The 144,179-nt window shown below is 44.1% G+C and overlaps 2 protein-coding genes across 2 annotated transcripts in view; one reads left to right on the forward strand and one right to left on the reverse strand.

Annotated features, from left to right (window-relative positions):
- Positions 1 to 783: 783 nt before the first annotated feature.
- Positions 784 to 89,717, reverse strand: MSH5 (mutS homolog 5). The gene is made up of 25 exons (XM_030194736.1): positions 89,028 to 89,717; positions 83,246 to 83,369; positions 81,597 to 81,677; positions 77,653 to 77,715; positions 77,089 to 77,210; positions 72,873 to 72,982; positions 61,967 to 62,002; positions 61,152 to 61,234; positions 59,903 to 59,948; positions 53,814 to 53,952; positions 50,382 to 50,444; positions 48,549 to 48,677; positions 47,325 to 47,397; positions 46,457 to 46,566; positions 45,295 to 45,375; positions 44,459 to 44,546; positions 43,139 to 43,325; positions 36,095 to 36,221; positions 31,097 to 31,246; positions 19,340 to 19,414; positions 19,032 to 19,175; positions 12,036 to 12,173; positions 10,748 to 10,821; positions 6,565 to 6,678; positions 784 to 1,005 (listed from the first exon to the last, which is right to left on the reverse strand). The coding sequence occupies exons 1-24, from the start codon at positions 89,715 to 89,717 to the stop codon at positions 6,567 to 6,569; spliced, it is 3,045 nt and encodes a 1,014-aa protein (XP_030050596.1). The 3' UTR covers positions 784 to 1,005; positions 6,565 to 6,566.
- A 51,927-nt stretch (positions 89,718 to 141,644) lies between these two features.
- The window catches only part of CLIC1 (chloride intracellular channel 1), a 21,375-nt gene continuing 18,840 nt past the window's right edge, over positions 141,645 to 144,179 (forward strand). Inside the window, exon 1 of the mRNA XM_030197440.1 lies at positions 141,645 to 142,124. Coding sequence (XP_030053300.1) covers positions 142,086 to 142,124 — 39 coding nt within the window. The 5' untranslated portion in view covers positions 141,645 to 142,085. The remainder of the gene's footprint in view (positions 142,125 to 144,179) is intronic.

The following is a 144,179-nucleotide window of genomic DNA, read 5'->3' on the forward strand; positions in this document are numbered from 1 at the left end:
TCCCTGATTCCCTCCGGTGGTCATCTGGTCAGTTTGGGCACCTTCTGATGCTTGCTTGTGAAAAAAAATGGACCAAGTAAAGTCGCCCAAGTGTTCATCAGGGACACCCTTCTTTTTTCCATTATCGGCCGAGGATGCCCATCTCCTAAGCACGCCCCAGTCCCACCTTCGCTACACTGCCGACATGCCCCCATGAACTTTGGTCATCCCTGCGACGGAAAGCAGTTGAGGGCGCCCAAAATCGGCTTTCGATTATGCCGATTTGGGCGACCTTGCAAGAAGAACACCCATCTCCCGATTTGTGTCGAAAGATGGGCACCCTTCTCTTTCAAAAATTCACCTGACAGTGTAAGTATGGGCATAGGGAGGTTGAATGATTTGCTCAAATTCACAGAGGGCCTCTTTTACAAAGTCACAGTACCGATTCTCGGTGCGGCAAATGAGAGGAAGCCCATTCATTTCCTATGGGCTTCCTCTCATTTGCCGCACGGGAATTGCTAACGTGGCTTTGTAAAAGAAGCCCAGAGTGAGCAGCCAAGTAAGGGAGAGTGGGTGCAGGACAGGAGTTTACAGGGTCACCCCTGTAGGCACTTCAAACCAGCTTATGAAAATATTGAAAGGCAGTATTCTGGCTTAAAATAAAGAAAAAAAAATCTCATACATACACACACATGCAATGAACACAAAGACCCACAACTACAACCTGCAAATCTCTTTCCTTTTTTGTAGCATAAAGAGAAGGCCAACAGGGGGACGTGATGTTTCAAACATTCCTAAATTTTATTTAAAGATTTTGCTTAGTACATTCTGTTCCGATGTTCCAACTCTCAAACTATTTTTTCCTTTAAACAAAGGCTGCTTGGGATGCTTGTGTGAGTGTGTGTGTGTCTCTCTCCCTCTTGCTTTTCTTTTAATCTTTTCCTCTCACACTGGACTTTCTCCTTTCCTGTCTCTTTCTCGCCCTTTTTTCCTTTGCGTCCATTCTTTCCCCTCTCGCTGTATAACCTGAGGTGGACAGAGGGGGTAGGCAGGTTAGGGGGAATTAATGGGAGTCTGAATCAAATTTCTAGGCTACACCTAGGAGGAAAAAAACTCTTAGCATTAAGAAACGGACTGCAATAAACTGGCAAGCAGCCCAAGTACTTCAGCATAACTCAAGTATAACTCCATTGTCAAGACAAGAAAAAAAACCCCATTAGATTCAGTAAAGGACAATGGGGGTCAAATTTTCACTGGATTAATGCTCCTAACTTTTAGAGTTAGGTTCCTAAGGGGTCCTTTTACTAAGGTGTGTTGAAAATGGCCTGCGGTTGTGTAGGCGTGGGTTTTGGGTGCGTGCCGATCCATTTTTCAGCACACCTGTAAAAAAGGCCTTTTTTATATTTTTGCCGAAAATGGTGTATAAAAATGCTACAGCTATGAGCCTTGGTCCCCTGCCTAGACTTTGGTTCAGGCTCTAAAATGAGGGAAAAGCTTACAGGCCTGTGTGGTTCTTGCTTGAACTCCCAGTGTTGGAGCACTGCAGAGAACAACAGGAAACACAAAGGTGGGGGTCCAAAGAACAGAGTGACATTGTGGTCAGCCATAGTGTGAGAAAGGAAAGGTATAGCTGGATGCAGTGTCCTGCTTAAGATTTGTGGTCAAGCCAGCTAAAGACAAAACCATGTTAGCAGGATAAAAGCTACTTATTAGCATGAGCCAATCAGTGGTAACCATGACATTAGCATAGATCCAATCAGGTATATCTACTGTCATATTATCCATATCCTGAGGGCAACTATAATAAAAATCGGAGTATTGGAAATTCCTGGTTTAAGCTAGAGAGAAGGGTTGCCACTCTCTCTCTCTCCAAGGGAAACCAATGTGACCAGCAGAATTGACAAATTACCTAATTGCTTTCCCTTGTAAAACCTTTAATTGGTAAAAGAAATTATAAAAGATTAGGAACTAATTAACACCTGTTTGCAGCTGGATTATTATATTCCTATAATTAATTGATTGTACGTGCCTGTTGTCAATCACTGATTTGACTTGTACCTTGGCAAATAAACTCCTCATCCCAAATGATGTTCTGTGGGCTTCACTTAATGATCAAAGGCTGTAAGTATAAGTGCTTCCGCTCTATCAGCTCTTTCGCTGCATTGTATAACCTGTAGCCTAAATCCAGTTTGTCATAAGGCTGGTATCTTTTCCTTGCCAATGCTGAGAGGCGGACTAACGTCCCTCTCAGTGGCAATTCCTTTTAGAACTTCACAACTTCTTGACTACCCCAGTACTAGTGCTATTTAGAGATGGAGTCAGATTTGAGGTCTCTGAACCTTAAATTATGTGGCAAAATCAAAATTGCCACGCGTCCATGTTGGGTGTGCGACCTTACTGCCAGCCATTGACCTGTAAGTCTCACACGGTAACCGGGCGATAATGACCTACGCGTGTCAAATGCCATTTGGCGCACGTCCAATACGTGCCTCCGAAAAAATTTTTCGGCCCCATGCCAAAAATGAAATTACCGCAAGAGCCACATGATAGCAGGGTAGTAACTCCATTTTGGTGCGCATTGGGTGCGTGTAGACGCTTACGTGGCTTAGTAAAAGGGCCCCTAAATTAGCTTCTCTGAAAATTTACTAGGGCTGCCTCTCTAAATTTAGGCTCAGAATTTCAGTAAACTTCTAAATCTAGAAGTCTAATAAGTAGATTGCAACAGAGGTAGATTTAGGGTAGGGGAAAATTTAGGAGCTTAGATTGTAAGCTCTATTGAGCAGGGACTGTCTATGTCAGGTGTTCAGCGCTGCATGCATCTGGTAGCGCTATACAAATGCTAATAATAATAATTTTCAGCACTAGGCACCTAATAAGGATTTTAAATCTATGCAAATGAATAGAGGCCTAAACTTAGGAGAATAACCTTCAAGCTGCTAAATTTAGGTTCATTTTCAGCTGTAAGTAAGGGAAACATTTAGGTGCCCTTTCACTAAAGGGTGGTAAAATCTGGGCATAGTACATCCTAACATGGGACTTTCCCAAGTGCTAAACATAGAATTTACATAGCTGTTTTAAAAAAGCATTTTCACATATGCAGTTTTATATAGGAAGGGGAGAGGGGAGGGAGGGACTTTGGGTTGGAGGTTTGTCAATATTATTCTCACCTTGCTTATTGCCTTGTTTGTTTTGCTAGGTGTCCATAGCCTTGTACTGGTTTGCATAGTACATAAGTATTGCCATACTGGGATAGACCAAAGGTCCATCAAGTCTGTTTCTAACAGTGGCTAATCCAAGTCACAAATACTTGGCAAGATACCCAAAACAGTGCAATACATTTTATGCTGCTTATCCTAGAAATAAACAGTGGATTTTCCCCAAGTCAATCTTAATAATGGCTTATGGACTTTTCTTTTTGGAAGCTATCCAAACCTTTTTAAAACTCTGCTAAGCCAACCGCTTTTACTACATTCTCTGGCAATGAATTCCAGAGTTTAATTACACGTTGAGTGAAGAAATATTTTCTCAGATTCGTTTTAAATTTACTACTTTGTAGCTTCTTTGTGTGCCCCCTAGTCCTAGTATTTTTGGAAATAGTAAGCCACATTGAGCCTGCAAAAAGGTGGGATAATGTGGGGTACAAATGCAATAAATAAAAATAGTAAATAAGTGATTCACGTCTACCCATTCCACTCCACTCAGTATTTTATATACCTGTATCATATCTCCCCTCAGCCGTCTTTTCTCCAAGCTGAGGAGCCCCAGTCGCATTAGCCTTTCCTCATAGGGAAGTCGTCCCATCCCCTTTATCATTTTTGTCGCCCTTCTCTGTACCTTTTCTAATTCCACTATCATCAACATATAAAGCATTTTCAAATTTTGTTTGCAGGTCATGTGCTAATGTTGCCATTATTGAGTGGTACCTGCAAAACGTTAATGCAAGAGCATTTACTGCCTCCTGTTAATGCATGGTAATCCTAATGCACTAGCCCATGCCCATTCTCCACCCATTACATGCCCTCCCAAAAAACACAAGTAATGTGCAGGTTAGCACATGTAAATGGGCAAAAAATTTGAAAAATGCATTAGTAGACTGTTTTTCACATGCTAAGCATGTGAGGGCTTAACACTCTTTAGTAAAAGGACCCTCACATGTTCCTAAATTTATGGGCTCAGATTTGTTGAATATTGGCCTTAATGTCCCCAATATTCAGCACTATTTAACCGGTCAGGAATGGATGCTGATCGGTTAAATAGTATTTTGGCTCCTAACCAGCAATATTCAGGGGGAGATAGCCGGTTATCTCTCGCTGAATATTGCTAGCTGTATTGCATGATTTATCCAGTTAGCGCTGAATATCGGCATAACTGGTTAACTTTTTAGTGGTTAACCCCCCCCCCCCCACCCCCACCCCAGATATACAATGCCGGTCACCAGAAATGGCCTGGCATTCAATATCCAGGTTTAACGCTGACGGCGGACAGCAAAAGCACTGCTGGCTGAATATGGGGGAGGGGCTGTCTTTTGAGCTGTGATACCCTGAAGGAACTCTCATAAATATGCATTTGATACAATGAATAGACTATAAAATCCTGTGGGTAAGGTGAGTTTGCTGTGTACTCACTTCCTCTATTAAGGGATATAAAATGTAGAGTCAATACAGCACTAATATTAAGTCTTCAAGTAGCAGAGGAGATGAAGGGCATAATAAACCATGTCATTTTTCTTCTGTGTGTTTGTTTAAACTTTAGATAGTGGAGTGGAAGGTTTGTAGGCCAGTGGGAAGCAGGGAACATGACTGGATGAACTGATGTGCACTATAAAAAGACCCCAAAAATATTGGCCAAAATACTTCCACAAATTATAACTTAAAAACTGAAATCAGGGGCGGACTGACCATTCAGGCAATTGGGCAGTACCCACAGGCTCCAGGGGGCCCAGAGGCTCGGTCCGTTGCCCTTGCCCGCCACTGCCTGTGTCGGTTCCGTGGTTTAAAATGGTGGCAGTGAACTCTCGTGAGACTACCGTGAGAGGTCACAGATGCCATTTTAAAATGTGGAGCCGCCACAGGCAGCAAAAGCAGCATGCTCAGCAGTAGCAGCAGGGATGGAAGAAGGTGGGAAAGGGGAGATTGAAGGACATGCTGCTGGACATGGAGGAAGGTAAGGGCTGCAGGGACAGTAGTAGTAACATAGTAGATGACGGCAGAAAAAGACCTGCATGGTCCATCCAGTCTGCCCAACAAGATAAACTCATATGTGTATACCTTACCTTGATTTGTACCTGCCTTTTTCAGGGCACAGACCGTACAAGTCTGCCCAGCAGTATTTCCCGCCTCCCATCACTGGCTCCGGCACAGACCGTATAAGTCTGCCCTCCACTATCCTCGCCTCCCAACCACCAACCTCTCTTTCCCCACCTGCTCCGCCACCCAATTTTGGCTAAGCTTCTAGACCCAAGACTAGATCGCTCTAGTCCTACGGATAGTGAGTTGGTGGTAGTGTGTGTGGGGGTGGGGGTAGCATGTGGGGATGCAGGGACAACAGGGGTGGCGGTGGCGGCGGTCGCAGTAGTGTGTGGGGGGGGGGGGGGGGCAGAGTACGCTTGGTGTCTGGGAGACCAGAGTACTCTCAGTCCACCTCGACTGAAACTCAGAACATGGAAGGAGATACACACTAACGCACTATGATCATAATAAAAAGACACCTACAGTAACATCCCAGACATCTTTGTAAGACCCTCTTAAGTACTTACACAAGGCTAGAGATTTCATTCATCAACCCTCAAAGAAGTTTCAGTCTCTCCCTCACCTCCAGAGATATGTGGCAAGGGTTCCCAGGTTCTTTGGGGTACTAATAGGAAGGAAAGGCCACCCTTCCAGCTTCTGACTGCTTTAGGATGTATTGGAAAAGAGGGTGAGAAACACAAGGGCTGGCAAGTTCTACACATTATGACACAGACAATCAGGAAACAACCAAAAATAAGGAACGATCCTCACAAAACCGTGACCAATGGAAAAAAAAACAGTGAGGTAAATCCATAGAGGATAACAAAGAAGTCTTTATTGGGAATAGCTAAAATACGACTTGACACGGCCGTGTTTCGACCCGAAGGCCTGCCTCAGGGGTCTTGATGAATCTCTGATGTTATAACGTAGCATTTAACAACAGGAAAGTCTGGCTGTAAAATCCTTTGGCTATCCTCTGTTTTGTTAGAATGCTGGAAAACATTAGCCGTGTTGCCGGCTAATGTAAGAGATTCATCAAGAACCCTGAGGCAGGCCTTCGGGCCAAAACACGGCCGTTTCGGGTCATATTTTAGCTATTCCCAATAAAGACTTCTTTGTTATCCTCCTTGGATTCACCTCACTGTTTTATTTTTCCACAGACTGAACCAGGCCCGTTTTTATTCCCACTGCATTTATGAAATTGTAGTTTTCTCCTTATGGAAATTGGTATTACAAGTTCCTAGATGTTAAGGGGCAAAAATTCAGGCCCAGGTCAACTTGTCTCAGATGATCTCTGCTGACTCATGTGTAACAAATAAGAAACAGTAGACCTGAGCGTCTCCGGCTGGTCACTTACAGTCAGAGGATGGAGGCTGCTGAGGGCAGCACCTGCTGGCTGATGAAGTCCTGCAAATCCAGACTGGGATCCTCCAGGTCCAGGCTCAGAAACTTGTCCACCAGAGCCTTACACCTGCGGAAACAAGTAATAGCAGCAAGTAATGCCTTCTTAACCGGTTGGTTCAGGCGGAGACCACTCTCTGATTAGGTGCTGTCTGCCCAGTACTCTTTCCACACATTATATCATTACAGGCCAGCAAGGAATGGTGAACTTAAAGAGACAACACTCTGACCTCCTGTAGGGGGAGGCATAGGAGCCAACTTTTCAGAATTATTGGGGGTGCTAAGCCCAATGGAAATAACCCCTCTCAAGACACATACAAGAAATTCTCTCAATATTACTACTACTAATCATTTTCTGTAGTGCTAGACATACGCAGAGCTGTACACATTATATGAAGGTACTTTCTCTGTCCCTAGAGGGCTCACAATCTAAGTTTGTGTACTTGCTCAAGGTCACAAGGAGCTGCAGTGGGAATTGAACCCAGGTTGCCAGGATCAAAGCCCACTGCACTAACCATTAGGCACTCACAGCACCCACAGACATAGGCGTAGTTTGACTGTTTCATTTGGGGGGGGGGGGGGGGCAAAGGATGGGGCAGGGCATATTAGCATATTCATTTGCATATATACATATGCAAATGAATATGCTAATATGGAGGAAGGAATTGAAATTTACAGGCAAAATCTCACAGATGCACATTTCATAAAGCTGACATATTTCAATTAATATATTCTGAATAAAATACTTGTTCTACCTTTGTTGATCATTTAGTTTTTCTATTCGCTTTGGTCCCAGTGTCTTCTGTTTTATGCAGTGTCTTCTTTCCAGTAGGCTTCCCTCTGCTCCCCACCCTCCCAGTCCCATCCATCTCCTGCTCCTTCCCTCTGCTCACCTCCTTTCCCAGTCCAATCCAATTCCTGGTCCTTCCCTCTGCTCCCCACCCACCCCTCCCAGTCCCATCCATCTCTTACTCCTTCCCTCTGCTCCCCACCCCTCCCAGTCCCATCCATCTCCTGCTCCTTCCCTCTGCTTCCCACCCTCCCAGTCCCATCCATCTCCTGTTCCTTCCCTCTGCTTCCCACCCTCCCAGTCCAATCCATCTCCTGCTCCTTTCCTCTGCTTCCCACCCTCCCAGTCCCATCCATCTCCTGCTCCTTCCCTCTGCTTCCCACCCTCCCAGTCCCATCCATCTCCTGCTCCTTCCCTCTGCTTCCCACCCTCCCAGTCCCATCCATCTCCTGCTCCTTCCCTCTGCTTCCCACCCTCCCAGTCCCATCCATCTCCTGCTCCTTCCCTCTGCTTCCCACCCCTACCAGTCCCATCCATCTCCTGCTCCTTCCCTCTGCTTCCCACCCCTCCCAGTCTCATCCATCTCCTGCTCCTTCCCTCTGCTTCCCACCCTCCCAGTCCCATCCATCTCCTGCTCCTTCCCTCTGCTTCCCACCTTCCAGTCCCATCCATCTCCTGCTCCTTCCCTCTGCTTCTCACCCTCCCAGTCCCATCCATCTCCTGCTCCTTCCCTCTGCTTCTCACCCTCCCAGTCCCATCCATCTCCTGCTCCTTCCCTCTGCTCTCCACCCTCCCAGCCCCATCCATCTTCCCTCTGCTGCCCCCCCCACGAGGTCCAGGATCGTGACTCCGTTTACCCCCTCTCTTCCTCCCTCCCTCTGGCGCAGGCAGCAGTCTTCTTCAACCTTTCTGTGCTCCTGGCAGCGGTAGCGACGTATACACGCTGCCTTCAGTCTGCCCCGGAAGCCTTCTCTTCAAGTTCCTGCTCCCACCTATGCGGAACAGGAACTTGAAGAGAAGGCTTCGGGGCAGAGCTGAAGGCAGCGTGTACGTCGCTACCGCTGCCAGGAACAAGAAAGGCTTAGAGAAGATTGCTGCTGCCTGCGCTGGAGGGAGGTAGGAAGAGAGGGGGTAGATAGACACGCTTGTCTCCGTCCGCTTCGCTGCTTCCCTGCCCTCTCTATCTGCGTCCCGCCTTCCTCTGACGTCATTTCCTTTCGGGCGGGACGCAGACAGAGAGGGCAGGGAAGCAGCGAAGCGGACGGAGACGAGCGCGTGTCTGCTTGTTTTTTTTTTCTTCTAGCGCCAGTCCACGTCGTCGTCGTTTGGGGGGGGGGCATTGCCCCCCCTCGCCCCCCCAGTCTACGTCCATGCCCACAGAGCCAGCTCCTATGGGGGGAGGAACTTTTCAGTCACAGCACAGTAGCAATAGTTATAGGTGGGATACAAGACAAACCTGAACCTGCTACCAAGGGTTGTGGTGGTGATGGGTTGGATACAGAGTAAAGAGTAGGAAGGCATTAAAAAAAAAAAAAAAACAAAAAAAAAACAGGGCCAAGAGGGAATCTACACGTAGCTGTGAACAAATGCTTAGGATGTGGTGGACCAAACTTAAGCCAATTCTGATTATGCTGGAAGCTTGAAAGAAGCTGAAAGAAAACACTTGGGCCCCAAAAATTTAATTTAATAAATGTAAAATAAAATATACTTCCTGTGGTGACCTCAGTGCACACATACAGCACTTTGCAGTTTTGATGAACCTCTCCAGAAGAGCTTGCAGTTTGAATTTGTAGAGTAATTGTTGAAATAAATGGTTGGGGCTGATTGCACAGAAAGTCTACTTGGCCATTGAAGTGCAAATTTGGAGAATTTCACCCCTGTTTTGTGTCTGTACAAGTTTTATTTTTGCTAATTTTCTGTAGTTCAGTAGTTCTTAAACCTGTCAGGGGGACTTCTCGGTCAGTTTTTTTTTTTGTTTTTTTTTAATTTTTAGAAGTCTACACTGATCATTGAGAAACAATACACAATCAATAGAAACACATAAGGAGAGACAAGCAATTACTAAGAACAAAAATGCTAAACTAAATAATCACCTCCTATGAAACTTTCAGAGACTATACTCAATGAATGTAAAGAACAACCAAGAATAACTTCCAACTTTTGAGGTTTTTAAGGAAAACCAACCACCCCTCCACCATCCAACCCCCAGCCCCCCCCCCCCCCCCAAAAAAAAAAACACCCCCCCCTAAACCGAACAGGAGCAATGTGTCAGAAAGGGTTCCCAAATAGCTTCCCATTTGGCCATAGGACAACAGCAGGTTGCCCAAAGTTTCTCCATTTCACAGATGTATCAAAGTTTATTTAACCATTTGACCAGGGGGGGGAACCATGGGAGATTTCCAATGTGCTGCCAAAGTTACTCTAGCAGGATATCCACAATGATTATGCATGAGATAAATTTGCAAACAATGGAAGCAGTGCAAGCAAACCTATCTCAAGCATATTCATGGTGGCTATTCCAAAAACCCAACTGGCCAAGTGTTCTTCAAAAGAGTGGGTTGAGAATCATGTCTTGTTCGTTTCACTATAAAAATTCACTTTTACCTTAAAATGTTTCTCTAGCTTTCTATTTTTGTGGTGAGGCAGATAAATTGTTGTGAACAGCTATGAGATCTGGTACAGTGTGACACTTATTATTTGAAGGGGAACTTAAGAAAATTCACAGTGGATTCTGCCATTTTGCAAGTGATTTATGTCTATGTCAGAAGGAAGGTATACTCCCTTTTCAGGGACATAGCCAGACAACCAATTTTGGGTGGGCCTAGGCACAAGATGGGTGGGCAGAAGAAGTCCACCTGTACCACAAGTGATTTGGTCTCTCCCTCTCTCGCCTGCATGCCATATGGTCTCTCAAACATTCCCCCTCCCCCCCGCATACCTTTTAAATAGCAGATTTTCATCATCAGTGAGCAGCAACTAATACACACTGCTCATGTTGGCCCCACAGCACAGATGCAGCTTCCTGTTTCCGCATAGGCAGGAATACATCAGAGGGAAGGCTGTGGGGCCAGTGCGAACAGTATGTATCAGTCACCGCTCGCTGCAGGCGAAGATCTGCTATTTACAAGGTATGCAGGAGTTTTTGGCTGGTGGAGCTTGGGGCTCCCTACCAGCCACATCATAGGTGTGCTGCCACTGGGTGGGCCTGGGCCCACCCTTGGCTATGCCACTGTCCCTTTTTACACTACAGCCAGGTTATTCTTGAAAGTCTGTGACTATTTTTGGAAAGCCCCAAAACTGATTCATGAATCAAAAATCCCCATGTCTTGCTGTAAATACATTAACTTACCGTGCCATCTGGTCTTCAACATACTGGGGGTCTGGGCGCCGGATGGGTTTCCCATTTCGGAATAGTTCTGAAACCTAAGATGGACAAGACAGAGGTGATCAGGGGCTGCAAGAGGCAGAAGTCTGAGATCATGGCAGGGTTTGGTGTGTTTTATGGATTGTCTTTTTATCATGTTCTATTTTTTTTATATACATTTACGCTTTGCAATGTAAAATGCACAGTTGTCAATGTATACCTGTTGTACATTTTATATTCATATATTTTTTGTGTACTTTTATTAAGGCATACTTTCTATCTTATATATATATATTGTTTTTGTGTAAACATTTCTTTATATATTCCATTTTATATATTCTTTTTTTACTATTAATATAAGTATTGTTTTACATATTTATTATATACTCTTCATGCACACAAGTTACTGTGGTGAATTCTATATCTCCACTAGATGCTCATAAGTACATAAGTAATGCCACATTGGGAAAAGACCAAGGGTCCATCGAGCCCAGCATCCTGTCCACGACAGCGGCCAATCCAGGCCAAGGGCACCTGACAAGCTTCCCAAACGTACAAACATTCTATACGTTATTCCTGGAATTGTGGATTTTTCCCAAGTCCATTTAGTAGTGGTTTATGGACTTGTCCTTTAGGAAACCGTCTAACCCCTTTTTAAACTCTGCCAAACTAACCGCCTTCACCACGTTCTCCGGCAACGAATTCCAAAGTTTAATTATGCGTTGGGTGAAAAACATTTTCTCCAATTTGTTTTAAATTTACTACCCTGTAGTTTCATCGCATGCCCCCTAGTCCTAGTATTTTTGGAAAGCGTGAAAAGACGCTTCACATCCACCTGTTCCACTCCACTCGTTATTTACACATACACATGTTTTATTATTGTTTTATGTTTTATTTATTGCTTTGTATTTTGTTTTACTTTCTATAACAGACTCCTGAAGCAGGCACGTCACGAGCCGAAACACGGAGCCGTGCTGAGTCTTGCGCTTTAACATCAATTATAATGTAAACTATTGGTCTATCAGTAGACTCACTTTAATACACATTATTGGACTTTTATTTTCATGTGCATATATCTCCTTTCTTTTGAATGTTTATTTTATATTACTTTTATACAAATTTTGAGTAATAAATTTCAACAATTTTAACTGTTTTGTTCCTGGGGTTTGTCAAGCCTTCCTCTGTTCCCACTCTTTTTTGTGTACCGGGGTTTGGTGCACGACAGAACCAGCAGACATATTTTTACAATCCGCCTCCTGCTTCTGTCACTTACTTCAATGCCTCTCTTGATGATTTTCGGGGGCAGGCCAGCCAAGGCTGCAATGTTGGCTGCATGACTGACTGTGGCCATGCCCTCTTTAAGCCGATAGAAGAACACCAGCTCATCTCCATCTTGGTAAGTTTCCAGGGTCTGGGGGAAGATGAGGGAGATTGGTGAGAGGTGTTGTTTTCACATTATGCCACTACATCAAATTTCTTTCCTGAGACCAGCAATCAGTGCAAGCTTTTCTATTAAAGTGTGTAGGAATATTGCCCTTTATAGGGAAGTGCAGGAAAGCATGCATCGTAATGTTCACAGCAGGATCTGGCTTTTGATTGGAGTACCAGGCCTAGAAACAGGTAGTTTATGATTTATGGTTTATTGAATTTGCTATACTGCTTAACTTATACAACAGCACAGCAGTTTACAACAAAAATAAAAGCTAGAATGGGGGGAGTGGGTATTATAAAACTGGATTAAAAAAAAAAAAAAAAAAAAAAACGAAGTACACAAGGTGAATAGGGTGAGGCCAAAGACACTGTACGACAATTCATGTATATTAAGTTATGTTGTGTGGGGCTCACTTGGAATATGTTGTAGTGAGCCGAGTTATATATGTTCTGACATGTTCTTTTTGCTCAATAAAGACTTCTAAAAATTAAAAAAAAAAAAAAATAAATAAAAGCTAGAATAGTACTTCATTAAATGGACAGGAAAGAACATTCTTCCAAGAATAAGTACCCAAGACAAAGAATTAGTTAATCCCCCTGGGTTCTGGATTGATCTGGAGAGACTCAAGGAAAGAAAATTAACAGATAAACACTAATTTCTCCTCCCTCATCGTCCCTCTAGACCAGTCCAGACATGTGGAAAGTACCAAAGCAGTGTTCAATGAGGGTGGGACACAGAGGACACAGACAAGCCTGCTGGCAATACACTAGCCCCTAAGGCTGCATCCTGACATGCCTGCACATCCAACTTATAGTGCCGCATAAAGCAATGTCCTGAAACAGAAGTAGGCTGTTGAACTGCTATGGATTTACAGCCTGTCTCACTGACACAGACTACTCAGTAATTACTGTGGATTCTTTTGGATTCGTATTAGATAAATGAAACCTTTATTAGAGGAGCTAAATTCTACAATGATTACGGTATATACGATTAGCTATATACACACAATGATTAGAAACAATCATAAACAATCATTACATCACTGGTCTCTACATTTAAGCAATGCTAAGAGTTCTTAGACCAGGAAAGGAAGCAATAATACACTATACACTGTACATACAATCATCACTGGTCCTTACATCATCCAGGCTCTTATCAGCTGGAGGGGGAGTTACAGCGAAAGCCAGGAGCTTTTTAGACCAGGAACAGATCCTCTACGCAGTACGTACGTTACTCACAGATGAGCTCCCAATTTTACTGCAAGAAACTCCCCTTTTTATTAGGCTCAGAACTCATGTTCAGAGCTAAGGAAAGTTACAGAATGCTTCTCTGTCTAGGTAAACAAGCCATACTGTGGGAACGTGGTTACATGCTCTCCAAGTCCAGGTGGCCAAGCTGGACCTGGAAAACAAGTGCCATCCTCCCCTTCACATACCAAATTAATTAGAGCTGTGTCTTATCTTCTACATTCCAACTTGTTTTCACATAATCAAAGTTAAAACAACCATTTTTAAACAGATTTACTTCTAATCAACAATACAGACCCCGAGTGCATTGGTCGGTCAAGACAGAGATGAAAAACAATCTTTAAAATTCACTTCCATTACAGCTGTGCTGTACCCATGACGCCATCTGCACCCTTTTACATTGTGTTTTCAGTGCAGTGAGCACCTACCACCACCTAACCATGCATGCTGATGCTATGGCCTCCTTAATCCATCTAGCCACTGCAGTCTTAGAGGCCGTTTCTCCTCTCCTAGCACCCCAAACAACATGAAAGCCAGTGCAAATGCCCAAACTCCTTGGTCCTCTTCAGGTAGTAACATAGTAGAAAGATAGTAACATAGTAGATGATGGCAGATAAAGACCTGAATGGTCCATCCAGTCTGCCCAATAATGCAAGGCTCTTTTCAACATCCAGGCAGTGAAAACATCTCTGCCAAATCGCCTTCCTCTGCAAACTCTGGGAATGTGATTGGTCCATGTAGAAGGGATAAACCACCTTAGGCAAAAAGAAAGCAACCAGACACCTTCTCACAAGACATCATCAGTAAAGGTTCCCGACAGGAAAGAACCTGGCGACTCCAAAATCCTCCTGGCTGAACAAATAGCCACAAAAATGACATCCTTCAACGATGCCTGTCTAAATGGTTCAAATGGCACCTGGATCAACACTGACAGTACCAAGTTTAAACTCATGGAGGTACCCATCAGCCTCTGTAGCAGCCTCAAGTATTTCACCCCTTTTAGGAACTGAGACACAGCTGAGTGAAGAGCCAAGTGAACTCTCAGAGAAGCTAGTGCTAAACCTTTATCCCAGTCGTCCTGCAGGAACTTCAGAATCTCTTGCACAGAAACACACAATGGAACCACATGATGGTCCTGACACCAGGCCTCAAAGATCTTCTAGACTCTCACATAGGCTAAACAGGTTGATGTCTTCCTGGACTGCAACAGCGTATTTATCACCCTACTGGAATACCCACACTTCATCAGTCTCGCCTTTTCAACAGCCATATGGTAACGTCCGGCAACAGTATTTGATATTTAATTTCAAATATTTGATACAGACGTTCAAATATTTGAAAGGTATTAATCCGCAAATGAACCTTTTTCGGAGACAGGGAGACGGTAGAACTAGAGGACATGAACTGAGGTTGAAGGGGGCAGGACTAATGTCAGGAAGTATTTTTTCACGGAGAGGGTGGTGGATATGTGGAATGCCCTCCTGTGGGAGGTGGTGGAGATGAAAACGGTAATGGAATTCAAACATGCGTGGGATAAACAAAAAGGAATCCTGTTTAGAAGGAATGGTTCAGCGGAATCTTAGCGGAGATTGGGTGGCGACGCCGGTAATTGGTAACCAAAATGGGAGCTGGGCAGACTTCTATGGTCTATGCCCAGATTGTGACTGAATAGATAGGGATGGGCTGGAGTGTAAATTTTAAGGGGCTTCAACGTTAGCTTCAGAACTTAGTACAAGAACAGTGCTGGGTAGACTTCTATGGTCTGTGCCCTGAGAAAGGCAAGGACAAATCAAACTTGGGTATAAAGTATCACATACCATGAAAAATGGGTTTATCTTGTTGGGCAGACTGGATGGATCGTACAGGTTCTTATCTGCCATCATTTACTATGTTAGACAGTCACTGTACTATCCTTCTACACTGTTTTCCCCTCTCTTTATTTGTTTTCTCTCTCCTGTCCCCCGCTTGATTATAGTTCCTTTCTTTCCAAATTGGTTAGTCTGTAAATCACTCTGATTGTACCCACTGAAGGGAAGTATAGCAAGAAATTAATAAACATAAACATGCATTAAGAAAGAACTGAAACACCTCCTGCATTTGAATGGGCTCCTAAACCAGAAGGCTCATCTTTCTGGAAAGACCAGAGGATCTCCTACTGGTCTTGAGATCTCCATACCAGAGTCTCCGAGGCCAATCTGGGACCACCAAGACCATTAACCTAGGGTGGCCCTCCACCTTCTGAATAAATCGACCTATCAAGGGCCATGAGGGAAACATGTACAACAGTCTGCTTTACAGCCACAGCTGCACCACAGCGTCTAACCCTTCTGACAACCACTCCTTTCTGTGGCTGAAGAAATCTCCCAGAGTCTTATGATGACTTAGCAGGCCTCTTCTGCCAGAGTCCATTCTCTTTGGTCCAGGGTTTCTGCTCAGAGAATCCAACTCTATGTTGTCTATCCCTGCCACATTAGCTGCTGACATACTTAACAGGTTCTATTCCACTCAATCCATAAGCACCTTAATTTCTTCTGACATCTGGCAACTCTCAGTGTGGCTCTGCCAACTGACATAAGCCACCATGGTTGCATGGTCAGACAAGGCTCAAACTTGACTCAAACTACTGATTGGAAGACCAGAAGAGCTAGATGTACGGGTCTTGCCAGATAGTTGACCAACCAAGTTGCCTCCCTGTTTGACTACTGTCCATGAGCCGCCTTGTCTAGGCAATGCATTCCCCAACCACTCAAGCTGGCATCCTTTGTCAGTAGAATCAGGCCGGTGGTTTTTGGTCCATCTTACGACTCAGACTGCTTGGATGCCGCTACAACAACAGGCTATCCCTCACCTGCCCTTAAAGGGACAACAAATCTCCACTGGCTCCTCCAGAAGATGGGCCTTGATAGCCTCATTGCGTGACTCAAGGAACCCTCCCCAAAACAAAGGCCCAACCAGTTGGGGGGAGAGGTTGGGAACCAATTTTACATCCCTAGGATGTAGCCCTGCTCTCTGCTGGACACCTTTAACCTCTTTTTTTTTTTTTTTTTTAAGAATTATGTGTGGGGCCAAGCATGCCACACCTTATAATGGGAAAAAGAAATCCAGCTAACATCTCCAGGCCTCTTCAGTTCTACCAGACTAGATCTGGACAGCACAGGACCTCACCTCCCATACTGGATGGCTGTAGGCTGCATAGGATGAAGCCATTGAACCCAGTATTTCTCAGTCTCCATCTGTTGGCAGAAGAGCATATATACATGTCTGGACTGGTCTGGAGGGTCAATGAGCCAGATATTTTCTATTTAATTAGGAGTCAGATTGGGAAGGGATAAAGACAGCACTACAAATTATGCACAATCAGTGGTGGTATTCAGCCAAATGTGGGGGTAATTTGATTGATTAAGGCACTAATATTTACACACCCATTACACACATAAATGTGTAGAATTCTTTATTTTTTTTGTTTCTTTAAAAGTCTTATATACCATCTACTTATTTAATAAATAATCAAAATGATTCATGATAAAAATACAAAGCACAGCTCTTCACCCAAACTTATCTCCAACCCCTCCTCTCCTCAACACACAGTAGCAAAAAAAAAAAACTAAAAAAAAAAACTAAAAAAAAAAAAAAAAAAAAAATCTAATCTCCACACAGCAGGAAAATCCTAAACCAGTGCTTTCACCCTATAAAACCATGTCTTCAACGCCTTCTGAAACTGATCATAGTGTTCCATGTTACACTGGGGCAGCAACTGAGGAAGCACTTTACTTAAAGGGAACCCCCAGACCTGGACATCTGAAGGTACCTGCAAAACAGCCCCCCCCCATTCCACCTGAGGGGACTGATGTGACATGTAAATGTCAAAATTCTATCTAAGCGCTATCCTGTAAAAACAAACCACACACTTATGCGGACTGCCTCCCGTCAGCTGAATATTGACCCCTATGTGTGTATTTAAATGGTTATGATAGTATTGTATATGAATATTGACCCCTATCAGGGGTATTTTCAAAAGAGAAGGGCACCCATCTTCCGACACAAATCAGGAGATGGGCGTCCTTCTCTCAGGGTCGCCCAAATCGGCATAATCGAAAGCCGATTTTGGGCGTCCTCAACTGGGGACGTGCTTAACAGATGGGCCGATAATGGAAAAAAGAAGGGCGTCCCTGATGAACATTTGGCCGACTTTACTTGGTCCCTTTCTTTTCACAACCAAGCCTCGAAAAGGAGCCCGAACTGACCAGATGATCACCGGAGGGAATCAGGGATGACATCCCCTTACTCCCCCAGTGGTCACCAACCCCCTCCCACACACACAAAAAAAATTAAAAAACATTTTTTGCCAGCCTCAAATGTCATACCCAGCTTCCCAACAGCAGTATGCAGGTCCCTGGAGCAGTTTTTAGTGGGTGCAGTGCACTTCAGGCAGGTAGTCCCAGGCCCATCCCCCCCTACCTGTTACACTTGTGGTGGTAAATGTGAGCCCTCCAAAACCCACCTGAAACCCACTGTACCCACATGAAGGTGCCCCCCTTCACCCTAAGGGCGATGGTAGTGTTGTACAGTTGTGGGGATGGGTTTTTGGGGGCTCAGCACACAAGGGAAGGGATCTATGGACTTGGGAGCAATTTAGGAAGTCCACTGCAGTGCCCCCTAGGGTGCCCGGTTGGTGTCTTGGCATGTCAGGGGGACCAATGCAGTATGAATGCTGGCTCCTCCCACGACCAAATGGCTTGGATTTGGTCGTTTTTTGAGATGGGCATCCTCGGTTTCCATAATCAGCGAAAACTGAGGTCGCCCATCTGTAAGGTTGACCTAATGTTGAGATTGGGCTTCCCCGACCGTATTATCGAAACGAAAGATGGACGCCCATCTTGTTTCGATAATACGGGTTTCCCCGCCCCTTCGCGGCGCCGTCCTTAGAAATGGGCACCCTTAGAGATGGTCGTTCCCGTTCGATTATGCCCCTCCACATGTGTATTTAAATGGTTATGATAGTATTGTATAAAAGACAGTAGGCGCCTATCTCCTTTATAGAATAGGCCACAACCAGGCCCCCATTATAGAATTCATGCCACATGGATAGTGCCCGGGCGGTCACGACACTATAATCATTTTTTTATTTTATTACATTTGTACCCCGCGCTTTCCCACACATGGCAGGCTCAATGCGGCTTACATAGTAACAATATAAATAATTACAAAGTCGTAAGAAGAATATATAGTTTGTGGTAAACGCAAAACTAATGGGGTTAATGGAAAGTAAGTTAAACATAGGAGGAATTGGGTTCAAAAGGAAAAGAGCGTTGGGAGGTAGGCGTAGCAAGATGGAAAGGAATGGATATGGGGTAGCATGTTCAATGTTGCTATCTAAATGGAGATCAATGTTGAACATGCTCATTAACATAAGCGCTGGTTGTGATGCTTGACTTAGAACAGCAACTGCATTGGCTGAAAGTTTACCCCAATAATTTTTCCTGTGTTTTTTTATTTTTTAAGAGCATTGCACCAGTGAGACACTGAGGGAGGGGGTTTTAAGGTATCACCGCAGGGGCAGTTGAGCTTGTAATAGCAAGTAAGAGCTTACCAGAAACTGTAGCAGAGGGCTATCTGGTAGGAGGTTGAGGTGCAGCAGGCTGTGGAAGTTGGTGGAGACGAACAAGCACGGGCAGTCCTTCCCTTGTCTAATCCAGTGCCTCAGTACAGCAGCCAGTAGAGCCAGACCATCCACCTAGGAGAGGAGGAAGAGCAGAGCTCATGGGTCAGTCCACCCTGTGAAGGTATCACTGATGGTATATGAAGATAGGTCATGGGTAAACCTGCCCTCTGATAAACGGCATAGCATTAATTAAATATCTGAAACATTTCCAGCTGTCACTGAGTGTGTTCACATACCGTATTAGTGCCTTTGCCGAACTCATCTATCAGCACCAGAGATCTCTTAGTGGCATTGTTCACTGCATTTGCTACCTGAGAAGAGTGAGAAAGATATTAATAAGGCAATGCAGAGAACAGGTCCAGCACCATTTGGGGGATACTGTCCCCCCCCCCCCCCACCTTTTTCTCTCACTCCCTGCCCCTGCATGATCTTGTCCCAAATCCCTTTGAAAACACGAAGACAGCAGAATTTTATGCTGTGTAAGGCCCCCACTACCCACTCCTCTCTACTTTCACCAGCTCCACTTTGGTATTTGAATGTGTGATGCCCATTTCTCCCTAAATTCCAGGGCCTGGATTAGGGGTGTGAAAACAAGGTAGCTGCCCTGGGCTTCCATGTTACAGGGGTCCCCCAACCTGCCGATATCTGAAGAAGATATGACTTGCAGATGGGCTTTGGGGCCCCCTTCCAAATTTCTGTCCTGGGCTCCAGCATATTTAAACACTGGCCCTGTACATTCAAATCACCAGCATGATGCCAGCTAGTGAAGGAGACTGTTGCAGCATGAAAAGCCATGGCCTTCCTGCTGACTGGAGGAAGGAGGAAGACTCACATGTGTGTGTGGGGGGGATAGAGAATGGGGAGAAAGGATTGGAAAAGGTGAGGGGTGCTGAGGGAGAAGATGAGAGAGAGCAAACTCTAGAGGGGGTGAGAGTGAGAACTGTGGGTGATGGAGGATTACAGATGAAAGGTGAAAAACCAATGCAGAATACTTCCCGTATGGTTACTGCGGGTTTAACACAGTTTTACCATGGGATAGCAATGGAGAAAGAGTTTCAGAGCAGGTGTTAGCTCACATGGAAACCTTTGACCGTACACTGCATTGAAATGAATGCAAATACGTCGATTTTCAATTCCACTTTATCATTTTGGAAGCCAGATACACTCTGGAGTGAAGTATTCCACATATAATTGCTATAGTGCTTTGGTGGTTCTTTCTGCCATTTTCCATTGATGCGGGGCAGCTACATGCCAAACTGCGGTGCCTTGTGCATCGCTGAATTTTGTTGGGTATTCATCTTTCTCCACTTTTGACTTTTTCAGCTCTCATTGGTTAGCTCTCTTTGCCACTCTTTTCAGTGATCTTCTAGCATTTCATGACAATCAGTCTGAGGAACCATCAGGTCTAATCAAAGAGACCATTTGATTTAATAATGAGAAATATTTTTTTAGTGTTTTTTATGAACACTTTTGGCACTGGTACTTTATATGGTTTTAAAAATTCTACAACATGATCTCTGCAATTTATAAGCTTTTATTGTCAACAAAAAATATTTCCAAAACTTGGACCAGTGATTTGAAATGAGGTTCATAAGCTTCAGTGGCGTAGCAGGGGGGGGCTGCCACCCGGGGCGGGGTGGTTCGCTGTTGCACCCCCCCCCCCCGGGTGCAGCACGATGACACCCCCCGACCAGCTCCCACACCCTACCTTTAAAAAGAATATTGGGAGGCGAGGCGCAGCGCCTCGCGCCTGCCCGTAAAAGAAATGTGGACCGTCGGGCCTTCTCTCGCTGTCTGTCCCGCCCTTGCAGAAATAGGAAGTTGCGTCAGCGGAGGGCGGGACAGATAGCGCGAGGGAAGACCCGACGGTCCACATTTCTTTTATGTGCAGGACAGGTGCGAGGCGCTGCGCCTCGCCTCCCGATATTCTTTTTAAAGGTAGGGTGCGGGAGCTGGTCGGGGGGGGGGGGGTGTCGATTCGCCGAGGGGGGGGGAGCTGGCAGGAATCACCCCCCCCCCCCTGAGTTGACACCCGGGCCGGACCGCCCCTCCCGCCCCCTCCTTGCTACGCCACTGATAAGCTTATTATTTATTAATTGGGATTTATTAACCGCCTTTATGAAGAGATTCACCCAAGGCGGTGTACAGCAAGAACAGTTTAACATAAAACTTACAATTTTGTTAACAGCATAACAATAGTAAAATGACCAAGTATAAAGATAAATACAATGAATAAGATAAACTTGAAAACAGCAAATTGAAACCTAATAATAGTACTACCATATAACAGGATCAAAAATATACACATTTAACAGCACTGAAATTCAAATAACAGCGATATAATATGATGTCAGCATAAAAGTAATGAAATATCTTGTAAGCACGCAATTAGAACACTCAGATAACATTGCTATGATGCTAATGCTTTTCTGCAATACAGCTTACCATATAGCTGAGGGGCCAAGTGCAGACATATAGATGAGGACAAGATGGGTGGTAGAGTCAGTTGGGATAAATAGATGGATGACTACACTAAAGGTAACTTCTTTGTACAGTTAAACAAGATATAAGGAACTGATCTAAACAAGTTACAGTGTGTGTAGCAAGCTAGTCCAGGTGCAGAATGGATGTATAGTCAGTCAGTTACCCTATGTATTAAAGGCTTGGGAGATGAGCCAGGCTTTTACCTGCTTCCTGAAGTAGAGGTACTCTCAAGTTATACATAGCCCCTCTGGGAGTAAATTTCAGAGCTTGGGGCTACTCCTGAGAAGGTTCACTGGCAGGTATCACATTGTACAATTTCTTTTTATTAGAAAAGTATTATTATGTAACTGAGATTATTTGCAATACTACATTTCTGTATGTTGTGGAAATTCTGAAGGACATGAAATTGACATTAGATCTCCAAGATCAATAATTTCCAAGAAGCGAATTTAGGCCCAGGTCCCTCTCTTCCAAATTAAGCACTAAGGGCATCAAGACCATTGGGTTGCCCTTGATCCCTTCCTTCTTTCACAAAACTCTGCAACAGGGTGGACACCCTGGAGGGTGTGAATGACATGAGGAAGGACCTAGCGAAGCTGGAGGAATGGACCAATATTTGGCAACTAAGGTTTAATCCCAAAAAATGCAGGGTCATGCACTTGGGTTGCAAAAATCCGAGGGAACGGTACAGTATAGGGGGTGAAATGCTTCAGTGTGCAAGGAAGAGCGCCCCCCAGCAGACTATGAGTTGGCGCCCCCCCCCCCCCCAATCTCCTTTCTCTCTTCTCCCACCCTGCCCCTGTCCAGCGATTCTCCGCCCCATCCCCCGCCATACCGCGCCTCCCTTAGTACTTTAAATCTTTAATTTACCTCCGCTCCAGCAGCCACGTCATTTGAAAGCCCTGCCCTGTCTCTAGCCTTCCTTCCCTTCGTGAGTTCGTTCCCTCAGAGTCCCGCCCTCGAGGAAATGACGTCAGAAGGCGGGACTGCGGAACGAACTCACGAAGGGAAGGAAGGCTAGAGACAGGGCAGGGCTTTCAAATGACGTGGCTGCTGGAACGGAGGTAAATTAAAGATTTAAAACACCAAGGGCGGCGCGGTATGGCGGCGCCCTTGAAGGCAGGCGCCCCCCTGCAGTGCTTACCCCGCTTACCGGGTTTGACCGGCCGTGCTGCCCAGTTTTACCCACCCATAGTGATGGCCCTGAACGATACTACAGCTTCCTAGGAAGAATGGCAGAAGACTTGATAGCAAATCATGCATAAGAGCTGTCTGAGTTCTGAATTGACCTGGGTTGAGAAAACTTTGATAATCGTAACTAGTTGAGGACTGAAAAGGTAATTCTCCATCAAACAGAATTCCAAACAGTACCTCAAATCTATAAATAGTGTGTAAAATAACAAATGTATTTTTCAGCAAAAACTTGGCTCCAGATGGGAGCAGATTCAGAAGGAATCTGTCTTTACAAATAAGATGGTGGGTGCTTGTAACAGCCTTCCAGTAGAAATGGTAGAGGCAAAATCAGCACCAGAATTTGAAAACATGGAATAAGCATAGAGGAACTTTAGCATGACAGTATAGATAAAGCCAGAGATCGAAATGAGTCTACAGTATCCAACAGATGACAAACCGTCACAGTAGCTACATCTTGTGGTCTGTTTATCTGATATAACATTCTATGTTTCTATATTCTTTTTGATGTGAAACTTGCTGACCAGTGTTTTAATTATAAACCTTTCTCCACAACATAACAGGCTGTGGCTTTGGGGGATAAGGAAATTAAATCAAAAGCAGAGTCTGATAAATAATTTGCTACAGCAGACAAAAATGAAAATGAAGAATTGTATACATGTTTGCCTTCAGAACCATTAGCATTTCTTTCTAACTTTTCAAGCCACCAAATTCCAGCTCTGGCTATAGATTCTGGAAAGTAAGGTTACTTAACCGTAAACATGGGTTCTCTGAGGACAACAGAGTATATAGACCTGACACGTGGGTGACATCACTAACAGACCCCAAGGTGGAAAATTTGTGGTAACAAGCTCTCTATACATAGAGTTTTCTAGAACAGTGAACAGTGCATTTGTATGGTTCCCAAATCCATACTATCCTGTGGGGCCACTTCAGTTTTTTTACAAAGTTTTAGATTAGTAATGTGGAGGGGCATAATCGAACGGGGGCGCCCATCTCTAAGGACGGCACCGCGAAAGGGCCGGGAAACCCGCATTATCGGAACAAGATGGGCGTCCATCTTTTCAATAATACGGTCGGGGACGGCCAAATCTCAACATTTGGGTCGACCTTAGAGATGGTCGACCTAAATGTTGAGATAGCTGACCTTAGAGATGGGTGACCTCGGTTTTCGCCGATAATGGAAACTAAAGACGTCTATCTCAAAAACGGCCAAATCCAAGCCCTTTGGTCATGGGAGGAGCCAGCATTTGTAGTGCACTGGTCCCCCTCACATGCCAGGACACCAACCAGGCACCCTAGGGGGCCCTGCAGTGGACTTCAGAAATTGCTCCCAGGTGCATAGCTCCCTTACCTTCGGTGCTGAACCCCCCAACCCCCCCCAACCCCACAACTGTACACCGCTACCATAGCCCTAACGGGTGAAGGGGGGGCACCTAGACGTGGGTATAGTGGGTTTCTGGTGGGTTTTGGAGGGCTCACATTTACCACCATAAGTGTAACAGGTGGGGGGGGGGGGGTGGGCCTGGGTCCGCCTGCCTGAAGTGCACTGCACCCACTAAAACTGCTCTAGGGACCTGTATACTGCTGCGATTGACCTGAGTATGGCATTTGAGGCTGGCAAAAAAGTATTTTTAAACTTGTTTTTTATGGTGGGAGGGGGTTAGTAACCACTGGGGAAGGGGAGGTCATCCCCGATTCCCTCCGGTGGTCATCTGGTCAGTTCAGGCACCTTTTTGAGTCTTGGTCGCAAGAAAAAATGAACCAAGTAAAGTCGGCCAAGTGCTCGTCAGGGACACCCTTCTTTTTTCCATTATCGGCCAAGGACGGCCATCTCTTAATCACGCCCCAGTCCCGCCTTCACTACCCTGCCAACATGCCCCCGTGAACTTTGGCCGTCCCCGCGACGGAAAGCAGTTGCGGATGGCAAAAATCGCCTTTCAATTATGCCGATTTGGGCGGCCTTGCGAGAAGGACGCCCATCTCCCGATTTGTGTCGAAAGATGGGCGTCCTTCTCTTTCGAAAATAAGCATGATAGTAACATAGTAGATGACGGCAGATAAACTCATTGTATATGGTATGAAGTGATACATCATATGCATACCTGGTCTTACCATTTTAGGGCATAGACCGTAGAAGTCTGCCTGGCACTGGCCGTGTTCTAAAATTTCTGAAATTGTTGTCAAAGTGCCTGAATAGCTCCACTGCAGCCCATCCAAATCTATTCAGTCTCCATCAGGGCACAGACCGTAGAAGTCTGCCCAGCACTGGCTTTCCTACTTAATCTCCGCTAAGCTTCTTCGGTCCGATTCTTCTAATCAGGATTCCTGTGTGTTTGTCCCACGCATTTTTTAATTCCGTTACCATTTTCATCTCTACCAGCTCCTGCGGGAGGGCATTCCAGGTATCTATCACCCTCTCTGTGAAAAAGTACTTCCTGACATTATTCCTGAGTCGGCCCCCTTTCAACCATGCCCTCTGAGGTTGAAGTCAACTCCCAGGAAATGGGTTTTGTTAGGCCTATAGAACCCTTGTTACAGGTAAGTAGCAACTGTGGAAAGAGTGCTAATATGTAACAATAATCCTATTTTTCTTGGTACAGTCCATTTTATTTTGCTCTTTTTTTTTTCTTAAAAAGGCAACCTGAAATTTAATAAAGGAGGGATGAATTGGATTCTAAACCTCAAAGAGCTTCCTCAGAACAGACTGACCAAATCTACTACTGTGTTGGGAATCCCTTCCAAAACAATAATGCAAAATCCCAGCGTCTTCCCTCTTTCTGCCCCTTCCCAGCATTTTCCCTCTTTCTCCTGCCTTTCATTCAGCATTTCTCCATCTGACAGCTAAGGTCTCCCCCAGTTTCTCCCCAGAAGTGCAGCCATCCATCTCGCAGTTTTGCAAATCTACAATACATAAGAATCTAAGCCCATTGCCCCATTTTCAGCGGTGCCCAATCCAGGTCGGGATCTCAAAGAATAGACAGATTCCATGCCAGGTATAAGCAGCGGATTCCCCCAAGTTTACCTAGAACAGTGGTCAACACTCTATCAGTTCACAGTTTCTATCATTTTCTTATAAAAAGTACTGGGATTTTTTTTTTTTGGAGGTCCGGTTTCCTGAAAATAGTAATCTGATGTTTGACTCATATGAGATGGTGAAATTCATTCTTACCTTGTAATTACCTGATTCCTGCTAGATCAGTCCAGACTGATAGGCCATATCATCCTACCAGCAAATGTGATATCACCAGTATAAGCAGTGGTGTAGCCTGGTACCTGCCAGCATACTAATGGCAAAGCTGATGAATAAAGTATATTAACAACAGTAACAAATAAGTACCATAACTGGTACCCTCCAGAGGAGAACCCTCCCCCTGTAATGTGATTTAAAAACACTAATTGCAAGGCAAGGGTAGAAGAGAACCCCTCAAGAGCGACAGTCTTCCAGGGTAGAACCTGTACTAGTCTAGCAAGAATCAAGGAAAGGAAATTAGCAGGTAAGAACAAAGTTCAACTTCCTTACCATCCTGCTAGACAAGTCCAGTATGACAAGATTACCAAGTTTTACCTTGCTGGGTGAGAGGAAGGTAAGCCTTCTCCAAATTCTCCCTATCAAAAGCACCATTATCTCTGGTTCAGACATCAATCCTGTACTGTTTAATAAAGGAATACAACAAGAACCAAATGGAAGTTCAACAAATATCTTCCAGGTTCATGCCTCGGACCTCTGCTCAGGAGGTTGCCTAAAATGTTGTAAAATGTACCTTAGGAGCTCCATAGGATGGCTCTCCTATTCAGAAGATAAGCTAATTCAATCATTCCCTTGATCCATCGTGCCAGGGATGATTTCAAAGTTGCATAACTTTTGTGTGGTCTGCTGAACTCCATGACTATAGGTGGTGAATAAAGATCCAAGGAGGATGACCTCAAGTTACTGACATTGCCAAGACTCTTGCCACTGTAACACAGAAAATGACAGAAGATAAAGACCATATGGCCTATCTAGTCTGCTCATCTACACCAACTGCTCAACTCTACAATCCCTTTCTTTCCCTTAGTGATCCTCTGTGTTTGACCCTTGAATTCAGATACAGTCCTTGTCTACAACATCTCCACTGAGAGGCTGTTCCATGAATCCACCACAATTTCAGGAAAGAAACATTTCCTTAGATTTATCCCAATCTATCCCCTTCCACCCTTATCCTATGACCTCTCATTCCAGAGCTTCCTTTCTACTGAAAGAGGCCCATCTCTCACCTTTCTTCCAGTCTTATTGGCTATACTCTTTCACATCTATTTGCGACCATTGTGTGCACTGTTACAGACTTTGGAAGTGTCTTATAGAGAATATGCCGGTGGTATTCAGGTTTTTTTTCCCCCTCTGACAAAGTTTGATCCTGATGGAAATTCCAATTTAAAAAAATGTTTTAAATGCTGTTTACGATTCATCTGAGGTTATGCCCTCTAATGTATCGCTACTTGGAGTGAAAATTAAGATGTCTTTACAAGTTAAAAAAAAAAAACCCTGGGAGTGCTATTGGATTACTTGTTTTCTTTTCAGGTTCAAGTACAGGCAAAGGTATGTAGTAAAGAAGCAGCCTAATGGTTAGTGAAGCAGGCTTTGATTCTGGTAACCTGGGTTCAATTCCTACTACAGTTCCTTGTGACCTTCGGCAAGTCACTTAACCCTCCATTGCCCCGGATGCAAAAACTTAGATTGTGAGTCCTCTTGGGACAGAAAAAGTACCTGCATGTAATGTGTACAGTGCTGCATAAGTCTAGTAGCACTATAGAAATGATTAGTAGTAGTAAGATGCAAATTGAAACTATTGAGTAGTCCAAGTTATGATTTTTGGAAGTTTGGACTACCATATCATCTACTTGGGGTTACCTAATTCTTGAGTATGGTCATTCCAAGTACCGCAAAACTCTGTGGGGAGATTATTGTTTGGATTGTGCAGGACAGAGCATGTGACAGTCCATCTTAAACATTTGAAATGGTTGCCTATTAAGTTTGACCTTTTGTATAAGCTGTTATTGCTTACACGCCATGCATTTTATCAAGACTCATCTTTTTATTTGAAGCAAGCTGTGACATTTATTTTTTTTATTTTTGTTACATTTGTACCCCGCACTTTCCCACTCATGGCAGGCTCAATGCGGCTTACATAGGGCAATGGAGGGTTAAGTGACTTGCCCAGAGTCACAAGGAGCTGCCTTGTGCCTGAAGTGGGAATTGAACTCAGTTCCTCAGTTCCCCAGGACCAAAGTCATGGTATGTGCCGACGTGTGTGTTGCAGTCGCAGGACCAGCACAACCTTGTAGTACCTGTCTTAAAACACTTTCATTTGGATTTAACTAGAACTGGTGCGTTTTCTGTTATAGCACCAGTAGAGTGGAATAAGCTGGTTTTGCATTTAAAGGTTGAATCCCGGCTTATTTATTTTAAGAGGACTATAAGGGATTATTTATTTTGTTTGGCATTTTTGTACCTTCCTGATTTTGTTCAATGAACTTATGAGACTTTGCTGCTGCATATGGTTATTTCACTGTTTGAATTTGCCTTTGTTTGTGATTTTATTATATATATTTTTTGTATTTTCTGCCTTGGATAAAGGCAGTATATAAATATTCTATTCCATGGTATACATATTGAGATCTTTAAGTCTGTCTCCATATGCTTTAGAACAAAAAACACTGACCGTTTTAGTAGCCTCCCCCTCTGGATGGACTCCATCCTGTATATATCATTTTGAAGGTGTGGTCTCTAAAACTGCACATAGTACTCGAAAGGCCCTATTTACTAAGGTGCGTTAGCGTTTTTAACGTGCCTACAATTAACATGTGCACTGTGTAGGTGCCTATAGGGATATTGTAGAAGCGTACACGGTTAACGCATGTACATGGTTAATGCGCGTTAAAAACACTAATGCACCTATATATATATATATATTGTCATCCATGTACTCCATGTAACACCAATTGTTTCTTTTATTCTGGAATGGCGAATGCCATAACGGAATATTGTAAGCCACATTGAGCCTGCAAATAGGTGGGAAAATGTGAGGTACAAATACAATAATAATAATAATAATAATATGGCTTAGCAAACAGGGCCAATATTAGGTCTCACAACAGACTTACTTATATAGAGGTACTAGCACCTCATTCCTGTTAGTCATTCTTCTTTCTACGCACCCAAGCATCCTTCTGGCTTTTCACTATTACGTTTTCTACCTGCACGACTACCTTAAGGTAATCAGATCCTGCTTTTCTTTTGTGTATAGAAAAGTCCTGGATCTGATTGATCATATCACTGGTTTATCAATTTAAAAGGTGATTTATTTTGGTGCAAATGTCTGTGGAGCATGGTAGCATGTTGTTCTATCCCTTTCCAGGTGAGACTGCTGCTAAAAAAAAAAAAAATGGTACCAAGAATGGCAGTGGACCGTGAGAAACAAGATATATTTAGGGTAATCAGATCGTAAGCCTTGACAAGCCCATCCAGAGTTAAGTCTGCTTGGGGAAAGTGAAAGAAATACAACTTTCTAACCAGTTTGAAGGAATGTGCTTGGCTATGGCAAAAAAGAATTTAAGAATACTTGAGGAAACTGAGTTTCAAAGAAGTGCAGGATAGCCAGAGATAACAACTGAGTTTGTGATATTGTATCAAGTACTAATTTGGGAAGACTAGGTTTGATTGAATGAAAAGATAAAACTGAGTGGATGGAACCACCGGCCAGTAGCAGTTTCCCACTATACTGATGTTTCAGCATAGTTATTATGTGAACTGTGATATTTGCTATGAATTTGATAAGGGAATGCAATGTGCTGTGATGGTTCCCTTTACTTGTCTCATGGTGCAGTGAGTAACATAGTAACATAGTAAATGACGGCACATAAAGACCTGCCCAACAAGATAAACTCATTTTACAATGTATGCGATACTTTATATGTATACCCGAGTTTGATTTGTTTCCTTGTCATTTTCAGGGCGCAGACTATAGAAGTCTGCCCAGCACTGTTCCTGTACTAAAAGTTCAGAGGCTAACATCGAAGCCCCATAAAATTTACACTCCATCCCATCCCTATCTATTCAGTCACAATCAGGGCATAGACCGTAGAAGTCTGCCCAGCACCGGTTTTGCTTCCCATTACCGGCGTCACCACCCAATCTCCGCTAAGATTCCGTGGATCCATTCCTTCTAAACAAGATTCTTTTGTGTTTATTATTATTATTACATTTGTATCCCACATTATCCCACCTTTTTGCAGGCTCAATGTGGCTTACAATTCATTGTGGATACTGGAAATAGAAAAGAATGTACATTTGGTTTTACAGCGAGTTTTGGGTACATGATGGTGAAATACATAATATTGGAAATAGAAAAGAGTATATATTTGTTTTAGCAGAAGTTTATCCTACGCATGTTTGAATTCCATTACCGTTTTCATCTCCACCACCTCCCGTGGGAGGACATTCCACGTATCCACCACCCTCTCCGTGAAAAAATACAGAGTAAAGTTAAGAGTCTGAGCATATTCAATATACACACATTTGTATTCAAGCATGACTGATTAATAATATTGATAAGTTGAGGTTGTTGTCAGTATGTATTATATTGTACCCTATGCAGATTATTATAATACAAATATGATATAACATCAATCCCTTGCAATTAGCTTGTAGCAAAGTGGAGGAGTGGCCTAGTGGTTAGGGTGGTGGACTTTGGTCCTGAGGAACTGAGTTCGGTTCCCGGCACAGGCAGCTCCTTGTGACTCTGGGCAAGTCACTTAACCCTCCATTGCCTGCCGCATTGAGCCTGCCATGAGTGGGAAAGCGCGGGGTACAAATGTAACAAAAAAAAAAAAAATAGTAGCCTAACTGTTGGTCTCTGCTGCCCCCTGCTGGTAGTGGTAGGAGCAGCAGTAAATTGTACAGGTAAATGCTCACCACCCCAATTGTTAAAACCTGTGCATCGCCTGGTTCTGATGCATAAGCATAAGACCTGATCCACTTCCTGATCAGTCCCCACTTTTCCTTCTATCCCGCCAAACCTAAGCTGTTTTTTTTCCACACCTGATATCATCAGGTGACACTCGACATACACACTGTAACAATCCTCAGGCACAGCACGGTGAAAAACACCAAATGAAATGATGTGGCCACCATGATGTGACTAAACTCTTGCCAGCTACAATGGATAAGACAGTCAAACCTCCATCCCTCTAGGAAGCTGCCTAGCAGCCAGGCATGTCATAGTGAGGCACCTCCAGCATTTTCCAATCACTGCACACTCCTTAGAAGGTCTCCTTGCCTGGTTCAGGTCGATCATAAAGGTGGAGAGCCCTAGGGACACAGACTCCCGGCTGTGTATACGGGTGTAGATGCCATCAATGGTCCCAATCTCGGCTTCCGTGGCAGGTACGTAGCTCCCGATCAAAGCCATGAACACGATGAGGCCTACCTGTGAACAGTAAAAGGACAGGGGAGATTCAGGGCACATAGCCACTACAGAGACAAAACCTCAAAACTAGTTAAACCGTTACAGTTTTACAGTTCTGCACTGAAGCAAGATTTTATGTGGACAATACATTCAGAAAGTGGGGGCAAGTAAAACTTTAATCTGAATACTGGATCAAGGGACTGAGTGATACTTGAGGTTATCAATAGAAATCAAACAAAATAAAACATGGAAAAGAAAATAAGATGATACCTTTTTTATTGGACATAACTTAATACATTTCTTGATTAGCTTTCGAAGGTTGGCCTTCTTCGTCAGATTGGAAATAAGCAAATGTGTTAGTTGATGGGAAGCTTGCCAGGTGCCCTTGGCCTGGATTGGCCGCTGTCGTGGACATGATGCTGGGCTCGATGGACCCTTGGTCTTTTCCCAGTATGGCATTACTTATGTACTTATATATAAGTGAAGCATCAAAGCATTTCAATGACAGTCTAGCAAGGTGGGGGTGGGTAGGAGGTATGCATGATAAAACACTTTAGATGTTGTTAATTATCCGTCATGTCCTTCAAGTCATAATAGGACAGCATATGATTGGGTGAACATCATCAGCAAATTGCCCAGCCAATCACAGGGCTGCTCCCCATGTCAGTTCCAGACAGCACAGAAGTTGGTGGTATTCCCCTTCCTAGGGGTTGTTGTGAACCATTTTTATTGATTTGTTACATTTGTATCCCACATTTTCCCACCTATTTGCAGGCTCAATGTGGCTTACATAGTACCTTGGTGGCGGACGCCACTTCCGGTATGAGAAATAGAGTGGTAATTGATTCAAAGTACATGAGTTATAGAGTGAATTAAGAGGAGAATTTAAGTGTCCTGGTTAGGTAGCAAGTTTCGTTGTGTTGCATGATTCGGGTGTATAGGTTGGATCGTTATGGCATGCCTTCTTGAATAAATTGGTCTTTAGTGATTTCCGAAAGATTGTTATGTCATGTATTGATTTCAGGCCGTTTGGTAATGCATTCCATAGTTGTCTGCTTATATAGGAGAAGCTGGTTGTATATGTTGATTTATATTTTAGTCCTTTGCAGCTTAGGTAGTGGAGGTTTAGGTATGTGCGTGCTGAAGTTTTTGTGTTTCTGGTTGGTAGATCTACTAAGTCTGCCATGTAGGTTGGAGTCTCGCCGTGGAAAATTTTGTGGAGCAGGGTGCAGATTTTGAATGCAATCCGTTCTTTGATTGGGAGCCAGTGTAGTTTTTCACATAGGGGTTTAGCGCTTTAATATTTCGTATATGTAATGTAATATTCTAAAAAGTTGTTGTAAACAAGTTCAAGAGCATTCCCGTGCGGGCTTTGTAGATGAAAAAAGCAACTTACTGCCCCCAATAGAAGAGGTTTTTCCCAGTCTGGAAGTGCAGCCTGTAGTAAGGCAATTAACTGTTCTCAAAATGTTTTCTCTGTGAGACTACCTGAAGGTAGTCCTAATTTCTGTTCGGTTTAATAAAAGCTCTCAAATTGCATTTAAAATGCATTCTGTTGATTTCCCACACATTTGTTCACAGGCAGTTACTAGGTTTTGCCTTGGGTCTCAGAATGCTTAATGGTTAATTTATTTATATTCTACTTGAATTCCATTTGTCTGATGATTAGCCTGGCTTGGAGGCCCTTGTCTGCTACTGAGAGAGTAAGGTTCAAGGTACTGCCTTTTCAATTAAAAGAAAAAAAAGAATAAATCTTTCACTTGATCTCTACACCTCTTGTTCTCTACTCCCCTACTATCTGCTGGAAACAAAGAAAGACTGGAAAGGGGTCTCCATGGGTCCAATGACATCAGTTGTTCTCTGTCTTAGTCTGCTGGTAGTGAAGCATAAACCCAACTGGACTAAACTGGTCTGGCGGGATGAAAAGGAATGTAATTCTGTGTAAATGATTAAATTAAAAAAAAAAAAAAAAGGAAAAGGAATACTGTACAACAAAGCGCTAAATCCATTCTCTTCCATGATCATGGAACACACTGCCAAAAGTAGTAAAAACTACGCTCGGCCACCTAAATTTCCGGAAAGCACTAAAAACAAACCTGTTCAGACAGGCTTACCCCACCGACCCAACATAAAAAACCTGGTTACCTGCGACATAACGTAACCAAAGACCGTAATGGACACATCCTAACTCTTCCTCTCTAAGTTCCCCTAATGTATTTACCATACATGAACCTTAGTCTACCACAATATCACCTTGTATTTGTTCATCCTGGAACTGGCTAACACCGTTACGGAACTATGTAAGCCACATTGAGCCTGCAAATAGGTGGGAAAATGTGGGATACAAATGTAATAAATAAATCACTGTTAACCAAGGAATAGGGTAAGGGTAATAGGATTTGATATACTGCCTTTCTGTAGGACAACCAAAGTGATTTACATTAATTATATGCAGGTACTTTCTCTGTCCCTAGGGGGCTCACAATCTAAGTATTGTACCTGGGGCAATGGAGGGTTAAGTGATTTGCCCAAAGTCACATGGAGTTGCAGTGGGAATTGAACCCAGCTTCCCAGGTTATCAGCCCACTAGACTACTCTGCCACAAGTAGTCTAGTGGGCTGATAACTCTTGTTTACTCTTTCCAAAATACTAGGACTAGAGGGCATGCAATGAAGCTACAAAGTAGTAAATTTAAAACAAACTGGAGAAAATGTTTCTTCACTCAATGTGTAATTAAACTCTGGAATTCGTTGCCGGAGAATGCAGTAAAAGCAGTTAGCTTAGCGGGGTTTAAAAAAAGGTTTGGATGGCTTCCTAAAGGAAGTGTTCCTAGACCATTATTAAGTAGAGGAGTGTGGTAGCCGTGTTAGTCCACTCTTAAGGTTATCAATAGAAATCAAACAAAAACTAACAGCTTCATACAAGACACCACAGACTTTCTGAATAAATTGAAAAATATCAAGCAACTACCACCTAACACCCTTCTGGTCATGATGGATGTAGAATCACTATACAGCAACATTCCACATGCGGATGGCATAGCTGCATGTGGAAGACTCCTAAAAAAATCCACACTGGACCATCAATACTCTCCAGAAACTATTACAAAATTAATCAAATTCATTTTAACTCACAACTACTTCCACTTTAACAATGATATCTATCTGCAAATAATGGGCACTGCGATGGGCACCAGGACAGCACCCCAATATGCCAACCTTTTTATGGCTGAGCTGGAAGAGACATTTCTGAATACACACCAGACCAAACCTCTAAAATACTACCGGTACATCGATGACATCTTTATGATTTGGACGGAGGGTGAAGAAACACTGAAACAATTTTATTCTGCATTCAATACATACCATCCTACAATCAGATTCAAAATTGACTACTCCCCAGAAAAAGTCAATTTTTTGGACACCACGGTCTCAATCAGTGATGGCTGTATACAAACATCTGTATACAAGAAACCCACAGACAGATGTAGCTATCTCCACAACTCCAGCTTCCATCCTTCACATACAAAAAGATCCATCATTTACAGCCAAGCCACAAGATACCACCGTATCTGCTCTGACCCAGGGGACAGAGACAGACACCTTAAAACCCTGACTGAATCCTTCAAACAGAAGGGCTACAACCCCAAAATAATCTCCAAGAATATTGCCTCCTCCCTCAAAACACCCAGGGAGAATCTGCTACAGTACAAAAAGAAAAAATCCACAGACAGAATCCCGCTTGTAGTGACATACAATCCAGAGCTGGAAAAACTGAGGAAAATCATAAGAGATCTACAACCTATACTCCAGGAGGATGAATTACTGAAAGAGATATTCCCATCCCCACCAGTACTGGCCTTCCGACAGCCACCCAATTTAAAACACAAGCTAATCAGAAGTAAACTTCCTTCACAGACTGAAAAGGAACAGAAGGGCACACTTCCCTGTAATTTATCCAGTTGCAAACTATGCCAAAATATTTCACAGGACCCCAAAGTCACCCACAAAGGAAAGACATTCAACATAAAGGGATCTTTCACTTGCTCATCTTCCAATGTGGTATATATCATTCAGTGTAAAAAATGTAATGAAGGATGCTATATTGGAGAAACAGGCCAGATGCTTAAGACAAGATTCAATTTACATAGACATCATATAAACAATGCTGGTGCCAGCAGGGTTCCCACGCCTGTTGGGCAACATTTTACAAGACCAGGACACTGCACCAGTGACTTCACAGTGAGAATCCTCAAAGGTAACTTTAAAACCATACAAGAACGTAAGACCTTTGAAGTCAGAATGATTGAATATTTTAACACCCAACAGAAAGGACTTAACAAGGACCTGGGGTTCCTAGCCCATTATAAACCATAAAGCTGTATGTCTCTGTTGATCACCCTCCCCTCACCTGTCCACACCCACCCTGTTAGAATACCAATGATATACTTTGATGTCCCCATGCATACTTCCTACCCACCCCCATCCTCCCACCCTGTCAGACTGTCATAGCAATGCTTGAATGTTTTTCACTTATATACACTGTCAGCTAGCACATTTGCTTATTTCCGATCTGACGAAGAAGGGCAACCTTCGAAAGCTAATCAAGAAATGTATTAAGTTATGTCCAATAAAAAAGGTATCATCTTATTTTGTTTGATTTCTATTGATAGACCATTATTAAAATGGATTTGGGGAAAATGCACTGCTTATTTCTAGGATAAGCAGCACAAAATGTATTGTACTTTTTGGGATCTTGCCAGGTACTTGTGACCTGGATTGGCCAGTTGGAAACAGGAAGCTGGGCTTGATGGACCTTCGGTCTGTCCCAGTATGACAATACTTATGTACTTATGTATTGATACTCTACCTGCTTCAGGTACACACTCTTTCCACACGAGTTTGGCCCTGTCAGTATCTTTATCCTGCCGGTCTCCTCACTGGTCTCCACAGGGTTAGGGACAAAGGTTCTCGCACACAGCTCCATGAGTGGGTGCCTAGGGAGAGAAGTCTGATCTGTGAGAAGTCTCCTGACAGCACTGTCTCTCACCCTCTGTATAACAAGGCTGATGCAGCCTAGCTCCCATCTCTTTGTTTTTTCTTTCTCCTCCATTGTTACACCACTTTCTAATTGCAAAGTGGTGTACAGCAATCACTTATACAGTAACAAAGTGAAATTTGAAAGACATTTGTATTAAGTTCAATGTTAAACACATACTCCATGAAATATAAAAGGACTTAAATACAAAACAACTTGCGCATCTAATTTTTCTACAAAAGCATACAACTGTGGAACACATTACCAAAAGCCTTGAAAACGACGTACGACCACCTAAACTTCCGGAAATCACTAAAAACCAACCTGGTTAAAAAGGCATACCCTACCGATCCAACTTAAATGCCTAATCTCTGCAACACAACCAAACTAAAGCACGTAATGGACATAACAACTCTTCCGTTGTACGATTCCATAGTGTGGCTGTGCCACATGAACTTTATCTTACCACAACATCACCCTGTATTTGTTCACACCGGAGCCTGCAAAGGCTTCTCTGGTACTACGTAAGCCACATTGAGCCTACAAATAGGTGGGAAAATGTGGGATACAAATGTAACAAATAAATAAATAAAAGATTTATAATTACATAGTAACATAGTAAATGACGGCAGATAAAGACTTGTACGGTCCATCTAGTCTGCCCAACAAGATAAACTAATTTTACATGGTATGTTACTTTATATGTATACCCGAGTTTGATTTGTCCTTGCCTTTCTCAAGGCACAGACCATAGAGGTCTGCCCAGCACTGTTCTTGTACTAACTTCTGAAGCTAACGTCAAAGCCCCTTAAAATTTACACTCCAGCCCGTCCCTATCTATTTAGTCACGATCAGGGCGTAGACCGTAGAAGTCTTCCCAGCTCCTGCTTTGTTTACCCAATTACCGGTGTCGCCACCCAATCTCTGCTAAGATTCCATGGAACCATTCCTTCTAAACTGGATTCCATTGTGTTTATCCCACGCATGTTTGAATTCCATTACCGTTTTCATCTCCACCACATCCCGCGGGAGGGCATAATGGCTAATATTCAAAATCAATTATGTGGCTGGCAGTGGGTGACTTTGGTTTGCAATACCGGAACAAAGAATGGATACATTTTCACTGTATATCTCTGTATATGGCTAAAATTTATTCACACAGGTGGAAGAGGGGTTATGGCATTCCAAGGACAGGGATACAAATTATACAGAAAGCAGTGAAATTCAATCACTCTCTGCGTAACTTGTATGTTCAAGTCTGACCGATCAAATAGCAGGTACAACTTTAAATATATAACTCATACATTTAAAGTTCTCAGGAACTGTAGGAGGAGCTAAAATCATTAGTGAGGGCTATAGCTTTTTCTGAAGTACCGTCTGCCTACGGAAAAGGAGAGGAAAGGCAAGGAAAGGCTACATTATACAGAGAACTTCACTAAGTGGCTCAAAACCGGGTGTCAACAAGAAAATTTTAGATACTGTAATGATAGGCTACATCTTTCTGTGACAGGAAAAAGGATCCTTAGTGAGAAGTTCAGACAACGTATTTTTAGGCATTTAAATCAGAGGAAGGGGTTGCCACATGCAAGCAGATGAGTTCAGGATGTCACCCCAGGCAAAAGCATAAGCATGAGGTTAGTGGGGAAAAATAACAAAATAACCCATGGTATCTCATACTGCATCAATGTAGGAAGATATGCAAAATGCTGTGCAGAAAATGAGAGAGCCAGTTTTCAGGAAACCCACAATGAACATGCATGACACAGAGTAGCATACAATGAAGACAGTGCATGCAAATGTACCTCATGCATATTCATTGAAGATATCCAGAAAAACCCATCTGGCTGGGAGTAACTGAGAAGTGGATTGAGGAACCCACTAGGAGTTGCTGTTGTACAACTACCTGAGTTGGCGAAAGCCTACACGGTACTATGTAAGCCACATTGAGCCTGCAAATAGGTGGGGAAATGTGGGATACTACTACTACTTATCATTTCTAAAGCGCTACTAGACGTACGCAGTGCTGTACACTTGAGCATGAAGGGACAGTCCCTGCTCAACAGAGCTTACAATCTAATTAGGACAGACAGACAGAACAAACAAGAGATAAGGGAATTACTAAGGTGGGGATGATAAAAAAAGGGTTTTGAACAAGTGAATAAGGGTTAGGAGTTAAAAGCAGCATCAAAAAGGTGGGCTTTTACTTTGATTTGAAGACAGCCAGAGATGGAGCTTGACATACGTACCGGCTCAGGAAGTCTATTCTAGGCATATGGTGCAGCAAGATAAAAGGAACGGAGTCTGGAGTTAGCAGTGGAGGAGAAGGGTGCAGATAAGAGAGATTTACCCAGTGAACGGAGTTCCCGGGGAGGAATGTAGGGAGAGATGAGAGTGGAGAGGTACTGAGGAGCTGCAGAGTGAATGCACTTATAGGTCAATAAGAGGAGTTTGAACTGTATGCGGAAATGGATAGGAAGCCAGTGAAGTGACTTGAGGAGAGGGCTAATATGAGCATAACGACACTGGCGGAATATTAGTCGTGCAGCAGAATTTTGAACAGTTTGAAGAGGAGAGCGATGGCTAAGTGGGAGACTTGTGAGAAGCAAGTTGCAATAGTCTAAGCGAGAGGTGCTAACAGCGTGGATGAGGGTTCTGGTAATGTGCTCAGAAAGGAAAGGGAGAATTTTGCTGATATTATAGAGAAAGAAACGACAGGTTTTAGCAGTCTGTTGAATATGTGCAGAGAAGAAGAGGGAGTCGTCGAAGATTACCCCAAGGTTAAGAGCTGATGAGACAGGAAGGATGAGATTGTTATCCACAGAAATAGAGAATGGGGGAGGAGGAGAGGTTGGTTTAGGGGGAAAGATGAGAAGCTCAGTCTTGGTCATGTTTAGTTTCAGATGGCGCTGAGACATCCAGGCAGCAATGTCAGACAGGCAGGCTGATACTTTGGCCTGGATACAAATGAAACAAAATAAAATAGGTGGAGAAGATCCCTTCCATGCATATGTGTCCTGGTTCAATCAGGACACATATCTTCTGTTGCACAATTCCCAATGTGGTTGTACCATATTAGCTTTATCTAACTATTTAACCACAACATCACTTACATCACTTTGTATTTGTCTACACTGGAGTCTGCAAATGCCTCTCCGGAACTATGTAAGCCATATTGAGCCTACTAATGAGTGGAAAAATGTGGGATACAAATGTAACAAACAAATATAGCAAAAATAGTCTTACTAATTTCTACTGGGATAGGTGACCCTTAATTCCCAGTTCAGTTTTTATCTTTGCCTAGTCAGTTTCCTTCCATTTTTTTGTACTTCTGGCTCCATGTCGAGCCTTTTTCATGAAATAAACTTGTGTTTGCTTTATCCTCATCTCCCATGAGACTTCTTGGAAGAGTTCTGTTGGCTACACTACTCTCTTTTTTTTTGTCTACTGTTCTTAGTGTCTCACTTTCTTCTACTTCGATTGTCGATCTTTTAGCCTTCATTGTCAGCCAATCATGGATATCTTCTTCTATTTTATATCCCCACCCAACTTATTTTAGTCCAGTCGTTGCCAAGACAATCATCAGTCAAAATTCCTACACCGAGATTCAAACACCCTGAAAATATAGGTACTAAATCCAGCCACTAGGTGTTGCTGTTGTACAATGACTATAAATACCACATTTCCAGGAATTGTGAACACTGATTCTATACCATTCTCAGCCTCGGTTAATTTGAGGAGCAGAAAATCTAAGTCGAGAATCAGACCAAGGTATTTCTGCATAACACTGCACAGAACTGACCGCAAGCCACTAGACTGGAACTAACTGCCACATGTACTTTTATGTTTAGTTTTTAGGGCTTTTCGTCTAGGTGGACAACCTGATTAAACAAGAACAGTGTTTTCTGTGCTCTTCTCAATGCTGTTTGTTGCAACTTCCATCTCTAAAACTGGTGAGACTAGCATCCAGGGGCGTATCTGGACTCCGGCGGTAGGGGGGGCCAGAGCCAGAGGGAGGGGGCACATTTTAGCGCCCCCCCCCGCCCCCCCCGCCGCCGCCGAGCCCCCACCGCCACCAATAACTTAGTCTCTCCACCCCCCTCCCGCCGCCAACCCTCCCCCGCTGCCGTTCTTACTTTTGCTGGCGGGGGACCCCAACCCCCGCCAGCCGAGGTCTGCTTCCACCTGCCGCTGCCTTCAAAACTTCTTCTTCAGCCGGCGGGGGACCCCAAACCCCCGCCAGCCGCCCCGCGCTGTTTAAAATTCATCTTCGGCCTCCGTGGCCGTGCTGCTGGGATAGGCGGCGCTGTTGAAATCCACTTCGGAGTCTGACGTCGTTGTACGTTGTACGTGCTGCGACGTCAGACTCCGAAGTGGATTTCAACAGCGCCGCCTATCCCAGCAGCACGGCCACGGAGGCCGAAGATGAATTTTAAACAGCGCGGGGCGGCTGGCGGGGGTTTGGGGTCCCCCGCCGGCTGAAGAAGAAGTTTTGAAGGCAGCGGCAGGTGGAAGCAGACCTCGGCTGGCGGGGGTTGGGGTCCCCCGCCAGCAAAAGTAAGAACGGCAGCGGGGGAGGGTTGATGGCGGTAGGGGGGGCCAGGGCAAAATCTGCGGGGGCCCAGGCCCCTGAGGCCCCACGCAGATACGCCCCTGCTAGCATCTACTAGGAACAGAGCTTTTGTTGTGTGGGATCATCATTATAGAATTCGTTGCCCACCAGGGCCGCCGAGAGCCGGAGCCCGGGATAAGGCCGCCCCCCCACCCACCCGAGGTCACCGGGCCCCCCTCCACCCGCTATCGGGCCGGGCCCTCGGAACTAACCTTAAGCCTCCTTTCACTTCGCAGCAAGCAGCGGCAGGGCAGACCTCTCCTCCTTCCTTCCGTGCCACGCCCTTGCGGACGTTACGTCAGGCGTGGGCGGGACATGGAAGGAAGGAGTGGCCTGACCTGCTGCTGCTTGCTGCAAAGTGAAAGGAGGCTTAAGGTTAGTTCTGGGAGTGACGGAGGGCAGGGCCATGCGGCGACAGAGGGCGGGCCAGGCAGCGGCGGCACCGGGCCCCCCTGGAGGCCCGGGCCCTTTGTCCCCCCTGTCCCCCCCTCTCGGCGGCCCTGTTGCCCACTACTATTTTATTTCTTTGTTACATTTGTATCCCACATTTTCCCACCTTCTTGCAGGCTCAATGTGGCTTACATAGTACCGTAACGGCGTTCGCCAAGTCCGGTAGAGAAACAAATACATAGTGATGTTGTGGTCGATTAAGATTCAGGCACAATGGGGATCGAAGAGAGGAGAGGTTATATAGTGTCCATTACGAGCTTTGGTTTTGCAGTGTTGCAGAGTGTAGGCATTTACGTTGGGTTGGTAGGGTATGCCTTTTTGAACAGGTTGTTTTTTTAGTGATTTCCTGAAGTTTAGATGGTCGTAGGTTGTTTTCACAGCTTTTCGCAGTGAGTTCATAGTTGTGTGCTTATGTAGGAGAAGCTGGATGCGTAGGTTGCTTTGTATTTGAGTCCTTTGCAGTTTGGGTAGTGGAGGTTTAGGTATGTTCGTGATGATCTGGTTGTGTTTCTGGTTGGTAGATTTATGAGGTCTGTCATGTAGCCTGGGACTTCGCCATAGATAATTTTGTGGACAAAGGTGCAGATTTTGAAGGTAATATGTTCTTTGATTGGGAGCCAATGAAGTTTTTCTCGGAGGGGTTTGGCATTGAGGGTTCCTCAATCCATTAGTGGTTCACCTAGTTACTTGGGGTTTCGTACGATCTTGAAAACTTGGATTTTAAAGAATGCTTTTAATGATTTATAGGCTTTTTATTTGATTGTATGAAGAGTTGGATGGATATTTGTATACAAAATGTAATATAATATGTATCTTATATGTTGTTTTCTTTTCATTATAAACCATTTTAAATCTTAGGGGGTCCTTTAAGCCACTGTAGCGCCTTTAGCTCATGGTAGAAATCATCTGGCGGGTAAATGCCAAGATGCCCATTATATTCCTATGGGCGTCTTGGCTTTATCGCCAGCTGATGTCTACTGTGAGCTAAAAATGCTAGCCCCCCCTTAATGTATATCAAATCAACAAATCAATAAAATAGGCCTAGGTTATATCTATAATATCTTGCATTCTATTTTGTCAGTTGTAGGAGAACGAACATAGTAGAAGACGGCAGATAAAGATCTGTATGGTCCATCTGGTCTGCCCAACAAGATAAACTCATAGTGTGGTACAATGAGATACTACATACTTGATCTTGATTTATCCTTGCCATTTTTGGGGCACAGACCATAGAAGTCTGCCTGGCACTGGCCTTGTTCTCCAGTTACTGAAGCTGAATCTGTCTAGGAAGGGGGAAAAGAATGGATCTCTGCTATAGTACTGGTGGCCCTTGTTTGAATATAGACTAAGTAGTTATTTATTAGGATTTATTTACCGCCTTTTTGAAGGAATTCACTCAAGGTGGTGTACAATAAGAATAAATCAAATATGAGCAATAGACAATTACAGCAGTAAAAATATTCAAACAACAATGCAAAGTATGGCCTAGTATACTACTTACAATGTCAACATAACATTTTAATTGATAGTGTAGGATTTAAGCAAAGATGGAACATATAGTTATTAGTGGCAGGTTCAGACAGGAGTGCATGATTTGTAAAAATATATGTAGCTAGGAGCATAAGATGTTTCGACAATTCAGAATACTACTGAGGGTTTGTAACTTTTCAGAAAGTCTGTGACTGGGGGCCCATGAGTTTTAGAGACGTCTATAACTATTGCAAGCTGCAATTTTTACAGAAGTCTGTGATGCCTTCTAGCTCTGATCAAACACGTCCCGCCACAGACTAGTGGGGACCTGAAGAGCCTGCTCACACCTTCCGTCCCTGATCCTGATGCCTCTGTGCTGGGAGTAACTTGGTCTGCTGTAGCTGTTCTCCCGGGCTGTGACTGCTAGCGCCAGCAACACATCCAGCTGTGCCACATACTCTGTCACCTCCCCTAGCACCTGTGACTTCTCCAGTACCTTGGTCTGCAACTGGTGCATAATCAGGGCCTCATGGTCTACAGGGAAAGACATACATGGATAAAAAGAACCATTAGTAAGAAACATATGCACAGAACACACAATGGCTGCCTGATATATACACTACTTTTGTTGCTCATGCATCAGGGGAAATGAAGCCAAGTATCCTTTCATTCTTTGGCAAATAAAATTAAACTTCTGTACAGGTTGCCTCTATTACATATGAAAATTGCTCACACTAAATTATCAAAAAGGTGATCCTATCTCAACAAGCCAGAGTGAAGAGGCATAAAGACACATCGCTCTATCTAATAAAAAAAAATGTAGGAAAATGGGGCCTCAGTGAGTGCCACAGCCGACGTCCTGCTTGAAAGCAATTCTACAAGTCAGTTACAAACGGCTATTCAATCATAGGCTCTCCTCAAAAAAACTGCCGAGCAGTGAAGAGACTGGAGTGTACTCAGGGAATTGAAGACACTTTAATGACCTCCCCCGAAGAAGAAGAAGTGAAACGGGTCCCCGTTGGGACAGTTATAAATTAAGGTAAGTCTCCTTTAGACACTCCTATGCTTGCCGGCTTAGTCGGGGTCAGGATAAATAAGTATGAAGATTCCCATACCCCTATTTTTGTTCAATCTCAATGATGATCACCATGGATGTTTATGTCAACATTACCAGCCAGTTCGATTTGTGCAGATATAATAAGTGTTGAAGGAATTTAGAAGACTATTGAATATTTAAAATTTCTATAAAAGAAGTTATAAAAAGAAAAAATAAAGTTTTCACGGCTCTATATTTAAATACAATTTGGAGGTTTTTTGAGGAAAGCCTATGATTGAATAGCCATTTGTAGGCGACTTGTACAAGTGCTTTCGAGCAGGACGTCGGCTATGGCACTCACTGAGGCCCCCTTGTTCCTCCATTTTTTGATTAGATAGAGCGATGTGTCTTTATGCCTCTTCATCTGGCTTGTTGGGATAGGATCAACTTTTTGATAATTTAGTGTGAACTATTTATTAGGGATCCCTTTCTTCAATTAAGATTTTGATATCGCTGAATGAAAATTGCTGCCTTTCAAAAGACGTTTTATTTATCTGTTCACTCATCTGCCTATCCAGCTACTCATTTCTGGTATCTACTCAATCTTTCTGGGGAACTATTCAGACCTTACCTCTAATTTCACAGTGCAAGTCTCCTAGCATGGCATCCAGTTCCTTGGTCCGGCTACTTCGATAATGCAACCGCTCCTCTGACAGGAACTGATGACAAACCCCCCAAAAATAATAATAATAAAAAAATACAGAAACAATTACATTCACATACACAACTGCCAACTCATCCAATTCCATCTAAGGATATTTTAGTGCAGTTCTCGATTTCTGACAATGCTCTCTTGATGCATTATGCGGCCTGCAACACTAGAATGGCTAGAATCAGGAACTGCAAATACCACTTTGCTCTATAATGTAAGTTCAAAATTAGGACTAGTCTAAAATGCTCATACATAATATTCACCTGCATCCACTCTAATCATTGTTACAAATAACCTTATGATTTCCCTAAATGCGACCTTAAAATATGCAAGGGGCACTCAGATCCAAGACAAGCAATCCATAGCTTCAGTCTTCTTTTGTAATAATCATGGTCCCAGAGTTCACATCTTTTTTTATTAATATTTTAAATTGCATTTTAAAATGTTAATGGTAAGATTGTTTATCATATATTGAGGGGATGCTAAAAAACGAATCCTTTGGCTCTTAAGGTGACAGTGAGGGGATGCTGAAGGGTGCCACGTGGATCCTAAGCTCTTAAAGTAAGACTGAGGGGAATGCTGAAGGAATCCCATGTGATGAATGATTCCAAGTGAGTACCACCGATTTGGGTCATGATTATGTCTTGCTCTAAGCGGAAGAACCTTGCACAGGTCAAAGCCACTGTAAGCTTGGTACAGTTTCAGAAGGGACATGCAAAATGGAAACAGCATGCAGCAGAATTAAAGGGGTTCACCATGAAGTCCAGCCCATCTATCTCAAAGTCGCCCTTCTCCACCATGGAGGGTAGGCGTGGGATGGACAGCAGGAATCCAATCTAGGACAGAAACACAATACATTAAAAGTGGCGTCATCCCAAACAAAGACCTTGAATCTATAAAGCAAGCTGTCGTTCCTTTCTCTATAATATCACCAAAATTTGTCCTTTCCTATCTGAGCACACTATCAAAACCCTCATCCACACTCTTATCACCTCTCGCTTAGACTATTGCAACTTGATTCTCACAGGTCTCCCACTTAGCCATCTCTCTCCTCTTCAATCTGTTCAAAATTCTGCTGCATGAGTTATATTCCGCCAGTGTCGCTATGCTCATATTAGCCCTCTCCTCAAATCACTTCATTGGCTCCCTATCTGTTTCTGCATACAGTTCAAATTCCTCTTATTGACTTATAAGTGCATTCACTCTGCAGCCTCAGCACCTCTCCACTCTCATCTCTCCCTACACTCCTCCCCAGGAACTCCGTTCACTGGGCAAATCTGCACGCTTCTCCTCCACCGCTAACTCCAGACTCCATTCCTTTTATCTTGTTGCACCATATGCCTGGAATAGACTTCCTGAGCCGGTACGTCAAGCTCCATCTCTGGCCGTCTTCAAATCTAGGCTAAAAGCCCACCTTTTTATGCTGCTTTTAACTCCTAACCCTTACTCACTTGTTCAGTACCCTTATTTTATCATCCCCACCTTAGTAATTCCCTTATCTCTTATTTGGCCTGTTTGTCTGTCCTAATTAGATTGTAAGCTGTCGAGCAGGGACTGTCTCTTCATGTTCAAGTGTACAGCTCTGTGTACGTCTAGTAGCGCTATATAAATGATAAGTAGTAGTAAGCTGGGCTGTACATGGGAAATCATATCTCACCCACATATCCCTGCCTCTCTGTACTTGTAGTTCAACTTTCATTAGAGAAATAGGAACTCTAGTCCTTACATATAATGAAGTAAAAGCGGGCCTGGCCAGCCTACCCTTTACAATCCAGGGTCGTTTACCGTGTCCCACTGCTAATAAATAATCCAACCATGTGTGTCTGTGTGTGTAGGTCCTTAGTTTGGGAAGGTGAAGGATAAGGCTACCCTCTCCCACCCCCATCTCATTTATCATCCCACGCCCATCTCACTCACTAGTGGGATGTAAATCACACAGCAGGATGGGATGCAGCTGTCCAGGATCTCCAGCTCCTTGCGGGCCACATCAGTCAGGAAGTCTGAGAGGCCCATCAGTTTCCGTTTCTCTGCAAGACAACGGGGAAGATAGCAGAACAGGGCCACCAGGCAGTTAAGCCACATCTGTTTTTTTTTCCTTCCCTGTTGGTCTTGTGGACATGTAATTTCTGTTTTGCTTAGAAAAAGTGGAAACTGCAACTTCAATAGATGGAACTGGAGGGTAAAACTAGGACTGAATCAACTTGTCCTTGATGAATTGGAAATTGTTGATGTTCCCTGTGAATGTAGTGGTTGTGGAAACGAATGATGTACGCAAAATTTCTAGTGCACAAATCCATCCCGCATGAAGACTAAGTCCTAGTTTTTCGGATATCACTGGCGAGTTCTGGTATTACCTGCAGTACTGATCAGGAACTACAAATTAGCACTGGGATGGTAAAGAGACTCCCACCAGAAAATGGGACTTTTCGGGTGTGGTCATCCTGCAATTGGCCTATGTGGAAAGCAACCGCGGGCAGAAGAAAGAGCACCATTAACGAGATGTACGCATGCATGTTACTGTCCGCACGATGCATTGGTTGGTTTGGCCTGTGAGTTAGCTCGTGTGGTAGTAATTTTCACACAGCATATGGTAATTAGGCTATAGCTTTCTGTTTATTGCTGTACTGGGAAGAGGCAACAGCAGTGGCAACAGAGGTGGAGAATGTCAAGTGGTATGGGCTAGGAAGGATTAGCCCCCCCACCCCCTCCCAGCCTCTTATTTCAGTTGAGGAAGGGGTGCATAAGCTTGGTGCTTATGGGCGTCAAATCTAACCGAAGTTCTTACTTTCATCAATGGCTGGATCCACATTGGGTTTCACAATAAAGCGGTTCTCTGACAGGCTTTCCTCAAAATCTACCTACAGGTGAGGAAATACAGAGCATAAGAGAGTGATAAGGCACACACAAGTGCAGCCGCCTGACACACACATGGATCCACATGCGAGTAAGCCTTTAATGGAAGAAGCAACTAACTTGCTAGTCATATACACATGGACTAACACTGGCTGCATTTACAGTAGCAGGACTTGATTATCCACTCCTATCCTAGTTGAAATCATATCCATGCACCTGTCTGATAGTGTGTGCAATTTCTTTAAGTGTGAGTCCTCTTATTTTCTTTATAATATTGGTAATTTCTGTGTCCCTAGTGGGCTCACAGTCTAAGATTTTGTACTGGGGCAATGGAGGGTTATGTGACTTGCCCAGGGATCACAAGGAGCCACAGTGGGAATCAAAACCAGTCCTCCAGATTCTCTGCCCACTGTGCTAACCAGTAGGCTACTGCTCCACTCCGCCACCAAAACAGTTTCACTGGGGTATCAATTCTTCAAGTGGGTCTAGGAGCTATACAGATCAGTCCAGAAAGCAGCTGAATGGAATGCTCATCACCATCTGCTGGAGACAGAGAATACAGAAAAGCAAATGGCTGCCCTACAAGAGGGCAGAGCACATAGTTCTTACTTCTCTGTCTCTTACTTTCTGACTGAAGGGCATAACTCATTTGCTCTGGACTGGTATGGTGGAGGACAATGCTGCACAGTGAAGAGAATGAGTGCTGCTAATTCTGCATGAGGCCAACTTTTAGCTGGCTACATTTGAGAAATGTTAAACCAGGCAACTTTGATTGTTAATTTTATCTGGATATTCAGCCTGAATCTCCTTGGGCTGAATTTCCAGTGTAAAATTAACTGGACAAACTCTGGTTAACTTTAGGCCTCTTATTTGGATGGCCTCAGTTACCCCAACAACAATTATGCTAGCCAGTCAGCACCAAAGATCAGCACTAACCAGCCAATGTGCAGCTGCACCCTGGGAATACCCTCAGTGCCAACTTTTTTTGGGCTGGATCAATTTAGTACAGGAAACCCATTGCCCAGACATAATTTATCCCCTAAGCAAGGGAGGGGGAATTTTAACCATTGCTGGCAATATCTTTTGAACATGGATCTCTGTGTGACTTTAGCCAGAGAGTTTTGTGGCTGGGACAGCCGTAGCAGTGGATACACACCACTTTGCTGATGAGACTGGCGATGTAGTGGAGGTCATCAGTGAAAACCCGAGAGATCCTGGCAAAGAGTTCGATGGACTGTGGCAGGGAGCGGCAAGTGTCCCGGATACACAGGGAACTGTACACTGTCTGCAAAGAGTGGAGGACAGAAAGAGAGAGAAAAAAAAAGAGCAGCCAACACATGTTAGAACTAAGGCACCAATGATCTTCAGGACACACTTTTGCTGATGAAAAAGACGCTTATAAAAGCAGTTCTGCATTCCTCTCCCCGTGGCATCACTATTCTATACAGACAGATAGCAATCACTTTCAAAACTAACTGAAGGAAGTATTTTTTTCACTTAACACAGTTTTTGCCAAAAGACATGACGAAAGCAGTTACCATAGCTGGGTTTAAAAATAGTTTAGGCAAGTTTCACTTAACCCTTCATTGCCCCACCGCATTGAGCCTGCCATGAGTGGGAAAGCGCGGGGTACAAATGTAACAAAAAAAACAACAACAACCAATATACCAGTGGTTCCCAAACCTGATCCTGGAGGCACCCCAGCCAGTCAGGTTTTCAGGATATCCACAATGATTATTCATGAGAGAGATTTGCATGCACTGCCTCCATTCTCACAAATATTCATTGTGGATATCCTGAAAACCTGACTGGCTGGGGTGCCTCCAGGACCAGGTTTGGGAACCACTGCAATAAACTATTATTAGCCAGGTAAACTTGGGAAAGCCACTGCACATTCCTTGGTGTAACAAGGAATAGAGTGATTCTTATTTATTGCATTTGTATCCCATATTTTCCCACGTATTTGCAGGCTCAATGTGGCTTACAGAGACCTGTTATGGCATCACCATATCAGGGTACAAAAGATACAGTTGATGTTACAGAGATATCAAGGATAACAAGGATCATAAGTTAGTCTAATCAAACAATTATAAAAGGTAATCATAGTAAGGGATGAGTGGTGTTATATTGTAATTAGCTGTGGATTTTCTTGATAGGCTTTGGTGAAGAGATAGGTTTTCAGCGATCCTGCTGGCTACTTGTCACCTGGAGTGGCCTTTGCTGGAAACAGGATAATGGGCTTGATGGACCTTTGTTCTGACCCAGTATGGCATTTATATGCTTCTGCTCCTACTCTCCATAGTTTTCTATTTCTTTTCTTTTTTATTTTGGCTTTGTTTTGTTTTTACAAAACGTTTTGTTCTACTGAAAAAGTGTTGAAGGCTCAGATAACGATGCCCCTTAGGTGCTCCAGTGTGAAGAGAACTTCAGCATGGTGAGAGTTTTACTCCAATCTTGAAATCGCTGCACTGGCTCCCTGTAAAATTTCATACTGAATTTAAAATTTGATTGTTAGTTTTTAAAATACTGAATGGTAATATTTCACCAACTCTTAGTGCCACTCTAAGATGTTATCACTGCTCGCTCTCTGAGATCATCTCAGAAACAGCTACTCGATTTGCCTTCATTTCAGCAGGTTTATTTGGAAGAATGTAGATCACCTATTTTTTTACATCAGAGGTCAGAAATTATGGAACGCAGTGCCCACTGAACTTCGTTTAATACAGAATATGGATTGGTTTACAAAAAGCTTTAAAAAGTCATTTATTTTTTCAGGCTTTTGGTTCCTTTGATGTATTATTTTAATACCACGTAAATTCAATTTACTGTATGTTTTATTTTAATATAGCAATTTTTCTATAGTTTGTTGAGCAAAGAAATAATTTTGTTTTGTCTTTAAATTTTGTATGTGGTTTGTTCCCCGCTTAGACATTTATAGATATAGTGGGTTATAAATAAAGTTTTATTATTATTATTATATTATTATTACCTTGTACACTGCCTGCCAGTCATTAACCTTGGTGTAGGAGAGCGCCATCCGCTTCAGTATCAACTGCAAGAGGACACACAGTTCTAATTAGAGAACAATGAAGGGATTTCACCAATGGTGTCACCAGTAAGAACTAGAGGGATAATATCACCAGGGCAGACAAGAGAAGGGATGGTGTCACCAGTGAGAAAAAAAAAAGATAAGGAGACCTGTCATCAAGGGAGAACAGTGAGGAGGAGGAGAGTATCTCTGAGAGAGACCAGAGGATGGTGAAGGGTGAGTTTCACTAGAGAGAGAGAAGAATGAAGCCAAAAATGTCATTGACAATGGCTAGTAGGATATTACTATCAGCAAGAGAAGTGAAAAGAGTAAAGTAGGCAATATCGCTTAGTAGGAAAGAGTGGCTTGGCCAATATCAACAGAGAGAGCTGAGAAAAGGGCAAGGTAATTGGTGGAAGCAGATTGAGGGGGAAGTGAAAATGTTTTTTTTTTAATAATAGGGATGTACAGCTCAAAAATGTTTTTATTCATGATAATTTTTATTTTGCTTTATTTTGTTTCAGACAATGTCATAACTGCGTACTGCATGTGCATACTATCGAGAAACAATGCACAACAGCGTGTACTATTTATGACAAAGAAAAAAAAAATTAAGGTTTTTTTTCCTGTCATTGTTTCCCATGCATATCCTTATTTATAATGGGGGTTCTCCATAGACAGAACAATGAATCAACCATACAAATGAGCATCGTCATCCAATGGAACTGATATGAATATCTCTCTCAGAGCTCAGAATGATCCATGGACCCTTTTGAGCATGCACAAATATCTTACATGGCCACATGGGCTGGTGATACTAAGAGTAATGTTTTGATTGATAACTAAACTTTTGTAATCTATTGGAAGAACAAAGGCTTGTTGAAAGACTACTATTGGTCTAATGATACTGTAGATAATGTCTGGAGGATCAAGTAATGGTCTTTGATGAGATCCATCATCTCTTACTTTCTCTCTGAACAGATTTCTTTCCTGAGCATGGTGCATCTGCAAGCTTCCATGTTCACAAAGACCTGAAGCACTATGTCAAGCCAGATGCTGTTGCAGAAGTGCAAGAGGAGGTGTCAAAACACTGTATACCGATCTTATCAAATATTTTCCACACTCTTCGGCATCGTGAACATTAGCCATAAAGTTGGCTTCAGAAAATGGAGGAATGGAGTCTTCAAACTAGATGAACTCTTGTATGCCCCATGCAAGTATATATAACTGATGCGCATCTATCCAGAAAATGAGTAAGTGTGTGCACGGTTCGTAAATAGTCACGACACTGACCCCAAAGCAAATAGGGTGCACTGTTTGCCAAGAGAGCACACTCTTGGGGAATATTGTGTACTCTTCTGAAAGAGTGTGCTCTGCACTTACAACACAGGAAGAAACCTGAAATGTCAGCTTTTTCCTGTCAGTTTGGGCAAAAAAACAACATGAAATGACGTGGGGAAATGTTACTGACATTTTCGATGTCATTTCAAATGAATCCACATCCCTTGATATGAATATCAAGCTCTTTTACTCACTAGATCTGGTGTTTTGTTGCCTTTGCCTGGAGGGACAGAAGAATGTTCCTTCAATCTATTTGCTTTTTACAAGGGTGGCTCGAGTACCACACGTTGACTGATGTGGTTGCACTTTGCCAGAGCCAGGAGCTTCTTAGGTTTTGTGTTTTATGTCAAGTCTCTTAGAAACCGGAAGTCCTGATACTGAAGTCTACCACATATGAGATTTTAAGTTCTGAAAAAAATCTAGGGACCAACAGAAACAACTTCATTTAGCATCTCAATATATTGGATCAGGCAAAATGAGGTTCTGCTTTTTGCTGCAGAGTAAATGGTAGCTCCTTTGGCATCTTCTGGACAACTGCTGGATAGGTCGTGTCCTTAGGTAGAACAGAGCTTACAGTCAGAGTAGGAAAGGGATCTGATGGACCTGCTGATTTGTAACCTTGTGATGAGGCTTTATGTCCCAGGAGTTATTGGATTTTGAGAATGATGAATGGGTATGTTGTGATGTTTGATCTTGTGGTGATGAAATGTACAAGACCTCTTCTCTTGAGCTCTGAGGTTGAAACTTAGAAACAGGCTGGTTAACATCCATCGGTTGGCTGCTTCTTGTGACCAACTGTGGGGAATCCTAACGTATTGGTTTCTCTTTTGGGAACTGCCATATCTGGTTGCATTATAGGAGGCACATCCATAACAAAATTCTTGATGTATTGTTTGAAGTCCTCAACTGAGATATTTTGCTCTGCTGAGGTTGATGGGGCTGAAGAAGTTTCATCTGCCTCTGGAACTAGCTCCATTTCAGACTGCTTAGAAAGTATTACTGGAATACTGTAGTCTTGCCTTGACTAGATGGAGGTATAACTGCAGTAAACTCCTTAGCAGAAAGTTGACATCAAAACAAATGAGAGACATCTTATAGCCATCAAGCTGGTGATATTCTTCAGTGCTGGCAGCAGCTGGTACTTTTCAGCTCCATAACAACTTCAATACCTTGGTGTTTCCTTCATTTAAGCAGTGCTCGGCACCATGCGGAAACTTATCTTCAGTAATATAAGGCCTTTTCTTTTTCAGGGTCTCATCCAGACAGCCTTCTTGTGGAGAGAGGGAAAGATGTGAAAGCTTTTGCTCTGCTGGTGAACTGAGGAAGCTTCTCAGAGATATGCTTATTACCAACATTCATAAGATGTGTCTGCTGCCTGGTACTGCTGCACATAACATCTTCAATTGCTCAGCTTGTGAGAGGATGTTCCCAAGAGTGATTTTGTTTCGGAAAATTTAGATTGTCCAAGTTCTATCCTGGGATCATGGAGAAGGAGATCTGGTACTTCTTTGACAGTAAGAGAATGGGAGAAAGGATTTTCAAAATCAGTGGAACTGCCCCATGAACTCTGAAGTGAAAGATTGATCTCCACTCCCCTCGAGAAGAGTCCACTTCTCATCAGCCATATGTGGTGGCAATTCAAACTCAGTCTCGCCAAGTGATAAAAGCAGTTTCCTATTACACTGGAGGTATTTCTTGACCCCCCCCCCCACTTTGTCAAGGCAATATCAAACTGACTTTGAAGAAATAAAACATTTCCTCCACTAGACCACAGGGCGAGCGAGCGAGCAAGCAAATAAATAAATAAATAAAAATTCAATACAAAGCAGTTAGAAAAAATGCAAGAGAACTTGGTCATGAATTCCACCAGTACGGCAGACAAAAAAAATACTGAAGATGAGTGTGTCAAAGTGAAAAATGTTTCTGGATCTTTCTGAGCTTAGAGAGAGTTATTCTGTGTCAGTGCCATCATCCACTTTGTGTTGCTGATTTATCTTGCTTATTGATGAAAAACCATGTCACTTGTCACAGGAGAGCACATGTTTCCCTTACTGGTATGTTTTTGATGTTCTTCAGACAGTCCTGCAGCGTCTGCACCACCTCCTGGTTCCGGGCCAGCATGAACAACTGGATGACGTCCAGACGTGCATTCAGTACTTTTAGGTCCTGGGTGGGCTGCATGAACCACAACCTGCCACAGAGAGGGTGAAAGAAGGAGGAAAGCCAAAAGCCACAATAAACACAAGGGAGAGGTAGGGGAGGAGTACAGTGTGCACAACACAAAGAGATTGATTGTTTATATGAGTCAGGCCCTGTTGTCAAACATCACAGCCAAAAAACAAACATTCTTTGAAAAATCATTTTCCTGAGTGCAGTACAGTGAAGAGGGAAAAATAACGAAGTTTGTTTTCTTTCAGATGTGGCAAAGGCAGGTTGTCACAGGAAAGCTAAACTGAATTCTCTTCACTTCTCCCACCATCACAGGCAGGGGGAGGTAGAGCTGTGGAGTGCTCGGAAAAAGTCAAGCACTATGACTGGCCAGGCAGCTGCATGTGACCATGCACTGGCATCACTATAAATGTACCATCAAGTGCATCACCAGGAGTCCACCAATTATAAGGCAGCTTTGACACTGCTTGGTGACATACGGCTGAAAACAAAAGTAAGGGGAAATTAGATCTTTCCTGCTAATTTTCTTTCCCTGTGTCCCTCCAGACCAGTCCAGATGTGTGGAGATATGATCTCTTGCCAGCAGATGGAGACTAAGAACCACTGGCTTGTGAAATCACCTTATAAATATCATGTATAGACTCAGTCAGCCTATATTTGTTTTTACAACAAAGCAGTAAAAAAGGTTCTTCCCCTTCAGAACCAGGGGCAACCCACAACAGACAAACCAGAAAACAATCATTGAGAAATTCAAATGAGTGGAGCAGGAGGAGAAGAAAAGGAGAACCTCTTGTTGCACCTACTGATATTTGATCTGTCCTTCAGCTCCTCCCCAAAACCCCAGTCATGAAGAACTTTGACCTCTAGTTGTGTGTTCCTTAAACACTGGGTATCTGTATGACCCTGGAAAATGTATGCTGACTCTATGCCTCTTTGATTCACTACACCCATGTTGCCTTATATGCTGTTTCTCCGTTCCTAGCTCCCCCAAACAGCACTAACAATCTATCTGACATCCTAAAGTCTTTCGTTCTCTTCTGGTAACAGTTTAACATTCATCTCACATCCAACCTATGCAGACACTCAGCCTCATCTCCACCTGTCTCCTCCCTAAACACTTGCAGCAAAATTGACTGATTAATGTGGAACAAAGACATTCTTTAAGTGGAAAAAAGGATGCGATCAGTCAGACAACTACTTTCTCTATGGAGAAAACCAGGAATGGCTCCCGAAAAGACAAGCCCTACAACTCCAGAACTCTCCGAGCTGAACAAATGGTCACTAGAAACACCGTCTTCACTCTATTCAAGTTCTTATATTTTACATCTATCCTATTAGGTTCAGTGTGAATTATAATCAAGTTAACATCAACGTATGCGGGAGGTTACAGAAGTGTACAATTCAAAAATACACCAAACATTTGTCACAAATATATAGGTCTTAAGAGCTTTACAAAAATACAAGTATATACCAATTTGTCTAATTTGAAGAGGAAGCTGATTCCAGACTGAAGCTCCTAAGTAAGCAAAAGTGAGTCCCAACTGAGGGGTCCTTTTATTAAGCTGCAGTAAAAATTGGCCTGCGGTAGTGTAGGCACATGTATTGGACCTGCACTGGGCTAGTTTTTACCATGTCTGCAAAAAAGGGCTTTTTTTTTTTTAAATGGGACAGGAAAAGGGCATGTGGTAAAACTGAAACCGGCGAGCGTCCAAAACCAGCCTAAGCCCTTAACACCCCCCGTTGATCTAGCGGTAAGGGCTCATGTGCTACACACGCGGTGACTGGTAGGCATGCACCAACTGCAGATTACCACCAGAAATGATGCATGTGTTAGAAAATAAATAAATAAATAAATCATCCAGGCATTATCGCCAGGGGGGCCATGGTAGCCTGGCAGTAGTTCCATTTAGGTGCGTGCTGCACATGCATAGTGTGGAGGAGCAGCCTAGTGGTTAGTGCAGTGGACTTTGATCCTGGGGAACTGGGTTCGATTCCCACTACAGCTCCTTGTAACTCTGGGCAAGTCACTTAACCCTCCATTGCCCCTGGTACAAAATAAGCACCTGAATATACTATGTAAACCGCTTTGAATGTAGTTGCAAAAACCTCAGAAAGGCGGTATATCGTCCCATTTCCATTTCCCCTAATGCGCCTTTGTATAAGGGCCCCTGTGTTTTCTGACAAATACTTTTGAAAGAAGGATAATCTAATTTCAATAAATGGGTACTCGATGCAGTTAAAAAATGCATAGGAATTCTTATACGATGAGCTAATCTCTCTGAAATAAAAACATAAACTGATTTCAATATTAGACAAGCAATTTTAAATTTAATTCTAGATCTCATAGGCAACCAACGTAACCTTCTCAATAATGGAGATACCCTTAAGAGGTTCAAATGGTCTTTTCACTAAGGCCAAGACAATAAGATTCAGATCTCTCAGCAGAAACATCAGGTGCTGCAAAGGCCTCATAGAAAACAAAAAGAGCGGAAAAGAACCAAAATAGACCAGGTCCACACACAAAAGAGTAACAGCACCGAAAAGTTTATTAGGACCCTACACGGTCCATGTTTCGGCCATTATTCACGCCTACGCTCGATTTTAGACAGCACCAGCGTTTATGCCTTTCACTCCAAGAGAATTCTGGAGGTACATCTGTATACGTCAATTTGAAGACCCCTGAAGAAGGCCGGTTGGCCAAAACACGGACCGTGTAGGGTCCTAATAAACCTTTTGGTGCTCTTACTCTTTTGTGGTGTGGACCTGGTCTATTTTGGTTCTCTCCCGCTCTTTTTGTTTTCTATGTGCTTTCTGCGGGAGACTTGGACCTTCTTTTTGTTGGTTTGACGCTGCAAAGGCCTCCACATGTCACATAACATCTGGATGTGTTCCTAAGGCTCTACCCTGCACCAAGCCTCTGAAACACACTAGAGCTGCTACCTGCACCTTCATGGATGCTAAAATCAACCCCCTGTGCAAACATCTAAATTCAAAATCTCTGGGATAGTGGACCTCAAAGACACCACCTGCCTTTCACTACACAAAGTCTCAAATGGGAAATTGACGTCTTTCTGGCCTTTAGCAAGATAGCTATGGCTCGACTTGTATTCTTTCTTGTACAACCATGTCCTTTCAAGAGCCATGCTTGCATTCATACGAGTCTCTGAACTAGCTGCCCTTTCTTGTTGGATAGTACCAAAGGATCCCCCACTTTTAGTCTTATGAGATCCCTGTACCACAACCTCCTCAGCCAATCCAGAGCTACTAATGCCACCAGTCCTGGATGCCTCTCAAATTTCAAAATGATTCTGCCCACCAAAGGCCACAGTAGAAAAATGTGGAACAGTCCCATCTTTGTCCACAGTTGGACCAGGGTGTCTGTCCCTACCATCTCTCTTCTCTCTGGCTGAAGAAATCGGGAATTTTCATGTTCCTGACCATCATCGCAAGATCCGAGATTGGCCATCCCCATCATTGCACAATGCTCATGAAGAACTCTTTTGCCAGACTCCACTCTTCTGAATTCAAAATGGGACAAAACAAGCCCTCCTTCTTGGGCACCACAAAGTAGATGGAATATCTGCCTGTGCTCCTTTCCTTCGGCAGCACTGGGGCAACCACTTCCAGCTGCCGAAGTTGGTCCAGTGTCATTCTGATGGCTGCGATCTTCAACCAGGAATGGCAGGCAGACTCTACAAACACATCTGTCAGAGGACAAGTGAACTCCAGGACATAACATCTGCAAACATCTAAAACCCACTGATGCAAAGTTGTTACGATCTAGCAGAACAGCTTCAACCGCCCCCCTAAGGGAGGAATTATAAGACAGGCTCCAATGCCTTCTTTGTGGTCCTCGAGGAGCCTCCCAGCCTCCTGACCCCAAACTCTCTTCCTTCTCTACAACTATCCTGAAAGGATCGAATCTGGAACAAAAACTGGTTCTGTTGGATGCCACTCAGTCTTCCCAATCTATACCTCCGACTACTTACTACTACTTATCATTTCTAAAGCGCTACTAGATGTACGCAGCGCTGTACACTTGAACATGAAGAGACAGTCCCTGCTCAACAGAGCTTACAATCTAATTAGGACAGACAAACAAGAGATAAGGGAATTACTAAGGTGGGGATGTTAAAATAAGGGTACTGAACAAGTGAGTAGGGGTTAGGAGTTAAAAGCAGCATCAAAAAGGTGGGCTTTTAGCTTAGGTTTGACGATGGCCAGAGATGGAGCTTGATGTACCGGCTCAGGAAGTCTATTCTAGGCATATGGTGCAGCAAGATAAAAGGAACGGAGTCTGGAGTTAGCAGTGGAGGAGAAGGGTGCAGATAAGAGAGATTTACCCAGTGAACGCAGTTCCCGGGGAGGAATGTAGGGAGAGATGAGATTGGAGAGATACTGAAGAGCTACAGAGTGAATGCACTTATAGGTCAATAAGAGGAGTTTGAACTGTCTGTGGAAATGGATAAGAAGCCAGTGAAGTGACTTGAGGAGAGGGCTAATATGAGCATAACGACACTGGTGGAATATTAGTCGTGCAGCAGAATTTTGAACGGATTGAAGAGGAGAGAGATGGCTAAGTGGGAGACCTGTAAGAAGCAAGTTGCAATAGTCTAAGCGAGAGGTGATAAGAGTGTGGATGAGGGTTCTAGATTCACTGGAGTGCCCCCTAAAGTAGTGCTTCTCAACCCAGTTCTCTGTTTCCAAGATATCAACAATGAATATGCATGAGATATATCTCCATACCAAGGAGACAGTGCATGCAAATCTATTTCATGCATTTTTATGGTGGCTATCCTGAAAACTTGACTGGCTGGGTTTGTCCTGAGTACTGGGTTTAGAAGCACTGCTCTAGAGGAGATCCCCTGACCGGACACTCTGGGATGATGCTCCAGGAGCTGAGGCATCTTAGCCTCTCCTAGGCTCTTTACCAGTTTCTCAAGATCCTTGCCAAATAGTTACTTCCCTTTGAAGGGGAGTTTACTAAGCTAGGCTTTCTAAGTGATATCCACAGACCGGTTTCTAAGTCACTGAAAATGGTGGGCGGACACAAACAGCACCAAACTCTTGGCCAAATCCTAATGAGATCATGCAGGGGTGTCCTCAAGAAATCAGAATACCAGACTGGAACCAGGCTGCACAGGATAGCTCATCCACCACCTGCTGGGCACTGGCTGGCTAATGCTCTGCAGGCTAGTTATAAGTTGATGTCACAAGCCAGTAGTTCTCAGTCTCTACTTGCTGGCAAGAGAGCATATACCCATACATCTGGACTGGTCTGGAGGGTTGATGAGGAAAAGAAGATTAAAGGTTAAAGCAGGGATGACCCAGGGCTCTGTGAACAGTGCAGTGCACAGGCTGCATGGGAGCTGGGGTGCAAAAATCTCTCTCTGTCCACTGTCTTCCCATGAGGTGGCCGCAACGCAGTGGGCAGGGTGAGGATGCCAGGGGGAGTGTCATACAGGGTTCAATTCCGGCTTGGGATGCTCCTGGGTTACAGTTTTCACTCTTAAAAGGAAAATGTGTTGTTCCCTGTCCATATGAATGCACAACATCACATTTAACCATTACACCTATCAAAACCCTTTAAAAAAATACTCTCTAGTATGGGTTACGGCTTGTTTTCAGGGCCCCTCAGGCCTGTCATTAGCAATTGCATGAAGATATTTGCCAACTTGCTCTTCCTCAGTTAAGTTAGCATTGCAGCACTCGAGACCTTGTTATGCTTGCAGGAAAGGTGGTACATAAAGTTGAATAACCCATTAACTAGTAGAAACTTGGTACAGTAATGACATGACAGCCAGAAGCTATAATGTATTGGAGAAACACCCCAATAGTGGTACAGAGCCAGATCTAGTGATTTAGTGCATATGTGCCCTTGTGTGCACGTGCGCATGGTGTGTGTGTGTGAATGTGTTTACCCGCACATGTGAGACACAACTGAACAGGAGGGAAATAACAGATCAGCTCACCTCATAAGTTTCTCTCCCCACTTAGACCTGCAGCGGTTCATAATCCCTGAATGGAAAGCAGAAAACTTTAACCTACCACTGCCAGAACTTTATGTCAACTTTCAAAGGCATGGCTGCCATTTTCAGCTGTACTACCTGTACAGTTCAAGTTAAATTTTATTTAATATATCGCCTATAAATGTATTGGTTGATATTCAAAATGATTTAAACAGCCAGAAATAGCCGCTGACTGATTAAACTGATTGTTCGAGGCTATCCGCTAATTTTCAGCGGAACTTAAGCGGTTATCTCTGCTGAAAATTAGCAGCTAGCGCCTAAGTGAAAGCCAGCTATTCAGGGCCACCCAACGCAAGATGCCGTCTGAGGTGGAGCTAACGTGCCAGCCCCCTCCCAGGCTGAGATGCCGCCCCCCCCTTCCCTTCGCGGCGTTTTACCTCATGGTGACGTTCCAAACCCAGCAGTGATTCCCATACGCTGCCCTGCCGCCGCCGGTACCCACCTCTTCCCTTTACTGTGGCTGCCTGAGCCTCTGACACAGGAAGTTACATCAAAGAGGCGGCCGCAGGACAGCATATGGGAATCGCTGCCGCTGCTGGGTTTGGAACGTCACCGTGAGGTAAAACGTCCCTCCGAGGTGCCACTCCTGATGAATGCCACCTGAGGACCCTGCCTCAGGTGGCCTAATGGTCGGGATGCCCCAGCAGCTATTTCAAAGGCATTCCAGGGGTGGGGTCGGCATTTAGCCACTTAAGTGCCGATATCCAGCAATTAAGCGGCCAGGGTAACCTCATAAATGGGACTGCATAAAACACAGTCCTATGTTTATTCAGCAACCCTTGGCTGGTTAAGTTCTCAATATCAACTTAATCAGCCATACATTAGCCAGTGCTGCTTAAACCAGATATTCGGTGCCAAAGCTCAGGCATGGTCGGGAATAATGCTGGCAACGGTCAGCAAAATGCTCACTGCCACCGGCTGAATATAGACCCCATAGTATCTAAGCTGTTTACAAAAATTATAAACAAGGAGAGGAGAGGTAAATAGGGAAATAATACTCAGGATGCACTTAGCAAAACAAAATCCTAACATAGCAAGTAGGATATACAAAATAGACAAATGCCACTGAGAGCTAAACATTCACAGGGCAGAAGGAAAGGAGGGAAGTTTGGTGTGTTTGGAAGTCCTTCACCTGTTGTCACATTCTACATTTCTCTGTCAGTCAATTCTCAAGAAAGCAGAGGACACTCACCATACAAACTAAGACCCTCCTTCAGCCCTGTGGCTAGCTTGTACACAGAGGGGTGCACCTCACTTTTAAATATCTGTAATACGCTGGAGAAAATTGGAGAATTAGTGGGAACAGATAACACCAGGCTTCTCAAGGCAAAAACAACTGGAGCACATCTGGAGTTCTTGCTGATGTACTAACTGTTTTAGGTAATCAATAGAAATAAAACAAAATAAAACATGGGAAAGAAAATTACTACTACTTAACATTTCTAGAGCACTACTAGGGTTACGCAGCGCTGTACAATTTAACAAAGAGAAACAGTCCCTGCTCAAAGAGCTTACAATCTAATAGACAAGTGAACGGTCGGTCCGATAGGGGCAGTCAAATTGGGGCAGTCTGGATTCACTGATCCAAAAGATGAAACCTTTTGTCCTGTCTATCTGTCTTACCCTTATCCCTTATTTGTCCTGTCTGTCTGTCCTGATTTAGATTGTAAGCTCTCTTGAGCAGGGACGGTCTCTTCTTCATGTTCAATTGTGAAGCGCTGCGTATGACTGGTAGCGCTATAGAAATGATTTGTAGTAGTAGTAGTAGTTATTGGACATAGCTTAATACATTTTTTGATTAGCTTTCGAAGGCAGCCGTTCTTACCACATCTCTCTAACTTTTTTGAAAGCAGTGACTTTATGGTTATGATAAACACCTTTGCTAAGTTAATTTCCTGATGTGGTGAATTTGTTAGTTATGGTTAATTCACTAATATTGTAAAATTGATGTTATGTTGACTCTCTAAGAGTTGGGAATGTTCAAGGTACTTACACACTTTCACTTACCAGTAGGTATCCTGGTCCATATTCACAATTTCAGTCCTTAAAAAAATATAAATGCATAAGGTAAAAAGAAATTACATATATTCCTTTGGCAAAAAAGAAAAACATTCAGGTCAATATTGAAAAGCACTTAGCCAGGCAACAGCACCTGCTATCTGGATAAATGCTGCTGAGCAGGATATTCAGAGGCACTATCTAGACAGTGCCTCTGAAAATCCTAGCAAACTTCCTCTGCACTATGTGGATAGTATCAGAGTAAATCATAGACGGAGCTAGGGTGGTCCCAGAAGTTATCCAGATAGTGGCAGTATCAACAATTCAACGTGTAATTTAACTCTGGAATTCGTTGCCAGAGAATGTAGTAAAAGCAGTTAGCTTAGCAGGGTTTAAAAAAGGAAAAGTCCATAGACCATTATTAAAATGGACTTGGGGAAAATCCACTGCTTATTTCTAAGATAAGCAACATAAAATGTATTGTACTCTTTGGGGATCTTGTCAGGTACTTGTGACCCAGATTGGCCACTGTTGGTAACAGGATGCTGGGCTTGATGGACCTTTGGTCTGTCCCAGTATGGCAATACTTATGTACTTATATAATGTACATTGACAGAAAAGAGTAAAATCAGCAACAATTAACATATTCCCAAAAGATTTTGATTTATTACTACTACTACTTAACATTTCTAGAGCGCTACTAGGGTTATGCAGCGCTGTACAAATTAATAACTAAGGACGGTCCCTGCTCAGAAGAGCTTACAATCTAAAGGACAAAATGTCAAGTTGGGGTAGTCTCGATTTCCTGAGTAGAGGTGTTGTGATTAGGTGCCGAAAGCGACATTGAAGAAGTGGGCTTTGAGCAATGATTTGAAGATAGGTAGGGAGGGGGCCTGGCGTACGTGCTCAGGGAGTTTGTTCCAAGCATGGGGTGAGGCGAGGCAGAAAGGGCGGAGCCTAGAGTTGGCGGTGGTGGAGAAGGGTACTGAAAGGAGGGATTTGTCTTGACAGCGGAGATTACGGGTAGGAACGTAAGGGGAGATGAGGGTAGAGAGGTAAGGAGGGGCTGCAGATCGAGTGTATTTGTAGGTTAGTAGGAGAAGCTTGAACTGTATGCGGTATCTGATCGGAAGCCAGTGAAGTGACTTGAGGAGAGGGGTGATATGAGTATATCGGTCAAGGCGGAAGATAAGACGTGCGGCAGAGTTCTGGATGGACTGAAGGGGGGATAGGTGGCTAAGTGGGAGGCCGGTGAGGAGTAGGTTGCAGTAGTCAAGGCGAGAGGTAATGAGAGAGTGGATGAGAGTTCAGGTGGTGTGCTCAGAGAGGAAGGGGCGAATTTTGCTAATGTTGTAGAGGAAGAAGCGACAGGTCTTGGCTATCTGCTGGATATGCGCAGAGAAGGAGAGGGAGGAGTTGAAGATGACACCGAGGTTGCGGGCAGATGAGACGGGGAGGATGAGGGTGTTATCAACTGAGATAGAGAGTGAAGGGAGAGGAGAAGTGGGTTTGGGTGGGAAAACAATAAGTTCAGTCTTGGCCATGTTCAGTTTCAGGTGGCGGTTGGACATCCAGGCGGCAATGTCAGATAAGCAGGCCGATACTTTGGCCTGGGTTTCCGCAGTGATGTCTGGTATGGAGAGATACAGCTGGGTGTCGTCAGCATAAAGATGATAGTGGAAACCATGAGATGAGATCAGGGAGCCTAAGGAAGAGGTGTACATTGAGGAGGGGCCCAAGGACAGATCCCTGAGGAACTCCAACAGAAAGCGGGATAGGGGAGGAGGACGAACCATGAGAGTGTACTCTGAAGGTAAGATGGGAGAGATAAGAGGAGAACCAGGAGAGGACAGAGCCCTGGAACCCAAAGGAGGACAGTGTGTCAAGAAGTAGGTTGTGATTGACAGTGTCAAAAGCGGCGGATAGGTCGAGGAGGATGAGGATGGAGTAGTGACCTTTGGATTTGGCGAGGAACAGGTCATTGCAGACTTTAGATAGTGCCGTTTCTGTCGAGTGTAGGGGGCGAAAGCCGGATTGAAGCAGATCGAGGATGGCATGAGAGGAGAGAAAATCAAGTATCTTGGAGAGGAAGGGTAGGAGGGAAATGGGGCGGTAGTTGGAGGGACAGGTAGGGTCAAGAGATGGTTTTTTGAGGAGTGGTGTGACCACAGCATGCTTGAAGGTGTCCGGGACAGTTGCAGTGGAGAGAGAGAGGTTGAGGATATGACAGATGGTGGGGGGTGATAGTAGGAGCGATGGTGCTAAGTAGGTTGGTGAGGATATTACGCCTTATATTCTGCCTCTAGCAACTATCAAAGCAGAAGAAGACATTTAAAGTAAGTTTTCTAGTCACTCCCTTCTCTAATTTCTAACCTATATATATAATATCCAGACAGACCTCTCCCCTATATCTCACTCAACATTTCATAATGCAGGAAGAAGGGGTGTGGTTACATGGCTGGCAGCCGTATCTAAAGTGGATCCTCTAAATAACATGAAAAACAAATTTGGGATTTAAAAAAAAGGTGAAATTAGATCTTACCTGCTAATTTTCTTTCCTCTAGACCCTCCAGACCGGTCAAGACGCTTGGGTTATGTACTCCTACCAGTAGAGGGAGACTGAGAAAACACTGAACTTTGAACACTGCCTATATAACCTATGCAGTCCTTCCACTAGCCAGTATAACTCTAACAAAGCAGAGAACAAATAAAACTAACCAGAACCCTGTACGTGGGCATAGCATAATTCCAACATCTTCCATGTGCTTCCACAGGCAGGCCACAGACCAAGCCACACCTGGAACAGAGCCAAACCAGAACAGAAGCTGGATCAAGGCGTCTGAAATTACTTGAACAACAGTCATCAGCTGCCAAACGCAACACTATACTGAAAGAACCCCTTCTGGCCGAAAGAACATACTGGACGGGCCCTTGACCGGTCTGGAGGGTCTAGAGGAAAGAAAATTAGCAGGTAAGATCTAATTTCACCTTCCTCAGCAACCCTCCAGACCGGTCAAGATGCTTGGGACGTACCAAAGCAGTAACAATCTACGGGCGGGACCCTCTAAGGCCAGAGGACAAAACAGCTGCCACGAAACTTGCTTCTTCCTTCTCATGAACATCAATCCTATAATGCTTGACAAACGAATGCAAAGAGGACCAAACCGCCGCCCGACAAATATCTAGCGGGGGGATCATACTACTTTCCGCCCAAGAGGCCGCTACTCCCCTTGTGGAATGAGCTGAAAAGACTTTAGGTACTGCCCGGCCCCTCAAGACGTAAGCAGACGCAATCGCCTCCTTCAACCACCGGGCTATAGTGGCCTTGGAAGCCGCAGCCCCCTTCTTTGGACCGCCATGAAGCACGAACAGCCGATCCGAGGCTCTGAACTCCCGAGTTCTAGACAGATAACAACGCAAAGCTCGCTTCACATCTAACTTAGCAAGCCGCCGCTGCTCCGAATCCCCTGCCAAACTCCCTAAAACTGGCAAAGAAATGGTCTGATTCACATGAAATTCCGAAACTACCTTGGGCAAAAAGGAGGGCACTGGCCTCAAGGAGACCCTTTCCTTGGAAAAGGATAAGAAAGGAGCCCTACAAGACAAAGCATGAAGTTCCGAAACCCTACGCGCTGACGTAATAGCTACCAAGAACACTGTTTTCAAGGACAAATCTTTGACTGTAGCCGAGACCAGAGGCTCAAACGGAGGCCTGACCAAAGCCTCTAAAACAAGATTCAAATCCCACGGAGGAATCAACCGACGACGGGGAGGCCGAAGCAACTTAACACCCTTCAGAAAACGTACTACATCCGGTGCAGAAGCTAAAGACCTCCCCTGGACCTTTCCACGAAAAGAAGACAAAGCCGCTACCTGCACCTTCAGAGTAGACAAAGCCAAACCCTTGTCCAAACCATCTTGCAAAAACTCCAACACCTCCGGAACCGAGGAACGCAGAGGCCTCACATCCCGATCTCGACACCAGTGCTCAAAAAGTCTCCAGACTCAAACGTACGCCAGGGATGTGGACTGCTTGCGGGAACTTAACATCGTAGCAATAACCCTAGAAGAAAAGCCCTTCTTCTTCAACCTGTGCCTTTCAAGAGCCAGGCCATAAGAGAGAATGGAGACGGGTCCGGCAGAACAATCGGACCTTGACACAACAATACAGTCTCTGTTAACGGAAGAGGATCTGCTACTGCCAGACGCACCAGATTTCCGAACCACGGACGATGGGGCCAATTTGGAGCTATCAGAATTACCCGTCCCGAGTGACGTTCGATGCGCTGAACTATACTTCCGACTAACGGCCACGGAGGAAAGACATACAGTAGCCCCTGCGGCCACGGTAGCAGAAGGGCGTCTATTCCTTCCGACCGAGGATCTCGTCTGCAACTGTAGAACCGCTGTACTTGTGCATTTCCCGCTGTTGCCATGAGATCCATCACTGGCAGACCCCATACCACCACAATGCGATTGAAAACCGATCGATGTAGAGACCATTTGCCGGGATCTAGAGTATTTCTGCTCAGAAAATCCGCGTCCACGTTGTCCACCCCTGCTACGTGGGCCGCCGACAGAGCCTGAAGATGGACTTCTGCCCATTGGCACAACCGGGCTGCTTCCTCCGCAACTGTGCGACTCTTTGTGCCTCCCTGCCGGTTGACGTACGCTACGGCTGTGGCATTGTCGCATAGCACCCTGACCGCCTTGGCTAGGAGCAGAGACTGGAAAGGACTGAAGAGCCAAGCGAATGGCCCGAGGCTCCAACCAGTTGATGGACCACTGAGCTTCCTCCGAGGACCAGCGCCCTTGCGCTACTTGTCTGAGACAATGAGCCCCCCATCCCAAGAGGCTGGCGTCTGTGGTGAGAACCACCCACTCTGGGGGTTCCAAAGGCATTCCCTTTTCCAGGTTGCGCGTGTTCAGCCACCAGCGGAGACTGAGACAGGGGGTTGCACTCAGGGGCAAGCGCACCTCTAAATCCTGCGACTGCGGAGACCACCGACTGAGCAAAGCTGTCTGCAACGGCCGCATGTGAGCCCTGGCCCAGGGTACCACCTCTATAGTTGCCGCCATCATTCCCAGCACCTGCAGATAATCCCGCGCCGTCAGGAGAGATTCCGCAAGAAAATGACGAATCAGCTCCTGCAGCTTGCAATTCGAAGAGATGGTAAAAACACTCGACCGTCGCCTGTCTCGAAACGCACCCCCAGATATTCCAGAGACTGTGCCGGAACTAGATGACTCTTGCTGAGGTTCACTACCCAACCAAGAGATTCCAGCAACTCCACCACTCGAGCGGTAGCTGCTTCGCTCTCCGCTCTCGACTTGGCCCAAATCAGCCAGTCATCTAAATACGGATGCACCAGAACCCCCTGCCGACGCAGCGCCGACGCTACCACCACCATGACTTTGGAAAAGGTGCGAGGGGCTGTCGCGAGACCGAAGGGCAAGGCACAAAACTGAAAATGCTTCCCCAACACAGCAAATCGAAGAAAACACTGATGCGACGGACGAATGGGAATGTGAAGGTAAGCCTCTGTCAAATCCAGGGAAGTCAGGAACTCTCCCTGCCGAACCGCAACAATGACTGACCGCAGTGTCTCCATGCGAAAGGACGGGACCTTTAGTGCCGCATTGACCCTCTTGAGTTCTAAAATAGGCCAAAAGGAACCTTCCTTTTTCTTTACTACAAAATAGATCGAATAACAGCCCGAGCGTTGCTGACTTGGAGGAACCAAAACTACTGCTCCCAGACTGAGGAGACGCCACAAAGTCTCCGCGAACGACAAGGGGACTCTAGAAAAACTTCGGGTACTGCACTTTCGAACTCTAGCGCATAACCGTCTCTCACCACTTCGAGCACCCACTGTCTGACGTGATCTTGGTCCAGCTCTGGTAAAACTGGCTCAGCCGAGCCCCTATACGTACCAGAGGCTGAACCCGCACACCCTCATTGGGAATTATGGGCCGCTCCCAATCCCCCCGAGGAGAAGCCACGGCCCGAAAAGTGACGGCCCCCACGGCGACCTCCTCGAAAGGACTGGGTGCGCTGGAAAAAACGACCTGTAGAAGTTCCACTAATCCTACCTGGCCTATACCGTTGAGCTTCTTTAAGCCGACCGCGTGCGGACATACCTCTGGAACTGGCTTTGGGATGAAACTCTGGAAGACGAGGAACCTTAGCATCAGTAAGGCCCCAAACCAACTTAGCCAAGTCTTCGCCAAAGAGCATAGACCCCTTAAAAGGAAGAGAACACAATTTGGCCTTAGAGGCCGCATCTGCAACCCATCCTCGCAACCAGAGGGCCCTACGCGCTCCAACCACCAGGGCCATATTCTTGGCTGACGCCCTCAAACAAATCTAACAGGGCATCAGACAGGAAGGACGAGCCCATTTCTAACTTGGCCAATTCCTGAACCCCCGAAGAACCGACTTCTACTGAATCGTCAAGGAGCTTCTCGGCCCAGCAAAAGCAGGCTCGAGCCACTAAACCCCCACAGACAGAGGCCTGGAGGGCTAGGGCCAACAAATCAAAGCTACGCTTAAGGAAAGATTCCAACCTCCTGTCCTGGGGGTCCCGAAGTGCGGTCCCGCCATCCACCGGGATAGCTGTAGCCTTGGTGACCGCCGTGACCACTGCATCTACCGTGGGAGCCTTAAAGGAGTCTCTATCCTCCTGCGGCAGAGGATAGAGCCTCGCCATTGCCTTACACACCCTACAAGGAGCGTCTGGGGCACTCCACTCCTGAGAAATCATCTCCCTGAGATCCTTATTCATAGGGAAGGACCGCGCTTTGCGTTGAATGCCTTTCACTAAAGGGTCCACCTGACCTGCCTCTCCCAAGGGGGCTTCTGACTGCTCAAACCTCAGGGTGGAAATCACCTGATCAATGAGCTCTGCAAGCTCATCTCTATGAAAACTTCTGACCACAGAGGGATCCTCACCAGGAACGGAACATTCCGGCTCCTGAGAGCCCTCGAAACCCTCAGATTCTCCAAAATCACTGAGGTGCCCTTCAGACTCCCCAAGAGAAAAACAATCCCCCTCATCAACCCACTCTACACGGGGTTTTTTAGCGGGCATGGAGCTACCCCCGTCCTCCAACTGGGGGGGCCCCGATTTCCATGCTTGATACAGCATCCAAACAAAATCAGGGGGAAAACCAACTCCTCCTGTGCCCTCAGAAGTCCCCTTTTGAACCAACATAGGGGAAACAGGACCAAAAACCGCCGCCTCCGCTGATCGCGCCGGAGTCAAAATGGCGGCCGTTTCCGCCGAAACCTCCGCTTCTGCTGACCGCGCCGGAGCCAACATGGCGCTCGTTCCCGCCGACACTCTCTCGTGCGAAACTGCAGGCAAAGGAGAAGCGGCGCTCACTGGTCCCTCCGCAGACAAAACCGGGGGAGCCGCGGACAGCTGTTCCGGCTCGCCGCAGAGACGGCACGGACTGCCCGGTGTCTCTATACTGCGTCGGGAACACGCACGGCAACGGAGGAGCTTGCCCGCCATAGCGCACTCAAAAGAGACATGAAGAACGCAGCACCGCACCAACGACGACCTGCTTCAGCCAAACAATTAAACACAATGGTCGCGCTGCTCTCCCTCTCAGCACAGGCACATGGACCCGAAATATCACTACCCTGATAGAAACAGAGGCCCAGATGCACAAAACCTAACGAGCCCACAACTTGCGTTTTAAACTGGTTCCAGCCAGTTTAAAACGCAAGTAGTTCACCCCGGGCATGCACTAAAGGCATTTTCCCTGACACGGTAGCAGGCAACGAAAACGGAATGCAAATGTTTGAAAAGCTATTATAATGAGCTGCAGTACTGTTGCAGCCCATTATAATCAGATGCACTAATGTTTTTCCGATTCCCTTACCTTAGGAACCCTAACGAGATGTCTGACCTCTTGTTAGGGCTCCTGTGAGGGAATCGGAAAGGAAAAGGGCCCCCCAAAAAAGGTAAAAAAGAAAAAAAAAAAAAAAGCAGGGAGCGCATGTGAGGGGCATCCTTTAAGGACATATTCTCCCTGCACTTTTGAGAGACGTCTTTTTTTTTTTTTTTTTGCAGTTTTTTGTTCTGCCAGCGCTCGTGTTTTTTTTCCCCCTTCTTGAGTCTTCGCCGCGCCACTTACCCCTCCACAGCGAAATTTTTCTATTTTCCTGGTTGCCGGAGAATCGGGACGTCCCTTTAGATTAGGCTCCTCTTCCTGGTCTCTTCAGCCAATCAGAGCGCGTTTCGCTGACAACAGCCAGCTAAGCCCGCTTTGATTGGCTGAAGAGACCAGGAAGAGGAGCCTAATCTAAAGGGACGTCCCGATTCTCCGACTCAGGTACCGAAGGACTAGAGAATGCAAGTGAGCTACAACGAGTAGCTCATTTGCATTCCCTATCGTTGATGCATTCCCGTTCCCTACCGATTCGCTATGGAATCGGTAGGGAACGGGAATTACCAATGTCTTTCATGCATCTGGGCCAGAGTACAATATGGCAGCTGCTGATTGTAGGGCACTCAAGGCTGCAGTACTAAGAAAGCAGCCGAGGCACAAAGCTGCCAGCCTCAGAGAGGAAGAGAGCAGCACCCGGGGAGGGACCCGACTAGCAGGTGTGACACCCCAAGGGGAATAGTGAGCCCCACCGGACCCAGAGCCCCGAAGCACAAAATTCTTTTTTTTTTTTTTAAACACACGTACAGGGAACTGAAAAATAAAAGAAGATCAGCCCCCAAACGGAGCAAATCCCTTCTCTATCAATAACACTACCTCACCAGACCATTGCAGACTGCACAGGATGTACTGCTAACTCTGCTGAGACTGAGGAAATACTGGCTAGTGGAAGGACTGCACAGGTTATATAGGCAGTGTTCAAAGTTCAGTGTTTTCTCTGTCTCCCTCTGCTGGTAGGAGTACATAACCCAAGCGTCTTGACCGGTCTGGAGGGTTGCTGAGGAATATAAAATTTCTCTACTAATTTGATGTGAAGGATGTGAGAAAATTACCAGATAACGTAGAGGACAACTGGAGGGGCCCGGGTGTGTGATCTGGGAAGCTCATGCATATCATCCTTGGACGTTGCTCTAACAAAAGCTATCAGACCCTGGCTGCAGAGAGTCTTTTGGCCAGAGTACTGGATGATTGAACTGGCATTTGACGCACGCAGATCATTACTGCCCAGATTCTTTACCGCTAGGTCAATGACTGGCGGTAAGGTCTCAGACCCAAAATGGGCATGCGGCAATTTTGATTTTGCCAAACGTCCATTTTCGTCAAAAGAGAGGCCTTTTTTTACAGGCACGCTAAAAAATGGATCGACGCGTGCCCAAAACCCTTGCCTACACTACCGTAAGCCATTTTTCAGCGCACCTTTCTAAAGGGACCCCATACTCTCTTTTCCATAAAGCTCTGAAAACTTATTTTTACCAAACAACCTTTGATTAGGTAACACTACATTTGAGCAGGGACACCACACAGGTGCTTAGAGTGCTTTAGACTGTTGTAAGGAGATGCTAACATTAGATAATTATGTATTTATTAATTTAGATTTTGCTCACACCTTTTTCAGTAGTAGCTCAAAGTGAGTTACATTCAGGTATTCTGGATATTTCTTTGTCCCAGGAGGGCTCACAATCTAAGTTTGTACCTGAGGCAATGGAGGGTTAAGTGACTTGCCCAAGATCACAAGGAGCAGCAGTGGGATTTGAACCGGCCACCTCTGGATTGCAAGACCAGTGCTCTAACCACTAGGCCACTCCTCTACAAACTGACTTTGTTTTATTAATCCATGCTTTTGAATATGCTCTGTAATTCTGTTCTTTATAATAGTCTCTACCATTTTGCCCGGCACTGACATCAGGCTCACCGGTCTATAATTTCCCAGATCACCTCTGGAACCTTTTAAAAAAATTGGCATTACATTGGCCTCCCCCCAATCTTCCAGTACCACGCTCCATTTTAAAGATAAATAACATATTACTAACAATAGTTCTGCAGGTTCATTTTTCAATTCTGTACCAGTATGGCAACATTTATGTGCTTCTGTTTCTGTTTGGTGTACAGCGCTGCGTATGCCTTGTAGCGCTATAGAAATGTTAAATAGTAGTAGTAGTAGTAGTAGATTCTGGGTAGAACGTTCCTCTAGAACTTTTGAGCATTGGGCTATAAAAGAAGAAGGGAGCAAAGTGAATGAGGGTAGATTGGGGGTGTGTGTGTGAGAAAGAGGGGGCAGACTGACTGAGGGGATGTTTGAGACAGGAAGAGAGAGAAAGGGGCAGACAGACTGGTGGAAGATGGGATATATGTGTGTGTGTAAGAGAGATGACTGTTGGGAGTGAGTGCCCATGTTATCTTCGGTACGGAAGTTTCGTTTGTTCTGTCCTATCATTCAATGGAATTCCTAGCTTAAATAAGTAACGGTATAATAAATAAACAAACAATAAACGATTAAGTAGTTTGTGCACAGATCTGGGGTCCACGCCCAAAATTGGATGCCCAAATTTTGCCGATCTATATAGAATCCGGGGGTATGTGCACATCGGAGCCTTGCTCCAGTTCTGCCAAAACCACGCCCCCAGGAACACCTACATATGTATCACATAACAACAGATGGTAGCTTGCTATATACCCTTTTTATAAAAGCCATTTCCCGCATGTATAACAAGCTTGATATGCAGAAAAGAAACTGTCCACTTACCCCCTGATTCTATAAAGATCACCACAAACTGAATGCAAAAATTTAGGCGCAGCCCCAATTTGCATACACAATTTAATAGAATAATGAGCCAATTAGTGCCAAGTCAGTTAAACTGTGTGTGGGGATAGTGGCTTCAAAATGGGACAATGAAGTGGCGTGTGAAACCTAAAAAGTACAGCCCCACCATCTCCACACCTAAAGAAAAAATAGACTCACAGGACAAATTTCTTGAAGGCTAAAATGGGAACCCCCGTAGTGGCATCTTCCAGTTCCACGCCGACTCGCCTGCGTTCCAGAAACTTCAGGAGGCCCCCCAGAGCTCGGATCTGGAGGTGTGGAAGAGAGGAGGAAAAAAAGAACAGAAAGGGGGAGGGGGTTACATGAGTTTAAATGAAGAAGCACTTATAGGTAAACAAGGGAGGAAAGGAAACAGCGTATTAGTGACTTTGTCTGAATACGTTTTTATTCTTCATGCTTCTGATAATAAAGAGGAAGGCAGGAAAGATTTCCAACAGGGATAGAGAAAAAGAAGCTGGATATATAGTGACTCCAGCCAATAAAATAAATTCCTGCTTAAGGAAAAGTACTGGAGCAATGCAATGCAGCTAATTCCCCAGGTTCTGCTTTTTGGCCTTGCCAGGAAAGGCTGCATGAGCATTATTTATTTATTTAAAATCTGACTCCCCCCCACCATTCAAACAAAACCTTAGGACAATTCACAGTAAGAAAACAAACACAATCTGGCTGATATTCAAAGCGATTTAGCCAGCTACTGACCAATTAAATCTCTTGGTTGGGGCTGCCTGCTAATTTTCAGTGGCACTTAACTGGCTAAGTGCCGCAGAAATTCGCAATTAGCATCTGACTCAAAGCTGGCTATGATGGGGGCTTTCCGGGGCCGGAGTCCGTGCTTGGCTGCTTAAGTGCTGATACTCAGCCCTTAAGCGGCCAGGTTTAGCACATAAATGGGACCACATAAAAGTCTGTCCTATCTGCTGCTTAAGTGCTGAATATTGAATTAAGTGGCTATTTGTTAGCTGGCTCAAAAATAACTGGACATTCAAAGCCCGGACAGGATCTGGCTTTGAATATCTCATTGGTGATGAGCAAAATGCTCACCACTGCCAACTGAATATTGACCTCAATATATCTGGTCAATCCTGACAATACCCAATCTATTCCCTACCAACCCAAGGAATCCCCCACCCCAAGCTATTCATGCAGAATTGTATGTATTGTAAAACAGTGGTTCTACTACTACTTAACATTTCTAGAGCGCTACTAGGGTTACGCAGCGCTGTACAAATTAACGAATAAGGACGGTCCCTGCTCAGAAGAGCTTACAATCTAAAGGACAAAATGTCAAGTTGGGGTAGATGAGATTTCCTGAGAAGAGATGTAGTGATTAGGTGCCGAAGGCGACATTGAAGAGGTGGGCTTTGAGCAATGATTTGAAGATGGGTAGGGAGGGGGCCCGGCTTATGGGCTCAGGGAGTTTGTTCCAAGCATGGGGTGAGGCGAGGCAGAAAGGTCGGAGCCTGGAGTTGGCGGTAGTGGAGAAGGGTACTGAAAGGAGGGATTTGTCTTGAAAGCGGAGGTTACGGGTAGAGACGTAAGGGGAGATGAGGGTAGAGAGGTAAGGAGGGGCTGCAGGTTCTCAAACTTGTCCTGCCAATAATGGAGGTAGTGAGCATGCAAATCTCTCTCATGCATATTCATTATTTACTCACTGTTATTTTATTCCAAATTTTTATTAATATCTCTAATGTTCAACCTTATATTCTTATTTACTTTTACATCTTCAACCTTACTTTCAAGCATACCCACACTCACTCACAAGCTTTATGTATAGATCGTGCAGTTTCTTAAACCTCTTTTTAACTCTCAATGCACTTCAATTTTTTATTGTTCAATTCCTGGAGTTGTTTGATTCCAATCTGTAGAGTCGCTATTAATACTGTCCCACAGGTGCTTCTGTCTTTCAAGAGGCTCTCTCTTATTATCCCCTCGATCTTGTTTTTCACTGTACCGCCATATCCGGAGCTTGTCTTGAAACACAATCTTTTATACTTCCAAATTTCTATGGTTATTTCATGCTAATCTTGCAATCTCTCTTCCAAAAATTCAATCCTCTTGCGGTGCCTGTTATATCTCTACATTCGCCTCCCTTCGGAGGTATGGGTAGTATCCTCTGTCACACCCTACACAATTGTGTTTCGCGATTTTGCGTCGTCAGGGGTAGTGACTTATACATCATGTTTAAAACCTCTTTATCCTCTTGAAAGACAGAAGCACCTGTGGAACAGTATTAATAGCGACTCTACAGATTGGAATCAAACAACTCCAGGAATTGAACTAATAAAATATTGAAGTGCATTGAGTGTTAAAAAACAGGAATTGAACTTTTAAAAATTGAAGAGCACTGAGAGTTAAAAAGAGGTTTAAGAAACTGCATGATCTATACATATAGCTTGTGAGTGAGTGTGGGTATGCTTGAAAGTAAGGTTGAAGATGTAAAAGTAAATTAGAGATAATAAAAATATGGAATAAAATAACAGTGATTACAGTGAGTAAATAATTGTATAAGTGTAATCAGAGTGAAATTCAGATAGCTCGGAGAAGAGGTTAATGCATATTCATTAGGGATGTCCTAAAAACCCGGCTGGTTGGGGGTCCCCCAAAACAGGTTTGAGAACCATTGTTGTAAGCAGTGGTGTGCTGGAGCCGGCTCGCACCGGCTCGCAAGAGCCGCTTGTTAAATTTTGACAGCTCTTGCGAGCCGGTTGTTGTATGGGGCGAGCCGGCTCCATTGCATGAGGTAAGCATGGCCATGCTTACCTCCCCTCCCGCTCCCATCCATGTCTAGTGATGTCCTTCGCCCCCCCATCCTCCCCTGCCGCTCCCATCCGTCAGTTCAATTACCTGCCTCGAAGCGCCGCTCTCCTAGAGAGAGTAATGTGTTGGCCGCCCCCCCCCCCCCCCCCCCAGGGTATAGCCAGCTCTGCAATTTTTTTTTTTTTTTGGGGGGGGGGGGGGGGGGGTGGCGCCGAGGTGGACCGGGGAGAGAGCCTGTTAAAAATTTACCAGCACACCACTGGTTGTAAGCGACCTTAAACAGTACTGGTAATGTGACACAGCAATATGGAGAACTAGATAAATTAGAGAGGACATTCACAGTTCCGTCTTCACAAAACAATAAACTGTTGTCCCCCACATTCAGAGGATCAGTACTTTGGGAAGGGAAAAATCCTCCTACATATATCTCATGTCCACCTGGCGGAAAACAGGACCAGAGCCTGCCAGACAGAGAAGAACAGTTGACTGCTGCTGCATTATCTTTCTAAATCAACACTTCCCAAGGCTATCTTAGGGATCCCAAAGTCAGTCAAGGTTTTCAGGATACCTACAATGAATATACATAACATCATCTGCATATACTTTATTATTATATTATTACTATTATACTTTATCCAACTTTGTTGAATATCCCTAAAGTCCAGGGGAACAATTAAATTTAGAAACTTCAAAAATTTTGGGTGTTATATTGGATTCTCAGCTGACAATGGAACATCAATTAAGAAGTCTAAGTTAAAAAGATTTATTTCAAGTTTATTTATGGTTTGCTTATATCCCACATTTTCCCATTTTATTTCAAGTTATGTCAACTAAGAGCTATTGATCTTTATTCTTCCCTGAACATTTTTGAGTATTAGTTCAGGCTATAGTCTTGTCTCAGTTGGACTATTGTAATGTTTTGTATGCTGGGATTAACAGGAAATTATTAAATGGACTGCATTTAATGCAGAATACTGCTGCAAAATTGATTTACGGGGTTAAGAAGTCTGATCATGCCATGCCATTGCTGAAAGGTTTGCATTGGCTGCCAGTGGATGCACGTGTAGAGTTTAAGGTTGCATGTATGGTTTTTAAGATTATCTATGGTCTATGCCCAAGCTCTCATATTCAATTATTGTCTATTCCTTCCTTTAGAGCTACTTCTCAATATTGTTCCACATTACGTTTGGGCTTTCCTATAGTTAAAAATGTCTTACTAAAAAGATTTCATGAAAGCTCATTTGGTTATCAATCTAGCAGGCCGTGGAACATTCTCCCAGTATTTATACGGACTATGTCTAAGTATATGGCGTTTCATAAATTATTAAAGGTCTATCTGTTTAAGTATTTTGATTGATTCCTTTTCCATTTTTTATTAGTTGGTTTTAATTTTGTGACCCGCTTTGATTCTCATATTGAAAAAGGCGGGATACAAATGCTGGATTGGATTCAATATACTCTCCAATGCACATAACCTGATCTCTTGCATATTTATTGTGGATATTTTGACAACCTGACTGGCTGTGGGTCTCCAGGACAGGTTTGGGAAGCCCTATTCTAAGCTGTGTTACCTGAAGAAGCACCGCATGGCGCTTACCATGATGGAGCTGTCAAACGGAAGCACGGAGGAGAGATAAAGGATGCGCTCTGTCTCTGTCAGGTGAGATGGGATGAAGGGGAAGTTCGTAGACAGCACCCGCTGCTTGCACACTTCAAGTCCTGCAGAAACAGTGGCATACAAATATTCATGCTATCAATAATTTTTTTAAATTAATCCTCCCTGCTTTCAGACACCCTCTCCCCTTCCTGTGTAGCCTAACACTTTCAGGGACAGGGGCCACAAAAAGTCCTTCCTTCTGGAACTCTAGGCTCTGGCCTATCGATGACACTGCCATGCAAAAGCTGAGACTCCCTCCCTCCCAGGAGCTATAACCTCTGCCTTTTCAGCACCACCAGAAGTAAAGAGTTAGATTCAGGTCACAGCTTTTGAAGGGAGACTTGTAGTTCAGTCATGGTTTTTCTGTTATCCTTCCAAACATCTTCTGTTTCCTTCAGTGTTCTTGTGATATGTAAGCAGCAAAGGCTACAAATACTACAATGCATTATTTTCACGCAAAATGCTGGTGTGAAGATGCTCCGCTTTCTGCATGTGGTCACATACCAAAGTCCGTATTAGGGAAGAGTACCACTTCTGGTTTGCCATCCTGCTTACTTTCCAAAGATCCTATGAGAGGTGAGAACAAGAGTGAGGAGTCAAACAAAAGAAGCTTTGACAGATCACAGAAACAAATCAAACATCTAAGCGGAGCTAAATGTAGATAGAAGTCTAGAGATATGGCCTTGAATTTGGATAGACTAAGCTAAATGACACATTCAGTTACTACCTGAGGCATTTATGATTAGGCCCACTTCTAATCTGATATTGAACTATCCAGTACTGATGGACAATATGTCCTGGTTTCTGTATGTTTGAACATGGGGACACAACGCCTTGTATCTGTAAATCCACCCTATATTTAGTCTGGGTTTCAGTAGTGGCCCTAAGGATCTGCACATAACTTTGGAAAGAGGTTGCTGTATGTTATTTGTTTACATTATTAAAAGAAGCCCTAAAGCTGAGGAAATACAAAGAGCACTGATGCTAGCTGTTTTCAGGTTTTGATAGACCGCAAAAAATAATGACACTACATTATCAATGTAGTTAAACTCTCTGTCCCTCTTTCCCTCAACAGATAAATGTTCCAGGGTGTCCATGCTGAATATTCTCATGATATGCAATCTTCGAGTGGGATAGCCATATAGGACTAGAGTATCAAAACTGACAGAGGATGGTGGCGCACCTTATAGAGAAACCAAAGTGGACGCTTGTCCTCAAAAAGCTTAGATCTCAGTAAGAGAGAATCCCTGACCTGAGGTGCCTAGGAAGCAAAATTAACCAGGCGTCATCGCCCTTCCTGGGGGAGCTGTTCCCATACTCCTCTCCTGTGAGTAGTGGGCAGAAGTAACTGAGGCAAGGGGAAGGTCGAGTAGAGTTAACATGTAGGTGAACCAGCAGGCAGGGTTGAAAGGGGGCAAGTCAGGCAACTCAGCCGCTTTCCCATTCCAGTTACCTATTGCCATGGACACGGGTAAGAACAATTTCGGGCTGCTGGACAAATCCTGGTAACAAAGGCACTGCAAGTAGCCCAAGCACTGAAACCAAGATCTTGCTTTAACAGCAACTCTCAACTCGAAATCCTGAATACCATTTAATGCAGAACCACCTTCCACCAGAATAGTGCTTTTCTTGATAACATCTATTAGGTTGCTTTAATTTTTCTCTCTCTTTTGGCACAGCTTAGTCATAGCTCTGCCAATCTTGAGCTCTGCCTCTGAAGCAACCTCTTCCCCAAGGCTTCAATGACCTGATCTACAGGAAAAGCTTTAGAGAGCTTCCTTATGCCCTCCAGGATTGGGTCCCCCACCGAAGCCACTTCAGAAACTGGTGACTCAGAAATTCTTAAGGTTAAGGTTCCAGGGACTTAGCAATGATCACTGATACCTCTTCCAGACCTGCCATTCTCCTGCTTTAGCAGGTCATCTCCAACCCTCCCACCAATGCAGGAAATTCTCATGCTGAGCCACTGCTGCTTATCCCTATTAGCAGCAGCAGCAGCAAAACAATAAAAAGCAGGCATGGGGCTGCAGTATTCAGGCATGCATTGCCAGCTCTGCCGGTCCCCTGCCCTGAAACAGAAAGTTGATGTCAGGGGGGGCAGGGGACCAGCAGAGCCAACAGCACATGCCTGAAGACTGTGGCCCAATACCTGTTTTTAATTGTTTTGCCGCCACTGCTGCTGGTCAAGAGAAATAGCAATGGCCTACAGGAAACAGAAGATACTGCATGGAGGAAGAAAAGAATGGAGGGAGGGAGCGGTGTGAGACGATGAATAGAAGGCGGAGGAATAAAGATGGATAGGGGAAACGTTGGATGGAAGAGGGGTAGAGACAAGATGAGTGGAAAGATGGGGAGAGAACGAGCAGACATGCTGGATGGAAAAAAGCTAGAGATGGAGAAGATGCTGATGGAGGAGTCGTTGGATAGATGGGGACTGAAAGAGGGGAGACAAAGATAGGAGATGCTAGATGGAAGGATGGGGAGAAAAAGAGAAGATGTTGGATGGAATGATAGGGAGAGAAAGAGAAGAGATGCTAAATGGAAGGATGGGGAGAGAAAGGGGAGATGCTAGATGAAAGGATGAGGAGAGAGAAGATGCTAGATGGAAGAATGGGAAGAGAGAGGACATGCTGAATGGAAAAGGGTAGAGAGAGAGAAGATGCTGGGCAAGCTGCAGGGATCTTCCAGCACAGTAGCTACACTGGCTGAAGAAGGGGACAATTCCCTTGGTGGCAGCTCCCACCAAGATCAGGTTCCCGCCTCCGTGTGATCCCCCGAGCCATGGTCTCTTTGGCCACACTGCTGCCCTGATGAGCTTGTCCTGGGGGCCACTGGCACTATGTCCTCACAGCCTCGGCATTGGCCATATGCAGCAACAGTTAAGTCAGTGAGTGCTGCACCAAACACAGCATTGCCCATGTTCTCCTATTACTGGCATGCTTTGGAGTGGCCTGCTCCTGCAGAACGCTGCACATGTGGTCACTGAGGCATTTTTCTAAATGAAATGTCTGCCACTGGGGTCCCTTATATGGGCACTCAAGGGCCCTGTCTCAGTACCAAGGAGAGGGATTGAGGCACAGGCAGCTAGAATCCCTGAATGAGGAGGGTGGGGGCAGGACGCAGGACACCCAGGTGTAACTTCTCCCAACTCTAGGAGCGATGCAACAAACCTATGCTCCTGTTCCACTGGGGTGGTCAACCAGACCAGACTAGGCTGCTTTTCTTACCACTGGCTGGAGACTGAGAAAATACTAGCTGCCAGAGAGCTGCATAGGATACTTATAGAATAATGCCATAAGCAAGTAGTTCTCAGTCTCCCCCTGCTGGCAGGAAAGCATATATCCACACAACTGGACTGGTCTGAAATGAGGTAGTATGAGTTTATAGTGGAGGGAGTTTAGAGAGTTAAGGTAAGGGCTGCCAATTAATTGGTTATTCTGTAAGGTTCCACCAGTATTCTTAAGCTATATCTGTATACACCTTATTTAAGAATTGCCTTGAGGTCCCCCTGGTGTTGGGAAAAAGAATGTGTTGCAGTTTGCAAGAAACAAGTAATCCACCTAGGTGGATGAACACTAACCCCCACGCAAATATAACAGTGTAAAGAGAGTGGGAAGTGGACCAATGACTCCAGGGACACGGGATATAGGATTCAGAAGTACCACTTTATTGAATGACTCGACACAGAAACTGTGTTTCGGCCACAGGCCTGCCTCAGGAGTCTAAAAACAATAGATACAACAAATATTCAAAAAATAATCCAAAAATAAATTCAACATAAAACATATACATAAAAATGTCCAAGGACATATATATTATAGACATAAATTTTTTTTATTTATTTTTGTTACATTTGTACCCCACGCTTTCCCACTCATGGCAGGCTCAATGTGGCTTACATATTGTATACAGGTACTTATTTGTACCTGGGGCAATGGAGGGTTAAGTGACTTGCCCAGAGTCACAAGGAGCTGCCTGTGCCTGAAGTGGGAATCAAACTCAGTTCCTCCCACTTCACTAATACCATTGAGTCCCCAAATACAAAAAATATATACATATGTACTATATATTGTTTTATTACTTACATGCATACATTTAGTGAATTTTAACCTCTCTCTCTATTTTTTTAGTCTATTTTATGTCTATAATATATATGTCCTTGGACATTTTTATGTATATGTTTTATGTTTAATTTATTTTTGGATTATTTTTTGAATATTTGTTGTATCTATTGTTTTTAGACTCCTGAGGCAGGCCTGTGACCGAAACACAGTTTCTGTGTCAAGTCATTCAATAAAGTGGTACTTCTGAATCCTATATCCCGTTTCCCTGGAGTCATTGGTCCACTTCCCACTCTCTTTACGTAGTTTGCAAGAATCCAGTTTGGGGGCCATGGTTCCTGAGATGTTGGAAAAGAAAGCAAAGAAGATATTTCTCTGGCTGCTCACCTGTCTGATTCAGAAAGTCTGCCAAGTTCTGGTCCTGCTTGGCACTGGTGATAATGCACCTGGGCTGCATTTCTTCCATGACTATTGAGACACAGAGCTAAAGAAAATCAATGCTTACAGAACGTGGTGCATGAGACAATAAAAAAATAAGTTAGTCTGTGATAAAGGAAAAATGTACAGCTTATACTATTAAATAACAGCCTTTATTCCAGGTAATGAGACAGGACCAAGACTGGCCTCGACCAAGAAAATCTAAGAACTTTTTTCCATATATTACATATATACACAATTTAAATTCAGTTTGTAGTTTATATAAAGTTTATACATGTATATATATAAACTTTAAATTCAATATATATTACTTATATATAATGAATTTAAAGTTGAGAGATCCAGCAGCTTTCTTGAAGGAATCATTTATTGAGTATTATATGTGGGGTCACCTATGTTTCTTAAGAATATGAAGATGTTATGTTAGGATGGACTGTGTGTATGATGCCTGGACATATGAATCTAAAGAAGTTACCAGCAGGTCTTTAGAGCAGTGGCGTAGCTAGGTGGGGCCACGGGGGCCTGAGACCCCCAAATTTACTCTGGGCCCCTAGTTGGCTTGTGGGGGTCCTCAGCCCCCGCCAGCTGAAGACTTCATCCAGTGCTGGTCTGCAGCGGCGCCGCTGCATTGCCTGCCCTGCTCTCTTTTCCCCTCACATCGGGCACGCTCCTTTTTCAGTTTCACTAAAAGGAGCATGCCGGACATGAGGGGAAGAGAAAGCAGGGCAGGCAATGCGGCAGCACCGGAGACCAGCGCTAGATGAAGTCTTCAGCTGGCGGGGGCTGAGGACCCCCACAAGCCAACCAGGGGCCCAGAGTTGGCAGGAGAAAAGGGGCTGGATTAGGGAGCAAAGGGACTGTTCTCTGTTCTCCTCCAGGCTCACCCTCTTCCCTCCTCTTCCCTGCAGGCTATTTGGAAAGGAGGAGCTGGAGCAGAACACACCTTTTGTCCTGGAGCTTGAAAAGAAGTGGCGGAACTGCACTCCAAGCCGTTCCCCTAGAAATTAAGCCCTGTGTGTGCTTAGTTTTATGTTTTCTATTTGTAGGTATTCCTAAAGGCACAGCAGAGTGCAGGCAGAGTTACAGTATTTGCATAGAATAACACACACACATTTACTTTAGCTTCAGAGCAGATGTAAACATGTGCGTCAATTTGAAAAAGGCAAATAGGTCCCATTTTTTACTTTTGACAGAAGTGCACAATTATAAAATCAGGCTCTGGAAGCTGACCTGTGGCTTAGAAGTAGTGCTGCAACCTGCCATGTGGACAATCTCTGGTTTGATCCCCAAATTGGATCTTCAATTCCTCAGTGACATAATTGGGTCAGATTCATGGACCCCCTTGATTTATTTAATCACAAGGAAATGAATAAATTCAACTGCAGAAGAAATCCAGGTAAAGTCCTCCCTGGCCTGGCCATCCCCCAAAATTTGCTTCAAAAGGTTAATTTAAAAAAAAATCCATGGTGTGTATTTCTTGAACTGTCACTCTCCACAAGCATATTTGCTCTGGTTGTAGAATTTATCATAGAACAAAACATATCATAAAAGCCCATTAACCCCTCTACTGGAAGGGGACAAGGTCTGAGGGGTGTCACCTCTTTGCAGAAGTTTCATGTCATCTCCATCCAGGACATCAGGCATAAAATGGATCGCGCACTCACTGGTGTCGTAGTAGGCGAGACCCAGCTGGCCAGAATACCATAATACACTCATGTAGGTCTGGCGGGATGGACAACAAGATTTACTGCTTATTGAATAAAGCTACTTTTATAATAGAAATATTAATAGTATAACAGATTATTGATGTATTTTATTTATTGCATTTATATTCCACTTAAACTAAGCAGATAATAAAACAAGCATAAAAGCATCATAAAATAATATAACATACACAAACACATTATAAGTATTACAATTATTAGACACATTATGAAAATAAAATAATACTGCAGATGTACTTTGCAATTAACATACAGTGTATCCAGTTTGCTTGTCCATAACAGGGGTTCTCTGTGAACAGCAGGATAAGGCAGCCACACCTAGGTGATGTCACCACCTGATGACACCTGTCAGATCTGCTCTAAAAGAAGCCAGAATAATCTAGAAAACTGGGCATGTGCGTCAATCGCTTCCTAGTGCTTAGTGTAACCCTTGTCAGCCTGGTCGCCAGTTAGTTGCAAGGCTAAAGCTCCATGAGGATTTGACTGTAGGGAGGGAGATGGGGAATGTGTGGCTGGCTTATCCTGCTGTCCACCAAGAACCTCCATCTCTGAGACCTGGTGGAAGGAGAATAACCAGTGGGACACTGTCATACCGGGGTACAAATTATATCATAGTGATAGGGTGGATTGAATTGGTGGAGGGGTAGCATTGTATATTAACGAGAGCCTTGAATCAATAGATTGAAAATTCTGCAGGAAACAAAACACTTCTTGGAATCACTGTGGATTGAAATTCCATGTGTAAAGGGGAAAAGGATAGTGATAGGAGTATACTACCGTCTGCCTGGCTAGGATGAACAGACGGATGCAGAAATGTTAAAGGAAATTAGGGACGCAAACAAACTGGACAACACCGTAATAATGGGTGATTTCAATTACCCCGATATTGACAGGGTAAATGTAACATTAGGGCACGCTAGGGTGGTAAAATTCCTTGATGAAATCAAGGACAGCTTTACGGAGCAGCTGGTACAAGAGCCGACGAGAGAAGGAAAAATTCTAGACCTAGTCCTTAGTGGAACGCATGATCTGGTGCGGGAGGTAATGGTGCTGGGGTCGCTTGATAACAGTGATCATAATATGATCGGATTTGATATTAGCTTTGAAGTAAGTATACATAGGAAATCAAATACGTTAGCGTTTAACTTTAAAAAAGGAGACTATGATAAAATGAGAAAAAAGGTAAAAAAAAAAAACTTAGAGGAGCGGCTGCGAGGGTCAAAAGTTTACATCAGGCTCGTGGATACTGTTAAAAAATACCATCCTGGAAGCCTAAGCCAAATATATTCCGTGTATTAAAAAAGGAGGACGGAAGACCAAATGACAGCCGGCAAGGTTAAAAAGTGAGGTGAAGGAAGCTATTAGAGCTAAAAGAAAATCCTTCAGAAAATGGAAGAAGGAACCGACTGAAAATAATAAGAAACAGAATAAGGAATGTCAAGTCAAATGCAAAGCGCTGATAAGGAAGGCTAAGAGGGAGTTCGAAAAAAAGACTGTGTTGGAGGCAAAAACACATAGTAAAAAAATTTTTTGGTATATTAAAAGCAGGAAGCCGGCAAAAGAATCGGTTGGACCGCTAGATGACCAAGGAGAAAAAGGGGCGATCAGGGAAGACAAACCCGTAGCGGAGAGATTAAGTGAATTCTTTGCTTCGGTCTTCACCGAGGAAGATTTGGGTGGGATACCGGTGCCAGAAATAGTATTCGAAGCTGATGAGTCGGAGAAACTTAATGAATTTTCTGTAAACCTGGAGGATGTAATGGGGCAGTTCTACAAACTGAAGAGCAGCAAATCCCCTGGACCGGATGGTATTCATCGCAGAGTACTGATGGAACTGAAAAATGAGCTTGCGGAGCTATTGTTAGTAATATGTAATTTATCCTTAAAATCCAGCATGGTAGGGGATGATTGGCGGGTGTATATCATCTTTGAAAGCTAATCAAAAAAAGTATTGTTAGACCAATAAAAAAACGCATCATCTTATTTTATATGTTTTGTTTTATTTCTACTTATTCCCTTAGTTTGTAATTCCTTACCACCTATTTAGCCCAGTCACTGAAGTGAAAGTCATTGAGCAAGCAACATGCAGAAGGTTTCCTTCCAAATCTCTGTAATTATGTATCCTAAATCAGTTCTTTCAGCAGGATTTGCTTATCAGGGCACAGAAGGTTGGAACTTCTTGCCGACGTCAATTAAGGGTCAGTGTGAATAAATGATATTCCATAAAATGTTAAAAACTTTCCTCTTTGGAAAACTTTTAGGTGTAGATTCTGCTCTCCCTGCCTAGTCAAATATTAGGTTACTGAATCTTGTTTTCATTGTTCGGGGTTTTTTTTTTTTTAACTTTCTCTTTCTATTGCAATGTACTATGTGTTATAGTCTACTTTTATGTTCACTTTGGGGCACTTTTACAAAAGGCTTGCTGCATGTCAATTCAGAACTACCAGTGGGCTACCGCAGGAATCCGGTGGTAATTTACACCCCCCACCGCACACCATTTCCGGAGGCAAGATGGAGGCGTGAAAGGAGTATAGAGAAGCTGCTCTCGACATACCTTTCCCAATCTTTTGACATATTTTTATTTCCTATACTATCGATGCCTAAGAGGAGAGGCAGACAACGCGCTAGTCTCGCGGCGCCTGTCTTGCCTGTGGTGGGGACGTTGGATCGCTTCTTAGTTCCAGGATTATCAACGGGAACACCTTCATCGCTGGAGATTCTTGGGAGAGGGTTGCCACACTCCCGGCTGGAAGCAGAGACATCGTTTAGTCCCGAATTGTGGAACCCCCCCTCCTATGCCGGAGGAGGCACCGAGAAGGGACCAGGATACACCGGATATTCAGAAATTGACGGGGTCTCCAGGCGCGGGCACCGACTCGAATGCAGGAACGCCGACTATCCCCGCGTTGGAAATGGCAGGTGAAGGAGGAAAGAATGTTCTTGGAGAAAACACTGTGGCATTGGAGAGACAGCTATCGGTAGATTCCAATCCTGAATTAGGCTTTTTGCCTAGGAAACCTGAGACTATAACTTTAGACACTATATGGGAGGCTCTGGTGGGCCTGGAAGCTTCTTTTCACAAACGTTTATATTTTTGAACCAACAATTTAACTCTGTGTCTGAAAAAAATACCAACAATGGGAAAAAAAAGTAGCAATCGTGGACAAAGAGATTGATAACTCCAAGATAATACAAAATTGTCAACAAATCCAAGTTAACATAATAAAAGAAGCTCCCGCCCAGAAGGAACAGAGCTTTGTCCCAACACTCTACAAAACAGTCTTGCCAGAAGACTTAGGAGAACACCTGGGAAGCTCAGTGTTCCCAGACCACCAAAGATGGAGACAAACTCCATAGAAGATAGAGTTCCTGAACATGATGAACAACAAGTTCAGTAAAGATGAGTCATTTCTTTCAGTAGACCGTGCTAGAGAACTGAAGGACCTAGACTTGGGAGTGGACACACCCTCGCTTCAACGTAGCCTTGGCCTAAGCTGGGACCCAAAAAAGGACATCTTCACCTTTTGGGTCTCCACCGAAGAGCAACAGTGCACCCATCAAAGCATCTTGTCTACAGTGAATGGCCCGTATGACCCACAACCAAGATTTTGGACCACCCGAGGAAGCACAAGCACAGAGAGTCACCATCCACCCGTGAAGACCAAAGACAAAGACTCTCTCTCTCTTTTGTGTTGTCTAGTGTAGTTGTTGTCTGTCTCTCGTTTCAGCTCCTTTGTGATGAAGAAAATGACTCCACAGCCGGTGGACAGTCTGAATGCAAATAATGGACTTTGCAAGCTATTAATTTGATAAATTGTGATAATGATAGTGGTATCTACCGATACCAGGCAGGGAGTGTTCTATCCTCCGACAGCCTTGCACTAGTTTATGTTTCAACATTTTTATTGAAGACATAACATGAACATTCTTACAATCATTGATAGCACATCAACCAAGCAAAAACTATACAACAATCTGTTATTACTGTCTCCAAGAGTTTTTCTTTCCCCCCATCCCCAGTCCTACCCCTCCCTCCATTTTTGTTGATACTTATGCTTTGTTATCATCTGAATGTGTTGAGGACCAAACTTCTTCCCCTAGGAGACAAAGAATCTACATAAGCACCTCAAATTTTCATAAATGTTTTCTTTCTTTTTAGTGAACGTTTAGCTTCTTTGGCTTCCCACGTCATTAACTGGTGGACAAGATTCCGCCAGTGCCAATAATCTGGCCCTATATCATTTGTCCAGTTTTGCAAGATACATTTCTTTGCCAGCAAGGCAATTTTGCAGAAAAATAAATTGTGCTCTGGTATTTGACCTTTAAATGATCCTGGTAAATTTAACAACATCTGCACTGGTGTACCTGCTACCTTTCGACCTAATAGTTGTGATAGATAGTGAGTTATTTTCCACCAAAACCTTCTAATCTTCCAACAACTCCAAAAACTATGATAAAATGTGTTGTCTGTTCTCCCACATCTCGCACACAAGGGCGTCTGCAATCCCCCGAATTTTGCTAATTGTGCAGGTGCCATGTATGCTCTATGTATAAAACGGAATGCACATTCCCTATATTGAGCTCCGCTGACCAATTTTGGTATCCCCTTCAGCTGCCTCTCAACATCCCATACCAATAACTTGACTCCTAAGTCCTTCTCCCAGCGCTCTTTCAGCTTTTTAAAGTTTTTGGGTTTCTCATATGACCACAGCGCTTTATGTATCCCTGAAATTGATGGCACTTCTTCAGAAATCTCTATGAAGAAAATTTTTAGTTTCAAACCCTGTTTCTGTTCCAATCGGCCTTGTTCTATTGACTGAATAAAATGTTTTAGCTGACAGTGTGCAAATGTATCACCCCATTGGATTTTATCTGTATCCAACAGCTGATCTAAAGGTTTAATCTTTCTGTTATCGCCTATTACATCTTCCAGACATTCCAAATCTCTTTCTTCTCATCGCTGAAAGACTAGGTTTTCTATACCTGCTTTAAAGGTTGGGTTCCCTCTGATTGTTAATAGTTCTGTTGCCCCTCTCCCCATCTTCAATCTGCTCCCTAAGAATTGCCACGCTCTCCTAAGCGGTTTTAACAGTAAATTGTCCCTGTGTATCTCAGGAACCTGCGTCGTTTCTAATTGTATTAGGGATTTCAGTCGCAGCGGTTCAAAATATTCCTGTTCTAGTTCTAATGGTGTGTAATATGTTGTTCCAAATATCCAATCCCTCACATGCCGCATTAAGCAGGCCATATTGTATAACTTCAAGTCTGGCAATCCTAGCCCTCCCTGTTGCCAATTGCCCATCATGAACTGTTGTTTCATCTTAGCTTTCTTATTGGCCCAGCAAAATTTTATTACCAGCTTAGTGAATATTTTCAGGTCTGTTCCCAATATACATATAGGTATGGTCTGCATGACATACAACCACCTAGGTAGGATCACCATACGAATTAGGCATATTCTACCCATCAGCGGCAGTTGCAGCTGTCTCCAACTCTCCAATTGTTGTCGAGTCTGAGTCAACAGCATCTTAATGTTAAGTGAATATAGTTCTACCACTTCTGGCGTCAGCTCTATACCCAAATATCGAAACGAATTGGTTGCTCTTCTCAATGGGAACGTTCCTGGCCAGGACGCTGCAATCTGTATATTACTAACCAATGCTTCTGATTTCTCTAAGTTTAGTTTAAACCCAGAATAGGTTCCAAACTCTTTAAACACCTCCAGTAGTGCTTGCAAGGACTCCGCTGGATTTGTGAGCATGACTAACAAATCATCTGCGAAGGCAGCTAATTTGAATTCTTGTTTCCCAATCACCACTCCTCTTACGGCTGGCATCTCGATAATATCTCTAACCAATGGGTCTAAATATAATGCAAAAAGAAGTGGCGACAGGGGACATCCCTGCCTAGTTCCTCTTTTTATTTCAAAGTCCTCCGAATAATTGTCATTAACCATTATTCTAGCTTGAGGTGATGTATATAGTGTTCTAATTGCTTTAATGAACCACCCTGCAAATCCATATTCATTTAGCGTGGCAAACATGTAACTCCAGTCAACTCGATCAAATGCCTTCTCGGCATCAAAGCTGATCATCAATGTTGGCTTTGATTCCCTCTTTACATGTTCCAGCGCTGTGATGATTCTCCTTAAATTTTTAGCAACTGATCTTCCCTTAACAAATCCCACCTGTCCCTCCTGCACTAATTTTGGTAATACGCGACTCATACGTCCTGCCAATATCTTAGCAAATATCTTCATTTCACAGTTCAGCAGGGAAATGGGTTGATACGACTCCGGCAATGTAAGATCTCTCTTGGGTTTGGGTAGCAAAATAATTTGGGCCATGTTCAATTGTCTGGGAAGAAATCCTCTTTCTACCCACCCATTAAAAACCTCTACCAAAGCAGGTTGTATGTCTTCCCCTAATAGTTGGTAAAATTCTACTCTTAGACCATCCGGTCCCGGTGCTTTCCCTGGTGTGCTATTAGCTATTGCCCAGTGTACTTCTTCAATACTTATTGGTTCGTTTAAAGCTTTTTGTTCCCTTTCCGAGAGGACTGGATGGGTTACCCCCTCTAAGTATAGGTTGCTCGGAAGACCTGATTCATTTTCTTCTGTATACAAGTTCCGATAGAAAGTTTTAAAAATATTTTGGATTTCCAAATCTGTATAGCACATTTTGCCCGTCTCATCCTTTAAAGTTATAACCCTTCTCAATATCTGTTTCCGAGCAATAAGTCTGGCCAACATCTTACCGCCCTTACTACCATGCTTATATAATTGGAATTTATAATAAGCTTGTGACTTCATCTCTCTCTCATGGATAAGGGTATTTAAAGCCACTTGAGCTGACACAAGTTCTTTCCTCATTTGAGCACTGGAAGACCTGTCATATTTCTTCCGCAATGTTACAATTTCTTTCTCTAGTCTCAGTATCTCTCTATCTCTTGCTTTTTTAAATTGGCTTACATAGCTAATGATCTCTCCTCTCAGGACCGCTTCTGCCGCCTCCCAGAATACTATTGAATCAGAGGCTGTGTTCTCGTTAAAATGTTTATATTCCTTCCAACTATTCAACAAATGTTCCCGAAATCCCGCATTATGGATCAAATAGCTTGGAAATGTCCATTGCTTAAATTTACCTCCCGCCTCTCCAGGGTTCCAATTCGCCCAAACTTCCGCATGATCCGATATTGCATACGGTCCTATTTGGGTCTCCTGTACTTCTCCCATTAATGTGCGTGACATCAGCAGATAATCTATCCTTGATTGTGTGTTATGTGCTCTGGACATATGTGTGTAATAGCCTTGCACTAGTTTATAATGTGACCCTAAAATGTGTTTAATACCTTTACTGATATTCTCACTTCTTTTTAATGCTGCAGTCCTCACTACAAAGATGTGTGAGCAATGCATTGTGTGTATTGTAGTTTCACAGGTAATGCTGCCACACCTGCCTGTCTGTATAAGGACTGTTGCTATTGGTCTATCCTGCTACAAAGACCTCTCCTCTTTCTCAGCCAAGCTTGGCTCCTTTGTCTACCTGCTATCATTTCCTGGTTATTCTTACTATCTCTTTCCTGAGAGGTCAGCCAGGTATGACCTTTGCCTCCAATTGGGGGCTGTCCTCTAGGGCCACCCCTGCTACCTGATGGCAGGCTCTGTCCCCATTGGTATCTTTACCCCCTCCTCCTTGGGCCTGTGTGAGCCTTCTTGGCCTCTCTGTCTCTTCCTTCATGAGGCATTCTCCATCTTGCTTCAGGCAGCACTTGTCCTGCTAAACTCCTTGGAACAAACTTGTTTTTTTATCTTGAATATATCTTCCTAATGAGATATTGCACTCTCCAGTCACCCAGCTCTGAGCTACTTCTACCTGTTCAACTATTTTCTCACCTCTGCAATAAAGCAGATTTCTATCTCCAACCACTGATACAGCTCTCAGAATTACAGAGTCTCTGTGCCCTGGGGCAACACTTCTGAACATCTGACTGTGAGTAAATTATCTGTGTTTATTCAATAAAGGAAACTTCAGAAAATAAAGAAACTTCAGGTGTGTGTGCTGGTGTGCCAAGGTTATACTTCAAGATATTGAAACTTTACAGTTAACAAGTCTTAAGAGGCTTGACACTAGCTTTGCTACTTTTCGCAAGCAGTGAATGTAAGAGTAGGCATAAGACACAGTTGGAAACGGCTACTACTTATTTCTGTAGCGCTACTAGACATATGTAGCGCTGTACACAAAGCAAGCGAGCCTTCTCCTGAGTAGCCCCCACACTCTGGAATGCACTGCCTGAAAGGCTGCACTTAACACAAGACTATCTCTACTTCATGAAGCAGGTGAAAGCTTGGCTCTTCAACTAGGCCTTTACTGGAAGACGTAACTAACTCAGTTAGTCTCACTCATGCACACAAGGAGTGACTCAGGCTGCATATACTGCAGCAGGACATGTTTATCCACTCCTACCCTAGCTGAGATAATATTTAACCATTTCTCTAACCTCATGTGCAAATTTCTTTTAAATCAATCACCTTATTTTCTAACTCTTCCTACTTTCTTAGCCTTCTGTATGTTACATCTTTGCTTTACACATCGTTATTACCTATAATGTTCTACTACATATTGTGTTGACATTGTAAATAGTATACCATGCCATACTTTGTATTGTTTTTGAATATTTTTACTGCTGTAATTGTCTATTGCTCATGTTTGATCTATTCTTACTGTACACCGCCTTGAGTGAATGCCTTCAAAAAGGTGGTAAATAAATCCTAATAAATAAATAAATAAAAGAGAATCTTCACCTTCAAAATAGGATTGAAATTTTGGAAAATTATCAACGATCAAATACGCTTAGGTTAATAAATTTTCTAAAGCAACTTTCTATCTCACCTCCTATCACTTTTAAAAAATACCTAACGGAGGTTTTGAAAATCGCAGAAGTCACATCCTCCTATATCAAAAATCTATTACTTGTTGCCTTTTGTAAAGAAAGATTTAGAGCATGGAGAAGGAGTTGATGTGCTGATAGAGATTTTAGATATGAATTTAACACAAATACTTGAAGATGATAATGTGGGATTGACAACAGCAACACTTAAAGTAACTTTTATATTACAACCTGATAGAGACTGGATACTGAAACAATATTTCCTTCATTAGAGAACATTTCCTGAATTGTAAAATAAGAATGTTTCCAGACATCTCTAAGAAAACACAAAAGAAAAGACAAGAGTTCCTTAAATTGCACCCTAAAGCTTTGCAATTGGGCGCTTTATTTTGGTTAAAAATTTTCCTTGTAAATGTGTCTTAAAGTTAAATTCTATCAAATATGTATTTTTTTATTCAAAACAGTTAAACTCTTTTTTTGGAAACTAGGTTAGCCAAATCACCTATGTCACAACCAAGGAATGAAGCCACCTCTACTCTGTAATAAGTATTAGTATCACTGGGCTCTCTTCTCAGCCGCCTTTTTTCTTTAGTGGAGATACTATTTTCTGTTTCCTTAGTATTGTGCACTGCCTCCTAAACTGTGGACTATAGATGAGCAATTGATCAAATGTTTGAAAGTAAAGTTGAAATAACTATTTTTGTTAGAATTTATTATGACAAATAGTCATCTTTTCTGTTTCAAGAATTGTACTTGAAGTTAAAATGTAAATGCAATTTTAAAAAATTTTCATTTTGTAGTGCCAGGGCTTACCCGGCGGTAATTGGCCAGTGCTGCGTGCTGCCTGGTTACTTTACTGCATTGGATTTATACCCTACATAAGTCCAAGTCAGGAACTCAGTTCTATGTGGCTTACATTAAATTCAGTCAGAATTGCAATAGAGTCAAATCTGCAAATGGAAGTCAATCGGGTTACCGTGGGAGCGCTTACTGTCACCTAAACAGGTGACAGTAAGGGCTCCCCCCAGAAATGGCCGCATGTCAATCCCTGTGATTAGTTCACAGCCATTTGTTTTATTAAGCAAAAACATATCTTTTCCCCACTGCGGTAAAAGGGGGCCTTGGCACGCAGCAAATCCACGTGCTGACACCACCACTGGCCCCCCTTTACCAAAGCTTAGTAACATAGTAAGTGACGGCAGATAAAGACCTGAATGGTCCATCTAGTCTGCCCAAACATAAAGACACAATTTACTCCCCCCCCCTTCAGCAGCTCTCTCTCCCAAAGCCTCAAGAGGTTGACAGTAAAAGGGACCCTTTGTGTTCTGTATGATGTGATTTCACTGTATTGTTAGCCACATTGAACTCAGGTTTCTGGGATAACGTGGGATATAAATGTCATAAATAAATAAATCTAGTTAGTAGGTGTCACCACTGTGCAATGACTGAGGCATCACCACCAGAAGCCAAGCTATAAGATCAGCCCTACAGGGGACCTTTAAAACGTGTCACTAGGCCACGTTTACATTATTGCTTTGCTTTATTAGAACTATGAATCCTCTGGGCTTCTTCCATGCCTTCATGAAGGGACATTTGGTCAGGGCATCACAAAGAAAAGGGGTTTCTGCCTGGAAAAAAATGCTTAATTTTTAAATTAAACAGGAAATAAATTTTTCCTTACATTAATATGTTTGAATACTTCTACAGCTAAAATTCTGTCTCAACCAGTGGTGCAGCATGCTCAGTTTCACTTAAAAGAGCATGCACAGGACATCAAGAGGAAGGAAGAGCGGGGCAGTGAATGTGGTGGGGCCAGAGACCGTCGCTGAAGAAGGCTTTGGCTGGCAGGGGTTGGGGACCCTCACCAGCAAAGGTATTTGCTGCTATGGGGTGCCGCAGGGCAGCAGACTGAAATGTGCCCCCCACCTCGGGCTCTGGCCCCTTCCCTCCGCGAGGTCTGGCTATGCCCCTGGACACTCAACTGCTTCTAGATCTGTGTTTTTTTTTTAAATTCTGAGTTCCAGAACTGTGGGGCCTCCTAATTTTGCACTGGCCCAGGCTTTTGTAATTATCTGAAAAGTCCAGGTCCTTACTGTCATTATAAACACCATAGAACAGTGGGCTGTAAATTCCCATAATCCCAGAAATTCCCCAGTCTCTCGCCAGAAGTCAGCTATAGGATGTCTGTACAAGGGTAGCTAAGAAAAATAAGGCACACCGTGAAATCCTCCTGATCTTCCTCTTCATTGGAATGGACTTGGCATGTTGGAGTGGTTTGGCTGCTCGTTCTATCACCAAGCCTACCACTGCTGCTGGTGAAGGCCATTTCAGATGTTCTGCCTATGAATGAGAGAAGTCATCATTATGGTGATTATGACTGTAGGCCAGATTACCAATTCACCTCCTAAAAATAAATCAAACAAAAGAAAACAAAGGTGTATATTACCTAATGCAACATCACTGTAGTACTGTGGTGTACGGTTTCAAGTTCAAGTTTCTTTATTATTTGTTATACTCCCAATTAGAGTCTGTCTGAGCGGTTTACATGTACATATGTAATTGATAGCAGAGATTTCAAAAAGAATTCTATTAAGATAGGAAAGTTAAAGAAAAGAGAAATAAAGGTATTCTTTCAGCATTAAAACAAAGTTGTCCAGGACTCCCCACTGCGCCTGTAGCTCAAACCCTCACCTGGTAGGGGGGATATATGGCTTAAGGGTACGCATCTTTAAATAAGAAATCAGTATTAAATCTGGCTAAAGAATCCTCCAATCTTATGTAAGAAGGGAGGGCATTCCAGAGATTAGAACCTAATACAGCTGAGATAGATCCAGCTGAGACACCCCCCCCCCCCACCCCACCCCACCCCACCGAGTAAGAGTGCTGCAGTCTGCACTTGCTTGAGAAACTGAGCAAAGTCACACTGGGAATCATGGCAGGAAGAAAATATGATTTAATGAACTTGATATGCTGCTCTTGACAAAAGCACAGCACAGCAGTTTACAATCCAAAAAAACATTATCAGTATGAAAAGGAATTCCATAAACTAATAGGAAAAAAGGGAGAACAGCAAAGAAGACTGTGCCACTTGCCAAGAAACGCCTCACTGAATTCTAGACTGCAAAAGCCTGCTCAAACAGGTAAGTCTTTAGGGCCGATTTAAATTTGACAAGTAGCCACCATCCCAAGTAATGCTAGTCATGATGCAGCAAAGCAAAATCTGCAGCCAGACCTGACATTTTGGGTGGGCCCAGAACTAATATGGGTGGGCACTAGGTGTGAGTAGTGTTTCTTTCTTTCTTTCTTTTTTTTTTTTTTTTTTTTAGAATTTTTTAATTAAATTGTAATAACAGGGGTAGGAAATACAAATTACAAGAAATAATCAGGTAATCTCACCAAAGAATATCAGCGGACAGGTAACAGAGGGAGGTAGGAGGAGGGTAGGGGGGAAGCAATTTGTGAATGCATTCAAAGCAAAGCCTGCTATTTACACTTGAGTACTATGAACACCCCCATCTGAGTCCCCCTTCCTAACCCAGTCTCCCCCTGCCCACCAGCTCCGTCGAGGAACAGAGACCGACCCTCTTCTGCCACCCGGAACCCAACCTTAAAAGAAGAATCGGTGAAGCGCCTCGCCTCGCCTCGGCTGCTCTCTCTGCCCTGCTCCGCTGCAGCTGTAAAACGATTTTGATTTGCTCGTCGGCCCTTCCTTCACTGTGTCCCGCCCTCGCGGAAATACTGGAAATAGGAAGTTACATCAGAGGGCGGGACACAGTGAAGGAAGGGCCGACGAGCAAATCAAAATCGTTTTACAGCTGCAGCGGAGCAGGGCAGAGAGAGCAGCCGACGCGAGGCGCTTCACCGATTCTTCATTTAAGGTTGGGTTCCGGGTGGCAGAAGAGGGTCGGTCTCTGTTCCTCGACGGAGCTGGTGGGGACTGCGACGTCGGCAGCCTTGGTACGAGGATGTTGGGGCGGGCCTGGAGGGATTCATACTGAACAAGGATTAGAAAATGACAGATCATGCTAAACGCTATGACCATGTAACACAGCTCCTAATGGAGCATTATTTTATTTATTTAATATGGATCTTACAAACTTCAGTAAAAAGCCATACAATGTGGGGTACAAACATAAAAACATAAATCAACAATCATAAATTACAACAGAAAAAAGGAAATAAAACACAGCTAGACTAATACATACGTCAAGAAACAATTAAAGTCAAGACAGAAACTTTTCGACAAAATAGTTTTAAGTTTCTTGTGGAAAACTGGTAAGAAACAGCGAGTCTAAGATTACTGGGAAGATGATTCCATAATAAGGCAGCCTGATAAACCTGATAAAGTAGTATTGAGTACAGATTTGAAACTCAAAGGTTTTACAGAAGGGAAATGTAAAATGAGGTATTCCACTGTTCCTGCTGACACCCCTTCACTCTTCCATGAACAAATGAATATATTCTTCCCACAACCAGAAAAAAAGACCAGATAGATTAGATTTTGGATTTATCTCATGCATTTTCTGTTGTAGCTCATACAGGAGGTAGTTTCCTGTCCCTGAAGGGCTTGCAATCTGAGTTTGTACCTAAGGGAAGGGCAAGTAAAGTGAAGGGGTAGCCTAATGGGCTGAGACCCTGGGGGAACTGGGTTCAATTCCCATCACACTGTCCTTGTGACTGTGAGCAAATCACTTCACTCATCATTGCCCCAGGTACAAAACATAGATGGTAGTGAGCCCACTAGGGAGAAAGTACCTGTATATAACATATTTAAACCACTTCGGTTGTACCACAGAAAAATGGTATACCAAATCTGTGACCCTTTCCTTGCAGATTGTACAACCTTAAACTAGGCTTTGCTGGATCATAGCCTACCATTAAGCTACTTCTGTAGCTCAGAAATTTGGCAGAATTCAGGTTTTAGAGTTTTGCTACGGAGGCTGGGGGCGAGGGTGAGAGCACAATGACTAAATAATACCATCTTTGCCAATCTTTCAGAACAACTTCTCTTAAGAGAGCAGAACCAAAATGGCGACATGCCTAATCTGTCACTACAGTCACATTCCCACACTGAGCAGAGAAAGAAACTTGTGTTTCAGGCAGTACAGAGGCTGGCCTTGTCTGGATAGCAGAAGCTTGGGCTTCTGTTTCACTCCTTACCCCTGATATTCTCTTTCTCTCTTTTGAGTTCTCATATTTCTCCCTTTGTGCACTGCAGAGGAAGTATGACAGTTTTATCCTTTTTTTTCCCCCTCATACAAGTGTGAATTTTGGTAGTGCTCTCTTATGGCTCAGAGTTCTAGTCGTAATCATTCCTCAAGATGCAAATACCTGAAGAAAGACTCTCTGTGTAGTCTGAAAAGCTTGTGTACATTATACGTAGAACTTAATATTCTAAAAGGTCTTATATGTTTGGCACCGAACCAAATGTATGTGTGTGTGAGTTATTTGTTATAGACCAGCATTGTAGAGGTGATGCATGTATAACGCATTATGCCTATAGAACAAAGGGCATAGCAAGGGCGTACCAGCTGCAGCACATATTATATATACATAAGAGCGAATATTCAGCCCACTGTGGTCAGTGTTTTTTTTTTTTTTTTTAACACTGACCACTACAGTCTAAATTATACCCAGATATTCAGGTCAGAGTATACATAGATACTGGAGCTGATACTTATCCAGCCTTTTTGCTGTGCTAACTTTATCCAGGTAGCTAACCGGTTATCAGAATGTTAGGTATTATTAGGAAAGGAATGGAAAACAAAAATGAGGACATTATAATGCCTTTGTATCGGTCCATGGTGCAACTGCACCTCGAATATTGTGTTCAATTCTGGTCACCGCATCTCAAAAAAGATATAGTGGAATTAGAAAAGGTACAGAGAAGGGCGATAAAAATGATAAAGGGGATGGGACGACTTACCTATGAGGAAAGGTTAAAGCAGCTAGGGCTCTTCAGCTTGGAGGAAAGAAGGCTGAGGGGAGATACGATAGAGGTCTATAAAATAATGAGTGGAGTGGAAAGAGTAGATGGGAATCGTTTGTTTACTCTTTCCAAAAATACTAGGACTAGGGGGCATACGATGAAGCTATAAAGTAGTTGTTCACTCACCGTGTAATTAAACAATGGAATTCGTTGCTGGAGAATGTGGTAAAGGCGGTTAGTTTAGCAGGGTTTAAAAAAGGTCTGGATGGCTTCCTAAAGGAAAAGTCCATAGACCATTATTAAATTTACTTGGGGAAAATCCACTGCTTATTTCTGAGATAAGCAGCATAAAATGTATTGAACTTTTTTGGGATCGTGCCAGGTATTTGTGACCTGGATTAACCTCTGTTGGAAACAGGATGCTGGGCTTGATGGACCTTTGATTTGTCCCAGTGTGACAATACTTATGTATTTATATACTACTATATTCAGGGATGCTTGTTTAACATATTGCACTGCTGAACATGCAAATAATTGAAATGTCTAGATTATGATGATTCAAATTATTCCCTCTACATGATGCTGAAATTTAATCTCACATTGTGTTTTTTATCATTTGTGAGTGGTTTTATTTCACAGAGCTTCCAGTATGCAGTTATCATTATTATACAGTGAAAGTTATACCATCACTGTACATGTTGACAAGAGCATATCTTTTACAACATTTTGCAAAGAAACATTTATTTACTAAACCAAAACCCATACAAAACTCTAAAACCCAACCTTCTACCTCACCCTCTCCAGATCAACATTATAGTTGCATTTTGAAAATTTCTGATGATAGGTGAACCCAAAGAAGCCTGTAAAAATCCAGTTTTCATTTTCAGGTGAACTTTTCAATCAAACCCTTGAGCGGGCATTAACCAGCAGGTATATTTTGGTCACGTTAATTCGGCTGAGACTATTTGCATCCCAAGCTTCCCCCTCAATTTCAAAAGAAAAAAATGGCAAAAAAATATTGCATGAGCAAGAACTTTGTGCCTGATTTCACATGTGCTTTCACACAGGAACAGACTTTAAAACAGACCCCATTATCAATTATTAACTGCTTTTTGTCTTCATTCTTATTCAGACCTTTGCCTACCAACTCTAGTCTGTGCCCTGAGCCCTGGTACAAAGAATGCAGAGAGCTTGTGAATAAGTGCTCAGCTTTGTCAGGTGCTGCCTTTCCTGGAGCACTTCCATACTTGCACTTTTATATTTCAACAATTTTATTGATGGAACATTTCACAGTACATAGTCGGTATCCATAATATACAGGACAATAAATGTGATATCTTACATACATTTATACAGTTACTACATGCCATCAAGCGTTTTTATAATTCCCCCCCCCCCCCCCCAAGGCCCCTTTCCCTAAACCCTCTCCAACCTAACTCACCCCCCCAACCCCCTGAATCCTAAACCCCCCCTTCCCCACCATAAGGATCCCATCTCCTCAACAAAGGGAGTCAACCGTCACCTGCATTTGGTAAGCGCCTCTCTTGAGGGGGTCACCCAATTGACTAAGAATGGCACTACGGGCCCGCAGTACTTGCACTTTTAAAAAGTACAAAGACTAAGGGATACTCCATGAAGTTACACAGTAACAAATATTTTTTTCACTCAACAAATAGTTAAGCTCTGGAACTCATTGCAGGAGGATGCAGTAACAGCATTTAGCAGATCTGGGTTTTAAAAGGGTTTGGGCAAGTTCCTGGAGGAAAAGTGCATAATCTGCTATTAAGACAGACATGGGGGGGGGGGGGGGGGGGAGAGCCACTGCTTATTTCTGGGATTGGTAGCATGGAATCTTGCTACTCTTTAGAATTCTATCAGGTACTTGTGACTTGGAAGGGGATGGAAGAAATATTTAAGAGGCCATGCTGTCAAAATACGAAATGGATGTGCACAGGTCAAACATTTTTGGGTTGGCCATCTTTTTCTGATTTTCAGACCCTTTTTGGTTTGTTTCACACATTCGTGTTAACAAAAAAAAAAGGTCTTATGCTGAAATCAACTTTACACAACTTTAGGTTAAAAGACCCTCTATGTGCACTATTACAGAATAAGGGGGATCTGCATCTAATTTAGACAACAAGATTTACATCACCGTTTACTTGATGTCAATCCTTGTATCTAAAGCTAGGCGCTATGAGTATTTTATAAACAGCGCCTAACTTTCAGCGCTTATAGAATAGCACTTAGCATGTTATATTTTTCAATGCCGATTTTTCAGCGCAATTTATAGAAGTTGGTCCTTCGCATGCAAATTTGCACACAAAAGTTATAGAATGCTGTCAATTATGTGCATAAGCTAATATAATAATTAGATACTAATTGATATGAACAACCAGTTGTGGCTATAAATTGGTATTAATTGGCAATAACTGGCGTTCATTAGCGGTTATATGTGTAACTGCTCTAAGTCAGTATTCTATAAACTGTACGTACAAAATCCAAAACGCACAACTGCAAGGGAGGCGTGGACCTCGGAGAGGCATGGATGGGTTAGAGGTGTGCCTGGCAGTTACGTAAGCATTTACACCAGCCACTGAACTAGTGTAAACAGGGCCGCCGAGAGACTGAGCCGGGCTGGGGGCAGGGCCGCCGCCCCAGGATCACCTCCGCTTCCGTCCCCCGCCCGCCCACTGGAGCTGGCGGAGATCCCAAGGTCCTGCCAGCAGAAAAGGTCTTCCTCCAGGGCTGCTCTTTCCTCTGCCACATTGCCTGCCCCTGCGGCTGCGTTTCTCTCACGTTGCGCAGGCTTAGTTTCAAAACTGAGCATGCGTGGCCTGAGGGCAATTCAAGGGGGGCCCGGTGCCAGAGTTTTCTGCTCCTGTCTGGACACGATCACCCGTGTCCCGTCAGGAGAGAGAGACCCCGGTGCCAGGCCCGAGGAATTTTGCCCCCCCCCCCCCCGTCCCCCCCTCTCAGCCCTAAGCACTCATGCCTGCAGACTGTGGATTTATTCTAGTATTCTGTAATGGCAATTGTGCGCAAATTATAGTGTGCATCACCCCAACACTTGACTTTAGATGATCTATAGAGAATTATCGGCATAGTGATAATCTCTAGTGCAGGAGCTCTCTATGCAGTCCTCAGGATATACTTAGCCAGTCTTGTTTTCAGGATATCCACAATGAATATACATGAGGTAAATTTGCATGCACTACCTCTGTTCTAGGCAACCCTGCCTGATTCATATTCATTGTGGGTATCCTGAAAACCTGACTGGCTAGGTGTGTCCCACTCCCAAGGACTGGGTTGTGAATCAGTGCTCTAGTGCAAATAAGCAGCATTCAGAGGCATAATTTATATGACTAATAATGAAACCTCAGAAGAGGGAAAGAAATCTGTGCCTATAAATAGCTCCTTGAGGCAATAACTGAGAATAGCTGGAGGCAACGCCCAACACTTAAGTGAACAGGCTTTCTAACAAATTAACCTTTTAAGTGTCTTCCTGCAGAATAAAGTGGTGGTGAATAAATTATCAATTTGGGCAATGCCTATGTGCCTTACAATTCCCAATTTAAACTTGCCTAATTTGTACTGGCTGCTCAATTTACATTTTCATCTACTGCAGAGTGAGAATGGATTGTAAAGCTCAGGATGTGTTTTCTCCATGTAGCTGATAGCCTGTGTTCATAAATTAGTCTGTTACAAGGCCAACACCCAAAGCTTGTTATTTCAAACTCAATGCACAGTAGCTAAGCAGGTGAAGTACTAAGTTATGCAGAAATACTAAGAAATGCAGGATTTCCCAAATAGAGGCCTAAGTGTAGCAAAATGCAGAAGAAGGCCCGAAAACACATAAACACCAGTATTTTGGACTTTTGGTTGTTATGTGCACAATTTGGCAAAGCCTCACAATAAAAACCTTCATTCGTAGTCCGCTAAGCACAAACATTTATGCAGATGAAGAATGATTTGCTGCATTGCAAAAGCAGCTATTTATAATTATTTGTTTAAAATCAGTGCATGGAAATGTTTTTGCAAAAGAGGTCCTTTTTTGAAGGTGCACTAATGCATTTAGTGCGTGCTAAGAAATTACTGTGTGCTAAATGCTAAGAAGCCCATAGGTATAAAATGGGTTTCTTGGCATTTAGCATGCGCTAACAATTAGCGCGTGCTAAATCCGTTAGCACACCTTAGTAAAAGGACCCGAAAGATAATTACTTCTCAATAAGAAATAGTTATCATTTTTGCAAAGCTGTCTGTACAAAATGTTTGCAAGTTTTCTCCCGAGCTCATTTGCATGTGGGTCTTGGTAGAAATCTTATGTGCAGAAACTGCAGCTTTAGTGTATCAGCTTCAAAGTGTGCAAAATCGAAAGAGGTTAGTACATTTGGCACATACCCAGTCATCACCTAAAGAGAGTCATATGCATTCAAAACAAGGGCTGGATATGAAGTAGACACGTCTTGCACATTCATAATTAACAAATAACATTTCCTTTCAAAAAGTATCAAGAGCTCTAAGGGCACAGGACCGACTCAACTATTAAGCAGACTTGTTGATAGTCTAGGGCGGCAGTTTCTGGGAGCGGCACAGAGCAACCTCAGTTAAAATAAAAGATTCTGATGGCCAGATAAACTCAAGGAACCCTCTGTGTATCCTCTTACCCACCACAGGGAGGGTGGGAAACTTTCACACAGCCCATTTACCCACATAAATGGCTTCTGGACTTGTATGTACATACATGTACCAAAATAAAAGTTATTCTTTACATAGTAACATAGTAAGTGACGGCAGATAAAGACCAACAAGGTGGCCAGAGCCACAAAACAATGCTGCAAACTGTATGATGTCCAATTATGCATTTTATAGAACTGTTCTGGGAGGAAGTTCCTGGAGGAAATGGCCATAGTTTGCTATTGAGATAAGACATGGGGAAGCAGCTGCTTGCCCTGGGATTGGTAGCATGGAATCTTGCTATTTGGGTTTCTGTCAGGTACCTGTGACCTGGATTGGCCACCGCTGGAAAAAGGATACTGGGCTAGAACCATTGGTCTGACCCAGTATGGCTACTCTTATGTTCTATGATATAACAATTCTGATTGTTTAATATAATTAACAAAATCTCAGGAGGGACTTAAGGGCTAGGGATGGGCTGTTGTTCGCAACAATATATTCTGTACATGTCGTAACCAAAGGTAATCTATTTACTAAGGTGCATTAGTGTTTTTAGCATTTCTACACTTAGCGTGCATGCTAACCATGTAGGCACCTATAGGGATATTGTAGAAACGTACATGGTTAACGCGCATAAAAATGTTAACGCACCTATAGCGCTGCTTAGTAAACAGGACCCAAAAGGAGATAAAGCACAGCTTTTGTTGTTTTGTCAGTTGCCGATAATAGCGCGTACTATATGGAACCACGTTCCACTCTTTCTGAAATAGTGCACCTTCTTTCCACGTAGTGTACACTATCATCGCCAACTGAAAATAAAACAAAATCCACATATATGACTTTCTGCCTTCCAGTCTCTATTAAGGAGCCTGAAAGATACACTTAATACTCTCGCACTGCCCTGGGTGTAGGTGAGGGAGGGGAGGCAGGGTCGCTGTTAGCATCTCCCAACCACTTCCAGAAATGTCTGCATCTCTTCCATTTCCTACTACCTCCTCCCCTAATCCCTTCGCCACTTCAGTTATCTCTTGTACGTCTATGTGTGAGATTGGTAAACTTGCACTGTTGCTATCTGCGTTGTACCTGTTCTGTGGTAAAAGACTTCACTGTGCGTTCATTGTTCTAACTTGTGCGTGGTTTGAGAGTAACAGGACACTGTTTTGGCAACATATCCAGATACCATTAGTGGACTGAAGGCAAGGATTTGAAGCCACACCCTGCCCCTGAATGAGTTGATGCAGGCAGGCTGTGCCCTGTGTGGTTATCTGCAGAAGAGGGCTCCATCTTTCAGTTTAATATTAGTCACATGTCGCAGTGGAAATGGATTTCAGGCTTCAACGCCCGCCAAGGTTTGTGGCCAACCAAAACAGTCACTCTGCTTCCTGACTCAGTCTGGTAGAATGATTCACTGCTGCTTTCTGGCAGTGTCTCTTATTGCACTACCAGTGTCATCTCTCCCTCCCAGGCTGTGCCATTAATGGTGTTAGGTACAGTCATGGACGTCAGGCTCTTGCTTTACCAATGAGGTTGCCAGCAGCACAGTTGAGTTTTATATATTTTCTATTTTATTTGTTACATTTATATCCACCAAAGTAACACAAACTTATGGGAATCACTCCGCTGGATTGTAGATCATAACAACCAAAACGCAGCGGGTATTATACATCAATTGTGAAACAGTGGATTAATCATGGAGGGGGAGAGGACCTCAGACCAGTGACACCTTTTTAATCAATAAGATTATATCGGTGTAGTCACAAACATATAATCACTGGTCCTCTACTAACCTCCTCCCTCAATGCTCGTTTATGTGCTTCTAATATTTATCAGTGCTAAATATCACAACCATAATCGATAAATATCAATAACCACAGCTACTTAGCTTATTGCTGCTCAAACCAGGGGCTCCCCAACGGTCCCGTTTCGCCAACTGGGGCTTCGTCAGGGGAAGAGCACCCTGCAACGCCAAACTGTGGTGAGCACCCGGCAAGCCAGTAAAGCACACATTTTTTCGGGCGGCTTTACTGGCTTGCCGGGTGCTCACCACAGTTTGGAGTTGCAGGGTGCTCTTCCCCTGACGAAGCCCCAGTTGGCGAAACGGAACCGTTGGGGAGCCCCTGGTTTGAGCAGCAATAAGCTAAGTAGCTGTGGTTATTGATATTTATCGATTATGGTTGTGATATTTAGCACTGATAAATATTAGAAGCACATAAACGAGCATTGAGGGAGGAGGTTAGTAGAGGACCAGTGATTATATGTTTGTGACTACACTGATATAATCTTATTGATTAAAAAGGTGTCACTGGTCTGAGGTCCTCTCCCCCTCCATGATTAATCCACTGTTTCACAATTGATGTATAATACCCGCTGCGTTTTGGTTGTTATGATTACATTTATATCCCACATTTTCCCACCTATTTGTAGGCTCAATGTGGCTTACATAGTACCGGAGAGGCGTTACAGACTCCGGTGTAAACAAATACAAAGTGATGTTGTGGTAAGATAAAGTTCATGTGGCACAGCCACACTAGGGAATCGTACAACGGAAGAGTTGTGTCACGTCCATTACGTTCTTTAGTTTTGTTGTGTTGCAGAGATCTGGCATTTATGTTGGATTGGTAGGGTATGCCTTTTTAAACAGGTTAGTTTTTAGTGTTTTCCGGAAGTTTAGGTGGTCGTTCATATTTTTCAAGGCTTTTGGTAATACGTTCCACAGTTGTGTGCTTATTTAGGAAAAAGTGGACGAGTTGCTCATGTAGAGGACTTTTATTGACTTGGTGGCCAGGGGGTGATGGATGGTAGGGCAGTTTCTCCTCCTGTCCTAGCCTGGCAGAGCAATTGCTAAGATCCACCTTAGGAGTCAGCACCCAAGAAAAAGATCTAGACAAAATGCTGAAATCTTCTGCCCAGTGTGTGGCGGCGACCAAAACAGCAAACAGAATGCTAGGAATTATTAGGAAAGGGATAGAAAATAAGACAAAGAATATTATAATGTCTCTGTATCGCACCATGGTGAGACCACACCTTGAGTATTCTGAGCAATTCTGGTCACCGTATCTTTAAAAAGATATAGCAGAATTAGAAAAGATCCAAAGAAGGGCAACCAAAATGATTAAGGGGATGTTACTCCTCTCATATGAGGAAAGGCTTGAGAGGTTAGGACTCTTCAGCTTGGAAAAGAGATGGCTGAGGGGGGGATATGATAGAGGTATACAACATACTTAGTGCTGAAGAACAGGTAAACATAAATCGATGTTTTACTCTTTCAAAAAGTACAAAGACTAGGGGACACTCAGTGAAGTTACATGGAAATATGTTTTCACTCGATGAATAGTTAAGCTATGGAACTCATGGCCGAGGGTGTATCTGGGTTTACAAAAGGTTGAGGCAAGTTCCTGGAGGAAAAGTCCATAGTCTGCTATTGAGACAGACATGGGGAAGCCACCACTTGTCCTTGGGATCAGTAGCATGAATCTTGCTACTATTTGGAATTCTGTCAGGTGAAATACAGGATCCTGGCCTAAATGGACCATTCGTCTGACCCAGTATGGCTATTCTTATGTTCATATGCCTTGCTCCTCCTTCCTTTGGCACAACCAAGCAAGGTGACTAAGGCAGAGCTTCAGGATGCCCAACAGTGGCTTGCCCCGATTTTTAGCTTCTGACCCGGGCCTCAGGGTGTCTAACACCAGCCTTAGTTCCATTAATGGAGTAAATAGAAAATGCAGCCGTTTACAGCCATGCTAAAAGTGACCTCAGTGCACAGGAAATCCATGTCATAGTAATAGTGCAGGCCACTTTTTAGCATCACTTAGTAAAGGGGCCCCTTAGTTAAAAAGACAATTCTGAAATACTGGACGCTGGTAAATTCACTGCTGTTACAATTCTGGCTCCAACAGATGCAGGAAGTCGTACGTCATGAAATTAGAGTGGTTAAAGGTAGTCATAAGAAAGTGAAACTACATTATAGCAGTATATGACAAAAGCTTTTAGTGAACGTTACTGCATGAGGCTGAATACCTATGTGAAACTTCTGTTCTTACCTCCATGTGTTGGACCTATGGATATTAACTGAAGCAGCGCCTCAGCCCTGGGAGTGAGAGAGTGTATGTCTGCAGTTCAGTCTAGTATGTGTGAGTGTGTGGTGTGCATGAGTAGTTGTCTAATGTTGGAGAGGGGACGGGAGAAAGATAAAACGCGACAGGTCTTGGAAACATGATTGTATTGGCAGTGCTTTTTTTGTAGAAAAAAAGGTGCCGGTACTCGTGGGCAGGGTCACCACATATGGCTCCACCCCTATTATAACCACACACACATACCAGCCATGGCGCATATAAACAGACATCATTGAAAATATTATACTAGTATAGGAGAAAAAAATAATGTGATTTTTATTTATTATAAATAATTTCTGTAAGCTATTACAGTTCCAGTATCTCCAGTGGGATACTGGACCTGTGACAGCAGATGTAAATTCTCAAATTGGACATATTCCAGACACTAAAATGAAAATAAAATGATTTTTTTCTACCTTTGTTGTCTGGTGACTGTTTTTCTGATCATGCTGGCCCAGTATCCGATTCTGCTGCTATCTGTCCTCTTAACTCCGTTTCCAAGGCTTCCTTTCCACTTATTTCTTTACTTTCCGCCTTTCTTCTTCATTTCTTGCCCTACATCCGTAAGTAAAAGCTGGGTCCTCCACAGACTTGACTGTCCAGTGGATCCAGCTTCTGCCTATTTTCTTCATCCATGTGCAGTTTTTCTCCTCCTTTTCCCTCATCTCATCTCCTTCCTCACTCTTCCCTCCCCTCCCCTCCATCCATGTCCAGCATTTCTTCTGTCTCCCTGACCTCTCCTCCAGCCACCCATATCCAGCGGTTCTCCCCTGCCCTCCATGCCAGCAAATCTCTCTCCCCTGCCCTGCTCAGTATGTCCCCTCTCTCCCCTGCCCTCCCCTCCATGCCAGCAATTCTCTCTCCCCTGCCCAGTATGTCCCCTCTCTCCCCTGCCCAGCATGTCCCCTCTCTCCCCTGCCCTCCATGCCAGCAATTCTCTCTCCCCTGCCCAGTATGTTCCCTCTCTCCCCTGCCCAGCATGTCCCCTCTCTCCCCTGCCTCCCCTCCATGCCAGCAATTCTCTCTCCCCTGCCCTGCCCTGCCCAGCATGTCCCCTCTCTCCCCTGCCCTCCCCTCCATGCCAGCAATTCTGTCTCCCCTGCCCAGTGATTCTCCTCTCTCCCCTGCCCTGCCCAGCATGTCCCCTCTCTCCCCTGCCCTCCATGCCAGCAAATCTCTCTCCCCTGCCCTGCTCAGTATGTCCCCTCTCTCCCCTGCCCTCCCCTCCATGCCAGCAATTCTCTCTCCCCTGCCCTGCCCAGCATGTCCCCTCTCTCCCCTGCCCTCCATGCCAGCAAATCTCTCTCCCCTGCCCTGCTCAGTATGTCCCCTCTCTCCCCTGCCCTCCATGCCAGCAATTCTCCCTGCCCAGCATGTCCCCTCTCTCCCCTGCCTCCCCTCCATGCCAGCAATTCTCTCTCCCCTGCCCAGCATGTCCCCTCTCTCCCCTGCCCTCCCCTCTCCAAGTCGCAGCGAAACGTTAGCGAACGGGTCCGGAAGTGAAGGCAGCAATGCTCACTGGTTCGCAGCAAGGTTCGTCTCCTCTCGCGTTGCTTCCCTCTCAGCACGTCTCGCCCTTGAAGGCGGGACACGCTGAGAGGGAAGCGACGCAAGAGGAGACGAACCTGGCTGCCTGCGAACCAGTGAGCATTGCTGCTTTCACTTCCGAATCCGGACCCGTTCGCTAACGCTTCGCTGCGACTTGGAGAGGGGAGGGCAGGGGAGAGAGGGAACATGCTGGGCAGGGGAGAGAGAATTGCTGGCATGGAGGGCAGTGTAGGGGAGCGAGGAGAATCGCGAGAGCGGGACCTCTGAAAAAAGGTGCCGATATGCCGCACCGGCACAAAAAAAGCACTGTGTATTGGTTATGTTTAGAATTGGTTGAATTTAGATTCTACAATCGAGTCATGTAACTGTTATACAATTCATATATGTTCCTTGTAAATGAAGACGCTGCATCCATTTTTTTGTATACGGGAGATGATCAGCAGCACTGTGGTGACAGCTGTTTTCCCCTGATGAAGCCTCGCTGAAACGAGTGCCTGTTGCGATTCTTATCACTGCTAAGATAAGTGTCACCAGTTTTTCTATTGTGTCTTTGCTGCTTTGGAAGTGTTCAGAGTGATCATGGTGTGTAATTAGCTTGAGTATGAAGATATTCTCAAGTGAGGTTAATGAGCCTAACAATTCAAAAAAAGATTAAAAAAAGAAAAATTAAAAAAAAAAACATTTTTGAGATATAAGACTTCAATGAGAGACCAGCAAAAAGTTAAAAAAATATATATATTTGTGTAATAATAATGAGACCAGCAAGAAGCTAAATAAAGTTACAAAGGCTGGCAGGAGGTTTTCCGGGACCAGTGATTGAATTGTTGTTAAAAGTAGTTATTTTAAGCCATGTGGAAAACTGTGGCATATAAACTCTTTGTGCTTTCTGAGTTCTCTTTTCTCCTGATATGTGGACAGTTATGTGTACTGGAGCTACATTCAGTTAGGGGGTCTTTTTACTAAAGGTTAGCTCCCATTTTATTCCTATGGGCCTTGCTGCAGATAACTTGAGCTAATCTTTAGTAAAAAAAAAAACTCCCTTAGTGTGTATCCCTTTTCCACAACTGAAGTTTCAGGTTTTGACAGATATTTTGTGGGGATTTTTCTGTGCCATTTTTTAATGTTAGTTTATTTTATTTGTTACATTTGTATCCCACATTTTCCCACCTATTTGCAGGCTCAGTGTGGCTTATGTAGTACCGTAAAGGCATTTGCCAATTCCGGTATGAACAAATACAAAGTGATATTGTGGTAGAATAAGGTTCATATGTAACAGACACATTAGGAATTGTGGAGAGGAAGAGTTATTTTATGTCCATTACGAGCTTTGGTTTCATTGTATTGCAGGCTTTTAAGTTGGATCGGTAGGGTATGCCTTTTTGAACAGGTTAGTGTTAAGTGGCCTTGTAAATGAAGACAATAATTGTGTTAATTTTCCTTGATGAAACACGGTACCCTGGATTCCAGCATACAGACGTTAGTGGATAAACATTTCACGCTGAAGAAATTACTTCCTTATCTCACTTGTTTTAGTACCATACATAGAGGTCTGTTCTCATAGAGAATCATTTTGTTAGACCCCCTGATGCAGCACCGAAACATGGGCCTGTGTCGGGTCTATGCATGGTGCTTTGGACTAAAGACTATTATTCTCTTTACATGGTTGGAGCTGTGCATCTTCCTCTACTTTTTTTTTTAATATTCTGCCTAGATTTGCGTGCCAAAATTTGGGTACACTCCTAAGATGTGCATGCAAATGCATTGGCTAACAAGCCCATTTTATTTTATTTTTGTTACATTTGTACCCCGCGCTTTCCCACTCATGGCAGGCTCAATGCGGCTTACATGGGGCAATGGAGGGTTAAGTGACTTGCCCAGTGTCACAAGGAGCTGCCTGTGCCTGAAGTGGGAATCAAACTCAGTTCCTCAGGACCAAAGTCCACCACCATAATCACTCCTCCACTTGAGGTTCTACATGGAATGTTGCTATTCCACTAGCAACATTCCATGTAGAAGTCGGCCCTTGCAGATCACCAATGTGGCTGCGCAGGCTTCTACATGGAATGTTGCTAGTGGAATAGCAGCATTCCATGTAGAATCTCCAATAGTAGCAACATTCCATGTAGAATCTCCAATAGTATCTATTTTATTTTTGTTACATTTGTACCCCGCGCTTTCCCACTCATGGCAGGCTCAATGCGGCTTACATGGGGCAATGGAGGGTTAAGTGACTTGCCCAGAGTCACAAGGAGCTGCCTGTGCCTGAAGTGGGAATCGAACTCAGTTCCTCAGTTCCCCAGGACCAAAGTCCACCACCCTAACCATTAGGCCATTAACATCAGTAATTGGGTGCTACCAACCAATGACTGACATTAATTGCCACTCATTAAGGTTTAATTAAAACTTGATATACGCCCACCTTTTACAGATCAGAGCAGTTTACAAAAAAAAAAAAAATACAGTTTCATATAAGAATAAGAACTCGATTGGTAGATAACATAGTCCTTCCCCATACACTCCAAGACCACGTTCGTTCCTATCCCCACATCACACCGTAGTTTTCTGAAGGATAGATTAAACCTCTTCATACTGGCGACTGTTGCTCAAATGCCTGCTTAAAAAAATTAGTTTTCAACATGCTTTTAAACTTCTTATAGCTAGCAGCACAGATTTCTTTCTGCAAATCGTTCCACAATGCTAGCGCATGCCAGAAGAAGGCCATCTCTTTTGTGGCCACCCACTGCGCCTAGAAAAATGTGGGACTAACATTCTAAAACCTTATAGTGGACTAAGGCATTAAAATTTGCGTGCTCATTTCAGGAGTGTAGCCAGACCCGTTATTTCAGGTGGGCCCCGAGTTAACCCGGGTGGCCCTTCCCACCCCCACCCCTGTCCATACATACAGTTTTTTTGTTAAACTTTCTCTCTGCCCCTGCTATCATCATGCTTCTCCTCCCTTCCCTCCCCCCCACTCTGCATCCACTCCTCTTCCCCCCCCCCCCCACCTGGCATCTGTGCCTCTTGTCTAACCCCCAGCTGACATCCTTTTCCCTCTCTCCCCCCCCCCCATCTGCTTTCTCTCCCTACCCAGTCTACCTCCAAGCCATCACTGGCAGTGATTCCAGTAAGCAGCCTAGGCTAGCCCTGCAGAGTTCTAATCACCGGCTCTGCCTCTGACTCTCTGCATGTTATTTTAGATGAGTACCTTTCTCCTCTCTATGCCTCAGTTCTAATCACCGGCTCTGCCTCTGACTCTCTGCATGTGACTTTGGATGAGTTGTGCATCTCTGTGCCTTGGTTCTAATCCCTGACTCTGCCTCTAACTCTCTGTAAGAGATTTTGGGTGAGTTCCTACCTGCATATATTTCAGTTCTAATCCCCCGGCTCTGCCTCTGACTCCCTGCATGTGACTTTGGATAACTGCCTGTCTCTCTATGCCTTGGTTCTAATCCCCAGCTTTGCCTCTGACTCTCTGCATGTTATTTTGGATGAGTACCTTTCTCCTCTCTATGCCTCAGTTCTAATCACCGGCTCTGCCTCTGACTCTCTGCATGTGACTTTGTATGAGTCGTGCCTCTCTGTGCCTTGGTTCTAATCCCTGAGTCTACCTCTAACTCTCTGTATGAAACTTTGGGTAAGTCCCTACCTCCCTACGTCTCAGTTCTAATCCCTGGCTGTGCCTATAACTCTCTGCGGTGTAACCAGAGTATAGAACATCACTATGAGAAGACTCAGAACTCTTGAACCAAATCTTATTTAATGCAGTAATTAAACAATGAAAAATAACTTACTGTCCAGATGTGCTGAACGAGAGTTTTGCCTTGCAAACTAGGTGTCTGTTCTCAACCATCTCTCTCTCTCTCAAGCAAAAGAGCCTGGGAGATTTTCAGCAACACACTGAATAGCATTGCTGCTTATACTTTTACACTAGTGAAATCTTGATAGAGTTATAGTAGCTTGAAAGGATCATACAACAGAATACAGCAAGCGCAGTTTAGATATGCTGCTGACTAACTCTCCAGATCCAGAGAGAAAAAGGGGGGGGGCAACTTGTCCAACAAGCTTAGAAAACAAGACAAGCCAATAGAAAGAGTCCTATAAGACACAGGGAACTGGACATGTGCTTGGAAAGAGCCTATTACAGAGAGCTACAGGATTACAGGGATTTTTAGTCTTATTATCAGGGGTTTTTTTTAGGGGGTGAGGTACTGAGTATCGGCATCTTTTCCATTGTCTGCTAAAATTGACCTATGGACTCCAAGTTTTAATGAAAGAGCTCAGGCTGTACACACCAATTCTGTCTTGTCATAGATTCTATGACTGGTTGCAGGGGGCCTGGCTATTGTGGGGTGGGTCCTAGCATTTGAGTACCGGCACCTTTTTTGCTAGAAAAAAAACACATTGCATATTATATATATATACTATTATCTGCCTCCATGCAAATGTGGGGAAGAACAGTGCCCACCGGTATCATTGATTCTTTTCTCTGCATCTTCTCTGCTCTTTCACAGCTCATTGAGACACTCAAGACAGGAAACGTAAGTACAGGGGAAGTCCTGATTTCCTGTTTGGTCCATCTTGCATAGATGTGGGTGCAGGAACAGTTTAAGAAAAGCTTGGGCTGCGTGCACCATCAGATTCCGTGGCCTCCACTTATGCACAACTGTTCAAACAATGACCCCAACAATGTGACAGCTTCCCTGCCCTGTTAGATGGAAATGTGTATGCTTAATTGCACATAGTTCAACAGTTAATCTTAAAAAAAGAAAAAGAATCGCTCAGTATTACAAGAAAGGATTCTTTCTTGGCTTTGTCTACAGAACAGTTGGCCTGCGTGAGCCTCTCAGGGACAGTGGGGGCATGGCATGATAGTTGCACTGTTTTGACATTTATTGTATTGCATTCCACTTTCACCAAAGCAAGTAACAGCCAAACACACATAGTAAGATAAAATCATACAAAGTCAGAGACATCATCAATTAACTAGCTCTAAATAAAGCCATAAGCTCATTAACTAGTTTTAACAGCTTGCATGTATTCTGTTTGCAGAATGGATATTCTGTATGTGCTGGCTGTGTGCAATTCATTTTCATTTTTCATTGCCCTTTCAGGATGACATGAGGCTTAATATGAATGGGGTAGGGGCAGATCTCATTTCACTTTTATTTAATATACCGTAAATAAAACCATCTAGGTGGTTTACACAACATAAAAGTAAATACAGTAGAAATGGTGGGAGGGGAAGAAACAAGAGAGGCCTAGGTTACAATTGTAAATCGTAGCAATATAAATTTATTTCCAAGTGCAGGTTAGCTGAACACATAGGTAAATCTATTCTACAATACACGAGGGAGGAAGGTAGTGAAGAGAAGCAGTCATAGACTAAAGTGAAACCTTGCTGCCAGGGATCATGAAAGCAGAAGAATCATACCACATACTACTAGGTTTTAGAAGGAAATGCCTTGAAGTAAAAATAGGCCTTAAGCATTACCTTGAACTTTTGAAATGATAGTTCCAGTCAAAATTCACTAGAAATGGTATTCCAGAGCGAAGAGGCCACAACAGCAAAACACAAGGTCCGAGATGAGTATGAAGAAATTTGAAGGTGGGAAGGTACAAGTACATTTTGTTGGGAAGAACATAAGGATCGAATTAGCAAACAAGGGATAAGGGTCGGGATCAATATAGAAATTATGGTATATGTGAATGGAGGATTTGAAAGGTCAAAGGAAGAATCTCATCTAAAATGCTCTGCTTATAGAGGGGCTGAAAGTGAATAGTAGGAAGCTTCCTTATCTCATATCCCCTGCCTCCTCTCACCTTCTTCTAGAGGGCATCAAGGGTACCAGATCCCCATTCACATTCCCTCCCTTTGCCAAAGAGGATGCTGGGTGTTTATGACCCTGTGCTAGACTCCCTTCTGTAGTGCAACATGTACTCTGCCCTCTTTCCATCCCTGGACCACTCCAACTTGATCTGTGCCAGCCAGACTCCAAACCAAAGAGCCCCTGGCCTGAAATACACCTTTTTTTCACACATTCCCCTAAATCACCTTTGTCACAGTGCACTCCATCATCACAACCCAGCACTGGCGGCATGTGCCTTTAGCATCATTCCCTGCTCCACACTCTTTCAGTATCATAGCGAGGCAGCAGCACCCTTAAATTGAACCATGCCAGCATCACAGCACAATACATTATGATGGCTAGCAGTGGGGAGGGCAGCCACGGAAGCCTGAGCAAAGCCAAACACTGAACCATCAACGTCATCTGCTAGAGTCAGGTTCGACCTTGGAGCCACGACTGGCCTTGCCAATGAGGGACTGTGTTTTTCGCACAAGGCCTTGCTTTTCAGCCTTACAAATTTTTATCCAAATGAGCAAAATACACCAAGCTATAGCTGCACCCTGTGCAACTTGCCCACCGGTGCTCCCTCCCCCCTGGCAGGATTAAGGCATAGGCAAACTAGGCATGTGCCTAGAGCCCAAATATTTTGAAGGGATCCTCTTAGATGTGCTAATTCAATGACTCCCAAGGCACTTTTAGCCCTGATAAGTTAGCTCCAGATAGAATGAAGAGTGTTTGGGGGGAGGAGAGAGCAGAGCCAGTGCAGCCAGAAGAGATTGGTCTATTTTCCATCCTCTGTACACGTCCTACTTGCTGCTTCCTCCTCTGCTGGTTTTCCTCTAGTCAGAATACGTGCCACGTGGGGCCCATTTGTGAAGGTTTTATATTTATATTACAGTGGGGGTCCAACATGCTTTTTTACCTAGGCCTACCAAAGGGCTTACCCTGGCGCATTCTTCCCCTCTCCCACCATTGTCAATGAGAGGTGGGCTGGGAACAATTTTTGCTCTTGGTACAGCGCTGCAAATAAAACCCTGAATTAGTTTCTGCACATAGCCACACATCTGTCCGCATCCCCTACAGAAGTGGTCTTCACTAAGTTTTAAGCTGGGGCCACTTTGGATTCTATATTTCAACTTTTTTATTGATGATTCCACATCATGTCAACCTCACACAAAATCGTTGTACAATGCCTTGTAAACATAGCATAACATTAACATCTGATTTAACAATGAGCTTCTTGTCCTCATCAAATAATTTTTAAAACCTTTTCTCCCCCCTCCCTTATATCTCCCCCCACCTCATGCTTAACAGTCTTCTGCCCCGTGGTTCCTGTTCCAAAGATCTTGTCAATTATACACCTCCTCTGGGCATCAGCATCACACCTTTGTACTGATTGAGTTCTCCTGGTTTGCCCAGCCTTATGGTTTTACAGAAGCTGTATTGTTTCCCTAAAGTGTATAATTTTGTATTCTTTATTGAGAGGCCATATGCTTCCTCTCGGACTTTGTCTCCCCTACCTCCCCGACCCTCCCCCCCTCCTCCCTCACTATACCCCCATCTACCCTCCCCTCCCTTCCCTCCGTGCAGCGCCCGAAGTATCGTGTAGACTATATTACTTTTGCCAAGGAAGTTTATTTAAGATTTGACTACGCCCTCGTGGTGAAATAGTGTTCAGATAAGTCCCCCACACTGCCAAGAACCTCCGCTGCCTTCCCGGTGTCAGGCCCGCACCTCTGGCTTCCCATATCAACAATTCATGAAATTTATTCCTCCAATGCCAAAAGGAGGGGGGGTGATCCTGTAACCAATATTGTAATATGCACTTCTTCCCTACAATGCATGCCTTCCCTAAAAATAACTTCTCCCCTCGTGTCCCCAGACTCCATGTCCCAGGTACGCTGAATATTGCTCTTTCAAACGTTAGTTTAAAATTCCTATTTAGTACTCTTTGTAAAAATCTAGAGATCGCCGTCCAATATCTAGATATACTTCCACATTGCCACAGTCCATGGGCAAGTGTAGCTTCACTGCTCGTGCATTTAAGACAGCAACGTGAATCAGCTACCCCCATGTGAGCAGCCTGCCTCTGGGAAACGTAAGCCCTATGCACCACTCGAAAATGACACTCCTGGAGTTCTGCACTGTGGACCATCTGTGGGCCGTTTTTAAGAGCTGTCATTAATAATTGCGCTGGTATCTGTCTTCCCATCTCTCTGCTCCATCTGTCTGCCACTACCTGTAAGTCACGAGCTTTTTCTTTATTACATAGTTCTTTATGGAACCCTGCTACCGACACTTGTCCCACTGCATCTCCTTCCAGGAGTGTTCTTAACTGTTCCCCAAAAGTAACCGATAGGCTCCCTGGAGGCAGCGAATGCACGTAGTGCCCCAGCTGTCTATAGGCCAATATGCTTGATGGGCCCCATCCTCCCAATCCCGCAAACGTCTGATAATCTACCAACGACCCGTCTTGTTGGAGTAGGTCTGCCAACCTTGTTATTCCCTTGTTGAATAATTGACGAAACACCTTGGAGTCCCTCCCTGGCGCAAATTCTAGATTCCCTTGTATAGGAAGCCACACACTGCTCATGGGATTTTGTTGCCACATCGGCAATAATGTTCTCCATAGCTGCCATATTGGACGCAGCAAAATACTGTCCCGGAATTGTGTTGGCTGTTTTCTTCTGGGTACATGCAACAGAGATGCCACATTCCAGGGGCCAAAGTAGTTTTTTTCCAGTTCTATATCTAGATAATCGCTGGTTCCCAACAACCAATCTCTAAGATATCTGAGTAAGCAGGCTTGATTGTATTTCTTGAAATCTGGAAATCCCAGACCTCCTAGTCTTGATTTACCCATTACTAGTTTCCATTTCATTTTTGCCTTCCTACCCCCCCCAGCAGAATCTTGCCGCCATTTTATAGAATATCTCCAAGTCTTGTTTATTAATCCATAGCGGCAAAGCCTGCATTACATAAAGCCACCTTGGAAAAACAATCATTTTTAGCAAGTGTATCCTACCGTGAAAAGACACCGGTAGGGCTGACCACTTTGTCAAATGATCTTTCGTTTCCTGTAAGAGCTTAGTTATATTTAGTTTGTATACCTGTGGGGTATCCATTGTCAATTGTATTCCCAAATATCTAAACCTGCCTATCGCCCACGCCACTTTGGATTCTAATGTGCTGATGGAGAACCGCCAAATATCTTCCCATGAGGAGCCATGACATTATAAGAACAAAAGAATAGCCATACTGAATCAGACCAATGATCCATCTAGCCCAGTATTTTGCTTTCAGCAGTGGCCAATCCAGGTCACAAATACCTGGCAGAAATCCAGTTAGTAGCAACGTTATATAAAGAACCCCAAAGAATAGCAACATTCCATGTAGAACCCCAAAGAGTAGCAACATTCCATGTAGAACCCTAAAGAATAGCACGATTCCATGTAGAACCCCAAAGAGTAGCAACATTCCATGTAGAGCCCCAAAGAGTAGCAACATTCCATGTAGAACCCCAAAGAGTAGCAACATTCCATGTAGAACCCCAAAGAATAGCAACATTCCATGCTAATCTTGCGCTAATCACTTAGTGCACGGTAATGTGGCTGCGCTAACTGGTTAGTGCAGAAATGCCCACTCTGCCCCCTCGGCTAAAAAAAAATATATACAATATATATTTTAGACATGAGCAGTAGGCACACATTTGCAACTTACTGTGGGATGCCTCAGTGTGCCCCACAATATGCCATTTTAAGCTGCCATAAGCACATGTTAGTGTGCTTGGTACAGGGGTCCGTCCCTAAGTGAAATTTTAGGGTCACAAGAAGCTGCACTGGGACTTGAACCTGGTTCCTCAGCTCATTGTACAAATCATTAGGCCACTCATCTACTCCACAGTTGCTGGTAGAGATCTGGCACACAAAACAGCATAAAGACTGTGAATCACTTGCCTGGCACAGTTTTTGGAAACAACTGTGTCATTGGCCTAAAGACTGACATTTTTTTTTTTTTTAGCCAATTTGAGGGGAAAAAAGCCTCAGGAAAGAAAACCGTGAAAAGATTAAAAGATTGTGTGAGCTATACAGATTGGCTCCGTTTGCCCAATTCATACATTCAGACCTCAGAGCAACTCTTCCCCTGTCAGATTCACAGCATTTGTTGCTACTTCTCTGCCCTGCCCCCCCCCCCCCCCCCCAGACCTGATATTTTCCAGTACCTTTCCAGACCCATTCTGTTACTTATCTTATGGGTGGAAGCATCTGAGACCCTTCACTGTTTATTAAAAAAATGTATACTCCACACAATCTCGCTGAATCTGTTCATAGGCTTCTTGTATTTCAGGGGTATAGCCAGCAGCTCATTTGTGGGGGGGGGGGGGGGGGCGTGGGATGGACAGGGGGGCCACCCATTCCTGTCTGCATTCTTCTCGCCCCCCCCCCCACCCCCATTAAAACATTTTATGTTTGCTGACGGGGATGCCCAAGCACCCCCAGCCAAAGAGCTTTGCTGCCTGAACCTTCCCCTGGTACGAAGTTGGCAGCATGCTTTGCAGCCACATGCTCATGTGCTTTCCAGCTGCTGACACTGGCGCTCCTCACGCTGCTCAGTACATTAGCGCGAACTGAGCATGCAAGAGGCGTGCTGGCATCAGCAGCTGGAATGTACCCTGTTGACTTCACACTGTGGGTTTTATAGGCTGTGGAGCTTGGGCATCTCTGCTAGCCATTCAGAATACTGCAGTTTGGAGGGGGCTGAGCTCAAAATGGGTCTGGGGTGGGGCTCCGGGCCGGTTAAATAGCTTGTGCAGGGCTATCCACAGATATTGAGCGGCACTAAACTGGTTAATGCCACTGAATATTGTCACTAACTGATAAATTGAAAACTGTTTATTTTGTGGGCCCTCCGAGGTTGGAGTCGGTACGTATGCTGCTAAGTGACTAGGGAGCTCATTTTCAAAAGAGAAAAACATCCAAAAAGTGGTATAAATCTGCATTTGGTCGTGTTTCTCACCAAAACGTCCACATTGGTATTTTCAAAACCAATTTCTATACTTTTTTATGAAGGTTTTTTTTGTTACGGGGTTCTACATTGAATCTTGTTATTCTCTGGGGTTCTACATGGAATGTTGCTACTCTTTGTGGTTCTACATGGAATCTTGCTATTCTCTGGGGTTCTACATGGAATGTTGCTACTCTTTGGGGTTCTACATGGAATCTTATGAAGTCCGTCAGAACAGTGCGTTCAAATCACATGGGAGCATGTCAGGAGCGTGTTAAGGGCAGGATCTGGTTTTCAGCCATAATGGAACAAAACAGAAATGTCCAGGACTAAAACTAAGACATTTTGAGCTAGACCTGTTTTTGTAACGAATAAGACACAAAAGGGTGCCCTAAATGACCAGATGACCACTGGAGAGAATCAGGGGTCGCTGACTCCTCCCACCCTCCATAAATGTGAATACAAATATGATTTAGCAGCCTCTATGACAGCCTCAGATGTTAGAGCCAGGTCTATTAGAGGAGCATGCAGGTCCCTGGAGCAGTGTAGTGGTGAGAGCAGTGTACCATGGCGTGGAAGACTCTGGTCCCTATCTCCCTCTGCCTGTCACATTTGTGGTGGAAACTGTGAACCCTCCAAAACTCACCAGAAACTCACTGTACCCACATCTAGGTGCCCCCTTCACTTATAAGGGCTATTGTAGTGGTGTACAGTTGTGGGCAGTGGGTTTTGGGTGAGTTTGGGAGTCTCAGCAGACAAGGGAGCAACTGTGAGACGTGTACCTAGGAGCATGTTTTTAAGTCTACTGTAGTGCCCTCCTAGGGTGCCCCATTTATCTCCTGGGATGTCTGGGAGACCAGTCTATTAAAAATGTTGGCCCCTCCTACTTCCCAATGGCTTGATTTTCTACGTTTTTCACTTGGACTTTCTTTTTTTTTTTTAATGGACCAAAAAATAAAACGTCCAAAGCACAAAACCTTGTTAGAAACAGTATTTTCAAAAACCAAAAGATAGACATTTTTCTTTTTTGAAAATGACCTTCTTTCCTGTTCAGATTTTGGACGTTTTTTGCAAAACGTCCAAAGTCAGACTTAGACGTCATATCGAAAATGCCCCTCTATGTTAATCAGCACTTAAGTGCTTAAGTTAAGCAAATTGGACCACATAAAACACAGTCTTATCTTTATCCAGTTCCACTTAGGCAGTTAAGTGCTGAATATCACCGCTTGGATGGTTTGCCCTTGAGCGGTATGTCAAAGAAACTGAAACTTGAAATTTAAGAGAGAGCCAACCACACAAACCTGGATATTCAATACCAGTGGCTGGACATGACCTGGCATTGAACTTCGGGATATAAAGACATCAGCACCTACAAAAGAACCCACTATCCCTGGCTGAATATCTATCCCTGAAGTTTTAACCTCTTCTTCAGTCTTTTTAAATTGCTTTGACCTGCAGATAAAAAGGAAGAACATTCCACCGGGTAGAAACAAGAAAGTAAAAAGCTGTCTGTCTTGTCGAATCAAATCTAACAGTAGCCAGTGGAGAGATCACCAGATGATTCTGTTCTAAAGAATGAAGGCACCTAATGGGGTCAGGAGGACTGAGAGGTCATAGAGGTAGTTTCAACTTTATTATTTCTTCATATACTGTGCATCGGGAGAACCATCTGTGCGTTTTATAATACTACTAGCCGTTGAGCCCGTAAAAACGGGCTAGTATAGGAAAGAGGGGGTTGAAAGCCCCTTCCCGTCGCCGCTGCAAGGCCCCCCCCCCCCCCGCCGCAGAGCTGCCCCCCCCCCCGAGTCGCCGCCACCCCTCCATCTGGCCCGGGCCCTCGCTCCGCTATTGAAACAGCGAGGGAACGCAGCACACAGCTCTGCTCTGCTGAGCTGCCGTCGGCCTTCCTTCTTCTTCTCTGCCTGTGTCCCGCCCTTGTGTGATGTAACGTCGTCGAGGGCGGGACACAGGCAGAGAAGAAGAAGGAAGGACGGCAGCTCAGCAGAGCAGAGCTGTGTGCTGCGTTCCCTCGCTGTTTCAATTAACGGAGCAAGGGCCCGGCCGGGTGGAGGGTGGGGGGAGCTTTAGCGACGGCGGTTTCGTCCCTCACAAATGCACAGTAGAGACCCTCTCTGTTCCGCCCCATCATCACGTGACGCGGGGGCGGGGCAGAGAGGGTCTCTACTGCGCATTTGCGAGTGAGTACGACACTCGCCATTTATATGTTTGACTAGTAAAAAAGGCCTGTTTCTGACACAAATGAAACGGGCACTAGCAAGGTTTTCCTCGGAGTGTGTATGTTTGAGAGAGTGTATGTGAGAGTGACTGTGTGTGAGAGAGAGAGTGAATGTGCGAGTGTGTGTGTGTGTGTGTGAGAGAAAAAGTGAGTCTGGGTGCAAGTGTGTCTGTGAGAGAGAGAGTGTGTGTGTGAGAATGAGAGTGTGTGCAAGTGCGTATGTGAGACACAGTGTGTGATAGAGAGAGTGTGTTTCACACAGATACAGTGTGTGCGAGAGAGAGAGTGTGTGTGTGAGACACAGACTCTCTGTGAGACTGAGTGTATGAGAACAAGAGAGTGTGTGAGTGACTGTGTGACACAGAGAGAGTGAATGTGATACAGTGTGAGACATAGAGTGTGTGAGAGACAGTGTGTGAGAGTGAGAGAGAGAAAGACATTGACTGTGAGAGAGAGTGTGTGTGTGACAGAGATACCGCCCCCCCTCCCTCCCTCCCTCTCTCTGGTGTCAGGCCCCCCCTCTCTCTCTCTGGTGTCTGAGCGTTACTGTGCAGGATGCTGAGCTCTGGCTGTGCTTCAAGGAACTGACCAATCCTATTTAATAGAATGCACCTCCAACATTCTGAAGCCAAGAAACCTCATGTGGTTGGTCACTTCTGCTTGTGACAAACCCGGAAGTACTTGAGGGCGGAGCTTACAGAGATGGAGCCTGAGCTTCAGAAGCTTCAAACCCTTCACTGAAGCCACGGAGTCAGCTTCAGAATGTTGAGGGTGCTTTTTATTATATAGGATAAATATAAAGCGTAGTGAAGAAGTGGCCTAGTGGTTAGAGCACCCTCTCTTGACATCCAGAAGTGACCAATTCAAATCCCACTGCTGTTCCTTGTGATCTTGGGCAAGTCACTTAACGCTCCTTTGCCTCAAGTACAAACTTAGATTGTGAGCCCTCCAGGGACAGAGAAATACCTACTATACAGCGCTGCGTAACCCTGGTAGCGCTCTAGAAATGTTACATAGTAGTAGTAATGTAACTCACCTTGAGCTACACATCCGAACAACCAAAGAACACCTACCCTTCCGAAAGCTGCTGAAAACTTACCTCTTCAAACAAGCATATCCAAATGACCTAACTTAATCTCATGAACCTAATCCACACCACTAACACCACCCTTACCTCAATCCCTCCCCCCACATCACTTCCTCTTGTCCTACTCTATACAATTGTATTATCTCTGTGATACTTGGTACCATACATTGTAAGCCGCACTGAACCGTGCGGGAAAGAGCGGGGTATAAATGCTACAAATAAATAAATAAATAAAAATGTGAGCAAAATCCAAATCAATAAGTACAGTAGAATGTCAGGAAGTACTTTTTCACCAAGATGCAGTTGTCATTAAGGTTTGTTTTCCTGTTTTAATTCTCTTCCTTGTGGCAAGGTCACACCAGCATCTCAATAACATAACATCAGTAGCAGTTGCTTCCTTCTGTTGTTCCATGTACTGCCTCAGTAGCCTTGCCCCCTTCATTGACTGATTTTCACTGTTTTATCTAATCTGTGTGCAGGCTCAACGCTATTGTCTTCATCATCTCGATCATCTTCCTTCTCACTCCTATTCACTATAGGTAATCAATAGAAATAAAACAAAATAAAACATTTAAAAGAAAATAAGATGATACCTTTTTTTATTGGACATAATACATTTCTTGATTAGCTTTTGAAGGTTGCCCTTCTTCGTCAGATCGGAAATAAGCAAATGTGGTAGATGACAGTATATATAAGTGAAACATCTAAGCATTTTAGTGACAGTCTAACAGGATGGGGGGTGGATAGGTGAGAGGAGGGTGACAAACAGAGCAATACCACTTTATGGTTTATAATGGGCTAGAAAACCCAGATCTTTGTTAAGTCCTGTCTGTTGGGTGTCAAAATATTCAATCATTCTGACTTCAAAGGTCTTACGTTCCTGTATTGTTTTAAAGTTACCTTTCAGGATTCTTACTATGAAATCACTGGCACAGTGTTCTGGTTTTGTAAAGTGCTGTCCCACAGGGGTGGAATCCTGGTTGGTACTGGCATTCTTCATGTGATGTCTATGTAAATTAAATCTTGTCTTTAGCATCTGGCTTGTTTCTCCAATATAGCATCCTTCATTACATTTTTTACACTGAATAATGTATACCACATTGGAAGATGAGCATGTGAAGGATTCCTTTATGTTGAATATTTTTCCTTTGTGAATGACTGTGGGGTCCTGTGAGATGTTTTGGCATAGTTTGTAGCTGGATATATTGCAAAGATGTGTGTCTTCTATATGGGTCTCTGTTGAGAGCTTGCTTCTCACTAGCTTGTGTTTTAAATTGGGTGGCTGTCGGAAGGCCAACACTGGTGGGGATGGGAATATTTCTTTCAGTAATTCATCCTCCTGGAGTAGAGGCTGACGATCTTTTATGATTTTTCTTAATTTTCCCAGCTCTGGGTTGTCTGTCACTATAAGGGGGATTCTGTCTGTGGCTTTTTTTTTTTCTTTGTACTGTAGCAGATTTTCCCTGGGTGTTTTGAGGGAGGAGGCAATATTTTTGGAGATTATTTGGGGGTTGTAGCCTTTCCGTTCGAAGGTTGCAGTCAGGATTTCAAGGTGTCTGTCTCTGTCCCTTGGGTCAGAGCAGATAGGGTGGTATCTTGTGGCTTGGCTGTAAATAAGGGATCTCTTTGTATGTGAAGGGTGGAAGCTGGAATTGTGGAGGTAGCTGCATCTGTCTGTGGGTTCACTGTCTATTCACTATAGAAATCATATCACTGTCAATTCTTCTAGCTTGTCTTTCTGCATTCATTCCTTTATGTTGTCTTCACAAGCATTCTAACAGCCCGATATTTCTTGCAACAAAGGAAGGAGATTACCATCGTCTTCCTCAGCCACTTCACATCAAGTGTCATCTACTGGTCCATTTTCATCTTCAGAAAGTAACTTTCTCCATGATCTTGCTAGGGTTTGTGGTTCAACTTCATCCCACGATTCAGCGATCCAGTAAATAGCATCTTAACGTTTGCTTCCTTTAACATTTCTAACATTCCTTTCCATCGTCCAGTGCGCAAACAAGTTAGAAGCTTACAGTGATGTTTTTTCTCTAATGTTTCAAGTACACTCTGGTCTGTTGGTTGGCACAGTGATGTGACATTGGAGAGGAAAAAAATTCACTCGAATGTCACTTCTTAGTTTGTCCTCATCAGGATGAGATGTGCATTATCAATGAGAGGGATTGCTTTCCTAGGCAGATTTAGCCATTTCAAAAACTTTTCTACTGATGGAACAAATGAGACAGGCAGAGAGAATCTGAACGCAACAGTGGTCTCCTTACTCCCTTACAACCTATAAAGATTTATTTATTTATTTATTATATTTGTATCCCGCACTTTCCCACTAAAAGCAGGCTCAATGCGGCTTACATAGTAATAGGTAACAGAGAATTTTGTTATGTAAAGTAGGAAATTAAGTATAACATAATAGAAGGATGGATGGGTAGGTAGGTAGAGCAGGGGCGTAGCCAGGCACCCAATTGTAGGTGGGCCTGAGCCCAACATGGGTGGGCAGAAGAACTTCACCCTGTCCCACAAGTGATTTGGTCTCTCCCTCTCTTGCCTGCATGCCACGTGGTCTCTCAAACATCCCTCCTCCCCCGCATACCTTTTAAGTAGCAGATTTTCACCGGCAGCGAGCAGCAACTAATACACACTGCTCATGTTGGCCCCACAGCCTTCCCTCTGACACAACTTCCTGTTTCTGCATAGGCAGGAATATATCAGAGGGAAGGCTGTAGGACCGGTGCGAACAGCATGTATCAGTCGCTGCTCACTGCAGGCGAAGATCTGCTATTTACAAGGTATGAAGGGACAGTTGTTGGGAGTTTTTTTGCCTGGTAGGGCTTGGGGACCCCTGCCAAGGCACTTCATAGGTGTGCTGCTACTGGGTGGGCCTGAGCCCAAAATCGAGCCCACCCTTGGCTACGCCACTGAGGTAGAGACAGGTGATAGAGAGAGGAGGGTAAGGTGGGAGATAGATTCTGGGTCAATGTCGTTTTCTCTTTAGTATATGTAAGGTAGATGGGTTCATGAGATTAATCTGGGTCTTTTGGGTAGGCTTGTTTGAATAGATGGGTTTTTATTGCTTGTCTGAATGGTAGGTGGTCATGGATTGCTCGGATAGGTCTAGGGAGAGCGTTCCACAGACAGAAAAATTGGATCCATAATAAGTTTTGTACTTGAGACCTTTACAGCTGGGGTAGTGCAGGTTGAGGTACTTTCGTGAGGATACAGACATGTTTCTTGCTGGAAGGTCGACCAGATTTATCATACAGTTCGGAGATTCTCCGTGTATTATCTTGTGGATTAAAGTCTGGGCTTTGAAATTGATACGTTCTTTGATTGGGAGCCAGTGCAGTCTTGCACGAAGAGGAGTTGCACTCTCAAAACGTGATCTGCCAAAGATGAGTCTTGCTGCTGTATTTTGGGCGGTCTGAAGATCCAGCCCGCTCCTATAAATCAGCTCTCCTTTCTGCTAAAAAAACATGCTATACCTCCAAAATTTACCAGGGCACCTAATACTGCTGTACTTTTTCAGATCTTAAAAACACTGACCACAACACCTACCTCCACAGATGACTCGGTCTCACTTCCCTCTGCTTAAAATACTGCAAACCATCTCAGTAATAAAATATGTACCCTGACAAATCTCTTTCCTCCAGATCCTATATGTGGGCATACCACGACTACCACTCAGAACATATTATCTACCAGTTTATTTATCTCCTAGATGTCCCTTTTTTAGTTCAATTGGCTAACACGATTAAAGGTATGACGCTCATTACAGCCCCCCATGACCCGATCCCCTCTTAACTATATCAAACGTTTTCCCCCAGATTTGATTCCATTCATTTTATCCATGATTACCACGTGCTCTCCTCTGGTTCTGTTCTGGATCCCTGGAAACATGCTATCATAAGGCCAAAGCTGAACTATCCGACCAAACCTCATTCCGACAGTAGCAATTACCGTCCTTTTCCAACTTACCTAGGAAAGATTGCTGAATCAGTGGTTCATCTACCCCAGGACTTTCTTTCAAAAACAAACACATTACACCCAAACCAGACAGAACACATCATAGTAGTGAAACTGCCCTTTTAGGCATTACCACATACATATGCTTTCATCTGGAGAAAAATAAAACAGTACTTTTACTATCATTAGAGCTCTCTGCCGTTTTTGATTTAATGGACCCTAATATCCTATTACACAGACTCTCCCAGATTGGTAGAAGACATACAGTTCTCAAATGGTTCCAGTCATACTTTTCTAATCAATCTTAAAATACTAGGTCAACACTGTTCCCACTAATATTAAGGGTCCCTCAGGGATCTATTTTATCACCAACACTCTTGAATAACTTTCTAGCACCCCTGCTAACTCTTGCTCAACCTTTAGAAATTAACGGCATTTGTCTATGCAGATGACATCCAGATCCTACAAGCTTTAGACATGAATGATACCCATATGATCCATAACATTAACAATAATTTGATTCAACTAACCGATTGGTTACGAGAGAACAGGCCTGTCCTTAACCCAGATAAATCATGATGGGTCCTCTTCACTAATTCTGCAACCCTCACTCTACCCCTGCCCAGTTTTCCAGGGCCACCGAGAGACTGGGCTGGGCCTGGGGCAAGGCCACCCCCGAGTTCATTGTTGCCACCCCCGCCACCGCCCCTCCCCCCCTGGCCACCGTGCCACAGTCTCCACCTGCCTCCCTCCGTCCACACCTGCCCCCCTCCGTCTGCCACTGGGCCGGGCCCCCCACATTGAAATCATCACAGCGCCTCACCTGTCACCTTGCTCCGTGACTGAAAGCGCAACCAGCAGCAGAAGATCGGATTCGCCTCCCTTCGGGCCTTCCCTCCCTGTGTCCTGCCCTCATGGAAGTTGCACCAGACGAGAGCGGGACAAAGGGAAGGAAGTCCCGAAGGGAGGCGAATCCGATCTGCTGCTGCGCTTTCAATCACGGAGCGAGGTGACAGGTGAGGTGCTGTGATGATTTCAATGCGGGGGGCCCGGCCTGGTGGCGGACGGTCGATGGAGCCGAGGGCAGGTGAGATCGGCGACTGCGGCGCTGGGCCCCCCTTGGAGGCCTGTGCCTGGGGAATTTTGCCCCCCCTGTCCCCCCTCTCGTCGGCCCTGCAGTCTTCTCCATTCCATTTCAATCAGTCCTCAACCAAATGCAAAGAAACTAGGTGTTATCTTAGAGAATGCACTGTCTTTTCAACCAGAAATCTCTGCAGTAGTTAAGAAATGCTTTTTCTGCCTTCAACAGAGCCAATCAATCAGATCCTTGTTCCACCCCCTGGCACTAAATATACTGATCCGTTCCTTCATCATTATTCAGCTAGACTATTGTAACAAACTTTATGCTGAAGACAAAAGGATATCCAACGGTTACAGTTAATACAAAATGCAGTCATAAAACTGATCATGGGGGCGAGAACGTTTGACCATGTAACACCTCTTCTGAAGTCAGCTCACTGGCTAACACTGCCCGTCATATCATTTATAAGACTGCACTCCTAGTACACAAGATCCATTTCAGTGGTGAACCCCCATACCCCCAAATGTTAATCCCTTACTCTACTTCAAGAGCTTCATTTTGAGAAATCTTCCATGAACATGAACTACTAGGAGTGCGATCTTTTCCATTCAAGGTCCACTAGAACAAATTGCCATAATCACTTTGCCACCAGACATCATTAGAACATTTTAAAACATATCTCAAATTTACAGATGTCTATGGCTCTGCTACCTGAGTGTTATACTGGTCCCAAGACGAGTCTGAACTATTTTTATTCCCTCCCTCATGTATTATTCCATACTATCTCCTAGCACTGATTTTCAACCCTAGGCTCTGTGAGGGGGTATATAGAATACTGCCCAACACCCAACCTGAGCAAACTTAAGGTTGCTAGTCCCACCCCAGGAGAAAGTGAGCCAGGAGGGCTCTGACATTGCTACCTGAATGTCTCACCGCCACCTGAAGCTCAATATGTCGAAAACTGAGCTCCTTATCCTCCCACCTAAACCAACCTCTCCCCTTCCCCCATTCTCTCTTTCTGTCAACAACACGCTCATTCTTCCTGTCTCATCTGCTCGTAACCTTGGGGTCATCTTCGTCTCCTCCCTCTCCTTCTCTGGAGGAGTGGCCTAGTGGTTAGGGTGGTGGACTTTGGTCCTGGGGAACTGAGAAACTGAGTTTGATTCCCGGCACAGGCAGCTACTTGTGACTCTGGGCAAGTCACTTAACCCTCCATTGCCTGCCGCATAGAGCCTGCCATGAGTGGGAAAGAGTGGGGTACAAATGTAACAAAAATAAAATATTCAACAGATAGCTAAAACCTGTCATTTCTTTCTTTATAATATTGCCAAAATTTGCCCTTTCCTTTCTGAACACGCTATCAGAACCCTCATCCACACTCTCATCACCTCTCGCTTAGATTACTGCAACTTGCTTCTCACAGGTCTTCCACTCAGCCACCTTTCTCCTCTTCAATCTGTTCAAAATTCTGCTGTACGACTAATATTTCGCCAAAGTCGTTATGCCCATATCAGCCCTCTCCTGAAGTCACTTCACTGGCTGCCTATCCGTTTCCGTATAAAGTTCAAGCTCCTCTTATTGACTTATAAGTGCATTCACTCTACAGCTCCTCACTACCTCTCCACCCTCATCTCTCCCTACACTCCTTCCCAAGAACTCCGTTCAGTAGGCAAATCTCTCCTAATTGCACCCTTCTCCTCCATCGCTAACTCCAGACTCCGTTGCTTTTGTCTCGCCGCACCTAATGCCTGGAATGGGCTTCCTGAGCCATTACGTCTTTCTCCATCCCTGGCCGCCTTCAAATCCGGGCTAAAGGCCTACCTGTTTGTTGCTGCTTTTGACTCCTAACTTGTCACTTGCTCGTAACCTTTATCTTGTCTTCCTCTCTTCAATATTCCCTTTCCCTATGTGTCCTTCTGTCTATCCTACCCTTATCCTCATTGGTCCTGTCTGTCTGTCCTGATTTAGATTGTAAGCTCTTTTGAGCAGGGACTGTCTTTTCTTCATGTTCAATTGTGAAGTGCTGCGTATGACTGGTAGCGCTATAGAAATGATTTATAGTAGTAGTAGGAGGAGAAGGGGTGGAATCAGAACCAGGAAGTATAAAAGGCAGGGCCAGACTGAGGGTAAGGAGGCCCAGGGAAGGAAAAACTGAAGCCCCAGCATATGCCTCTACAACTTATGTTTAATGATCATGATCTGGCTGAAGTAAGCCACCCTTTGTCCGGATTTGAGACTTGCAGGCCTTGCTCTGAGGCCTAGCTAGAGCCAAACCTGGAACTCGGAGAAGGACAGAGAAGAACTTACAGACTGTGTTTTGGCCCTGCCAGCCAGAGGCCTGCTTGAGACTGTATGTACTGAACTAGAGAGGCATTTCACCTTGTGTTCCTGGCCCTGTGATGTAACAGGCCTCAGGATTCAGTTAATAAAACACTTGTTTTCATTTATATACCTTTGTCCAGCTGTGTTTTTGCAGGCCCACCCTCAACCCTCGCTCCAGGTATCACAGGCTCATAAATTAGGTTCATCAACCTAGGCAAACAAATAGCAGACTTAAATTTTATGAGCATAATTTTTAAACTCCTAAATTAAGATGATTTTTCAGCTGAAAAGTTATACTTCTGAAACTAGAACAGTAATTTAGGAGCATAAATTTAGAAGCTGAGCATTTTTATTAATATTGGACCCTAAACGTCCTAGTACCAAAGTGTGAAGTAAGACACAGTGTGGCAGGTGATTAAAAAATGATCTGAATGAATGTGTCCTAAACATTTTTGGACAATCTATGAAATATGTAGCTGATAGCTTAATTGATAATCTATAATGACCCACAAGATCTTTAAAGAATCAACTCTCTGAACTGGTATTCCAGCAATTAACGTGGATCACATAGGGTAATTCCTGATTTGGCTGAAAATACAAGAGCCTTAGTCTCAGGATCAAGTTTCAGTGTGGAATACCGTTGTAAAAGGCCTTATCAGATATAATTAGTACTTTGAATTTGACACGATAATGACAGGGAGCAAGTGAACATTCTTAAGAACAGGAGTAAACGTGATAAAACTTGTGAGCGTCAGTGATTAATTTAACTGCTGTGTTCCGTATCACCTATAGCCGGTGTAGTGATATTAAAGAACGGCAAGGCACACCCCTGTCCTAAAATGACACTGGAGGAAAAAAAATAAAATAGACCAGCCTACTATAGGAACTAGAGGTTTGAATGGACATCTAGACGGGCATAATCGAACGGCGCCGGCCATCTCCGGGGCTGGCTCCGTAAATGGGCGGAGCCAACCGTATTTTCGAAAAAGATGGCCGGCCATATTTTTTTTCGATAATACGGTTGGGGGCGCCCAAATCTCAACATTTAGGTCAACATTAAAGATGGTCGACCTAAATGCTGAGATCGCCAGATTTAGAGATAGGTGCCCTCGGTGTTCGCCGATAATGGAAACCAATGGCGCCCATCTCAAAAACGAACATATCCAAGGCATTTGGTCATGGGAAGGGCCAGAATTCATAGTGCACTGGTCCCCCTAACATGCCAGGGCACCAACCGGGCACCCTAGGGGGCACTACAGTGGACTTCGCAACTTGGTCCCAGGTGCATAGCTCCCTTACCTTGGGTGCTGAGGCCCCCAAAACCCACTCCCCACAACTATACACCACTACCATAGCCTTAAGGGGTGAAGGGGGGCACCTACATGTGAGTACAGTGGGTTTCGGGTGGGTTTTGAAGGGCTCCCATTTTCCACCACAAGTGTAACAGGTGGGGGGGGGGATGGGCCTGGGTCCGCCTGCCTGAAGTGCACTGCACCCACTAAAACTGCTCCAGGGACCTATATACTGCTGCGATGCACCTGAGTATGACATTTGAGGCTGGCATAGAGGCTGGAAAAAAAGTTTTTAAAGTTGTTTTTTTTGAGGATGGGAGGGGGTTAGTGACCACTGGGGGAGTCAGGGGAGGTAATCCCCGATTCCCTCCGGTGGTCATCTGGTCAGTTTGGGCACTTTTTTGGGACTTGGACTTGAAAAACAAGGGACCAAATTCTCGCCAGGGACGCCCTTCTTTTTTCCATTATTAGGCGAAGCCGGCCATCTCAAAGCACGCCCCCGTCCCGCCTTTGCTACCCTACCGACAAGGCCCCTTGAAGTTTGGCCAGCTCCGCAACTGAAAGCAGTGGGCGCCGGCCAAAATCGGCTTTCAATTATACCGATTTGACCGGCTTTAGGAGATCGCCGGCCATCTCCCGATTTGCATCGGAAGATGGTCGGCGATCTCCTTCGAAAATAAGCTGGCTAGTCATTCCCTGAAGCAGTGTCGAAAAATAACAGGGATCCCCCGTTGGAACTACACTGTCGAGTTTTGACTTCTCCTGTGGACATTGCTGGTTCCTGTTCAGGCCTTTATCTGTCCTTATTTACTAAGTTACTATGTTACAGATAAGTGCAATTTGAATAATTTGTGCAGACTGAGGAGTCCTTTTACTAAGCTGTGGTAAAAAGTGGCTTGCTGTAGTCTAGGTGCAGGTTTGGGGCATACACAGAAATATTTTTCAGCACACGTACCAAAAATGCCTTTTTAACATTTTTGCCGAAAATGGACGTGCGGCAAAATCAAAATTGCCATGCGTCCATGTTGGGCATCTGACCTTACTGCCAGCCATAAACGTAGAGGTAAGGAATCTGCACGGTAAGGACCTACGCGCATCAGATGCCACTTGGCGTGCGTCTGCTACGTGCGTCCAAAAATACAAATTAATCTCCAGACGCGCGTAGCGGACACACGCCAAAAATTAAATTACCGCAAGATGCACGTGGTAGTCGGGCAGTAAGTTCATTTTGGCATGCGTTGGGCGTGCGTAGAACCTAATGCATCTTAGTAAAAGGACCCCTGAGTTTTTTTTACAACGAGAGGAGAAGCTCTAGGTTTGATGTATAGTGACAATGGATATAAAGCACATTGTGAAGAGTTTGGATATTTTGTTTTGTGTTTTGAAGTGAGATTGGATTGAATCAAGTGGAGTTTTTTTACTGGCCAATGATTACAGTGAACTCACATAAAACAGCTAAGCCTGTATTTGATGGGTCTACTTTTGGACTGAGGTCGTTTTCTCCACTTTTTCAATTATTATTAATGACTAGCAGTTTATAATCCAGATTCCACATTACACAGGTATTAGACAAATGCACTGATTTTCTTATTTTTGAAGCCTAATTATCTCTTTCTGGTTAGTGGTGACATAATCTGGTCCCCATCCTCAGTCAATTTTTTTCCATCCCTACCTTATCCCCATAATATTGCTATAATCCCTTCACCATTCCCACAAATTTCCTGTTGTCCCTGTTCCCCGTGCACACCTCTAAAAGGAAACTTACAAAGAAACTACGTGTTAGTACAGAGGTGAGCAAACCTTTGGACCTGAGAACCTCAGCGAGTGCCCAGTTCAGATGGAGAAGAGCATCAATGAGGTTCCAGCTGGCCAATGGCAACACCAAATGTGGCTGAAAGCAGGCCGACACCTGATTTAGCACTATAGGCCAGATGGACGGCATCTGTGACACAAACAAGGCATATTCAGTGGGTCTGGCAGCTGTTGGCACAAGTTAAAAATCAGTAGTATGGAAGACAGAAATAACCATATCTGTAAGGCTTGAACTAAGTGGAGCAGGATTCCACTTCAGGCAGCAGTGTACAAGGAAGCTTAAGGAGGATGGGAGGGGTCTGAGCTACACGCCTGCAGTTACAACAGGAAGAGAAATGTGGGGCCATGTGCAGACGTTCAATGCAGGGCCTCATTGTTATAAGTCTGCAGGAACTGAAAAGCAGAGCAGAAATGGGACCATATGTGAAAAACACAGTCGCTCAATGGTAGGACCGGCCCTGACCACAGAGGGACAGGAGCAGGATGATCAGGTCAATTCACTTCACTGGAGCCAGCCTGGCATGCTCTCCCTGCTTTCTGCTGCTCAGGGCCAGATTTAATCAGTGGGCACCCATAGGCAGTAGTGGGCAAGAGGCCCCCTCTCTCAATTGCTGCTGGCCAGGTCTTCCAGAGTATCCCCCTCCTTACTTCTGCTGTTGTCCTGTAGTGTAGAGACACTAGCCTGAGCAAGAAAATTCAGCATAGGGCCTGTGAGCCTTGGCATATCGACAGGCCCTGCAGAATCCTGTCCTCGTCTCCTGCACATGCCTTCTCTTACCATGGAAACCCGTGTGAGGAATAATGCACCACAGAGTCTGTCAGTGTGGAAGAACTCCCAAATGAATCCTGAGTTAGTTGTTATCCCTATCCTTAGCACTGACTGTTTAATAAAGGTTCATACAGAATAGCCGTTCTCAGAGGCAAGAGACACTGAAACACTGTTATGGTCCCTAAGAAACAGACATTAACACAGAGCAGACTCCACACTTTAAACCTGGAATCGCAAGCCTGAGGTTTTCAAGTCTGGGGAGAGGAGGTGAAAGGAGCATTGTGTTGCCTTTTCCAAGTCAGACGTCTGTGAGGGCCAACGGATAACATGGCAGGGCACTAGGCCCCTACCTTTCCTCTTCCCTCCCTACTCCCACCCACTAAAATAAAAATATAAAATACCATAGCTGGTGAGGATCCCCAAGCCTGCCAGCTGAAGAAATCTAGAGCCTGCCCTGGGTCAGCTAAAGCACTGCAGTCCGTAGCAGCACCTTGAGACACTGACTGAAGCTGGCACCACTGGCTTGCTCAGTTCTTGCAGGCCGCTGCGGCATCGGTGGCAGCACTGAGGCATTGACAGCGTGCTTTAGCCGATTTGAAGGGGTCCAGATTTCTTCAGATAGGGCTTGGGAGACCCCACTAGTTGCGTGAATGGTGCACCTGGATGCTAGGTGGGCCTGAGGCAAAAGTGGAGGGGCCCACCTGAGGTTACACAGCCCATAAGGAAGGTGGGGGGGGGGGGGCAATCTTGGCACACAGGAAGCAGTGGTAGGCAGCATGCGATGAAGCTACAAAGTAGTAAATTTAAAATGAACTGGAGAAAATATTTCTTCACTCAACGTGTAATTAAACTCTGGAATTCGTTACTAGAGAATGTGGTAAAGGCAGTTAGCTTAGCAGGGTTTAAAAAAAGGTTTGGACGGCTTCCTAAAGGAAAAGTCCATAGACCATTATTAAATTGGACTTTGGAAAATCCACTATTTCTGGGATAAGCAGTATAAAATGTTTAGTACTTTTTTGGGATCTTGCCAGGTATTTGTGACCTGGATTGGCCAGTATTGGAAACAGGATGCTGGGCTTGATGGACCTTTGGTCTGTCCCAGTATGGAAATACCACCACTTAGTAAAAGGACCCCTAAGTTTGTACCTGAGGGTTAAGTGACTTCCTCAAGGTCAGAAGGAGTGTCCAGTACAATTTGAACCCTGATTTCCTTTGTTCTCAGCTCATTGCTCTAGCCTTTCATCTGCTCCGCCACTCACGAAGCTCCTCTGCTTACAAAGCTGTCTTTATTACGCTCTGACTCATGGATCTGTCACTTCTTCCATAACTGGCAGAACACCAAGGCAACTCGGAAAGGGGGAGTCCCATTCTCTTTCACTCAGAGCCGGACTTTTGTGAGCCATCAGTTATTTTAAACTATTATAGCCAGTGGACAGTAGGCCCTGGGCTCTCGTTAGTCCATGATGGACAGGCTGCTCTGCACATCCCATCAGAGGCAAAATAAGGTAATTTTACACCAGCATTTGCAAGAAAAATGTCTGACTGACAGACTATGCTCTAGGGAGTTTTGAAAGTTTGCCTGGTAGTTAATTAAACATGAATTTCACTTACAAGTTCTTATTTTATAACTCCAGGGCCAGATTTATGGATAAGGTTCACAAGCTTCATCTTACGGTCACACATTATAGTAACATAGTAAATGATGGCAGATAAAGTCCTGAATGGTCCATCCAGTCTGCCCAACTGTCACACTCATTTATAAAGTCATGATTAAAGTAACATAGGAAATGATTTCATAATGATTATTATAAGGACCTGATGCTTCACTTAAAAAATGCATTTATAAATAAAGTTATAATATAAAATAATATTTATTGTTTTTATTATTGACTATTGTTGGATGTTGTATATTTTTGATGTTTACATCTTTTCTATTATTTCCACCGAAAATCCAATATATTCCAAATACCACAAACTACATTGATATGTCACATATTTAAAATAGGAGCTGAGGAAGGCAGAGGCTGTGTTTACATCAGGCTCCTACAATTCAGGTTAAATAATACACTATTTGTTTATTTACTGCTTACATTTTTATATACTTCTACTCAGTCTTTGTTGAGTTTATTTTCAGTTTTCTTTCCTTCGTGTAGTTAAATTACATGAATCGCTTGTTTACTCTTTCCAAAAATACTAGGATTAGGGGACATGCAATGAAACTAGAAAGTAGTACATTTAAAATGATTTGGAGAAACTATTTCTTCACTCAACATGTAATTAAACTCTGGAATTCATTGCCGGAGAATGTGGTGAAAGCAGTTGGCTTAGCAGGGTTTTAAAAAGGTTTGGATGGCTTTCTAAAAGAAAAATGCATAAACCATTATTAAAATGGACTTGGGGAAAATCCACTGCTTATTTCTAGAATAAGCAGCATAAAATGTATTGTCCTGTTTTGGGATCTTGCCAGGTACTTGTGACCTGGATTGGCCACTGTTGGAAACAGGATGCTGGGCTTGATGGACCTTCACTCTGTCCCAGTATGGCAATACTTACATATTTATGTACCCCCCCTTTTTTTTACAAAGCATCGCTAGTGGCTGCCGGTGCGATAATGTCGACACAGCCTATTCAATGGACTGTGTCGACATGACTGCCCAGCTTTGTAAAAAAAAGGGGGGGGGGGTTGTGGTCTGAGACAGATCTATAACAAAAAAAGCCTCCAGTGATCTGTATCAATTGGATCATCAAAGGACATCAGGGTCAGAAACTGCAAAACGAAACCATTACTACAATATGTGAGTTGAAGTTCATATCTTTAACTTATATTTTTTCTAGATTTCTAATATCCTACTGAATCTCCCTCTGTGTTAAAATTTCCAAATAATTTCACAGGAGTGAAATACAGTTAATTGATGTATGTTTCTAGCAAACAGAAGTGCCTTGTTAGATATTAGATACTGGAATTTTAAAACTATCTTATTTTGTTTCAAGATTTAAAAGCACAAAATATAGATAGAATAAGCAGTTCTGCAAGGCTGACTGACTGCATATCTCCTAGGAAGCAGATACTTCAAAAGGATATGTAATCATACATCCCAGTAATCGAGGAAAGAAGAAACAATAGACCTCCATCCGCCTAAAGGACACAAACTCAAGTGGGACAGTTGCTTTTAACATATTTATAAATGATCTAGAGATGGGAGTAACGTGCGGTAATTAAATCTGCTGATTACACAAAGTTATTCAAAGTTGTTAAATCGCAAGAGGATTGTGAAAAATTGCAAGACGACCTTTCGAGACTGTGAGACTGGGCATCCAAATGGCAGATGACGTTTAATGTAAGTGCAAAGTGATGCATGTGAGAAAGAGGAACCTGAACTGTAACTATGTAATGCAAGGTTCCACATTAGGAGTCACCGACCAGGAAAGGGATCTAGGTGTCATCGTTGATGATACTTTGAAACTCTCTACTCAGTGTGCGGTGGCTGCTAAGACAGCAAGTAGAATGTTAGGTATTATTTGGAAAGGAATAGAAAACAAAAATGAGGACATTATGTCTTTGTATTGCTCCATGGTGCGACCGCACCTCGAATACTGTGTGCAGTTCTGGTCAGCGCATCTCAAAAAAGATATGGTGGAATTAGAAGAGGTACAGAGAAGGGCAACGAAAATGATAAAGGGGATGGGATGACTTCCCTATGAGGAAAGGCTGAAGCGGCTAAGGCTCTTCAGCTTGGAGAAGAGATGGCTGAGGGGAGATATGATAGAGGTCTATAAAATAATGAGTGGAATGGAATGGGTAGACATAAATTGATTGTTTACTCTTTGCAAAAATACTAGGACTAAGGGGCACGCAATGAAGCTACAAAGTAGTAAATTTAAAATTAATCAGATAAAATATTTCTTCACTCAACATGTAATTAAACTCTGGAATTCGTTGCCCAAGAGTGTATTAAAGCAGTTAGCTTAGCGGGGTTTAAAAAAGGTTTGGACAGCTTCCTAAAAGAAAAGTCCATAAGCTATTATTAAATGTGGCTTGTACTACATGTGTGTAAAACTCAGTTTCAGCCTGTGCTGCATTTTCATTAGGATTGTGCATGGCCAAGAAAAGTTTGGTTAGTAATGAAGATGTTGTGATTTATTTTGTATTATTTTTTTTCACATGTATGCACACTATAACAACTGCACGTATAAGCAGTTTACACACACACAATTTGTGGGTGCTCACACAAACCAAATACACACTCACAGATGCACATCCCTATGTTTCACTAGCATCAAACAGATTTTGGATAAAGCACGTAACCGACTGAAAATAAATTCAAGGACTTTCCACCCTAGACCAGTGTGCAAAACATAAGGAATGACATCACTTTTGGAAGGAAGGAAAGCCATTCAGACATGGGTGGCGTCCAAGAACTGTTTCTCTTTTTTCCCTTTTTTGGACAGGACTGATCATTCCCAGGGATGTCTCTGCATTTAAAGAATGGCTTTTTTAAAGACTGGCAATTGTTTGCATCTACTTCGCTTTCCAGTAGACAGCACTGTTGTAATAAAGGATTGGGATTATCATCCACGCCCCAAAGCACTTTGAATACCATCTTTACAGCATCCCCTGTTTGGGTGGGCTTGGGAATCAAACCCCCATCTCTCTCATGACAGCACCCAGCACTGGCACTGATCCTCTTGGTTGGGCCAAAAGAAAGTTTTTAAAGGGGCTGGGTTAAGATAAGAAAAAAGAAAAGACTACCAGTACTGCAAGAAGCTAAATTAAAACCTGTTCAAATAGGCCTCCAAATCTGATTAGGGGGTCCTTTTACCAAGGTGCCCTGAAAAATGGTCTGCGCTGGTGTGGATGTGTGTATTGGATGTGCACAGGTCCATTTATCTGCGCACCTACAAAAAAGGCCTTTTTTTTTGCCGAAAATGGACGGGCGGCAAAATAAAAATCAGCACGCGTCCATTATGGGCCTGAGACCTTACCGCCATCCATTGACTTAACGGTAAGGTCTCATGTGTTAACCGGGCGGTAATTGTCAGTGCGCATACGCTGCCAATTGCCGCCCGGTTAGCGCCATGTGGTAGAAAAGAGAAATTATTTTCTGCCGCCCGTATAGGATGCGCATAGAAATTAGAATTACCGCCAGGGGCGTGCGGTAGCTGGGCGCTAGTTCTAATCTGATGTGCGTCGTACGTGCGTAGGCGCCCACGCGTCTTAGTAAAAGGGACCCTAGGTTTCTATCCCCTTCCTCTGCCTGGTCCTTCAGGTCTTTTTTTCTCATTCTACTGCCCCCTTCAACCTCAACGCTATAGTTAGTTAGTTAGTTGTAGCATTTGTATCCCACATTTCCCCACCAATTTGCAGGCTCATTGTGGCTTACATTTGCCGTAATGGCGGATGCCATTTCCGGGTAATAGAATTGCAAAGGTTAGAGCAATGTGCCTTGGGACTGTGTGAATCTCCAGCCTTGTGTTCACATGCCATGCTGCACCTTCTTTATGGAGGCTTGGAGGGGGCTAGGGAAGGTTCAGTATCTGAGAGTGTGGAAACAGTGCTGTCAATGCTGCCATTATTTGGGGGGGAGGGGAGAGGGCAAACAGAGCAACTGTCCCAGGCCCAGGAGACCTCACTCCAAGAACTTAGGGGTAGGTTCATGCATATCAGTGCTCCAGGACTCTGAACCTCTCCCTAAGGTTAACCTTGGCTATCAGCAAAGGTTGGCAAGTTGGTTGCCCTCCTTGAGCTCCAGTATGGGGCAGGGGGATGGTTTGTATGAGCCGCATAGGTAAGTTCCTACAGTGGGTCACCACTATTATTTGGGGCGTGTCCTCAAAGGACAGATCCTCTCTGTTGTGTCTCATTATCAGAGGGAGACCCTCCCCACTGATTAGGTTACCAATTTTTTAAGAGAAAACTTGTCATCTGCTCCTCTATATCCAACTTCCCCCACCCTAAACACAATCCATGAAACCCCCCCCCCCATCATCCACACACATTCCCCAGTCATCTCTCCTGTACAAATCTCCAAGGTCCCAGAACCCCATCTTCCAAACAGACCCAGGTAGAAAAGCAGGCCTTCTCCCAGGGCAGTGGCATCCTCAGCTTAGTTGACTGAAAGGCAAAATGAAAGGAAGACGTACCCAAGCAAGAAATATAGAGGGGGGCCCCTTATCCCTGGGTCCTTTCCCTTCTCTTCCCACTCTCCCCCAAGGCATCTTCTTGAGTCCTCTATCTCCTTCCTTCTCCATAGGCCTTTCTACATACCATGGCCCCCCTCTCTCTCCTACTCTTTCCCCCCCCCCCCCCCCCGAGACCCCTTTGTCCACCTCCCATATGGCCTCTCTCATTCTTGTGTCCTTTCTACCCCCAACATGGTCCTTGCTGGACTCGTCTTCCTTGTAGCCCCCACCATGGCTAGGTTTGCAGCTGGCTCTGGATTCACCTGATAGGGTTGATCCAGTCCATGTTTTATCCCATTGCTATCTGTCTGTACACCTGTACAGTGCAAAATTCCACACATTTCCCCCCAAAATCAAAAGACTTTCCAGATAAAGGCCCGTTTATTATGCAGTGTTATAGGCATGTTAACATTTTTAACACGCATTAACCATGTCAGCGCCTACAATATCCCTGTAGGCGCCGACATGATTAGCACACGTGCTAAGTGTAGGCACATTAAAAACACTAATGCAGTTTAGTAAACAGGGCCCAAAGAGTGAACAGGAAGAGGAGGAACCAATGTTATCTCCTGCGGCCAGGCAAGAAAGTAATCTTCCCAGGAGCAGGGCTGCTGAGGAGGGCAGGGGGGGACAAAATTTCCTGGGCCCGGCGCTGCAGTCCTCGGTTTCACCTGCCTGCCTCCTCAGTTCCCCTGCATTCGAAGTGGCAGTCGCAGATCGCTTCCCTTCGGGCCTTCTCTCCGTGTCCCGCCCTTGCAGAAACTGGAAGTTACATCAGACAAGGGCGGGACACAGGGAGGGAAGGCCAGAAGAGAGGCAATCTGCGACTGCCGCTTTGAATGCAGGGGGCCCTGAGCCTTTGAGGCAGGCAGGCAGGTGAGACCGGGGACTGCAGCGGCAGGGGGAGTGACGGGGGTGGCAGTGGCAGGGAGGCTGGGCGGCCTAGCCCCAGCCCAGTCTCTCGGCGGCCCTGCCCAGGAGCAAACGGACTGGGGAACCAAGAACCAAATTTGGCATTTCTCTTCTTTAGTATTTTTACTGTTTGTCTGATTTTTAACCACTTGGCCTATTGGTTGGGGAATATATCATCATCAAATCAATGAGCCTAAAGACATTATCTGTACAGTATTGGGAAACAGGGACAGGTACACGTCTCCTCCTAGGACCACACCTACATCCAGGAGGCGATGACAAAAAAAGAGGGTGGGGCTTCAAAAACAAGGCACCTTTTCAAGCCCCCAAGCCAAGCGCGCAAATATTGCAAGGAAAGTCAGGAAAATGGATTAAAAGGTGCAGGAGAACTTGGAGTAAGCCTAAAACGAGGAGCCCTCAGCCAGCCAAACAGATGTGTATTATTTTGAGCTGAACGGCTGGCGTTTATTAAAAGGGGAAGTGGGTTTAGGCCTCTTGCAGGAAATCGACTAGCCTAAGAGCCTGTGGGAGATGTTAAAAAGGAAGAAGGAGTAGAAAAGTAAAAAAAAAAAAGGTCTGTGGGATTGTAGTTTTTTTTTTTTTCTCTCCTTTGCCCCAGGATCTGAGCTGGGCAGTGATCTCATTGCCTTGCAAAGGCTGTTCCTGTTGCCTGGGTGGGGTTTTTTTTTTTTTGCATTTTGCATGAGAGAAAAAAAAGCTGTCTCTCTGCTGCTCTGACAAAGTGAGTTTTTACAGTGGGTGGGACTGAGACGGCGAAGATTTTGGCCCTGCAGCCTCGCTCGTTCAGAGAGAAGTCCTCTTATCTTTGCACCAACTTCTGGCTAGGTGGTCGTATCCCTCGTGGATTTTTGCTGCTGGATTGTTTTGAGCCCCCCTGGCCTGAGGAGGTTGACCTGAGGGGGGGGGGGTCTGTTGCAGAGATCCGACGTCCCTCCTTTAAAAAGGGGAAAGTTTGGGCTACAGCCTTGTAGGGTGAGAACTTTCTGCTGGGGTTTTGCTGGTATCTGGCTGCGGCTCTTCTCCCCACCATGGCGGAGGATCAGCTTCAGGTGGAGCTTTTTGTAAAGGTAAGAGACGCCCTGAACGTTTTGCTAAAAGATCCCAACTTTTTCAAAACACCCTTTTTTTTCCCCCAGGAAACGAAAGGACGGCCCAGTCAGGCAATGCAAACTCTCTTCTCTGTTTTAATGCTCCTGCCTCCCTCCTTTCTGGTTATCCTTCTGGTTATCTGCCCTGGGGTTGGTTCTGGAGTAACTTTTAAGGGAAAGTTTGCTAGTTTCTAAAGCTGCAGTCGGATTCATTTCTTGAGGGGTTGGAGTGTGTCTGTGTAGTAACGTCAAAGAAGTGCTATTGTGTGGCCATGGTGTGGGTGTCGGCTGGCTCCAGATCTGCTCGGCACAGGGTTGATCCAGTCCTGGGTTTCGTTCCTTGCATGCAGGGACTTGCAGGGTTGCAATCGGTAGGGAAATGGGAACTGCAGCAGATCCCTGCGTGAAACTGTGTAAATGGGGACTGGATCAGCCCAGCAGCGGTTGTTCTGTATAGAACGACAGATTGTAGGAGGCATTTGAACGTACCCACTTTTAAGAAAGTCCTTTACTGCACCCTGAAAGGTGTAATATGTGTTGCATTTACCAACTCCATAGAGACAAAGTTTTCCAGACTGCTAGATGTTACCAGCTGCTGTCTGTTGGGTGTGAAGGGGGGGAGGGGCTCTCCAGGGGACCAGGGTGGGCGATGTAAGGCTAGCACGTTGTAGTATGCTCCTTACACAAGACTTTGCTATAAAGAGCTATCCAGATGTTGAGATATATATATATCACTCCCTTCTTGCCACTAAAGGGAGCAGAACAGAAGAGACTAGAAAAATGCAAGCCTTTCTTGCAAAGGGAAAACACTTGAGTTCAGTTAGTCTCTTTTATAATAATGCTAACATTTATTAGAGTGAGTAAATGATTACAATAAAAATTCTTTTATCCCAGTATTACAGAAAATTGAATTATTTATATCAGTCCAAATTTCAGTATAAGGAAAATAAAATCTCTCTTTCTCTCCTTCGGAAGCTGTCAGACTACTGTAGCTTACTTTTGTCCGATCACTTAGTGCCTTCTATTTTCTCTCATACTTATCTGGTATTCTTCAACTCTGACCTCTAAGATCACCTTCACATAATTCTGTTTCTTTGGTATTTTTCTCAAATATTCATCATTTGCTCTTTGTAATGAATACCTATAACTCTGTGGTCCTTCACTGCAAATATCCCTGTTTTAAGTTTAAAGCCTGTTTTGAGACAAACAGACACTTGTTAAAATGTATAGCTCGTTACAAGGGTTAAGCAAGCCTGCCTATAGTTTGTGACAAAACCAAGACACAAGCCAGCTAATTGCCCTACTAAATAAGAAAAAGGAATGTTATACAAAGCTGACTTATCCATTAATATTTCTGGAACAGAGTAATAATTGGTAATATAAAGAGGGCCTGTGCCCCAAAATAGGTGTTTTTCCATTTTCTTTTATTTAAAGATGTTGCTTTTTGGCTCCTGCTGCCCTTGGTATTGCGCCCAGCCCACCCAATGAAGGCCCCCCTCCTAAAAGGTTAGGGTTGTGGATACTGCTGGGCATTCACCTTCTGGGAGCCCAGTGAGAAAGAAACTGGGTTGAACGTGCTGTTGCTCCTGTAAGACTGTGCATGACTCAGAGAGTTTATGGATTGTTAAGTATGTGCAGTGAGGTTAAATGACTCTTCCTGAAACTTCCGGGCAGAGGGGATAACTGACAAAGTGAGGGCTGAGTTTGGGGGGGGGGGCTGGAAACGCAGCAGATTCAGCCCCTCTGTGTTGGGCTTGTAGCATGTCAAAAAGCTCTTAACATGCCATGCTTGTTTCGAGCTCCATGTTTGCCCTGGCTCTTTGGGCCGCAATCCAGTTGGGGTTTTCAGGATTTCCCCAATGAATGTGCATGAGATCTATTTGGTCCTCTTTGTAGATACCAAGACAAGACATTAAATTATTCCTCCGTTGCCTTAATTGACTATAAATAAAGCTATACTAGTGTTGCTAAGGGATATGACATTTGCTGCCTTTGCACATGGGCGGCTGTGTGGGTAAAATGTTGTGTACTTCC

The sequence above is a fragment of the Microcaecilia unicolor genome, chromosome 3 (genome assembly GCF_901765095.1).
Source record: "Microcaecilia unicolor chromosome 3, aMicUni1.1, whole genome shotgun sequence".
In the NCBI taxonomy this organism is placed as follows: Eukaryota; Metazoa; Chordata; class Amphibia; order Gymnophiona; family Siphonopidae; genus Microcaecilia; species Microcaecilia unicolor.

What these genes read in the sequence shown, in the direction of transcription:
- MSH5 (XM_030194736.1), bottom strand. Translation starts at nt 89,717, where the DNA reads ATGGCCCAAATTATTTTGCTACCCAAACCCAAGAGAGATCTTACATTG. An exon ending in TGGGGAGAGAAACTTATGAG is followed by an intron (nt 53,953 to 59,902) that starts GTGAGCTGATCT and finishes TCTCTGTGGCAG; the next exon opens with GTTGTGGTTCATGCAGCCCA. An exon ending in AGAGTGTGTACCTGAAGCAG is followed by an intron (nt 31,247 to 36,094) that starts GTAGAGTATCAA and finishes TACTGTTCACAG; the next exon opens with GTAGGCCTCATCGTGTTCAT.